The 127,596-nt window shown below is 46.7% G+C and overlaps 2 protein-coding genes and 1 long non-coding RNA gene across 9 annotated transcripts; 2 read left to right on the top strand and 1 right to left on the bottom strand.

Moving 5' to 3' along the window:
* Nucleotides 1–7,149: 7,149 nt before the first annotated feature.
* Pkig (cAMP-dependent protein kinase inhibitor gamma) lies at nucleotides 7,150–76,459 on the top strand. Of its 4 annotated transcripts, XM_021636314.2 has the most exons (5): nucleotides 7,188–7,399; nucleotides 43,261–43,374; nucleotides 52,600–52,669; nucleotides 71,176–71,349; nucleotides 75,753–76,459. In XM_021636314.2, exons 4-5 carry the CDS (start codon nucleotides 71,199–71,201, stop codon nucleotides 75,830–75,832), a joined length of 231 nt encoding a protein of 76 aa, XP_021491989.1. In that variant the 5' UTR covers nucleotides 7,188–7,399; nucleotides 43,261–43,374; nucleotides 52,600–52,669; nucleotides 71,176–71,198; the 3' UTR covers nucleotides 75,833–76,459. The 4 variants fall into 4 exon arrangements, with proteins under 4 accessions (XP_021491988.1, XP_021491990.1, XP_060238852.1 ...); XM_021636313.2 differs by lacking the exon at nucleotides 43,261–43,374 and having other exon boundaries at nucleotides 7,150–7,399; XM_021636315.2 differs by lacking the exon at nucleotides 43,261–43,374 and having other exon boundaries at nucleotides 7,155–7,228.
* A 652-nt stretch (nucleotides 76,460–77,111) lies between these two features.
* On the bottom strand, nucleotides 77,112–99,802 carry Ada (adenosine deaminase). 3 transcript variants are annotated; one of them, XM_021636312.2, is made up of 12 exons: nucleotides 99,651–99,802; nucleotides 89,156–89,217; nucleotides 86,236–86,358; nucleotides 83,222–83,365; nucleotides 82,521–82,636; nucleotides 81,398–81,525; nucleotides 80,778–80,849; nucleotides 80,595–80,696; nucleotides 80,310–80,374; nucleotides 78,234–78,363; nucleotides 77,768–77,867; nucleotides 77,112–77,350 (listed from the first exon to the last, which is right to left on the bottom strand). In XM_021636312.2, the coding sequence occupies exons 1-11, from the start codon at nucleotides 99,681–99,683 to the stop codon at nucleotides 77,784–77,786; spliced, it is 1,059 nt and encodes a 352-aa protein (XP_021491987.1). In that variant the 5' UTR covers nucleotides 99,684–99,802; the 3' UTR covers nucleotides 77,112–77,350; nucleotides 77,768–77,783. The 3 variants fall into 3 exon arrangements, with proteins under 3 accessions (XP_021491987.1, XP_021491986.1, XP_060238851.1); XM_021636311.2 differs by having other exon boundaries at nucleotides 77,112–77,347; XM_060382868.1 differs by lacking the exon at nucleotides 86,236–86,358 and having other exon boundaries at nucleotides 77,112–77,347.
* An 82-nt stretch (nucleotides 99,803–99,884) lies between these two features.
* Nucleotides 99,885–117,345, top strand: LOC132653534 (uncharacterized). 2 transcript variants are annotated; one of them, XR_009591264.1, is made up of 5 exons: nucleotides 99,885–100,220; nucleotides 101,911–102,152; nucleotides 102,982–103,137; nucleotides 104,031–104,152; nucleotides 116,989–117,345. It is a non-coding gene; the product is annotated as an uncharacterized LOC132653534 (long non-coding RNA). The 2 variants fall into 2 exon arrangements; XR_009591263.1 differs by having other exon boundaries at nucleotides 102,951–103,137.
* The last annotated feature ends 10,251 nt before the right edge of the window (nucleotides 117,346–127,596 follow it).

The following is a 127,596-nucleotide window of genomic DNA, read 5'->3' as shown; positions in this document are numbered from 1 at the left end:
TAATTTCAGGGCAGATTTTTTGGTGGTCAGTTTGGTTCCATATCTACATCCTCATGTGAAGTGCCTAGTTCTAACTATGGGAAAAATTGACCTTTGATAACGAGGTTATTAACAATGTAGAAGAAACTGTGAGAACTCATGCTGCAAACAGCATTTCAGGCCCAGGCTGTGGCTCAGGTAGCTGCCTTCCTTTCATGCACAAGGCCATGGATTCCAGCCGTTATTACTCATTTTAAAAATGCGATTGAGATTGGAAGCTGTAGCAGAAAGCCACCGGCAGTTCTTTTTAAAAACTCGACTTTATTTGGGGTGATTAGGCCTGTACCTCCCTTCCACCAACCCAACCTTAAGTAGGAGAGAGAAAAGGTTAATGAGGAGAGGGGGCCCAGACCCCTTTACTTTTTTTTTTTTTTTTTTTTTACGACCCTATACCAATCTCTGTCAACCACAGACACAGCTAGCAGTCTCCTCCATGCTGCTAGTGTTTCTCTCCATCTGTCTGCTCCAAACTGCCACACCATCTCTGGTCTCTGGTCTCTCCAAACTGCTCCACACCACACGCCAACACCAAACTCCACTGAACACCGCATACAGTCTCTTTCTCGGCCTCATATTTATACTCTCAGAGTCTGAGGCCACGCTCCTCTCTATGAAGCACATAGAAGGCTGTTACCAGCTGGCAAAGATCACACCCCGCATGTGAAAATTAACATGTGTGGACAAACTATAGCCCAACTAAAACCCCACACTTGTGATTAAAAGAAAAGCATTTTTGTATAACATACAAAGAAACCAAAACTTCCATTACAGGAAGCTCTGAGTGTGTACTAGGCTGCTGCCTGGGCAAGTGAACCCTTAACTACAGGGTGGGATGGGGCCATGTCACCCTTAGAAATGCTATAGTGTTTGAATCTACTGAGAAAGACCAAAGACTTAGACTCCATCTGAACTCAGATTAAATGAATTTATTCTTACTGCTAGCAGAAGGACAGCAGCCTTAGAGTCAAATCAGAAGCATGTCATGCCAAAGGAGGCTAAAGGGGGGGTTTATAAAGTGGACATTGCAGGTGGGCATCACAATTATCTCATGTTTTATGGTATCCACGGTTGGTCGAGAAAAATAGTTTACTCTCAATTGTTTTTCATCCCCAATATACAGAGATAAAGGGACCATCTCATAAGTGGGCTTATGAAAACTAGAAACTGGTTCTAGGGAACCAGAGCAACACTGTTAACACAGCAGTGACACCATGCTTGTCCTTATCTCACATAGGAATACCTGCAGCCCCTAGGATCTCACAGGCATTTCCAACAAGTCAGTGGCTATTAGCGGGTGCTTGGCACCAGGCTAGCTTCCTTAGCCAACACAGGAGAGTCATATATATAAATTGCCACACAAACTAGACTTCCTAGGAAAAGTGAAAGAAGTGTCATTAATAACTGGGATAGAATGGTTTCTTCCTGGGCAAACAATAGCACAGTGTCAGGTTACACTGTGCCTGTCACAGTCCCACAGGTGCTAACCTTTGAACCTGGTCAAGGACTATAAAACAGCACTATTGAGAGTCAGGGAATTATAGCTGAGCTGTTTTGTTTATTTTATTATGCATACAATGTCTGCCTGCATGTACACCTGCATGCCAGAAGAGGGCACTAGATCTCACTACAGATAGTTGTGAGCAGCCATGTGGTTGCTGGGAATTGAACTCAAGCCCTCTGGAAGAGCAGCCAGTGCTCTTAACCTCTGAGCCATCGCTTAACAGTTCTTACAAGTGACCTAAGAACTCTCTCATTTGGAGAAAGTCTTAGAACAACACGGATTTAGAGACTGTTAAAATCGCTAACTCCACTTGGTCTGAGGATATTCACGTAACATAACTGGGGTTCTCAAGAAACCAAAACTCTTACAGCACCATGAGTGAGTTCAGATTACCAGCAGCCATGTATAAAAAGGTGAGTGTGGTTTCATCTATTTATAATCCCAGTGCTGGAGAGGCAGAGAAAGGATGCTCTCTCAGGCCAGCCAGCCTAGCCTAAATGGTGAGCCCCAGGTTCCAGTAACAAGCCCTGTCCCAAAAACAAGATGGATGGTCCTCAGAATTCCAAATGCCATACATTTGCAGAAACTATCTGCAGCTGCATCCCCAGTGATACGCCTCCTCCAGCATGGCCACACCTCCTAATCTTTCCTGTTGATGAAGCATTCAAACACATGAGGCTATGAGGGGCTGTTCTCATTCAGCCCCCCCTCCCTTTCTCCTCAGAAAAGGGGAGACCCCTACAAACTCACCCCGGCACATCAAGTCGAATCAGGACTAAGAGCATCCTCTTCCACTGAGGCCAGGCAAGGTAGCTCAGTTAGGGGAAAGTGATCCAAAAGCAGGCAATAGAGTTCATGTCAGAGACCACCCCCATTCTGCTTGCTTGGGGACCCACATGAAGACCAAGCTGCTCATCAGTTACAAATGTGTTGGGGGCCTAGGTCCACACCATGCATGCTCTTTGGTTGGTGCTTCAGTCTCTGTCTGCCCCTATGAGCCTAGGTTAGTTGATTCTGTTGGTTTTCTTGAGTTCCTGTCCCCTCTGGATTTTTTTTAAAGACAAGGTCTCTCGCAGGGCCCTGTGATGCATGCCTGTAGTCCCAGCACTTGAGGAAGCAGAGGCAGGTGGATTTCTGTGAGTTCAAGGCCAGCCTGGTCTACCTAGAGAGTTCCAGGACAGCCAGGGCTACATAAAGAGAACCTGTCTTTTTGCTTGTTTTGTTTTCTGGTTTTTCAAGATAGGGTTTCTCTGTGTAGCCCAGGCTGTCCTAGAACTCTGTGTAGATAAGGCTGGCCTTATACTCACAAAGATACTCTGGCTTCTGCCCCCTAAGTGCTACGATTAAAGGTGTGGGACATTATGTCCAGCCTCTTTTGGATTTTCATAACACATACCCATCCAAGTCACTTTGCTCAGAATGCCTAAACCTTTCTGGATTCCCCTAGAATTCTTGAATTTAAGCTGAACTGGTGTCACAAACCTGTAATCCTTAGTATGGAATCCCACCCATCTCTTCTGGTTTCTGGCCCTAAATACGATGTCCTTCTAGTTGGTAAAGAGGCAAAGTATCTAATTTCCCACCTCATGTAGGACCAACCTCAATCTCTTCCAGAATGTGGAGGTCACTGCTACCCAAGGCATATTCTCCCATATGCACATATCCATCATCAAAAGGAGGCCATTTCCTTCCAGATGTTGTTTGAAAAGACAGAGTACACAGGTGGTAAAAAAAAAAAAAACTACGTAAAGGCAGACATAGTGTCTAACGCTTGCAATCATACCAAGTAGGGTGGGGAAGGGTTGTCATGAGTTCAAGGCTAACGTGAACTACATATTGAGTTCTATCTTAGGCTAAGCTGTATTATAGGACCTTGTCACAAAGGAACTCTTTGTGTGTGTGTGTGTGTGTGTGTGTGTGTGTGTGTGTTTCATCATCCCCATTTCCTAGATCTCCTCCTTGTGAGTGCTGTTATTAGTTTCATCTTTTCATATAACTAAAACCCTTCCGTTGAGTTTAGTTCTTAGCATAACTGTTAACTCCCGCTGTTGCTTTTGGCATATCAGAGGCCATTTTGCCTCCCTGTCTCCATGATGATCATAAGGTGAAAATAAGTTCAAGTTCTCAGGCTCTATGTGCCTGAGACCAGGATACAATTCAATGGTTCAGTGCTGGCTGCTTAGAACAAAACAATAGATGATAAATATATGTTCTGCTTGAGTTAAAGACAAATGTATGTTTTGTTAAGAGTTAAGACTGCAACATCCTGCTATGTTCCTCCCAGAAAGCTGGAAGCCACCCACCCAGGGCTCCCCTACACTATATCTCAGCCAATCAGTTTAAAGTACTTTGTTTAGTTACCTAGATACAATGACTATGAAGCAAAAAATTAATTCTTCTCAGTTGAATGAACACACTGCACCTGAAAAAGAAAAAAAAAAGATTGTTCCTTCTTGGTTGTGGCTTTTCCCTTTAACAAGTCACTTTGAAAATGGCTCAGTGTCACTGCCTGGCTCCCGAGACTAGAAGTGTCCTTGGCCAGTCAGCTTTTTGTTCAGCTTCAATAAACTTCTTTTGATCTGAGTCTGGTGTCCAAGTGGTCAGTATGCAGCTATTCCTGAACCCCTTAATAGTAAGATGGAGAGACAGGAATAATTAAAGGGACAGCCAGGGCTACACAGTGAGGTTCTGTCTCAAAACAAAATGAGAAAAATCCTCCAACACAATTACTATTTGTTGTGAAAGCTGCCTACATAGAGACACTAGTCCTTTTGTATAGAGATGTTTCAAATAAGAATTTCATTTTTCTATTACTTTTAAAAACTTTATTATTTATTACAATTTATTCACTTTGTATCCCAGCTGTAGCCTGCTTCCTCATCTCCTCTCAGTCCCACCCTCCCTCCCTCTTTCCCCCCCACCATGCCCCTCCCCTACTCCACTGATATAGAGGGCCTACTCCTCTACTATCTGACCCTAGCCTATCAGGTCTCATCAGGACAGGCTGCATCTACTTCCTCTGTGGCCTGAGAAGGCTGCACCCCCCAGGGGGAGGTGATCAAAGAGCCAGCCACAGAATCCATGTCAGAGACAGCCCCTACTCCCTGTACTAAGGAACCCACATGGAGACTGAACTGCTCATGTGCTACATCTGAGCAGGGGGTCTAGGTCCTCTCCTTGCATGGTCATTGGTTAGTGCATCAGTCTCTGCATAGCCCCCTGGGCCCAGATTTTTTGGCTCTGTTGGTCTCCTTGCAGAGCTCCTGTCCCCTCCAAGTCTTTCTATCTCTTCCTTCTTCCGTAAGATTCCCTGCACTCTGCCCAAAGTTTGGCATTTACAAAAGAGAGAGAGAGAGAAGAAAGAAAGGAAAAGAAATTCTTCAGCAGCCCTTGTTGGATATAACTTCAGAAGCTACTAAAATTATTTGTAGTTATAGTTGTCACTCAAATGTGATGACTCTTGCTTGGGGAGTCCACATCCACACCTGTTCTTTTCCTGGGTACCTCTCTGTCTATTAACCCCCATGCTTAAATTGATGTTAAAAAATCTCTTCTTAATAAATTACAAGTAAGTTTCATATTGGCCCCTGAAAAAATTTTTTTTCTGTGAAATCAATAATCCTGGCTTCACCTAAGTAGAGGTCTCTAAAAAGAAGTATTTGGGCTGCTGCCGCAGACAGCCTTCAACTGTCTCTAGCCTTTGCCTATGTTGGCAATATACATATTTATATATGTGCAGGTCTGTATACACACACGTATATAATCTATTGCTCCTCTTTACATGGGGTAGGGTTCCAAACACATGGTGTTGTATATTCAACTTATTCATATGATAAATATTTACTAGGCTTTTGCATGTGCCAGGCACTGTTCCCAGGGATGAGATAACAAACTCTGGGGAGCCAACCGCCTGTCCTTAAAAGAGTGTATGCTCTAGTGGAAAGAAACAAGCAACAAACCAATTCGTAACACACCTGTCAGACACTGGATGAGAGTGAAAAAGAAGAGAGAATTTGTGGGGAATCTACTAATTTAAAGGTAATCAGGTCAGGTCTTCTAGGTCATAGGACACAGGTGCAGAGGCACAGAGGCACAAAGCAATCAAGGAAACAAACTGTATTGATATCTGGAAGTGAGAATTGGATACAGACCTGTAAAAGTAAAGGGCTTGAGACAGAAGCCTGATTGGCTTAAAAGTCACAAAAGAACGTGTTGAGGAAAAGTCCGTGGCAGAGTGTTTGCCTAGCATGTGCAAAGTCTTTGGTTTGATCAACATTGCAAAAATAAAAGAAAGGCTGAAAATGAGGCTGGGTGTGTTGGCACAGGCCTTTAATCCCACAACTCTGGAGGCAGAGGTAAGCAGATCTGAGTTTCAGGACAGCCTAGTGTACTGACAGAGTTCCAGGACAGCTAGGGCTATATATAGGCCCTGTCCACACACCGCCCCCCCTCCAAAAAAAAAATTAGAAGCAAGAACAGGACTAGTTAGGAAACCAGGAGATTATTATTACACCCATAGCTTAAAGACAGGTAGAGCGACATGTAAGCTGTTGACAGCTGCAGTGACTTTGGATTTTATTTTAGTTGGGGTTTGGTCTAGGCCAGGCAGCTGCTGAACTCACTCTGTAGCCTGGGCTGGTCCTGTACTCTCAGTGACCCTCCTATTTCAGCCTCCCCAGTTGTTGGGGTTACAGTTGTGAGCCTCCATGCCTAGTTTGACTCTCTTAATTTTTTTCTATGGATGTACCTGTTTTATGGATGCACCACCATTGATTTGCTCAACATCCTAGCAATGTACACTGAGTCTCAACTCCTGCTTTTAAAAACAATGGAGTTTGTGATAGCCAGCCCTAACCTGATGGCACTGTGTCATTGGAAGAAAACTATCCCAGGTGTTAATGATGCTTGTTTGCTATTTTTATTTTCCAAAGTGGTCTGGTTTATGGACAGTTTATGCATGATTTCCCTGTGATGGCTAAAGAGCTTAACTCAGGCACTCCCTAATAGCTGTTGACCTTTGTCCTGAAATGAATGTGAGTGCCTAGGGCTCTGCAGGTGTTAAGTATGTGAGTTAAGAATTAGAAAGATGGTGTTGCTGCTGTGAGCTAATTAACTGAGATGGTCTCTATCTGTATAAGGAGGATGAGAAACAACTGAAGGGAGTAAAAGAATTCTATCACCCAGCTGGGAATTCCATAGAGCATGAGATAATTGTGATGCCCATCTTTGATAAACCCTCCCTTTAGTTCTAGTGCACGGAAAACCAAAGACAAATTAAAAACAAAACAAAACAAAAAACCCAAAACCCATATATTGCCAACCCAGTAAACTTGGAACAAAAGGCCCCTCTCCTCCACAAGACGAATTGAGGCACAAGCAGCATCCGAGGTCCCAAGCCCTCACCCAGAGCCTCGCTATTCCCCATGCCCAACTTCCGTCGGGCCACCTCTCTGGAGAGCTAAGGCCCCAGCCTCAGCACAGCTTTCCTTCCTCCGCCCATTGCTCGCTGCTGCAGAGCCCGCCTGCCTACACGGTCCCTTCCCGGCCGCCGTAGCGTGAAACGACGCGGGAGTTCGGCAGCCGCCGCGTCGCCTAGGCAACGGCTCGGCGGCGGGCTGAGGGCGCCAGTCGGCCCCGGGGAGGCGCTCGCGCCGGCGGCCGTGGCTCCGCGAGGCGAAGAGGCGACAGGTAAACGGCGGTAGAGCGGGCGGACGCGGCACGGAGAGGAGCGGTTCGCCAGGCGACCGGCGAGGGACGGGCCGCGGGGACGCCGGGCAAGGACAGAGGGCCGGACCTTCGTCCCCTGGGCCCACGAGCCGGCCGGCGCCCGCGACGTCCTCTGACCCTGGGCGCGTTCCGGTGGGTGCGCTTTCGGCTTTCATTCTGACGCATCTCTCGAGCCTCGTTCGAAAGTTTTTCTTTTAAACAGTGTTTTTTAAAGCTGCTTTTCTCTGAGGGTTGGTTGCGGGGTAACTAGGAACTGAAGAGAAGGAGTGCTTGTGTCGATCTCCGAGGGTGGGGGTCGGTGGGGCTGGACCTCTTTTTGCGTCAGTGTTCGCACCTGCACAATGGGGATAATGTTAACGCCTGTCTTGTAAGATGATCACAAAGTATATTTATATTTAAGATCCTCAGTACGTGGGAGCTTTTGTTGCTACTACTACGAGGAGCATCATTGAGTATTTATTGAGAACCAGGGCCCCCGGGCTGATCGCCAGCGGTTTAAAAAAAAAGTGAATGAGACGTCTTGTCCTTAGGGAACTCCACTCCTATCGGTAGGAAACAGACCTGTGGACAGGAATTTGGTGTAATTTGAAATACGGTTTTGCACATAGAGGAAACTACTGAATGTAGTAGACCTTCAGAGGTGAGTGTGGTGGTTAGAGAGAGATTACACAAGAAGGTTAATTCCAAAAAGATTTGAAGCATGCGGCTGTGTTGGCCAGAAGACGAGGTTGGTGATGTGTCCAGTGTTAGGAAGACAGCCTTGAGACAACCCAACTTCTAGAGACTCTCCCAAGAATTTCAGGCTGGAAGGGAATCTGAAAGGTAGAAATCATCTCATCTTGATGTTTGAGCTTTTGTTCTTCCTGACAGACTTTTTTTAGGGGCGGGGTAAAGTTTTGGGAAGTTTTTTTTTTGTTTGTTTTTATTTTTTTTATTTTTGTGGGCCTTCAAGGGAGAGGCTTGTCTTACACAGGATCTTATGGCCTCCAGGCCGGCCTTGATGCTTCCCGGTAGCTGAGCTAGCCTTGAACTCCTAACACTTGTGTCTCCACCTCCTGGGTTCTAGGATACAGGTGTGAGCTGGTAGAGTATTCTAGTCAGGTGTGTGTGTGTGTGTGTGTGTGTGTGTGTGTGTGTGTGCGTGTGTGCGCGCGCTTGATCAGAAATCGATCCTTCACTCTCTTTGGTTTTATCCCTCCTTTTCTTTTTTGTTTTTTTTCGAGGCAAGGTTTCGCTATGTAGCATTGGCTGTTCTGGACTTGCTTTGTAGACCAGGCTTGACCTCAAACTCACCGAGATCTGCCTACCTCTGCCTCCCTGAGTGCTGGGATTATAGGTGTGAGCTATCTGGCCTGGCTGGTCTTACCACTTTTATTTTGCACTTTGTAGCCAGTTATTTATTGTGATACAAACAAACTTAATATAGAATGTTGTCTTAGACCCTTTTTCAGTATTAAAACTAACTACCTGAGGTTGGATAGCTTCAGAAAGAAAACAGGTTTTGTTTAGCTTACACTTATGTAGATTCTTGGAGCCCACTTCTGACCATGGCCTTCTCATAGCAGAGTCCTGAGATGGCCCGGGGTTTTGCATGTTACGAGATGGGGAGTTTGAGGATTCCTCACTACGGTGCTGGGGGTTGAAGAGACCCGTACCCACATTAGGCAGGTGTTCTGCCTCTGAGCTATATATCCTTAGTCTTCCCTCACAGAGTCCCAGTATCCAGTCCCAAGAACTCCAACCTAATAACCTTATCTAATGCTGATTCCTTTCCAGTGGTCCCACCTTTAGATGCCGCTTTCAGAAAATTTCCAGATCATTTCTTCATGCCTCACAGTGGGAATGAAATTTCAGCACATGAACCCTTGGGAGATACATGCAAACCACATCTAACCCATAGCAAGTGTGAGGTGCCAGGCATTGTGAGGCACCGTAATGAAAAAGCTGGTCCTTACCATGGAGATAGAGCCCAGTCAGGAAATTATGCCTCTGTCGAATGCTGTGTAATAGGAGGTATTAATAGGGTACTTCTGTTCTGGTAAATACAGTCTAGTTTGGAGGTTTGAGGAGGGAGCAGTGTGAATTAGCTCCATCTGGAGAGATGGTGAGATTGGTAAAAGGGACAATGTTTCAAACACATTCAAAAGCAATGTCACAGAGCCCACCCGGCATGGCGGTATCTGCCTGTATTCCCAGCATTTGGAAGGTGGAGGCAGGAGGACAAGAGTTTTAGCATTGGCTACATAACCAGTTCAAGGCTAGTCTGGGCTGAGTGAGACCTTATCTCAACACTTACATGTATACACACAAGTTCATTAGTGAGTCTGTTTATTTTGAGACAAGGTCTCATTGTGTAGCCCTGTTTGGTGCAGAACTTGCTTTGTAGGCTGGGCTGGCCTAAAACCCACAGTGGTTCATCTGCCTCCGCCTCCAGAGTCCTAGGATTAAAATCTGTCACCACACTGGGCATTAGCAGTTTATTTATGGAGGTAAAAGTGGTTCACTTCAACTAGAAGTGGCAACTGTGGCGGTTCACACCCACAATCCCAGAACTCCAGGCTGAAGCAGGAGGATCAGGAGTTCGAAGCTAGCCTGGGTTACACACATAGCCAGGCCTTATCTCAACACCCCCCCCCCCCATCCCCAAATAATACTGAGAGATAATGAGAGATTTTTTTAAAGAACCCAGGGCTGCTGCTTTGCACACTTTTAGAAGAACCATTCCCTTACGTGACACCGAGAAGACATGGCTCTTGAAGTAAGAGGAAACCAAGAGAGTATAGTAGTGAAGACAAGGGCAGAGGTCAGCTTTGCTAGATGCCACAAAGGTGGCAAGTAGGAGGAGTTAAAGTTGGAATGTGCCATCTGAATAAATAAGTTCCAGGGGTCACTAGGGGCCTGACTGAGCAGATGTGGTGAAGTGCTGGGGGCGGAATCCATAATGTCCCGGCTTCCAAAGGTTTGGTGTATCAGTGGGATGAGGTAAGAGTGGGATGTGAGAAGACAAGAGTGTAGGCAGCTCCGAGAAGGGTGGCTGTGGAGGGAGGGAGAAGGCTGCAGCAAGACTGAGGAGTAAGGGAAGGTTGTTTTTTGTTTTTTTTTTTTAGCATGAGAGAGAGCTTAAATGCAGTTGGCACAGAGCTGGTGGGAGGGAAAGGCTGAGAAGACTTGGAGTGGAAGGGAAATCTCAATAGCACAACTTTCTCTGGAAGGTAGGATAGGCTTAGGCAGGGTTATTGCCAACAGAAGTGCACCAGTGGAAGGCAGCAACCTCAGACAGAAGGTGTTAGTGTGGAGAGCAGACCGTGCTCTCACTATTGGCAGAGAGCAGGCCTTTTGGATCTAGTATATTAAGCCCTGCTCTTGCACTAGTCTCAATATAACCTTTTGCTTTGGTGGGCGGGGTTGCTGGGGATTGAACTGAGGGCTTGAGTGTTCTGGGCAAGCTCTCTACTGTCTCTCAATAGTACAATCTTTGTAAAAACCTTGTGGGATAGGCCCTGTTAGGATCTCCAGTTTATGGATGAAAACTGCGCTAAAATACTTAGCCCAAATCCCATTATATTCGGGTCCTGTGCTTTGGTTTGCTGAGTGAGTCCAGAGCTTTTAATCTTTGTGTGTGTGGTGTATATACACTTGTGTGTGCAGGTGTGATGTTCTGCTCTATCACTCTTTTTCTTTCACTGAACCCAGAGGTAGGCTGGCAGCCAGTGAGCCCCAGGGATTCCTTTTTCTCCATCCACTACTGTGCTGGGGTTACAGGCATGCGCAGCCACGCCTCTGTCTTTAAAAAATTTATGTGTATGTGTGTGCACTACATGCAGTCAGGAGCCCTCAAAATTGGAGTTGTGGGTGCTGGAAATCCAATCTGGGTCCTCAGTAAGACTAGCAACTGCTCTTAACCTGGAGCCATCTCTTAGTCCCACATTCATCTTTTTCTGTGGGTACTGGGGATTCAAACTCAGGTCCTCATGCTTGTGCAGCAAGTGTTCCTACTCACTGAGCACCTCCCTATCCCAGAGTTTTTACCCTTAGTCAATACCTAGATGGTATAATTCTGTGCCTTCCATACTATGTGCTGACAAAATTCAGGAGATTAATTTAAAAATACTGGTAGCACACGCCTTTAATCCTAGCACTCCAGAGGTAGAGGCAGGTAAGATCTCTAAGTTCAAGGCCACCCAGTGAGTGAGTTCCAGGACAGCCAGGGATACACAGAGAAACCCTGTCTTAAATCCCTGCCTCCCCAAAAAGAAAGAAAAGTAATTGCTGCCCTACCAGAGGATCCAGATTCAATTCCCAGCACCTACGTTGTGGCTCACAAACATCTGTAGCTCCAGTCCCAGGGAATTTGACAATCTGTTCTGGCCTTTGCATACACAAGCACTCGTGCGCACGAACGAACACACACACACACACACACGTAGGCCAAACACATATATCTTTTTTGTTTGTCTTGGAACCTGCTCTGTAGACCAAGCTGGCCTTGAACTTGAGTTCCAACTTGGCCCTGCCTCCCAAGTACTAGGATTAAGGTTGCAGTAAGTACTTCTAACTGCTAAACCATCACTTCAGCCTTCTCCCACAATTCAAATTTATACTTATTACAATCTCCATTTTCCTCTCCCTCAGTTCTTACAGCCACCCACCTACCTACTATCCTTCCTTTCTTCCCCTCTCCATCCCTCCTTCTCACCTTCTTCCTTCCTTCTTTTCTTAAGGGTTTAACTTCCCAGATGTCTTCGTAAGTGAAGCCACTCATTCAGTTTGTTTTTAGTGATTCAGTTATTTCACTTAACATAGTGTCCTCATTGTTCAGCCTTGTTGTCATATGCCAGATTTTCCTCTAAGTAGCCACAGGTAGCCTCAAACTCAAGGCAGTCCCCCTGCTTCAGCCTCCTGTATTCTGAGCATACAGGTATGTGCCACCAGTTCTGGTTCCGTTCTAAGGTTGAATAATACTTCATTGTGTGCTTTTAGCTCTTGGCTTATCCATCTCTCTGTTGGAGTCTTGGGCTGCTTCCACGTTTTGGCTCTTAGGACTAATACTGCTGTGAGTGTATGAAGATGGTAAGGACATTGTCTTTCTGTTGTAGGTTCATGGGGAAACATTTCTTTACTCAGTGCCTCATTAATAATAATAATAATAATAATAATAATAATAATAATTAGTAGTAGTAGTAGTACAGAGCCTTAACTATGTAGCCTTGGCTTGCCTGAATTCACTATGTAACCCAGGCTGGTTTTGAATTAAGAGAACTAAGAGAGCCACCTGCCTCTGCTTCTGGGGTTAGAGGTTCACCACCACGCCATACCATATTATTTTTCCTGATTTTTTTGAAAGATTTATTTATTATTTATACAGCATTCTGCCTGCACATGTGCCTGCAAACCAGGATTGGGCACCAGATCTCATTATAGATGGTTATGAGCTGCTATGTGGTTGCTGGGAATTGAACTCAGGACATTTGGAAGAACAGCCAGTGTTCTTAACCTCTGAGCCACCTCTCCAGCCCATTTTCCCCAATTTTTAAAACAGAGTATTATGTTGCTCATGCTGGCCATATAAATCTTAGCTAGGTATAGTGGCATACGCCTTTAATCCCAGCACTTGGGAGGCAGAGGCAGATGGATCTCTGTGAATCCAACCTGATTTACAGAGTGAATTCCAGGACAGCCAGAGCTACATAGTGAGACCTTGTCCCCCCAAAATAAAACAAAACAATAAAAAATTCAAAAGATAACTACTTAATCTAGTCCCACATCCCTGAGATCTGCTTCAGAGCATACTAGAGGGAATGGCCTCTGTGCTGGCATTTGTAAATAGCTCAGCACTTATGAATTTCTGAAAGATGCAAGTCTGTACTCTCATCTCCCCACATAGCAGCTCTGTGAAGTGCGCAGGACCCTTCGTGTTTTCTATTTCTTCCTGTAATTTTGTTGTTGTTCTCTCCTTTTCACCTTTCCTTCTCAGTTGGAGATTGAACAAACCCAGGGCTAGACAAATGATATAATCCCGGGCAATAAATACCCTCAGCCCTGGCTGGTCCTATGCGTCTTTAGAGACAATCTGTAGCCCTGGTGGGTCTGAATTCCCACTAAATAGGAGAAGATGACCTTGAACTTCTAAACCTGCAAGTGTGCTCCACCACACACAGGTTTCCATGGTGTTGGGGATGAAACTTGAGGGCTTCTGCACTCTACCAACTGAGCCAGACCCTGAGCCCCTATTCTGTAAGTCCTTTTTGGAGAAGATACTTCAAATACCTTTTAGAAAAGGCACCCTGGAGTTACAGTGATCTTGTCTTGCTCCTTTTGATTTTGTACAGCCCCCACCAGGATTCCCAGCTTTTCTATTCACATTGATTCACTCTTGGAGAAACTATTCAAAGATGGCAGCATCTGTGGTTCTGTGTTCTACAGGCAGGGGTGAACTTAAAAAGAGTATTTTATTTATACTTGACTAATTTATCAGTGTATATCCTGTCTTCCTCAACTACCCCTTTCTCACTCCCCTCATATCCCCAATATGCCCTGTCCTACCTTCGTGTCCTTCTTTTGTGTGTGTGTGTGGTATGTGTCTGAGTGTGTGTCTATGTCTACGTGTCCGTCTGTCTGTCTGTCTGTCTTGTTGCCTTGATCTTGTGCAGGGTTTGTGTATGTATCCACAGCTGTGGTGAGTTCATGACTGTGAACACCATGTTATGTCCAGAGGAAGCACCTCACAACACTTACCTTTACAACTTCATAACTTCTTACCTTCTTTTTTCCTTTCTTCAGTGTTTCTCAAGCCTTGAGCATGAGGAGTGTGATAAAGGTGTCCCATTTAGTGCTGAATACTCGTGGTCACTTATTCTCAGCATTTTGACAGTTATGACTCTTCATTAACCACTGCTTAGAAGCTTCTGAGTAAGGCTAAGAGCAGCATGGATATATAGATAGAAATATTTAGAAGGCAGTTTGACAGCATGAAAAAATTAGCAAACACAACAAAAGTAGGTTTCTCTGTAGAGCCTATGATCTCTCCACTCATGGGCTCTCAACCAGGTTTTAGTGCCAGGCATCAGCTCCCTTAAACATACATACAAAATCTGTGGCTTCCAAATGTGTGAACACCTATGTGTGTACACACACACATTCACACATGCATGTATACACACATCTTCTCTAATCTCAGTTTTGATCCAGACTGCAGAAGAATTGCCACCAGTCCCTCTCTGTAAGCCACCATAATACTATAAAAGAGAGAATATGGCTTTCCAGACCTGATTTTGCTTTTGCATTTAGCACCCACTCTTCTGTGAGCTACTTACTGAATTTAAATAATGCTTAATATATCAAAAGTTTGGACTGTCCTGGAGAGTTCTGTATAATAGAATTTCCTTCTTTTTCTAACTCCTGTAGCACTTTGAACTTTTCTTTTTATAGCATTTCTCATGACTAGTTCTTCATAATTACTTTTGCAGTGTGTGTGTGTGTGTGTGTTTCAGTTCTTAGCTTGGTATAGGACAGGAGTTCCTCACTGGGCCTCTACCGAGCCTTACACATAACTGGGGATCAGTCTATGTTCTTGGAACTAGTGAATGAATAATGCCCCTTTCTTTTACTGCAGAGCCCTCTTCAGTAACACTGTCTTTGAATACACTGTTAGTGGAGGCTGGTCATCTGGCCTTCTGTGTTAGGGGAAAACCAAATGTTTATAAGGTAATTTCCAACCTAAACCAAAAGAAGAACAAATAGTATAAAATAGTCCCTACCACCCACCTTCCAGCATTAATAATTGCTAGTATTTTAGAATGAAGTATGACTTGAGATAAAGGTGGAGAGAACATTGGGGTTTCTGGGTGGAGATACAGGGCATGTAAGGTGAGCTAGAGTAGACAAAAAGGAGGCTGGTGGCCCAAAGAAAGGCTAGTGAAAGAGTATTGTGAGCATTACCTGAGTTGACATACAGATGTGCAAAGAGCAGTGCCCACTGCTCTTTGAGTGAGACTTAGGTGGTACTGCTGCTGTTGGCATCATGATCATTACTACACAGACGGAGAAGGTCAAGTGTGACAGCTGAGGCACTCAGCTAGTGACCCTTTCCATCTAAGCCATCTAACCGTCAGAACATCACAGTAATAGATGTAATGTATTTTGGATAGACACTGAGGACAATTTTACAGAGTATTCTGATTTTGAGGGAATCACTCCAGGAATGTTTTGGGGTGTTAGGTTAGTGCCTTGTATGGTTTTGCATTCTGAGACTTCCTGAGCTTCACCCCCTGATCTATTTGTCAGCCAAGCAAATACACCTTATATAACACAATAACTTTTTTTTTTTTTTTTTTTTTTTTTTTTGTGAGATAGAGTCACTCTGTGGATCCTTGGTTGGTAACGTTTGCTATGTAGACCAGCCTGGTTTCAGTGTGTCTTTCCTGCCTTAGCTTCCTGGGTGCTGGAATTATAGGCATGCACTACCAAGCCTGGTTAAATGTTTGTTTTCCTTTCTTTTCTTTTCTTCATATATATGGAGAGAGAGAGAGAGAGAGAGAGAGAGAGAGAGAGAGGGAGAGAGGGAGAGATAGGGAGAAAGAGAGATTCACTCTGTAGCCCTGATTGGCCTTCAATTCAGAGATCCACCTACCTGTCTTTGCTGCCAAGTGCTGAGATGAAAGGCATGTGTCACCAAGCTCTGTTAAAATGTTTATTTCTAAAGCATTAAAACACTTTCGCTCTATAGCTTGGCCATATATACACTGGAGTTGAAATTCTTATCAACCAAGTTGACAAAGGAATAAAAATAATTTTCCTAAGTAGTCCTTGGCTAAGGAACAGTGTTGGGAAATTTTTGTAGCAGAATCTGTTTTACCATCTTTGAAATATAAACAGTATCCTTGTTTGTCCAGATTTCTCACAGTCATTTGTCAACCCCTAATTAAAGATCTCTCCATAAGCCACAGATTACTGTGTTACTTTCCCCAAAAGCCAGGATTTCCATAGAAAAAGTAGTCTTTTATTTTTCTTTTAAATGAGAATTGAGTTTTAAACCAACTGCCTTCTTCTCAGTGCCGCAAAGAATTTTGATTATGCAGAATATTTTTCCAAGTACACACAGACTTATCTGTCCCAGATAAGAATTTGCTTCTGTGGGAAGAGAAATGGACTAATCCTGATGATTCTAATAAACGTCTGCACGCTTGTTTGGACAGAACAGTCAGCTTTCACATCCCCTGGGTCACAGAAACCCAGGCCAGAAAGCCAGTGCACTAGATCTGAATTCTCAGGAAGTTTTAAAACTTAAAAATTTATTAAAACAAACAAACAACTCCTTACCATTTAGGCTTGACTTCTTAAAAATTGGATTGAGGTTTTCGATAGTATAAGTTTGGCCTTCTTAGCATTTGTGATTCATACCATCTTGTAGTTTATAAACGTCAAGGAGATTAAACCTCAACTTTATACTCTCCAACCTCCAGCAAACAAGTGTAAGATACAGTTTTATCTCAAAAAGAGCAGTGTTCCAGGCCACCATTTAAATACACTGGCATGTAGAACTCTCCATTTCCCACTGTAGACTTCTTTTTCCTGTGTTTTCAGTGTATTTAGTTGATACTTCTTTTCAAGGGAGCTGGCACAAATCATCTCTGCTCATCATCTAGCAGTGTCCTACTAGTAGATGCATCACTTCTAGTTTATTCTTCCTTTCCAGGATATTAGTTGGTTTGCTTTTGACACAGGGTCTTTCTACATAGCCCACACTATCCTTGAACTCATTCTTCTTCTTGTCCTTCATTGTGTGCATGCATGTATATGTGCATATATGTGTTTGTGTAGTCTTATATAACCTAGGCTGGCCTTGGCTTTGAGCTTGCTTTGTATTCAAGCATGACCTTGAACTTTAGAACTTCTTGCCTATGTTTACAGACATATGGTACCATACCCAGTTTATGGGATGCTGGGAATTGAACCCAGGGGCCTCATGCAGGGTAGTGTTGAGCTACATCCTTAGACCTTTTTGTTTTGTTTTGTTTTGTTTTGTTTTTGAGACAGAGTCTCAGTCTGTAGACTGCTAGAACTGAGTTTGTAGTCCAGGTTGGCTTTGAACTAGAATCATTCTTACTGATTCAGTCTTTCAAAGGAGATTACAAGTGTGAGCTACCCTACCCAGCTTCTTGCCTTATAAGATTTACATGTGCTGGATGAGGTGGCATATGCCTGTGATCCCAGCACTCTAGGAGGCAGAGGCAGTTAGGTCTCTGAGTTCGAGCCCAGTGTTGTCTACAAAGCAAGTCCAGGAGAGCCAAGGCTTTACAGAGAAACCCTGCCTCAAAACAAACAAACAAACAAACATGTTTAATTGTATACTTACATGCAGTTGTTAAGAAGTGACAGAGCGATCCTACCCTGTTTCTCAGTCTCCTTTAATAAGAACATCTTGAGAATACATAATCCATCTTTATGATCAGGATGCAGCACAGCTGTATGTTTTACTTTTTTTCTGGCTGTGACAAAATACCTGACAGGAACAGGGGAGGAAAGTTTTATTTTGGATCACAGTTCCAGAGAGTTGCAGTCCGTCATAAGGGGAAGTCATGGCAGAGCTCGTGGTTATGGGACCGTATAGTGGGGCTCCTCACATGGAGAGGGGCCAGCCAACAACACTGGGTAGAACTAGGGTTGGCCAAAGGCCTGCCCCTAATCACCCACATCTGCCAGCTAGACCCCATCTCTTAGGAGTGCTCAAAACATGAGTGTGTGCCAGATTCAGACAGTGTCAGCGGCTACAGACTTAGATGTGTCCACATAGTGATCTTTGAAAAGCATGGATAATGATCATTTCACTCCCAACTCTAAGTGCTTTCTGTTAACTGTGCCTCATCCTCTGCTGTCTTGGGTCGAGATGCTGACTGAGGTTGGCTTGCTGCTGCTAAACTGTGCTTTATCGTATCAACACCATCACAGAGAAGTGAGATGGATACATTTGAGGGGGAAGTATAAAACAAGTGCCCTCTGTATCAGTTTAAATGACAGAAACATACCTGCTTCCTGGACAGCCAGCCTGGGATCCTCCATGGTGATTGATGACTTTGTTGGAGGCAGAGTTTGTCAGTCTTTGGCGGCCACATAGGGCAGCCATAAGTCTGACACACAGGACAGCATCAGCCTTCAGATGCCAGACCAGAACATCTGAGAGAGTTTCCTGAGGAGTAAAAATTTGGAAACTGGCTTACCCTTCGAAGGCAGAGTAGGAGTAGTCAATCCAATGGTGTTCAGTTTGGGCAGGATCCTGGCAATGGGTAGGATATGGAGTGGTTCTTTGCCCACTGGTCAGCATTACCACGCTTGAAGCAATGCTGCCCTTCTTCTTTGGAGATAGTCTCAGCTACTGCTCCCAGAAGATGGTATTTCTATCTGTCTGGGGAAGCCTTTCTCATTATACCTTAACTACCATATTTAGTAATTCTCTCTGAGGGCTTTGAGGGCCATCATCTAAATCAGTGGTTCTCAACCTTCCAAATCTTGCAACCCTTTAATACAGTTCCTCATGTTGTAGTGATCCCCCATCATAAAATTATTTTTGTTGCTACTTTATAACTATAATTTTTCTACTGTTAGGAATCATCATGTAAACATCTGATATATGGGATATCTTATATGCTACCTCTATAAAAAGGGTCCCGATTCCTGGAGGAGTCCCGACCCACTGGTTTAGAGCCACTGATCTAAACTATTACGGATACCTGATTTTAAACAAACTTTACTTGTTTTGTTTTGAGACAGGGTTTCTCTGTGTAGCTGTCCTGGACTCACTTTGTACACTAGGCGGGCCTCTAACTCACAAAGATCCGCCTGCTTCTGCCTCCCCAAGTCCTGTGATGAAAGGTGTGTGTCACTGCGCTCAGCAACTTGTTTTTATTTACTTGTTTTAGGCTCCTGACAACATTACAGCGGGCTAAAGCTTGTCCCTGTAAGTTAATTACATTTTTATAGTGTATCATGACTATAAGCGTAATACTGAGCACATTAAAGGATTTGATCATTTATAGGGTTTTTGACCATTAACTTGCATGTCTTAATTATCTTTAACAGTCTACAAGTTAGTAGCTTTTATATGATTAGGATTTTATATTTTTATTCCTGTTAAGTTTGAGCCTTAAAATTTTTAATAGAAGATTCTTTAGCATTAAAATAAAACTTTAAACCATAAATACAGCTCACAGAGAGACTGGGAACCTTATTTTTCTGATCTTTTTACAGTGCACTTTCACAGACTATCACAATTTTTTTATATGACTCAGTTTATACAGATAGCAAAAGCTTAACCAAATTAGCAAAGACAAAGAGGCTAGACATGCATCTTCAAGTCAGTTTTCATTAGCCTGATTGGACCTGAGGAATTTATAAACCTTAATCATAAAATATATATTGTTTGAGTGGTTAGACTATATTTCTAAGTCAGTTTTTGTTATCCTGAGTAGACCTTTACAACCTTTAAGCATTTATAAACCTTAATCATCAATCATTTGTTGTTTATAAGTTCTATTTTTCATAAACAAGAATTGAATCCCAGTTACATATATAGTAGTATGCTATAGCAGATCTGTTTTTCTTTCTTTTTCGAGATAGGGTTTCTCTGTGTAGCCTTGGCTGTCCTGGACTCACTTTGTAGACCAGGCTGGCCTTGAACTCACAGAGATCCACCTGCCTCTGCTTTTCCTGAGTCCTGGGGTTACAGGCTTGTGCCATCATGTCCCGCAGCAGATCTATTTTTTAAACAAGAGTTGAATCCAAGTTACACACAAGCATGCTGTAGCAAATTAAGATTACCTATGTATAGATTTTTTTAAGCTATCAACTTAAAAAAAAAACAAGTTTGAAAAAAATTAATGTGTATGTAAGTGTCTGCATGTGTACCACTCATGTACCTAGTGCCCTTGGAAGCTGAAAGAGAGGGTGTCAGATCACCTGAGCTGGAGTTAAAGATATTTGTGAATCACCATCAGGGTGTCAGGAACAGAACCCGGGTTCTGTGCAAGAGCAATTGCTCTTAACCACAGAGCCACCTCACCAGCCCCTCCCCCCTTTTTTAAACAAGCTTTTAAGATAACTTTTTGTTATAGATTTTACACACTTAATGGGCTTTCAAATCCTGAGATAAAACAAAGTTTATCCTTTAGCAAAAGTTTTAGAGATGGGAAAGAGGGGAGTGTTTAGAGCATTAAACAAAAGCAAAAAGAGGACTATGAGACAAACAGCAGTAATCCCTTTGGGGAATTGTTTAGTTGTTTTAAAGCACATAATGTCTTCTGTGGGGTGGAGGCTATCTGTCTTGGTTTCTTTGTCACAGAGTCATGTGGCCCACCTGATCCAGGACAGAGATTTTGGAGGAAACTTTTAAGCAAGCATGCTTGGGTCTGGAGAGGGAGGACCATATATGACCCAACTCCAGAGCCAGTTTTTTTTTTTCTTTTTTTAATGAAGTAGAACAGCTTGTGACAATTGTTAACATTGTCTGTCCCCAGGAGACATTTGAATCCTTGTAAAACTGAATTTAGGATCAGAGAAAGCAACTAGAGTGAGCAGAGCAAAGAAGGCTCAGATAAGATAAGAGCAGGGAGCAAAGAAGGCTTAGAGCTTTGGGATCATTTGCTTATGCAACAGCAATAATTGTTATAATCTTCTACAGTTTGGAAATCAAGGGTGCCATTTTCTGCTGTTGAGCTGTACTGGGGGCCAAGCCTTTTGCAGAAAGACAGTGAAGCTTTAATGAAATTCTGTGTCCAAAGAGGAAAGACCTTAGAGAAGGCAGGTAAGGAGCTGGTGCATCTAATTCTCAATTAGAAGGCTTATGGTTAGAGCAAGCAGGAAAGAAGACTTTAGAAGTAGAGCCAAGAGGAGGTGGGGGAGGCTTAGGGAAGGGTAACACATAAAAACCTCACCAGAGGGAGGATTCCAGTAGAGGGAGGGGGAAAATGCTTTAGCAGAGAGATGCTCTGAACCATAGTGGAGAATCATACATCAGACTCTAGTGAGCCAACAGAGACATGGCCTTTCTGTGTGATGGGTGCCCAGGAGTGCAGAGCAGGCTCAAGAGATGGAGAAATACTGAGTAGCCCAGGAGAACAAGTAGATAGAACAGGGAGGGGGAAGTGGCTGAAGAAGCAGACTTCAGAATTTGGAGTCAAATATTATCTGATGAGTGGCAGAAGCCAGCAGAAACAAATGATCCATACCTTAGGAGAATCAAATCCCAGGTTTCCACACCAGGTGTATGTGAGGGGGCACAATAAAGAAACTGTGACATGACTGGTCCATGCTGTAGTTTAGAGGAAGGTTTTTATTGTAGAGAGAGAGAATACCCAGAGGCATCTGGAAGAATCCAGAGCAGAGAGAAAAGGGACTGGATGTGGCCAGAGCTACCTATAAGAGAAGGGAGAATAGCAAGGGAGGGAGGGAGGGAGAGTGAGATAACAGAGGGCAGGGAGGAGGAACCTCATTGTGACAAGGAGAACATACAGATATCTGGGAGGAAGGAAGCCTGGGGAGGCAAATAGGGCCTTTAAAATATCCCCTGCTGATTTTATCGCACTGATCTTTCTAGTAAGGAATCAGGCTGAATGGTGGGTTTACTGGAAAGGGAAGGAAGACAGCAAGTATTGGGCTTCGGATATATCTAGGAGGCCCCTTGTGGTACCCTGATCTATCTGTCAGTATGCCCCAATGATCCTATAGCTTGTGTAGCTTGGAATTTACTGGGCCCACCCTCTCTTTTACCTTGGCACAGAAGTTACTATCAGACAAAGCATTCTGTTTGAAGTGAACCTTTTATATGCCTGTAATCCCAGCACTTGGGAGGTTGTGGTAGGAGAACCAGGGAAGTGGCTGAGCAGTTAAAGGTGCTTGTCACATAACTTTGGCAACCTGAGTTCAATCCTTGGAACCTACATTAAGATGGGAGTTGAGAACTGTCTGCACAAAATTGTCTACAAAATTGATATCCAAAATGCACACTATGACACATGCCTCCTCCCAGTAAGGATAAATTAAAACAAACAAACAGAGGAGGCTGTAGGATGGCCTGAGTCAGGAGTTCCAGGCTGTGTGGGCTCCATGTTGAGGCCCTGTCTCGTGGCTAAGGGGACAGCTCAGTTGTAGAGATGCTTGTGTAGCATCTGGGAGGACCTGGGCTCCATCCCCAGCAGGAGGAGGCAAGTTCTTCAGAGAGCAAGGGCAATACCCTGGCTCAGAGGACAGAGGCTGTGAAGAGTTAGACTGTGAGGGATTAGAGCAGTGGAGGCACTTAGGGTCTTCATAGCTTCAGTGGAAACATTTACTTGCTCTTGGGGCTTCTCCAAGAAGAATCAGGCTCAGAAGGCCTGGCTGACTCTGATTAACTGTTCCCTTTTTAGAGTCAGTGACCGAGTCTCTGTTTTGGAAGTACTTATATAATGTATACCACCTGTTATCTGTGTATTTTTAGCAGTGGGGTTTGGGTAATCCTAATCCTGTGTGGAAAAGAGCAACTGTTTACCAGAAGTGCTTTCTCTTCTCTTTGACTCACGCTGACTCACCGTCATTTTCCTTCCCACTGCCTCATAATGATCTTGCCTGGGAGGGAGTTTTAGGGAATTCAGTTAGCTTTTTTTTTTTTTTAACTTTACAAAGTTGAAATCCATCATTGATTTTGTCTCAGGAGAGGCTAAAGTTTATGCCACTGTGGTAGAGCCAGTGTGAGCATGTAGCCAAACATATTACATAGTTTTGCCTAGACAAGTTGGCTGAGTGATTGGACAAGTGGCAGAGTGTACAGGTGACACAGGAGGAACATCCTGCTCTCGGGAAATTGTTGTCACCTTAATTTCTGTTGTACTTGCGATTTTCCTCCTTTGAGAGAGGGATTGGAGCTAGGGCTTTGATGTCCTCACGATGGGCTCAAGACTGCAGAGGAGAATTCTGACAACGCATCAGAGGAACAAAATGGGGAAGGCTTACTGAGCAGAATGACTAATATCCTTATGTCTTCATTTATCATTCATTAAATGTGTTCTGCTGATCATCTGAGACACACTAAACACCAGGGCTGCAGCAGTGAGTAACAGAAGTGCTGCCTGCTGTCACTGCCTGACAATTGAGTATGCCTGTCTCTCTGCCACCTACCCCTTGAACATTACTGTTAACAGTGTTGTGGGGCTAGGACCTCTTGCATGCTGAGACTGAGCCTCAACCCTAATCCACATGCTTTATAAATGTAAAGGGGAGCATAGTGTCATTTTGGCCTGCACATGTGCTTTTGTATGTGGTTGAAGTAAAGGAAGAAGGCTTCCTGGAGGACAAGGCACAGAGGCTGAGACTGATGTGGGCCAGGAGGGGTTTAACTAGGAGAAAGGGGAAAAGTAGGGGTGACATGGCTAAAGGAAGTTGGGGACTAAAAAATCACGACTATGGCAGCCTTAAAGTAGTTGAGGAGAAGAGCTTGCTTTGGGAGGAACTGAAAGGAGTCAATGTGACAGAGGACAGTGAGTGTTATGCTGACATCTGCAGACATTAGCAAGGTCAGGTCACAAAGAGAATTGGAGGCCAGTCATTAGCTGGGAAATTTCATTCACCTGAATGAAGTTTGCTTATGATAGAAAACTCATGGCAAATGCACACACCCATAGAACCAGCAGCCCAGACTTAACTTGGTGGAAGGCCAGTGGGAAGGAGCTCGACCTTACTACCAACTGCTGGCTGAAAACTGGGACATGACCATGGGGAACAGGACAGCCCTGGGAGGAGGGGGCCATTGCTGCTGGGTAGGCAGGGGTCTAAGCTTGAGAACACACCAGCCTCTTGGCTGTTGGTCAGTGTTTTGAGGACAAACCACTCAGTACTTATAGGAGCCTAAGTGTTTGTACAGAGCACAGCAGACTAGTTCCTCAAGGTGTCCCTGGAAAGCCTCCAAGGAGCCTGCATTTTGAAGTCTTGTAAACGAGGAAGCTTTTGAGATGTTCAGTGGGTAAAAGCACTTGCTATACAAGCCTGAAGGCCTGAGTTTGATCCCCAGTGTCCACAGTAGAAGGCCAGTACCAACACCCTCAAGTTACCTCTGACATCCACAGGTGTGCCATGATTTGCATGTATACACACACACACACACACACACACAAAGGAAGAAAGTAAAAGGTCTTCTAAAAGAGTAGACAGGGAGAGACTCAGGACAGAGATAGGATTTCCTCTCTCCTCCATTGTTGAAGCAGAGAAGAATCACTGTGGGTTTGAATGTTTCTGTTGTCTATCACACATGAGACTTTCTTTCTTTTCCAAGTGTACAAACATATTGTTAGGTTTTGAGCTGAGGATTTACTGAAGCTTGGCATCATTTAAGTGTTCTGTTTTAAGAGGAGAGTTTTTGATGTGGAACCAGAATTATTAACATAGTACTCTGCTGTTTCTGTTAATTTTTTCCACTCTTTGACCCAACTCTCACTGGGGTTGAACCCAAGGCCTTATGTAGCCCAGACAAAAGCTCTGCACCACTGAGCTACACCCAGCTCTAGTCTGTCTGTCTCTGTCCTCTCGTCCTTCCTTCCTCCCTCCCTCCCCTCCTTCCTTTTCTTCCTCCCTTCCTTCTTTCCTCCCTCTCTCCTTCCTCCTCCTCTTCCTCCTTCTCTTCCTTTTTTAGTTTTCAAATTGTCAAAGAATGTTTTTAGGAAGGGGAAAGTTTAATTTGTCTTTTTTGTTGTTGTTTTACCTTTTTTTGTTTTTGTTTCATAGGATTTCTCTGTGTAGCCATGGCTGTCCTGGACTTGCTTTGTAGACCAGGCTGGCCTCTAAATCACAGAGATCCACCTGCCTCTGCCTCCCAGAGTGCTGGGATTAAAGGCCCTGATTTGTTAAAAGTTATATTTTTTTCAGTGTTATTCTTTTTTTTTTTTTTTTTCAAGACAGGGTTTCATTATTTTTTAAAATTTTTAAATTTTATTTTATGTGCATTGGCATGAGGCTGTCAGGTTCCTTGGAACTGGAGTTACAGACAGTTGTGTCCTTTGGAAGAGCAGACAGTGCACAGAGCCATGTCTCCAGCCCCTCATTGTTATTCTTAAACAAGGGCAGGATATAGATTTATCCTCAATGTTGCTATTAGCAATACAGGTTTTTGTTTTTCTTTTTTTTTGAGACAAAGTTGTCGAGGCTGATTGTGAGGCCAAGGCTAACGTTGAACTTCTGATCCTTCTCCAAGCTTCAGGATTATAAGTGTGCACCACCATGCCTGGTTTAGGAAGTGTTTCAGTTTCTATTAAAAGTAAATGAACAAACATTAAAATGCATTGAGAGACGCAGGACTGTTCAACTTTTTATTTTTTAAAAAAGGGAAAAACCAAAAATAACAACAACAAAAATTTACAGAACAGTATTTTAAAAAACACTACCAAGCTGGGTGTGGTGGTGCACGCCTGTAATCCCAGCACTCTTGGAGGCAGAAGCAGGCAGAACTTCTTGAGTTCAAGGTCAGGCTGGTCTAGGACAGCCAAGCCTACATAGAGAAACCAACCAACCAAAACCAAAACCAACCAAACAAACAAACAAAAAAACACTACGAAATAACTTAAGTCTAAGAAGTTCTTAGGTTTTTTTTTTTTAAACATTATTTATTTACTATGTGTACAGATCTCATTATAGATGGTTGTGAGCCACCATGTGGAGGCAGGGAATTGAACCCAGGACCTTTGGAAGATCAGCCAGTGCTCTTAACCTCTGAGCCATCTCTGCAGGCAATTCTTAGGTTTTTAAGTCAGTTTAGAACTAGTTGTGTATGCATTGGCCTTAAATATAAGTGTCTAAAGTGCCTCTTGGCTCAACACTCCTAAGGGTATTTCTCCTGGCCCAAGAGCCCATTGGTCTTTCCCATTTTACTCTCTGTTCTGTTTCCTCCTGGCTTTTCTAGAAATCCTGATTTCTTCTCTTCTTCCTCCAGGACTTTGCCTTTCCCCTCTGCTTTTCCCTTCTTTCTCCTCCTATGTGTCTGTCATTCCCACAGGAGTGCCTGAATTAGAACTGGAATCAAGGGCTCTCTACCATCCTCCTTCCTCTGTCTGGCATGTTTTCTCTTTTAGGTTTGTCTGTCTGTCTGTCTCTCTCTTTCTTTTTTTAATACAGGCTTGCATTGTGTAAAATCTGAGATCTTCCTGCCTCAGCTTCCCAGGAGCTAGGTTTATGCTGTGTGTCACCAGCTCAGCTTGTTTCTTGTTTATATTGCAGTGCTAGCTAGGCACAGACTGAGCAGCGCACTCTTGGATTGGGCCATAGGAGTGGAATGTAAAAGCACCTTTCAGAAATGGTTTAGAGGACACTGTTGCATGTGTCTTTCCATATTTTTAGTAGCCAGATGTGTTACCATTTTATTGCATTGTGAATAACTCTGATATAACAAATCTCTCATTTATGTCAGAATATGCACATGCTTGTAACACACAGGCATACATCGCCTAAAGGAACATAAAAATAGCTTTATATGTTTACACCTTTAATCCCAGTACATAGAGGAGGCAGAGGCAGGTGGATCCCTGTGAGTTTAAGGCCAGCCTGGTTTATACAGTGAGTTCCAGTTCAACCAGGGCATATATAGTAACTTTGTGTGTAGTGGTTTGGATAAGAATGGGCCCCATAGTCTCATGTATTTGAATGTTTAGTTACTAGGGAGTGATACTATTTGAAAGGATTAGAAGAATTAAGAGGTATGGCCTTACTGGAGGAAGTGTGCAACTAGGAGTGGGTTTGGAGGTTTTAAAAGCCCATGCCAGGTCTCTCTCTCTCTCTCTCTTTCTCTCTCTTTCTTCCTATGGATCAAGATGTAGAACTCTCAGCTACTTCTCCAGCACTGTGTCTGCCTATGTGCTGCCATGTTCTCCACGATAATGGACTAACCTCTGAAACTGTAAGCAAGCTCTCAATTAAATGCTTTCTTTTACAAGCGTTGTCTTGGCCATGGTGTGTCTCTTCACAGCAATAAAAAAGTGTCTAAGACACCATGTCTCAAAAAAATATATAAAAGAAAAATAACCCTATGTATATTTAAATTTTGTTTATTATTATTTGTGTGTTTGTTTGTATATGTGATGTGTATATGGGTATACATGTGCCACAGCGTAGAAATCAGAGGACGCCTTGTAAGAGTCACTTCTGTTCTTTGCCATATGAGTCCTAGAGATCAAACTCAAGGCCTTATCCTTATTTTTGGTGGTAAGGACTTTTACCTGTTGTGCCATTTCACCAACCAATTTGGTTTTGCTTTGCTATGACATCTGACTCTGTAGCCCTGGCTGTCCAGGAACTTCATATATAGTCCAAGCTGTCCTTGAAATCTGATCAACCTTCCTCCACATCCTAAATGCTAGGTTGTCCTAAGTGTTAGGCATGTGTTACTATACCCAGCTGGTACTACATGTATGTATTCATATGTGTGAGTACAGACACACATGCCACAGAGTGTATGTGAAGGTTGGAGGACAGCTTCAGTTAGGACAACAGTGTCAGTTCTCACCTTCCACCCTGTTTAAGGCAGGGTCTCATGGTCACTGCTGCATAAACAAGGCTAGCTGGCCCAAGGGTCCCCTGTTGTCACTGTAGACACACTGGGTTGTAGATATGCATGACCAGACCCAGCTTTACAACACTTAGGAGGTAGAGGCAGGAAGAGCATTACCTGAAGGCCAGTCTCAGCTACAAAGTGAGTTGGAAGCTACCTTGGGCTCTATAGTGAGTTACAGGCTAATTTAAGCTCTAGGACAAGACTCTGCCTCAACAGAACAAGGAAAAATTATATCTTTTGTTGTTGCCATTTGCTAGTTTTGAGACAAGGCCTCATTTTTTAGCCCAGGCTGGCCTCAGGTTCATGGTGATATACCTGCTTCAGCCTCTGCTTGTGCTGGAGTCATATGTCTGGCTTTTTTCCATTTGACTTATCTTTCCCCGTGTCTTCACAACACCAGGAATTATTAAAAGATGGCTTTGATAATGTACACTCAAAGCAGAACGTCCACTCTAGTCACCCTACGGCTGACTTTTCATCCTCTAGAAATTTACATTTATATTTCATCCATTCTAATTGTAATGATGGCACTTACCATCTTTCTTTTTGTCATCTCAACAAAACAATAAAAGTAATACAGGTACATAGAAATAAACATCAGATAGAATAAGAAGACTTGTGAGGCTTGGGGTTCAGCCCGGTAACCCTAACACTCAGAGCTCAAGGCAGAAGGTTTAAAGTTCAAAGCCTGTTGGGATATAGACTGAGTTCAAGGTCAGCCTCATTAACTTTATTTATTGAATATATATGTGTTACAGAGGTTGTGAGCTGTCTGATGTGGGTACTGGGAACTGAACTGGGAACTGGAAGAAGAACAAGTGCTCTTAACCACTGAGCCATTTTCCTAGCCCTAAAATAATATTTTAAAATATTTTAAAGGATTGGAGATATAACTCAGTGGTAGAGATCTTGTTTCACATGCACAAGGGCCAGAGCCATAATACCACAAAAACAAGTAAAAAAAATAAAAAACCTGAAACAGACATCAGGGGAGAAAGTTAAGAATCTCATTTCCCACTGACCCTCTAAAGACCCTTGCTTTTTACTTCAACCTTGTAACTTTTGTTTTGAGCCAGGGCAGTGGTGGTACACACCTTTAATTTCAGCACTTAGGAGGCAGAGGCTGTACAATCTCTATGAGTTTGAGGCCAGCCTGGTTTACAAAGACAATTCCAAGACAGCCAGCGCTGTTACAGAGAGAAACTCTGTCTACAAACAAACAAACACCCCAGAATTTCTAAAATATACACAAACATGTAATTTTTGGTTTTATTTAAAAAAAAAAATGACAGGATCTCACTGTGTAGAACAGGCTGGCATCGAATTCACAGAGTGGTTCTCTCCTTCCACCATGTACGTCTCTCTGCCAACTTCAACCAACCTAGAGTGTTAGGACTAAAGGCATGTGTCACCATTGACAGGACAGCTTGGTTTAAAAAAAAAATTATTTGTGTGTGTGTGTTTCTGCATGTGCTTATGTGTACATGTGGGTTGGTGCCCATGAATCCAGAAGAGAGCAACAGATTCCCTATACCTGTAGTTTGAGGTGGTTGTGAGCCGCCTGGTGTGGTTGCTGGGAATTGAACTCCTTCTACAAGAGCAGCAAGTACTTCTAGGCAATGAATCATCTCTTCAGCTCCATATGTTTTTTTTTGTTGTTGTTGTTTTTTGTTTTGTTTTGTTTTGAGACAGGCTCTCTTTATGTAGCTTTGGCTATCCTGGAACTAACTCTGTAGACCAAGCTGGCCTCAAACTTACAGAGATCCACTTGCCTCTGCCTCCCAAGTGCTGGGATTAAAGGCATGTGCCACCACTGCCCTGCTTCCATTTGTAATTTTTAAAGTGTTCCCTTGGGCAGGTGAGATGGCTCAGTGGGTAAAGGCGCTTGCTGCCAAAATTGAGTTCAGTTCCTGAGATTTACATGGTAGAAGAAGAGAACCAACCCTTGCTTTTGGCTTCCATACATATACATGTCTGCATACACATAAACACACAGCAGGTGTTATATTATTATAACATTAAAAGATAGGGGCTGGAGAGATGGCTTAATGGTTAAGAGTATTGACTAGTTTTCCAGGGAACAAAGGTTCGATTCCCAGCCCCCACATGGTGCCTAACAACCAGTGTAACTGCAGTTCCAGGGGATCAGACACCCACTTTTGGCTTCCCTCAGCATAAGTCACACAGACACACACACAAGCAAAACACCAATACATATAAAATTCAAATAAATCTCAAAAAGGCATTTTCTTTTAGACAGCTAACCAGCATTCTTTGGTTTAAAAGATGCACAGCTTTAGGCAAGTTAACATTTTGAGCTTTTACTTGACCACAGAAATGAGGATGGCAGTGTCGTGCTCAGAAAGCAGCTATGAGGATTAAAGGAAATAATTTTTTTTCTCTTTTAAAACGATTTAGATATTTTTATTTTTTATGTGTATAAGTAGTTTGCCAGTGTGTGTGTGTGTGTGTGTACCATGTGCATGCTTGGTACCTTTGTGAAAGCCAGAAAGTATCAGCTCCCACAGGAACTGGAGTTCTGGACACTTGTGAGCTACTGTGTGGGTGCTGAGAATCTGGGTCCTCTTCAAGAGCAGCAAGGCTTATTACTTGAGCCATCTTTCCAGCCCAAAATTCCTTTTTCTTGAAATACCATTTAAAGGAATATCTGGATCCAAGCATGTTAGCACATGCCTTTAATCGAAGCTCTGGGAGGCAGAATCAGAGGGATCTCTGAGTTCAAGGCCAGCCTGGACTAAGCTTGCAAGCATTTCTATCCCTGACTGCTTCTTTTAAGGCTGGTGCTGGGGACCTGAACTCAGGCTCTTTTGTTTATGGAGCGATTCAGCTTCTCAGCCCCAAGAAACCTATTCTGGCTCTTGTTTTGAGATATTTTTAAGTAAATACATAGTCCAACAGTCAACAGGCAGAGCAGGCTGCGTTTTTAATAATGGCACCATAGTGTCTGGACTGCTTACTGCGTTCTGTTCTATTCAGTAGTCCTGTCAATCATTTCCACCTGTTGTTTCATAGCTAGTAAGTCCTGGAGCCAAATAGGAAATTGAGGGGTGAGGTCAGTCTGATGAGTGTGCTGATATATCCTGCCGTATAGTGGGGGTCTGTTTGCTCTTCTGCCCCCCCCCCCCAGTCCTTTGTTAACCCTGTAAGAGGTCACATTGCATGCATCTTATGTCTTTGGGATCTGGTATACCTGGCCCTAGCACATATTTATAAATTAATAAATGGAGGTTGGTAGTATTGTGGTGCCTTTTCTATACACTGCAAGTGGCTTGGTATTCATTACCAGTGATAAGCAATGTCCATCAAAACTGTTGCAGTTTTCTTAAGAGTCTGAGAGATCCTGGATGTGATCTCTGATAAACCTGGAAATGATGGTCAGATTCTATTAATTCCTTGACAGAAAAATTGTTTGAAAAGACACATTTTCTGTAGCTTCATGAAGGGACACATACTCTACAATGAGTAGGACTCACTCTAAAGTAGGACAGCATTTCACTGATACAGAAGAGGCTAATCAGTGTATTTTTGCACATTTGTACATGTTAGTTGCTTCTGTGTCGTATATTAAATACCTGACATAATTAACCAGAAGGGAAGAAGGATTTTAGAGTTTTAAGAGCTCAGTCTATGGTCATTTGACCCTTTGCATTTGGATAGAGCATGGTAGGGGTGTGTGGCAGAGGTTAGCTGTTCTTAGCACACAGGAAACAGAGAAGGGAGTACAGGAAATGGCCAGGGCAAGATACAGCCTCAAGGTCATGCTCCCAGTGACCTACTTCCAACTAGCCCCACCCCCTACCAATAATGCTATCATATTAGAATCCATCAAGGGATTAAACCTTTCATGAGGCCAGAGCCTCAAGATCTAATTGTCTTTGAAAGTGCAAACACACACACACACACACAGCAGTGAGTGAGCTTCATTCATTACCCAGCTATGTCTTAATCCGACAAGTCAGAGATCAGAATTGACCATCATGTGTTTATCCCTTGAACCCAGTTATTAGATAAATGTCCAAGGGCTGGGGATTTAGCCAATTGGTAGAGTAGTTGCCTAACATGTAGGCAGAGCCCTGGATTTGATTCCCAGTACTGCATAAATGGGCTATGGCAGGCCACACCTGCAATTCTAGCACTTGGGAGGTGAAGGCAGGAAGATTAGAAGTAGAAGGCCATCCTTGGGTTCATAACAAGTGTAAGGCCAGCCTGGACTATATGAGACTCTGTCTTAAAACTGAACAAATAACTGAAAAAAAGTCTGTGATCTAGGTATCCCAGCTCTCTGAGATCTAGACCCCTGGTTTCATGCCTTGCAGAAGCTCAGAGCCTCCCCAGGGTTCTGTAGATTTCTTGAAGTGTGGCATGTGCTTCTTTAGGTCACCTTGGTCCCTTGTCTTCTGTTTCTTTTTTCCACCCATCCATCCTTCCTCCCTCTCTCCTCCCCCCTTTCCTGTCTTCTTTCTCTTCCTTTTTTGTAGCTTGGGGGTTGAAGCTGCAAGCTAAATAAGCATTCCAACTGAGCTATGCTCTCCAGCCACCTTTCTCTGTTTCTTAATTTGTCAGCTCTCAGTTGAAATGGATCTTCCTCCTCTAAAATTTTCTTCAAGAGCAGAGAACACAGTCATTAAAATGCATTGAAAGTATTGTTGGCTGGTGTTTTTAAGGTCCCAGGATGGAATCCCAAGTTTTTGCCATCCATATGTCTCCTAGTTCATCCTCTTGTTTCTATCCACAGATTGATCCTGAAACCTCAGCTCTTCCTTTCATGCCCTGCAGAACTACTTTGAAACCTGCAGCTTTTATTTCTATTACTTTTAGCAGAGCTGAACTCAAATGGTGCTTAACCATGAGATCCAGCCAGTTGACAGAAGCTTGTTTATTAGCAGGCAGATAAAATTATAAAGAGCTTCTTTCTTGTATATCTGTTGTAATATCTTCTTGAATTTTATGAGGTTGTCCTAATAAATCCCCTAGGTGGTTTTGATTGTTTTTTGAGTAATGCTCTTTGTTTCTGTGAGTGTCCCCCATTACAGTGAAAAGGACTTTGGAGATCTTGTTTTCACCTAGAACAAAATAACTTTTAAAACTGTGTGTGTGTGTATGTAGGTTGTCAGCTTGGTTGAGGTGCCTTTACCACTCACTGACTGTTTTGTTGTTTGATTTATTTTTTTATTTTATTTACTTATTTATTTATTTATTTATTTATTTATTTTGAGGCAGGGTTTTTCTATGTAGCCCTGGCTATTCTGGAACTCACTATATAGACCAAGCTAGCCTCAAACCCAGAGATCCACCTCCCTCTCCTTCCCAAGTGCTGAGATTAATGGTGTGCACCACCACTGCCCACTAAGAACTGTGGTTTTTTGTTTGTTTGTTTGTTTTGAGATCTACTAAGCCAGTTCCAATTCCTGTCCCCAAATTGTTTGTCCCCTGTTTCAGTTTTATTCTCTCCATCCTTTGTTTTTCTTTTTGTGATGCTAGGGATCAAACCCAGGGCCTTGTTGATGCTGGACAAGTGCTCTGCCCCTGAGTTCCACTTCTACCTACTACTCTTGTCCTAAGAGTAATGACTTCCCCCCCCCCACATGCACTTTATAAAAATTAAGGTCTTATGGAAATGCATAATTTAATGAATACCTTTTGCAGCCTACTGTCCAGAAGTGCCCTCATTTAGCAATTCTGCATATTGTGTATATATCCTTCTACAGATGTAAATGTTTCCTGGAATAGTAACAAAACATAAACTATGACCTGGGGGCTTGGAGTTGCCTCAGTTAATTCTGAATCTCTGAGATGAGGCCCCTGCTTACCAGTCAGTAGACTTGAGGTTTGTGGATAGCTGATGGCTTGTGTAAACATGTCACCAAAATGTTTATAAAGTAGCACTTTATAAACATTGTGCTACTGATGGATGCATCTACGTAGGTGTCCTTGTCTGGTTATCTTTGTGTGTTAAATCTCCACATTGAGAATCACATTGAAAGCTGGGGCTGCAAATGTAGAGATTTACCTAGCGTCCTTGAGGACCTGGGCTTCATCCTCAAGCAATCCAGTAAGTATAAGCTGGGCATGGGGCACACACTGTAATCTCAGTACTTTGGAGGAGGCTGAGGCAGGAGGATTGCCCCAGATTTGAGGCCTTGCTATTCTGCACAGTAAGCTTCAGGTTGTAAGATTCTGTTTCAAAACAAAAATTCAGGATTTGTTGGAAACACTCATTTGTTTTCTAGTGAGTGTCATTAGCAAGAAGAAATGATTAGAAAACAGGTCAGTCCTTTTAATGACAGCTGTGTTCCCCACTTGATGTCTTTTTTCATGGATCAGCTTTTTCTTTTTGTTGGATGTATTGTGTGATGGCTCTGCAAGCCTCCATCACAAATAGCCACCCCGCAGATAGATCTAACAACTGTTTTTCTTGCTTCAGAGTTAGACAATGCCTAGCTCTAAAAACAAAGCTTTTGCAGATAGCTAACTTTTCTAAACAGACTCCTTGGCCATACTGTTTGTGAGTTAAAGCTGCAGAAGGTTCTGCATGCTTTTTGTTGTAGTCCCTCCATTCTCCTATGTGGCATACAGTGGGCTCTGGGGGCATCGGTAGTCCCACACTGCCTGCTTCTGCTCTGCGCTCGGTGGGTAATGCTTCTGCTGTTTGCTTGGCACGCATATGTGATTACAGATTTGTGGATCACTTCTGAAAACCTTTATCTTCCTACACAAACTGTGTCATAAGAAATGTTCTCTGTGTAGGTCTTAAGCTGAGCATGATAGCATTATAGCAACACAAAGCATGCTGATTATAGTCATTCAGATACTGTTTGTCAGTTTATGGGATCTCTGAATACTGTTAAAAATGTGCATGGATTGGAATTTATGATTTAAGCCTTAAAGGAAATATTATATATTTCAAACCCATAGATAGATGAATTAAAAGTCACATGGTCTTGAAATGTGATTTCTTTTTATAATCTTTAGAAGCTCAGCAGCTCAAGTTAGACATCCTGAGGGCAACACGTGTTGGGGGCCTTGGGGGTGGTGTGGGGAGGGAATGTGTTTGTTGAAACTGTCCAGGAGCAAAGCTCAGCTCACTTGAAGCCCAGAGATTTGTCATCCAAATATGTGCAGATTGCTGATGCTATAAATAGTTTGAACTCAAGTAAACAGCCTCTTCCCCTAGCTGCTGTCTGGCCATTATTCACATGCCAGAACAGGCTGGGAATAGCACCAGTATGGCTCAGTGCATTGCACCCAAATCCTGGCCTTCTTGAGCCTCCAGCTTCTTCATGCTTTAAGTGACTGGAGTCAGGTGCTTGCCCACCTTATCTCCACATAGTGGGCTTCTTCTCTGACTCAGCCTGTTGTGGGGCTTTCTTAACTTGCCGAACTGCTCTAGACCAGCCCTTAGCCAAGATTATTGGCAAGAATGAAAAGCCCTGGGCCACATGGCTGGACTGAAGGAGATTTCGGAGGCACGGGCAGTGTCTTTCAGAGGAGAGGCAGGCATGGCTGTTTCTTTTGAAATCCAAAAGAGTGACATCAGTCATCAGAAGTGTTCTGTTCTGTCTGTACCAACAGCTGGTGTGTGTACCAGGATCTGGCTGCTGGCATTTCCAGAGCCCCTTCAAGACTCACGCAGAATGCTGACAGAGCAACTGAAGACATCCCGTGGTTGACTAGTCTGTTTCCTTTGCACTGAAATCTTCCCCTGTTATCTTCTGCCTGCTCTCAATCTCCCTTCAGCTGTATTCATTTACGGAGGCTGCAGAGGAGTTGGGGGACAGATGATAAGGTCTGGTGGAAAGAACACTAATAAGGATCAGGGAATCTGAATTCTTGGGCAAATTACTCCCTTTTCTAGTCTTCATTTTAAAATGAGGATAGTCCTTACCCCTGTTTTTATGGGTTGATGGGAAAATTTACAGGAAATTAAGCAGCAGAATGTGAAGACTGGGGCCTAGGATTGTTATGAGGAGTAGAACAGAGTGAGGGGGTACCAACAGCAGTAGTTGCAGTAATGTCCTTTAGGTGACTGAGGTTCTAACCTTGAAGTTATATTGGGTTTATAAACGTTGATATTAACAAAAGGGCCTACTAGAAGTTGATTGTAATAACTGGTAATAAAAGATAAAAATTTAAAATACAAGCCAGGTGCTGTGGTGCACACTTGTAATCCCAGCACTTAGGGAGGCAGACGAAGGCAGATTTCTGTGAGTTCAAGACCAGCCTAGTCTACAAAGTGACTCCAGGACAGCCAGAGGTACACAGGGAAACCCTGTCTTGAAAAACCCAAACAAACAAACAAATAAATAAAATACAGATAAGACATAACTGTAAATGAATGAAGGGAATTTTGTTACTGTTTTTGAGACTGGGTCTCATTATGTATGTAGCCTTGGCTAGCCTAGAACTTGTTGTGTAGACCAAGCTGGCCTTGAGCTCACAAAAGATTCTCCTTCCTAAGAGCACTGATTGCTCTTCCCAAAGGTCCTGAGTTCAATTCCCAGCAACCACATGGTGGCTTACAACCATCTAAACATGAAATCTGGTTCCCTCTTCTGGTGTGCAGGTGTACATGCTAACACACATTGCATAAGTAATAAATAAATAAATCTTTAAAAAAAAAAGATTCTCCTTCCTGTCTCCAAATTGCTGGGGTTAAAGATGTGTGCCACCATACCTGGCTATGACCAACTTAAAAAACAAAACAAACTTTGAGTTCAAAAAGGCATCGTTCTCCTATGTCCTCACTCTAAGGCAACTGTTTATTTTAGTATAACTTGCCTTTTATTTTATTTATGTAGTCTTGTATATCATAGGCTGGACCAAACTCAGGTAAAGATGACCTTAGACTACTGATCCTCCTGCCTCTGCCTCTGTAGTGCTTGGAATGCAAGTGTGTTCCACCGTGTTCCACTTTATTTTGTGATATTTGATTTAAAGCAAGGGCCTCACAGCAAGCCCTCTACCACTAGCTACCTCACATCAACATTGCCGCCCCACAAACAACAACAAAACCCTGCTTTTATACAGTTATTATCATTTATCATACCTGCAATAATTTAACACCGCTTGTTATTGACAAAGATCTCCAGTTAGCTTAGGTACTCATTTTTCTAGTCAGAACCAAATAAGACCATATATTTCTATATTAGTCTTCCTCCCCAACCCCCCCCCCCCACGCTTTTTAAAGTTTCACTAGATAACCCAGGTTGTCCTTGAATTCAACATCCTCCTGCCTCAGCCTCCTAAGTGTTGGGATTTCAGACTTGGGCATATTATTTATTTTTGACAGTGCCCTTCCTCTGCAAAGCCCCCTGCCTTTTCTTTTGAAGTGGGCAAGATTAAGTGGCTGTTAGCCATACTCTCTACTCAAACAGCTTTGACTTTGAGCTTGAAGACTCTCTTCCTTCAGCTCTAGAAACTTCTCAGAATTTCTTAAGATACTTTCCTATCTTCTCTCTGCCCCATATCTTTCCTGGAATTCCTAATTTGTGACACATTGAACTACTGGGATTGTTCTAAAATCAAGATTGCTTTGCTTTGTGTCTCCTTCTGTACTGTGAACTGTCCTTTCCTCACTCCTTAGCCCCCTGGTGAAGTGTTAGCTTCCATATTGATAGTGTTCATTCTCAAGAGCTCATGTTTATCAGTTTTCTTTATGCTTTATGGAAACAGTGTCTTCAGAATTCCTCAAGACCAGAGTTTATAAAACCCTTCTCACTTGTCTGATTTTCTTGTATTTATTGGGTCTATTTCTCTTTAGTCTTTGCTGTGCTGATGGGTTTCTTGTGATAATGTTCTTGATCAATAATGAAAGACTCCTTTTAGGCATAGGTTGTTGGCTTCCTTTAGAATTGGCTATCTACTTCAGAGGCCTCTTCTTCTTAGAAAATTGTTGGACACCTCTGGGTAGGAAGAGTGGTTTGCTTCAGGGCACACAAATAGGCCCAGCAGGTAGACCAGATACCTCAGATGTCATAGTGAAGAGGCCAGGCTTCTGGAGGAAGCCTTAGGCCATCCCTGCTTACATAAGGAACCCTCCTGTCTGCCTGTGGGTGTAGAGCTTCCAACGCTGTGTGCTACAGGGTCTCCCAAGTCCCCCATTACTGTCACTTCTGGGCTGAGGTGCTCTTTGGGGTTCCACATACCAGTTTGCTTCTCATGTCCCACCAGGTGTATGTCACCATGCCTGACTCTGGCATTGCTTTCTTAGAAGCTATTTGAAGAAAGATCACTTGTTCTCTAATGACCTTCCCAGAGGGAGGGCCTTGCTTATAATGTACAAGGTTTGTGTGTGTTTTACTCAGCACTGTTTGAGGCACTTGGAATGGCTTTATGGGGTACACTTTTTTTTTTTTTTTAATAAGCATGCACACCTGGGTGTAGTCAAACATGTCTTTAATCCCAGCACAGAGTCAGGGCGATCTCTGTGTATTTAAGGCCAGCCTGGTCTATACAGTGAATTCCAGGACAGCCAGAGATAGTAAGACTCTGTCTCAAAAAACCAACCAAACAAAACATCGTATAGTTTATACCAGCCCAGTGCATCAAGAAAGTGATAGTGATAGCCAGAATCTATTCATGTACACCTTCCTGTCAAGAGATAACCATTGCCAGCTGTGGTGGCTCATGCCTATAATCACAATGTTTGGGACCCTGAGGCAGGAGGATTGCCATGAGTTTTTGCCCAGCCCAGGCTACAGATTGAGAGCCAGTCTAAAAACTGGAGATCACTAGAAAAACAACAGCATCCCTTTACACACACACATGCACACGCACACACACACACACACACACACACACACACACACACACACACACTCACTCACCAGAACAAGCAGACAGACAGACAGGAAATCTTCAAATACCAACCAAACAAAAAAGAAATACCAGTGAATTGCTAACTGAACAGATGGCCCAATTGGTCTGTGTGAGTGGAAGGAACAGTCCTGCCTCCCTCATAGGAGCTCTGTGGGGATTGATGAGGTGATGTATACAGGCACATAGACAATTTCATCTGCATAGGATAAATATCCGACAGACACTTTTGATGGATATACTTTTGAGCTAACATGTGGTTGTTGGAAATTGAACTCAGGACCTTTGGAAGAAAAGCCAGTACTCTTAACCTCTGAGCCATCTTGCCAGCCTCCCGACAAATACTTTGGTTTATGGGTTTTCTCATGCTACTAATGTCTCATAATCTATATAGAATGTTACTCAGAAACAGATATTTTTCTTAAGATTCTAGCAAAGGAGTGAAAACTTACCTGGAAATAAAGGTGGCTCAGAGGAGAAAAGGCTAAGGTAAAAGCCTGGCAGTGGTAGCTCACGCCTTTAATCCCAGCAGAGGCAGAGGCAGAGGCAGAGGCAGAGGCAGAGGCAGAGGCAGAGGCAGAGGCAGAGGCAGAGGCAGAGGCAGAGGCAGAGGCAGAGGCAGAGGCAGAGGCAGAGGCAGAGAGGCACAGAGAGGCAGAGAGGCAGAGAGGCAGAGAGGCAGAGAGGCAGAGAGGCAGAGAGGCAGAGAGGCAGAGAGGCAGAGAGGCAGAGAGGCAGAGAGGCAGAGAGGCAGAGAGGCAGAGAGGCAGAGAGGCAGAGAGGCAGAGGCAGAGAGGCAGAGGCAGAGAGGCAGAGGCAGAGAGGCAGAGGCAGAGAGGCAGAGGCAGGTGGATTTTTGTGAGTTCAAGGCCAGCAGAGAGGCAGAGAGGCAGAGAGGCAGAGAGGCAGAGAGGCAGAGAGGCAGAGAGGCAGAGAGGCAGAGAGGCAGAGAGGCAGAGAGGCAGAGAGGCAGAGAGGCAGAGGCAGAGAGGCAGAGGCAGAGAGGCAGAGGCAGAGAGGCAGAGGCAGGTGGATTTTTGTGAGTTCAAGGCCAGCCTGGTCTACCGAGTGAGTTCCAGGACAGCCAAGGCTACACAGAAAAACTGTCTCAAAAACAAAAACAAGCAAATAAAAGAAAAGGCTATGGTAGCACTGAGGTTGTTCAGAGGGCAGGCCAAGCTCTTGCAGCCTAGGGAGGGCAGGGTGAAGGGCAGCTTCATGGTGAAGGGCTGTGTAAACCCCTCAGACAGTTCTGTGCCCACTTTCCTCCCTTCCTTCTGTCTCACATGGGGTCCATACTGCTGTCTGTGGAGTGTAAAGGCCCTTTCAGAAGCAATGCCATGAGGTGAGAGCATCAGGGTTGTCCATGCCTGCTCCTGGAGATCTCTGAGATAGAGCACCATGCTGCTTTATTTTTTTCCCCTGGGCTTATGAGAAGCTCTCTCAGCCCATCCCTCCCCAATTCTATGCCTGTCCTATGTGAGTACTCATCAGAGGCCCTGAGGATCACGTGGAGTGACATGTGTATGGGGCTTGGCTGTGTGTGGTCCTAGTTTACATGTGTTTCTACTGTCATCAGCTGTGACACAGCATGGGTGTGTCATTACTGTAGCTTGGTGGTATTAGAATTCTCTCTTTATGCATTCTGCCACAGATGTATAGTTACTAGATCTACAAGGCAAGTGTTAGGAGCTACGTGCTGGAGAAACTGATGCTTTGTGAATGAGCTCCTATTATTTTTGTTCCAAGCCAGAGGTGATGTCAGGAAAGTGACCTTTCCCACGAATGCAACCTTATTTCCTGATGCCCCTTGCACTTGTGGGATGAAGGCACAGCTAAAGAATGAACCAGCCCATTGTTGCCCCACCAGGCTGGGGAACATTCAGGGCAACTCTCAGAGGGCCTTTGTGCAGGACTCAGCCTGACATTCTGGAGAAATACAGTCTCTTTCTTCTGCTCTCTCTTATTCAACTTTGCTTCTTTTTCATATCAATGACTTTATTGCATCATCACCAGGGCAGAGAACCATGAAACTGAATCAAAATTAGAAAATCATTAAAACGTTGTGATTTTGAAATATTTTTGTATTTATAGTATGTGTCAGTCACTTGATCCTCACAAGATCCTGGAAGGGTGTGGGGAGAGGCCTCAGTCAATACAGTACCTGCCTTGTAGGCATGAGGACCTGAGTTTGGATCCCCAGCACCCACATGCATGTGAGATGTGGCTGCACACATCTGTAACCCCAGTGCTGGGGTGGAGACAGGAGGATCCCTAGAGCACCCTGGCCGGCCTGTCTAGCTGAATCAGTGAAATGCCCTGCCTCAAAAATAATGTGGAGGGGCTGAAGAGATTGCTCAATAGTTAAGCACTTGCTGCTCTTACAGAGAGCCTGCATTAGGTTCTCAGCACCTTCACTGTGGCTTGCAACCAACCATAACTACAGTTCCAGGGATTCCAGTGTCCCCATCTGACCAACCTACATAGGCACCAGGCATACATGGTACACATACATGTATGTAGACAAAACACTTATACACTAAAATAAAATAATACATCTAAAAAGAGATAAGTTGGGAAATGATTGAGGAAGACACCCAGCATATAATTCTGGCCTCCACATACATGTGTACACATGTACACACACCTAACAAACATGTATTCGCATACAGCACAGAACATACAAAGAACTTATTAGGGGAAGTTATGATGTTATGTTCTGATCCCATCCTCCATTCCACATCCAAGGCACAAATGGATTGCCCTAGGTCATCCACAGTGGGAGGAAGGTCCTGCCAGCCCCCACATCTCTCCCAGTTGTTTATGTTGCTCCCACAGGGTTCTCAGGCTGGTGGTTTTTATTCCACCACAGTTCACCAACTTGTTCTAAAGCCTTGTGGTTGGCACACACTCTCCCAAGAAGAGTCCGTTTGCTTGAGTCCTGATAAGCATCAAAGTTCTATGAGAACTAATTAAAATTCCTATTAAGTTACAAAGGGCCACAGCCTCCCCATCTACCATAAAGAGCTGTGACCTCTTCCCATCCCCATGGAAGTGCGCACGCGCGCGCACACACACACACACACACACACACACACACACACACACGTTGACTCCGCCCCTTTGGGGAGAGACAGTTAGAACCACCTGGTGTTTTGACCACAAAGCCAGTAAGCCCCCTGTCTGACTTGATGGCCTGAAGTGCTTTTGTCAGGCTGGGTGAGATGTCTGTTTTAAGAACAGCATTTGGCATGTGTGTGACAGTCATACTGACTTAGTAGTTAAGAGCCTGAGTTGCTAATTCTGGCCCTTTTGTGTGACTTTAAGCGAATCACATAACTTCTTTGCTTTCTTTTCTTGTTGAGGAAAGAGGATAATAATAATTCTTCTAGGGATGTGGTGAGACTCAGAACAGGTGGCATACAACAGTGAGGACTAAACATCTGTCCAGTACTTCATCTGTGCTGACCACTGGCTCAGTCCTCTTGTGTCACTTCTTGGAATCCTAAAACGAAGCCACTGGCATCCCATTTTACAGTTAGAAAATTGAGAGAGGGAGAGAGGCTGAGGTCTGGGGAGCCTTTCCTAGGCCTCCTTGCTTCTCACAGGCAAGAGGGAGAGGTTTGCTGCATCTTCCTGGTAGAGCGCACTGCAGATGCAACATTCTTGTTATCTAGCCTAACTATTGCTGGCTTTGTCCCTAAGGACAGTTCAGTTCTCATACTTGTTTATCTTATCTAGTAGTTTTTGTTTTCTTGTTTCATGTCCTCTGGGACGCCTTCAATGAATTCTTTTAGGTTTTCTCCCAGAGAACTGTTTTAGCTCTACTATAAAGGGGTTCCCAGAAGCCCACAAGACCAGGCATCTTGGGCCAGGGTTTCCGCCTGCTCAGGCATGTGGCTATATGTCTGGAGTAAAATGCTCCAAGATGCATTTAATATCATGTTATCATTTTACTGGTGAAACTGAGGTCCAGTGACTTGCTTGAGGCGGGGCCAAGACATGAAGCCAATTCTCCAGGCAACAAACCAGTGTTGTGTCCAAGTCTTTCCTGCATAAGGACATAAGGACACACACACACACACACACACACACACACACACACACACCACTGTGCCCAGCACACTCCTAGGAAGCTGGAGAAATGAAAACATCTTGGAGGAATGGGCAGAGGGGCAGAAATGGAGGAGACATGGAGAAATTTCTTGCCTAATTAGCACATTACACACCAAAGAAATGAATGGAAGCCCAGCAGAGTGCAGGCAGCCACAGTCTTCCCAGTGACTGAGAAGCAGAGGGATTTACGCTGGGAGTCCTGGCAACTGACTGACCACATAGGAAGCCTTTTGTCACTGAGGCTGCAGCGCTGAAAATTGAAGGAAGGATGTTTGACAAATGTGACGGGCCTGGGATGCAGTTACAGCCCCTGGCTCATTGTCCGAAGGAAATAGATCTCTCCCATGGACAGAGAGGTGGAAACTGAGCAAGTGGGTTGAGTGGTTGACATCATCAGGCCAAGAGTTGGATTACAACAAATGGGGACTTACTTGGCCAGAGACGTGGGAAACACCCACTAAAACCTCGAAGTGCTTTCATTTAGGAGACACAGGGAGTGAGAAAAGGCTGCCTGCTCCTGTCTGCACTGCCCTTCTTGAACTCTGGCTTCTTCCCTTCCCTTCTGACCCAGGACCTCTGCGGAAGAGACTTGGCTCCTGTGAGTATAGCTGCACTGCCTTGCCTGCCCCCACCCCAGCCTGCTGCCTACAGAGGGTCTGTTTCTATATTATGATGCATGGGTGATTGCTTCCAACACCACAGGTTTCTCTGCAGCTGACCAGGGCTGCTGAGTGTGAGCCTCATTCTCGCAGGCAGGCCCCATCCCCACCGAAGACTTCCTCTCCAGAGAGCTTCAGCAGTCTCCACAGCCTTCAGGGAACCCCCTTGTCCCCCACCCCCATGCCACAGGCTAAAAAGCCAAGTCTAACCTTAGAAATTGCTGTCAGTAAAATTTTAATAGTTTTTTTTTATTATAAAGGTTTTTTAAAAATTCTGATTGTGAATTCTATAAAGAATTGTCTCACACACATAAAATTGGTATATTAAAACTCCTAATCCTCTTGCCTCCATGGAAAAGTGCTGGCAGTATGTTAAATGTTGACTACCACCTTGCTTGGATTCATGGAGTAATCTCTCACATATTGTAGCAATTGTGTGGAGAACTCTAGGCTCCGAAGGAGTGAACTTTAGCCTTGGCTTTGTGATCCTTTTCTTGCCTTTTAAAACTTTGTTGTTTGTGTCTAGGAAATAAACAGACCATATAAGCCCTTAGGCTTTCCTTTTCTTGGAGTCTCTTTAAACAAGGCAAGCCACGGAGATGGGGGGAGGGCTCCTTAACCCTTGTAGGTCCCTTGTTGGGTCTCAGCTGATGTCTTTAGGTGGCTAGAGTTGGCTTATGGCATGCTTACCCATCTCCCCAGCAACAGGTTACATATATTTGATATATTCTTAAGTTATTTATTTTTTTTTTATGTGTATGAATGTTTTGCCTAAATGTATACTTGGGAGGTCTGCCTGTACCACTTTCATGCCTGGTGCTTACAGAGGCCAGAAGTGGGTACAGGGTTCTCTGAAAGTACAGTTACATAGGTTGAGCTAAGTAGGTTAAATACATTTCAGAAGTTGCAGCTAAGAGGGAAATATTCTAGCCTGAAGCAAAAAGCAGGGATTGACTAGTTCAGGGTGGAGCACTTGTCACCATATACAGGGCCTCCCTGGTTTCCATCCCAGACCACAAAAAATAAAGCCACCATAAAGAGCCACCCAAGGAAAGTATGTAGCCTCGGGCAGGCCTTTCGTACACTTGGACCTTAGTTTTCTTAGGGTACAAAACCAGATGAGCTTTTGTATTCTTTTCTTTTGAGGTTTACCATTATAGCTTTTGGGCCAAAGTGCCCTTGGTTTCCAGTATTCCAGATTGGCTAAAAACCAGCCAGGTGGGAAAATCAAGTTCCACTGGGCAAGAAACGTGCTCAGTGAGTAAAGTGCTTGCTTGTATAAGCACAAGGACCTGAGTTCAGATCCCTAGCTTACATGAAAAAGTCAGTGTAATGGCAAGTGCATTTTAATGTCAGAGCTGGGGGCGTGGAGATAGGTGTTTCCATAGAGCTCGCCAGCCAGCCCACGGAGCTCCAGGTTCAGTGAGAGACCCTGCCTTAAACAGTACACACACACACACACACACACACACACACACACACACGCACATGCGAATGTCCCTCCTGCACATGCATGTGCATACGCCACACACACAGACACAGAAAGCAGGCACTGTTAAGTAGCTTGTGAATTTTTGTGCTTTTCTACACATTTGGTGTGCCTGAAAGAAGGTAAAAGTCAGTGTCCCCTGGAACGTAAGTTAAGGTGTTTGTGTGAGCTACCTGACCTGGGCACTGGGAACCAAATCTGAGTCCTCTGGAAGAGGAGTAAGTGCTTCTAACTGCTGAGCCATCTTCCCAGCCTCAACATCCCATTTCAATTTAAAAATCTACCACTCTAGTTTGGCAAGAAAAATAAGAGGTGGAAGGGGAAAAAAAAAATCCCAGTGCTCGCCTCTGTGCCCTTTCTTTTAACCTAGTGTCCTGGCCACCACTGCTGTAGGGAAAGGATATCCAGGCTGGGATGCAAACAAAAGCAAAAGCCAGCTGTTGTTCCAGGGCTTGTTAATTCTTTATCTTTAAGGCCAGCAGAGACCCTAATCCTCAGGAGGATGTATTGTTTGGAAACTGTTTGAAGTAAGGTCAGGGTTAGAGGGAGAGTTCTCACAGCCCCTTGGCATATCTTAAAGCTGCAGACCTCCCCAGTGGCTGTACCTCTAAGGTGGACTTGTAGCTACCCTGTAGCAAGGGCAGGGACAGGCTTGGACTTGCTCTGTGCCTCACCCCCAGCCTGGCCCCAAAAGCTAGGAACTCTGGATAGAGACCATCCCTCTTTCTAAGGTGGTAGTGAGGCCATGATGCTCTGAAAGGGTGGGGCTTGGGCTATCGGCTCCCCGCCAGGAAGCTGGAGTGGAAAGTTGTGGCATGCCTTCTTCATATGCAAGGAACAGTGGCTTTAGTTTCTTGTTCGTGATATCATAGTGCCATTGCAGGGCTTTTCCTAACATGCACCATCCTGGCAGTGAGTTTAGGGTATCTTGAATAGAGGTAGGCTGTGGAAGGGACTTCTGTGTTGAGCTTTTGTGTGGGTTTCCTGTCTTCCTCAAATGTGTGTTACACACAAGGTTAGGCATCTCAGCTCAGCTGATCCCTTTTAATCTTCACAGCAGTGATGTGAGAGGTTTTCTCCATCTTACACAGAAAGAGGTACCTAGATGGGGACTGCCTTGCCCAAGCTCTCACATCTAACAGGTGATAGAGGTAGAGTACTGAGTGAAAATAGTCTGTCCCTGCCACCCTTGAACTTGCCCCATGCTGCTGTCTTGTCTACAGTACCTCCCTGGGGCTCAGTTTCTCTCTCTGCTTGAAGAGGGGTATTGTACAGAGTGGTGTTTTGGCCTAAAGCTATGACTTGGGCCAAGTGCTTCATTACCACCCCCAACCTAGTTTACTATGCATTCTAGTCTGCAGCCTGGCTCCTAGCCCTTGGCCACAGTGGGCCTCTGTGATCCCTGGACTAGTTGGTGTCTGTAGTCTACCAGTGCTTTTGGTTTAGAGTTTGGTTGGAAGACAGGAGGAAAAGCACAGCTTCACTCTGTCTTAGCTCAGAGGCCCCGGACAGAGCTTCACTCCTCTTTCAGAGCCTGTCTGCCTTTGGAATCACATTCAGATCTATCCCATCGGATGTCATGGGAGTGGATGAAATACAGTAAATTAGCACCTATAGATTGGTGCCAAACTCTGAGCTGAGCATGGTAATTCACATCTGTAGTTCCAGCACTTAAGAAGCTAAGGCAGGAAAATGGTCATGAGTTTTAGGCTATCCTCAGCCTCAGACCTATGTAGAAAGAGTTCCAGGCCAACCTAGACTGTGAGACCCTATCCCCAAACAAACAAACAACAAAATAAAAACAAAAACACAAGGACAGCCAGGTGGGTTTGTGGGTAAAAGAGCTTGCTGCACAAGCCTGACCATTTGAGTTCCATCCTCAGAACTCATGTTGGAAGCAGAGAACTGACTTTTGAAAGTTGCCCTGTGACCTCCAGATACATGCCATGGCAGGGGTGTACTGTCATGCACGTATACACACCAATACCACCACCACAACAAAATGACAAAACAGTAAAATAAAACCGAACTGTGTACTCTAGACTGCTGTTTTACAACATGAGCGAGAATGTTAGTGGTGTACTCAGGCATCCATGCCTGCACTCAGAGGTGGGTGTTTACGTGCAGACCCCAAGAATGCCCCTTGCCTCTACAAATCAGGCTTCAGGGCTGCTTTCTGTGTCCCAGACATCTAATGCTGAACTTCAAGTTAGCCGGCAGCATGGAGGCAGAAAGAAGTGGGTGCTGCTCTTATGGGAGCAGAGGGCCTGGGCCTGGCAAGAAAAGCCTACTAGCTGCCGAAGCTTTGAGATGCTGAGCACACCGCATCTACCCAGATGAGTGATAGGCGCCACAAGTGACTCCTAAGCAAAGACAGAAGTAGGAACTCTTGGAAACAGTCATTACTCATGGCTCACGGCCGTGCTCACCATCTCCCAGAAACCCTTTATGATGCCTGAGAACACTGGCGTGGCTTCCTCTAAAAGGCACTGGGTCCCTGGGAGCACACTCAGCTGTGAAGTACAGAGTAGAACTTACCACTCTACGAAGCCAGCATTTCCCAGCATAAGAGAAGCTTTGTTGATGTTTGAAGAAATTACTGCTTCCATTTGGCTCTTTAGACAGGATAATGGACTTTCAGGGCCCCAAAGAGAGGAAGTAGGTGCTGGCTAGTGCACGCTTAAGTCCCAGGGCTCTAGGTCAGCTCTATGTAGTACTTTATAGGTGTGGTCCTACTATTCTGTAAATGTGTGTTGAGGGGTCTCACACTGATAGGGAGTTTGAATCCACTGGCAAAGACCAAGGAATTAGACTCAATTCATATTTAGATTAAATGAATTTATTATTAAGATAAATTCATTTAAGATAAATTAAGAAGAACTGCAGCATTAGAGCCAAAACAGGAGTTTGCCATGCCAAAAGGGGCTAAAGGAAGTCTTTATAAAGGTGGACATTGCAATCATCTCATGCTCTGTGGTATCCAGAGCTGGGTGAGAAAATTGCTTTATGCCTCTCGGTTGCTTCTTGTCTCCATTATGCAGCAATAAAGATACCATTCCATCCTGTCCCACAGCAATAAATGGGTTTATGAAAGCCAGAGGAAGCAGTTAATTAGTTAAGCAGTTAATGGTGTCACAGCAGTAACACCATTTTCAGGCCCCTAGGATCTCACAGGCATTTAAGGACAAAGATCAATGCTATTTAAGGGGTGCCTGGTACCTGCTTAAGTTTTTTAGCCATCACAGGGAAGTCATATATAAATTGTCACACAAACTAGACCACCCAGGGAAAACAGAAAGAAGTGTCATTAATGACTGGGATAGAGTGGTTTCTTCCAGGGCAAGCAATGGCAATGTCAAGTTAGGGCTGGCTGTCACAGTCCCATGGTACTAAGCATTGTCTAAAAGAATCATAGACACAGCTACAGTTGTGTGATCTCCCTCCATGTTTTTGAGACAGGATCTTGTGTAGGCTGGCTCAAACTCACTAGATAGCTGAGGCTGGCCTTTACTAATCTTCTTGCCTCTTCTTCCCTTGTGTTATAAATTATAGGTATGTGCTACCAAACCCTGCACAGAATTCCACATGGTTCCTGGGATGTTGCTGTTGGTTGGTTGGTTTTTGTTTGTTTGTATTGTTTAAATGAAGCATTGATGGTTAAACTAAGTTCATGTCAGGCAAGCACTCCACCATGAGGCTACCTCCCAAGCCCTGTGATTCAGGGAAGACAGCAGAGTGAACAGTTACCGTAGCGTGTGCCAAGTGGTACCAAAAAAAAAAAAAAATCTGTGGAGGGCTAGGCAGTGGGTCCCACAGAGACTCTGAGCTGAATCTCTTTTCCACACTCTCCCTCCAGTTCCTGTCCTTGCAGCTTTGCAGCTCTGGTTGCTGGGAGCAACTGGAAGCTGCACGCTGCAGCCAAGGCCCTTGCTCCTTCACCTTGTCTGCTGTGCTTCAGAGGAGTGGAAGGAATGCTTCCTCACAAAGTGCAGGGGCCCCTCCTGGGATGTCCTCAGATTGAGAACTCCAACTGTAGGGATGGATGACTTGGAGTCTGAAGTCACCAGTGATGCTGTGTTGCTTTATTTTTATAGTGTTTACTGTGATGCCCCCATTACAAACTTAGACACATTTAAGGAAGGAAAGCTAGATAGTGCAGACAAATACAAAAATCACTGCTCAGTGCTTTTGCTTCTGGCATCTCTGAGTACCCGTTTCCCCATCCTCTCCTCACACTGTCATGTTTCTCCCTGGGCCTAGTGCGTTTGTGTATCTTGGAGGCATGCAGGCATGCATGTTCTGGGCTGCAGTCCACTATACAGGCAGAACTACTGTCTGAGTGGGTGGGACCGCCACCTCCATTCATGTTGCCCTGCTAGTCAAAACATGGGTGTTAGGCCTCTTGCATGGTGCTGTGGTAGGAATATGAAGGGGACTTGACTTTTTGCATTTTTATTTGTTTTAATTTGTTTGATTTGAGACAGGGTCTCGCTGTGTAGCTAGCCCCAGCTGGCCCAGAACTTGATGTGTAAATTCTGCTGTCCTCAAACTCAGAGATATTTGCCTGCCTCTGCTTGCCTAGTGCTGTGATTAAAGGTTTGCACCACCATGTCTGGCTCTGGCCAAGATCTTTCTTTTAAAAGCTTTTTAAAAACTAAGCAGATGTGGTAGCACATGCCTGTAATTCCAGTACACTGAGGCAAGAGGATCACAGGTTTGAGGCCTTTTCTGGACTAAAGAGCAAGACAGTCTCAGATACATAGATAGACATGGGGCAGTAAGGCAAATGAGGAGGAGTGAATCTTTAATATGAACTTAAAAGTATCAGAGCAAGGCACAGAATTCTCAAACAGACTTGGAATGAATGGTTTTATGGGCAGAGGCAGGATCATCAGGACAGTTTCCTTTGGTGATTGAAGAGTCATTTGCTAGCTTCTCAGGCTTATTCAAAGGAACAATAAACTTCTTCCATCTCCTAACCACAGACAGTTCTGCACTTCTGAGGGAGAAAGATGTTTGTGGTTCTTAGTTGTGCTGTATCTCGAGGACACTTGGGAACATGTTTTAAAAGAGCAAAACCTGCCAGACATGGCGATTCACATCCCTAATCTTGTCTTTCAGGAGGCTGAGACAGGAGAAGTGCAGAGTTGCAGGATAGCCTAGGCTACAGGTGTAAGACCTTGTCTCTAAAGCAAAAAAAAAAAAAAAAAAAAAAAAGCTTTTTAAAGATACATAGTTACCATCCAAGATGGTGGCCAACCATTCAGTTCCTGAAAATTCTTGAGTTGTGAAGTATGGATCATAGCTTCCTAACCCCTGCCCTATCTGTCTGTCTTTGTTCTCTCTCTCTCTCTCTCTCTCTCTCTCTCTCTCTCTCTCTCTCTCTTTCTCTCTCACACACACAGGTACACACAAGAGGCATGTACACAGAGACAGAGACACAAAAAAATGAAACTAAACTAAATGTATAATAAAGTAACAGAGATTAAAAAAAAACAAAAATAACCTTCCTGGGGTTAAAGAAATAAAAGGAAACCAGCTGTGATACATGCCTTTAATCCCATCATTCCTAAGGCAGAGGAAGGTGGAACTCTGTATGTTAGAGGCAGGCCCCGTGTAGATGGTGATTTCCAGGACTATGTATAGAGACCCCATTTCAACTAAAAAAAATAATAGAAAAAAAATAAATGTAAACACAAATATAATTAACTTGGAGTAAAACAAACATATACACACACACACACACACACACATACACATATATTTGTGTGTATATTTGTATGTATATATTTGCTCACAGGGGTCAGAAGAGGCATCAGATTCCTTGCAGCTAGAGTTATAGGTATATAGGCTTTTGTGAGTGATCTGTATGCCAGGACCTGAACATAATTACCGAGCCAGCCTCCTGGGAATAATATTCTTTTTTTCACTTGCTCACAGTCTGAAAGAGGAGTAAATGCTGTTACAAAAGGCTCTATCTCAATAAAACAAACTTGTTGTCATGTATCCTGGGAGGGACCCAGAGAGTGGTGGCAAGTCTGAAAGGCAGAGGATCTGTGGCACAGAAGCTGTACCTTCGGTTCATGTTGATGCATTTTCCTGTGGTCAGTCAGTATTCATTCATCACCTGTGCTGGGTGAGGTGATAGATGGAGAGTATAAAAGGAAACAGGAGTAGTCCTTCCCCAAGCCAAGTTCACCCAGACCAAGAACAGGTGTTAGTACTACAGAAACAGGTTAAGTGAGATAGAGGAGAGTGTGGGCCAGGGCTTCCTTGAAGAGGTGGTGTTTAAATGGGTTTAGGAGGCATTGATGCCATGAGCCAAGAGCCAAGAATTAAGGTTAAGGGTGTCATGGAGCCAGAAAACTAACCCAGTAGGGAGAGGAGCACATGAGAAAGATGGTGGAGGCAGAAAAACTTGTAGAATGTTAGAGAAGCTGAAAGGAGGCCAAGGTAGGCAAAGCAACGGGACAGGGAGGAATGCGATGACTGAAAGTTAACAGTGCAGCAGGGCCTGAAGATGTGGGCCTACGTGGTGGTTGCTGTTGTGAAGTGTAGAGGCCAAAGCAAAATATGCTTCATAGGATATGTAGAGATGGAGGTGTCACTGCTGTTTTACTGAAATCTTTATTATCAATTAAGCAGCAGTTAGAAGCAGAGCATTGCAGCAAAGGAGAAGAGAGTCTCTGCAGGGAACTGAGTGGCTCATTCAGTTAGACACTCCTCTCTCAGGCAACTGTTGTGAGGGCTTAGCTTTTTTCACTTTTTATTTTTATCCTCTCCCCTTTTTTTCTCCTCCTGTCTAAATGATTCAAACAATATTCACATTTCTCTTCCTTGGGCTCCTGAGCTCACAGATATGGAAGCCAGAGCATGTGCTGGGAGCAGCCAGCCAGCGAGCAGAGATGAGGTGGTCTAAAACACCCTCTTCCCAGCAGCCAGCCACAACCAGGGCTGGATGGAATTGGCTTGTGTGGGGGGAGGGCGAAGGGCGAAGGATTTATCTTTTAGGTTTTATTTATCTGTTTATTAGGCAGGGTCTCACTTTGTAGCCTTGGCTGATCTGAAGTTCACAGTAATCTGTATGCCAGCACAGAATTCCAGCTAGCCAGGAACATGTCTCAAAAAAACAGGACAGAACAGTGGATCAGAAAACCTATTCTGTTTTGATCCTCACCACCACCTCTCAACGTGAAAACAAACACAACTTACTGCCCCACATGCAGGTAAGTAGGTAGCTGTGTACGGTGTCACACACCTGTCACCTCAGCACTGAGGAGGAAATTGTGAGGCTCGTTGGTACTACATAGGAAGACTGTCCCCCATAACAAAAAAACAGCAGTAATATATGCAATTTCGTAATAGTCTTTGAAGCAACCCAGCATAAACATCCTTCCATGTGAATTCTTTGTACTTTGAAATGGCTGTGTAGTGTTTTGGCATACTGAGACCCAAGAATTTATCTCCATTCCCCATATAGACAGTTAATTCCACACAGTATGTTTTCCTCATTTGATATCTATGGCATCAGTTCCTGAGCATTGGGTCCACTCAAAGGATGCACTCATTTCATGTTAACAGACTCTGTAAAACTTGTTTCCCCAAAGGTTGTTCCAGTTTATAGCCCAGAGTGTGTCTGGCTCTAATCTTGTTTTCTTTTCTTCTGGTTTCTTAGACTTTCTACACTGATTAATCAAGAGTGAAAAATCGGAAGAAATGCAAGCAGGAAAAAGAAATTAAACTAGGTGGGTAACTATGGAGTTCATACCTCTGTACCATCCCATCACAAGTTTGCCTACACCTCCTTTCTCTCTCTCTCTTTCTCTCTTTCTCTGGCTCACTCTTTCTTTCATTTGTCCCTCCCTCCCTTTCTTCCTTTTATTTGAAGAAAGCCAATAGGTTCTAAATGAAGTTCGAGGGGAATTTTAGTCACCCGAAGAAAAGGCAGGGTGGCTCTTAGCAGTAGTTACATAGCATCATGCTGCAGTGCCACAGGCCTGATTTTCATCCAGGCAATTTCTTCATAGTGTTGGAAAGACAGCTTCCTTCCGGTGTCTTAGCAGGTTTTTTCAGCCATGTACGCAAACAGATGGAGTCATACATAGCTGATTAGCAACTTTGGGTGTGACTCCAACTTTTTCTGCACGTTTCTGTTATGAAGGAATGTTTACAACAACCAGGGCATGTTATAGGAATTGTCGTTTTAAGGCTTTGTTAGAGTTACCAACAGAAGCAAAGCCCAGTTTAAAGAAATGGGCACAGCCCAGCAGTCCTGTGAGGAGGGAGGGGGCAGGCACCTTCCATTTGGAGACAAACTGGTTACACAGTGCAGAGGCTGCCTAGAAGTGCACTACCTAGGGTCAGTGTTCATGGTTTTTGTGACAGCCAGGGGTTCTGGCATGGAGGTGTAGCAGTGCATGGTCTACACTAGGCAGCATGGTTGTTCCGCTCTCTTACCATGTTACTCTGGCTGTCCTAGAACTCACAGAGATCCACCTGCCTCTGCTTCTCAAGTGTGGGATGAAAGGTGTGTATCAGTATATCACACCTGGCTTTTCACCTAAGACATCTAAAAATCCCATGACACACTGTGCATTGTCAGGTTGGGAGTATGTGGTCCACAGACATCCGCCCAGCCATGAACTGCCCATGGCTGTAACTGTGAAGGGAGTGAGAAAGGCCACCTGTGTCCAGCTGACCCAGGTCTACCCGGGTCTTTTCCACAACTACAACTATCAGCAAGATTCTGAGAGCCTGGCGCTGAGCTCATTTCTTTCTGAAGAGCTCATTGGATCTGTTGTGTTTTTGTTCCTCAGCTAGGGATGTGTGAGAAGGATGGTCTTGTAGGAACAGCACAGCTGTAATGAAGTTCTTTAGACTCGATCAGGAAATGGTCTTTTATCTCACTTCATCAGCAAGTGTGAAGTGGATGCTGGGTACCACCGCAGAAGTGTCAGACAAAGTGCTTCTCGTCAGGAAGCTTTAGGGGTCTGGCTGCTAGATGAGTGACTGTTGTCTGGCCTAGGTATAGAAGCCAGTGAGAAATGGTCTACAGAGGGTGTGCCCAACGGGCTACAGGCCTCATGGCTTCTGGAGCAGCACAGGGAAGCCCAGAGGCTGGAGGGGCCTGTGTGTCCATGTTCATGGGCTTGTGTAATGCAGAGGAGGAGTCAGGGCTGAAGCTGAGTCTGCAGATGGCTACAAATAAGTCCAGGCTTTACTGTGATGGTTGAAGCAGAAAGTCACTGAATAGTATTCTAGGAGCTATTTGAGTTAGGCTTAGAAAGGTGACCCTTTAGGAAACTGGGTCAGGTTAATTTTCTTACCCTCCTCACCTGCTCTCATTACCTCTCCTCAGGGCCTGTGCTCCTGCTGCCTGTGGACCCTGATGTGGAAAAATGACAGAGTCTGGGACAAATGATCCCCGTAGAGGGACTGAGGAGGTGGGGGTGGGGTGGAGAGAGTCGTTGAGTGTAAAGCAGATACAGGTAGCCCTGTACAAGTCCCTTCATACCTGTGAGCACCACTGCCTCTTCTAGTAAAGGATGATAGGCATTACCTTTCTTCTGTTTCCTTCCACTGTGGGTAGTTTACATGCCCAGTTAGGGCTTCTACAGAAATCTCTCTTCCTTGTTTGTCACGTATGTATTGTTGAAATCCTCACCAGGATACTGGGGTTTCACTAGCTGTTGTTTGTCCTATGTTAAGGACCTCTCTCTCCCATGATGTCACTTTTAAGGAGTAAGCAAATGCTGACTGAAGACTAGGTGTGTGCTTGGCCATGAATATAAGAGAAGGTTTTTAGAACTAGTAAGCATCATGCTTTGCTGTATAGCCATGGCTGTCCTGGAATTTGTAAACTAGGCTGGCCTGAAATTCAGAGATCCGCCTGCCACTGCCTCTTGAGTGCTGGGATTAAAGGCGTGCTACCACCACATCTGAGTTACTTTAAAGCTTCTTAACATCATTTAGTTTAGTCTTGTGAAGTACCCAAGTATTACAGATAAGGAAAACAAAGTGCCTAGAGGTTACAGTATTTATCTCTGGTGGCACAAGTTGAGGTAGAAGAGCCCGTCTCTGCCCACTGTAGCACTTGCCGTTTCTGTATATTACTGCAGACACTCAGACATGGCAGAGGCCATGGAGAAACAGAGACACAGCTCCTGCTCTCTCCCGAGCCATAAGTCTTAGCAAGGCCATTGGTGACTAACACATGATATAGATTTGAGCCCTGGGGCCACTTGTCTGTTCAGTGTTTTTTCTAAGACTTTTTCTCCAAGTGCATCGAGGCCATCTCTCTGCCTTGTGGGCAAGTTCCCTGGCAGCTGGGAGTGTGTCTGATTAGTTTTCTGAGCATTTTCTTTTGGTCTGTAGCTCAGGTTCTGTTTAATTCCTGATCTTCCTGCCTCCTGCTTCCAAGTGCTGGCACTGGTCATATGCCACACACCTGACCTTTTATTTTTTCTTTAAGACAGGGTTTTTTGTTGTCCAGGCTAGCCTTATGATCACAGTCCTCTTGTCTCTACCTCCCAAGGGCTAGAACTACAAGTTTGTGCTACTCCACCCCCCAAATTAGTTTTTCTAGGGTAACATACAAATGGCTGACAGATGTATGGGAAGATCTTTGTATCTATAATCATTAGGGAAACACAACTTAAACTGAGTTAGTTAGCCACCTCACATGTGTTAGAAGCACTGTGATAAAAGGTTCTGGGAGATCAAAGAGGCCCTTGTTTGATGTTGGAATGTAAATTAGTGTAGCTGTTATGGAGAACTGGCAAGAGTTTCAAAAAATTAAACATAGCCAGGTCTGGTGGTTCACACCTATAATCTTAACATTCAGGAGACTGAGGTAGGAGAATTGCTGTTTGAAGCCTGCCTGAGCACACAGTGAGACCCTGTCTTAAAAGTAAACTAACACCCCAACTTAATAATAGAACTGTCGGGGCTGGAGAGATGGCTCAGTGATTAAGAGCACTGTTTGCTCTTCCAAAGGACCTAGGTTCAATTCCCAGAACCCACATGGCAGCTCACAACTGTCTGTAACTCCAATTCGAGGGATCTGACACCTTCACACTAATGCACATAAAATAAAATTAAATAAATTATTAAAAAAAAATAATAGAACTGTCTTTGGAGATAAAATTAGTCTCCTAAGTAGATATTTGCAGTCCTGTGTTTACTGTAGCATTATGTATGGTTCACAGTAGCCAGGATATGGAAGCAACCAGTGTTCAGTGACAGATGAATGGATAAGGAAAATATGATATATATGTATGTATATATCATATATATATGTATGTATGTATCATATGTATGTGAATATTGCTTAAAGTGGAAGGATAGACTGTCATTTATAAACAAGGATGGACATGGAAAGTATAATTATCCTGAGTAAAACAAGGCAAGTAGAGGAAAAGAAGTAATACATGATTTCATTTTTATATGGAGTCTAAAGAACTCAGAGAAACAGTAGAAGGTGGTTCTCAGGGCTTGAGGGCTAAAGAATGAGATGGTGTTGGCCAAAGGCTGCAAACTTTCAGTTATAAGATGAATGATAAGTCTAATGTACGGCACGACATCTAGAGCTAATAATAAAGTGTTACATGCTTGACAGTTGCTCAGAGCATAGATCTTAGGTCTTCTCACCACAAAAAACGTGAGGTGACAGATACATAATTAGATAAATGTGGTAACCATTTAGGCGATTTAGTATATACATGCAAATATATATGCTCAGAAATACATAAACATCACACTGTATATCATGAATATACATACAGATATACACATACGAAAGTTTTACTTTTGAATTTTACCATTATAATGCTAAAAAAGTTTAAACATCTATCCATTTCATTGGAAGCCATCATTTAACCCTGTTGAGCTGCTGCATCATCTAAAGTATGGTTTATACTTTAGCGCAGAAATAAGAATGTAGCTTGGGCCACATTCTTCCTGGTATCTTACTCGGCAATTCATGTTATTATTTTGTGTTTTACTGAGCGGAACTCTAGGCTTCTAGAAATCGCATCATTTAGCCAACAATCAAGAGCCACAAAGTGGCAAAACCAAACCTTTTTTCTTTTTTTAAGATCTATGCCTTTTATTTTTCAACTACATAAAGGCTACATCATAGATTTTACCTCACTTTTAAATTTTTAATCACTTTATAGCCTATTGTTTGGCTGTAGGTCTCCTCCTCTGTCTCCATCAGCTGCTGGGTGAAGCTTCTCAGAAGACAGTTATGCTAGGCTCCTGTCTGCAAGCATAGCAGAGAATCATTAATAGTTATAGGGGTTGGCTCTCTCCCATGGGGTGGGTCTCAAGTTGGGCCAGTCATTGACTTGCCATTCCCTCCATCTCTACTCCATCTTAATCCCTATACTTCTTGTAGGTAGGACAGATTTTGGGTCAAAGGTTTTATGGGTGGGTTGTTGTCCCCCTCCCCCCAATTGGAAGTCCCATCTAGTTATAGGAAGTGACCACTTAAGGCTCCTTAACTCCTGGTGAAAGGTGTCTCAGCTAGGGTCATCCCCCATAGATTTCTGGGAGCCTCCCCTATCTAGAGATGCCCCCTCTCCCAGCCCCCCCCACTGATCCCCTCGTTCCCCTCCCCCCCTTTTCACCCAGTTCCCTTCCTTCATTTATTTTAGATGTCTCTTTCCACTTTTGAGTGAAATTCAAGCATCCTCCCATGGGCCCTCTTGTTACTTAGATTCTTTGGGACTGTGGATTATAGCACGGTTAACCTGTACTTTATGGCGAATATCCACTTATAAGTGTAATATAAGTGATAATAGTAGCTTTTGCCTTGAACCTCTTATCTAGGCCAAGTGCTATACACTTAATATTTCTAGTTTTTATTTTAGTCATGTAGGGAAGTTGTTATCCCTGTTTCACAGGTGAAGAACTAGTGGTTTAAAGAGGTAAGGAGTCTCTTTAACTAAGCAGTTGGACCAGTAGGCAGAGACAGCTTCTAATTCTCACCCTCTACCTCCTGGTCCCTGCTTCTCCAGGGGTATAGAAGGAAAGGACTTAGAGAAAGCAGCCCCCATTTATTTATTTATTTATTTATTTATTTATTTATTTATTTATTTATTTTTAATTACTTTCCCAGCAGTCTCCAGAAATGGTCTGTTTTGCTCCCTTGGCACACGTGGTAATTCATGGAACTTGTGACTCAGTTTCCCACCCACAGTTCACCCCTCCCACTTCCTTTCAGCACCATCTCTGTGTAACCAGGGCAGAATCTACCGCCTTTTTTCTCTTTCACTTTCTAGTAGTCCCAGGATATGGGGGCTTTTGGCCCTTTCCTGCCTCCAGCCCATCTGCTGAGATTCTTCCCTGCTTGCAGAGCCGGTGGGAAGCTGCCGTGAGAGTAGGTCTCTCCAGCTGCCTATCAGAGGAGCCTGTAACCCGCCTGCCAGCTGCTTCCCAGGACCCCAGGCTTGTGTCCTCTCTGACTTAGGGCCTCTGGGAATCCCCTAGATGCTTGTATGCAGTGACTTGGTTGAAAATGTCAGTTCCCAGATGTTTTTTCTACTCAGATGGAGTGTAGGAGGGTTAGCCTCTTCTCCAGCTGCTTTTAGAACATTCAGGGCCAGAGCCCTGAGCACTTTGACACTACTGGGCTTTGTGGAGATACCTCAAGGACCCCAGGGCTCCTGTCGTCATGGGCACAGCTTGATACTTAACATGCATATGCACATTTTCTTGGTAATTGTCTATAGTTTTCTTTAGATTGTCAGATATGAACTTTTGATCTAGAGAGAATTCCTAGTGCTGTGGACCATCTGAACATCCAGTGCAGGATAGTGGTATTTCTGCCAAGGGTGAGCAGAGATAGATGGCCAAATAGTGCCAAAGCTCATAGCTGCCCTGTGGGATGTTCTAGACTCCCACCATGACGTGCACAACCTGGCTCTTACTTCATTGCACGCAGCCCCCTAGTGCTCTCAGCATGTCTCGAGTTTCCTGGTTTGAGTCCACAGAAGGACTGTCGTGAGCATCGGTGTTGTGAGCATTGAGAGCATTGACAATGGCAAGAAATGTGTTGGGGCTGAGCATAGTGGCAGACACCTTTAATCCCAAACTCAGGGGCAGGTGAGCTCTCTGGGAGTTTGAGGCCAGACTGGCTTACAAAGAGAGTTCTAGGACAGCCAGGGCTACACAGAGAAACCCTGTCTCAAAAAGTAAAACAAAGCAAACCAACCAACTAACCACCAACAACAAATAAACAAAAACAGAAAGAAAACCCTGTCTTAAAAATCGAAAACAAAACAAACTAAAATCATGCTGTGAGCTTCAGTTTGGTCTGGCGTCCACTGCCAAGGGTACCACTAAATACATCTTGCATGCTGTTGTACTTAACTCCCATAATGCCCCAAGAAAGTTGGGACTGTTGTTTTACATGTGGAGAAACTGACTATAGTATGAGTCTGAGTGGCTTGCCATAGATCACATCACAAGTGAGCCAGTTAGAAATGTGTAACTAACGCACGCCAGCTCACCTGCCTTATTTTTAGGGAAAAAGCAGAAAAAGAAACTGTTTTACATAGGACATACAGCCACAGAGCTTGTGATACTGAGAACATCGCTGTGTGTTAGCCTGTATGAGAAACCACAGTCACAGGGAAATCCTGAGAGAAAGCTTCGGGCATAATGCAGTAAAGCACTGGTGTCTGTGGGAGAAGGGTATCTCTTCGTCAGATTAGATAGGGAGATTTCTTTCTACAGCTTTATGAACTCGCACACCACAGCGTTCACCCAGTAAAGAGTACAAGTCAGTGCCCTTCCTAGTTGTACATCTGTTGCCATCCCCATCACCCACAAAGAAACCCTGCTTGTTTTGCCGCCACCCTCTTGTTCCCTCCCTGCCCAGGCAGCTGCTGACCTACTTAGTGTCTCCAGATGAGGACTTCGTCATTTAGAGAGTCACAGTGTGAGAATCATGGTATTGGGGACGCATCCTTCCTCAGAGAATAGTTAAGAGTCAAACATTAGTTTGACTCTAATGTATGTTATAGATGGCTTTATTAGCTAAGAAGCTCTGAGCATGTCTCTGACCTCACTTTGGGATTGATGTAGGCAAGGGGCAGGAGGTTTTGTAAGATTTATGTATGTGTGTGTATATGCAGAAGTGTGCTCATGTGCAGAGACCGAAAGAAGGTGCCAGATGTCTTCGTCATTCTATCTATTCCTTTTTGCTATAGCTCTTAGCTACCAATGTTTGTGACATTTTAAAGGTTTAAATAATATACTCTGAAGTATTACTAAACTCTGCCCACTTAACAGGTATGCGGGCCGTCATGCTTTTCATCAGTAGAACGTCATACGGGCTGTTGTACTAGCACCCCACCCCTCCTGTCGTCTACAGAGCCATAGGCAGGGAGTTTGAGAGCAGTGCAGTGCTTCTCGTTCTCGCGTGTGCCTCACACACTGTGGCCTGTGAAAAGTTAATGTTCAGAGTCTCCCTCCCTAGGCCAGGAGCTTCCTCAGGCCACACTGTGTCAAGCTGTTTTTCTGTCCATAACATGCAGTCACAAATCTGGCACACAGTGAGTGATCAGTAAATTTTTGGATGATTGGATGAATATCGCAGAGAAGTATTGTAATAGTTTCTTGCTTCTTTTCATCCTACTCAGTGTATTTTAGGGGGTGACTTTGGCAGGACTCTTAGAGGAGCTGAAGAGGAAACCTGAGCTGGAAGTGATTCCAGTTTGCTCTAGTTCTCTACTGTTGCATCACACATCACCTGGATACTCAGTAGTGGAAACAGCAGTAGTAACTTTTTTCTCTTGATTTCTGTAGGTTAGAACTTTGAACAGCTTGCCTGAGTAATTCTGGCATTTATCTCTCATGCATAGATAGTGACTGGAGTTGGATTAACAGGGTTGTGCAATAGCCAGTGACTGACCATGCATGCAGCTCAGGCGTCCTTGGGTGGTCACTTCCTGGAACTAGTTTGGGTTCCTCATCGTATGTCAGCCTCTGATTTTCTGTTATTGCTCAAGTGCTGGAGACAGGCATCCCAGAAGAGCCAGATGGACTCTGTATGAGACCCACTAATTTCATCCTAGAGTCAGACAGACACCATTGCTCCTTTTATGTTAGAAATTAGAGACTCAGTGGTATGTGGAAGACCCTGGATGGGTTCCCCCCTCCCCGCCTCCTGAAAATGAAAGAGGAAGAAATGGAAGAGAAGGAAGAAGAGCAGTTAGTCCGAAAGCCAGCTCATAACTCATTCAAAAGGATTTAAATTAGGAACTTAACTTAAATCCCCGCCCCCCATTGCCTTTTTAATTTTCTTGATGGTGCTAAAGCTTCAATGTATGTATGCTAGGCTAGTGCTCTGTCACCTTTTAGGTGTCAGTCATGTTAGGCAGCGTCAAACAACTTGTAGACAGGTTGCAGAACTACTACAAACATAGATGGCTGTCTTCCCTTCATTTGCACTTGAGACCCCTAAGGTTGGGGAGCCATGCCCAGAGGCACCCACCTGGCACCAGCAGAGCTGGAGCTCAGCCCAGCCCGGGACCTCGGGGAGCCTGCCTGGAAGTGATTTCACTTTCCTTTCCTGCCCCTCCCTTTGTTGTAGAGGGGGCTGCCCCTTTCTGGAAGTTTTGTTTTGCAGCTGAGCCCCAACCAACTTAGATCAGGCACGAATGGCAAGAGAGCTAGGGCAGCATGCGTGGCCACCAAGAGATCCAGTGAGACTGTTTACTACTTCATCCCAGTGGCCTGCTTAGAGTCACAGACAGATTGTAGGCCCCCTACCCTACATAAATCACAACATGGCCCTGCTGGCTAGGGCACAGCTGCTGAGAAGGTGAGATTTAAAATTGATATCCCACAGTATTTTTTTTCTATTGCTGTGTATTAAAAATTTCAAGGCAAATTCATAGACTCAACCAAACATCAGTGAAAAGACTGAAGAATTTGATCTCCAGCACAAACTCCAATGCAGAGGTGAGTTGTGGTAGTACTGCCCTGTACTCTTAGCACTAAGGAGGCTGAGGCAGGAGAATCAGAAGTTTGAGGCCAGCCTGGGATACATCATGAAACTGACTTAAAATCAGAAACCACAAGTGAGAAAATTCAGCACAGAACTTGGCTTAAGCATGGTTACTGCATCTGGTGTTTGTTTTGGCAGGCACAGAAGAACGCTTTCTTGAGCCTCCCCATTTCCTGCTCCATTTTTTGAAATTCTTTCTTTGAGTCTAGAGACTGGGGTAGCTGGGTGGGCAGGGGACAAAAAAGTGACAGAAAGGAAATAAACACTTAAGAAAAAAAAATCTTACTAGATGCTAGACCCCATTGCAGGTCACTGCCATGCTTAAGCCTGCTTTCAGGCTCCATCCTGCTCCACATCTGCCATGTGACCTTGGGCAAACTACTGACCTCTCTATGCCTCCTCTGTCTTTAGTAAAGCCGTCTCTATAATGCTTTCTTTGTCTTAGACATGTATACAATCAGGGAGACCACCTAGACTTCTGTTAATAGTGAGCTTTGAGAGTCCTCAGTTTAACACCCATGTTTCACAGTTGTCCCTTGGTCAAGGAAGTTGGCCAGCATCATAAGAGGCTACTCTGAGGGGACAGACATTAGCCTCCAAATCCCTGGTTGTGTCCACTGCAGTACCCTCCAACCACGAGGCTTTCTTGACTCACACAATGAGGCAGGAACCTTTAAAACCTCCAGGCAGGGGTGCCACCTGCCCACAGTGCACAGTTGCTGAGAGTGGCTGAGAATGCTTCAGACGGAGGGAAGAGGCCTGGAAAGGTCAGGAATTACATTGAGCTTGAGAATTTAGAGGGTCCAGTGTGGCAGAGCAAGAAAGTAGAAATGGTGAAAGGCTGCAGAGGAAGGCAGGGTGGGGTCAGTGTGGCACTTGAGGGGTTGATAGGAAAGGTTAGGGTTCTGCTGATGTTGAATGAAGCAGAGGAATCCACGGCCCAGTTTTTGTTTCGATAACAACCCTGGGGCTGCATGGGAAATTGCCTTTGGGGTAAGAGGGATGCAGGACCGTGTTGAGGGCCTCTGCATGGCACTTAGTGGGTATACAGTGGGCACACCGAAACTGTTTTACAAGCAGAAATGATGGAATCCATTGACAAACTGTAGATGGGTGGCAGAGGAGGAGAATCAAGAATGGCTCTAAGCTCTCAGCTCCAGCAACCTTGACAGGGGCAGGCTGGGAAGGGACAGTCAACACAGGCTGTGTTGACTAGGAAACCCACTAACACACAAAGGGGGCAGCATCACACATTCTTAGATAGTTTGAGGCTCTTTGGGGGCCATGAACATATAGTAGTTAAAGGAAGGGATTGTTCCCCCCCCCTCCAGATTGTCACACAGATGGTAGGACTGAGGTTTTGGGGGAGAAGCTCTAACATATAGGTCCCAGTGGAGGCAGGAGACCCAGAGGGAACTGGTGTCAGGGTACCCCTTGGGAAATGTGACCAGAGAAATAAGAAACAAATAGGTCTTCTTGTCCCCTAGCAGTGTGGAAGTCACTGATGCCCTTGTATGCCCCATCATCCTACCCTTTCGTTCTGTCACACCACCTCCCACAGTAGGTCTCGCAGCTCCACTCAGACCACGGGAGTCTGGGCTTTCCATGTGCGGAGGCTGGGAGCCTGCTGGGGCCTCTGATCAAAGCCATACTCAGCACTGCTCCCTGCATGGGTACTGAATGCTGGGTCCTGCACTGCACGTACCCTAGGGCACTAGGGAGCACTCTGATGCCAGATTTGTCTGCCTGTCTGCTACCAGCTTCCTTCACGGGGAGGATTTGGGGACTACTGAATTAGTAGATCCTGGCCTTTCCATCAGGTATCTACAGCTCATATTGCCTATAGAGATGCCAGGCAGTTTTGTCCCCCTGAGAAACCTTTTGTAAGACCACTTCACACTCCTGTACCCTATGTCCTCTATTAAAACAAAACAAAACAAAACAAAACAAACTGCTTGCTTTTTTTGTAACTTCTGCAAAATATTTCAAAGAGGAAAAAAAAAAGGCAGGAAATGACCTTTCAAGTGTATTTGGAAAGCAGTTTAGGGTTGTAATGGAATCTGCCCTAGCAATGAGGACTAAGAGCAACCTTGAACAGACTGTAGCTCTTGGCACAGCCCAGGGCCTCTTTAGTTTCCAGGGAGAGCAGCAGAGAGCCCCGAGGGAGATGCCATCCTGTGGGGACGAGAGCAAGCATCTATGGGGGCTTTGTCCTCTTACATCAAGGCCTCTGAAAATAAGGGCTTTTCCTTTCAAGCCTGGGTGTTCAAGGTCAGGTAGAGCCCACAGAGGTGCCCAAGCCTCTAGAGACTGAGGCAGAGCTTTGGTCTTTTGCACCCCACAGAGCACAGGCTGAGATCGGAGCTATTAGACACATTGGCTGTTGACTCTGTCTGGATTATTCCCTAGCCATCTTCAGTTTGTGTGAGATAGGATTTTTGTTGTTAGTTTGGTTGTCTGGTTTCTGAGGAGTCTCCCTTTGCAGTTCTGTGTGTAGACCAGGCTGGCCTTGACTGTCTGGGAGGCATCCTCTCCTTCCGGGTGCTAGGATTATAGTCAGATGGCGTATACCACCTTTTTTTTTTTTAAATTTACTTAAAGGTGACCTTAAGCACCTTTAAGTGAACCATGTGTACATCTGGAGAGCCCTTTCCTTTCATCACCAGTATTATAATCTGCCACGGTAGATTAGCCCATTCAGTGCCTTCTCTTGGGTTAGATTGTCTCGTCTCCAGTGTGTACCTCACACCCACCAAGGTGCCTAGCATATCCGTGGGTCGAAGTGGACAATGAAATGTCCAGGCTGGACGAGACTTCAAGATCACACTCTATTATCATTCAGATGGAGGAAAGGAAGCTAGGAGAGGGTGGTCTGCGAGTCTGCCTCCTGTGTGAGGGCTGTGAAGGCAGGGCAGACCTTCAAGGCTGTTGTGATGCAGGGCCCATTCTTTGCTCTTTCCCCCTAGAGTCTAGAACACAGGTCATCACGTACTGAACTCTGTCCATGAGCTAGGTCTCTCGGGTAGAATAGAGCACATGCCAGCCAGGATTGTGGACAGGTAGAATTTCTGTTCCACCCAGCAGCAAAAGCACAGGAGAAGGTATAGGTTTTTAGCTCTCTGCGACACCTTTAAACAGAGAGTAAACAAAGGAGCCGAGTGAAATGTCAGAAGGGAAGGTTTACTGACAGCTCAGCTACAGTGGGACACAGCAATGTTTTATTCATTGGCACCTCTCATGTCTCAGGGAACTTTTCAGACCCTGTAAGCTTGTATCCTCACCGCATCTTCACTTCAGCCCATGAACTTCAAGAGAGTTTTGGTTGCTCCCATGGCGCAGGGGCAAAGGGCAGCATCCATCCAATGTGTCCCACGTGGTAAGTAGGGAGGCTGGCTGGACAGCTGCCCTAGATGAGTTCCACTGCAGCACACTGGCAGCCTTTGACCTCAGCGATGTCGGCAGGAATGATGACAGCAGTGAGCTGTGCACTAGGCATTAGGACCTGTAGATTCCAGAACCTTGGGTAAAACACTCTCCTATTGTTCTTATTATTACTACTTATGATCAGGCTTTACTATGTCACCCTGTCTTCTAGAACTCCCTGTGTAAACCAGGTGGCCTCAGACTCACAGAAATCCACCTGCCTCTGCCTCCTGGGATTAAAGGTGTGTGCCACTATGACCCTCTAGCAGTCTCATTTGATTTGAGCTTCAGTTTTTTCTGAGGCTTGAAAAAAACAGCCTTTTCTAGGTGGGGTTTGGAGTGTCTATCAGCTAATTCTGCCATAAGCTTTCTGATAACTGACCAAATATTTGTTGAGCACCTGCTATAGGCCAGGCACTGTCCTGATCCTGAATGCATCAAAGATGTTGCTCCAATGGGCCAAGGCTAAGGGGAGAAAGCAGCACAGGTGCCCCATGTTGGTGACCATTTATTGAGAACATTCTTATGTCAGTGTATGTGAATGGATCAGGTGTGTGCCTTATTTTATTTTTTTTTTTAAGATTGGGTCTCTTGTGGCCCAGGCTGGCTTTGAATATACTGTACCATCAAAAATGACCTTAAACTTCTGACTCTCCTGCCTCTGCCTCTTGAGTGCTAGGATTGCAGGCATACACAGTCACACTCAGCATTGTTTTACTCTTTTTAATCATTGAATGTTTCTGAGCCAGGTGTGATCATGAGCCTGACTCCTTTTCTGAGTTCCCCTCATGCCAGCAGAGGATGAAAGACTTAAGGGTGAGCCAGAGGTAGAGATAGGGAGCAGGTGAAAATGCCAGAAGGAAAGGCCAGCTTGTGTGGTGCTCTGGCTTATGTGTAGGTGCTATGCAGGTGACTCCTGAGAGAGGAAACTGAGGGAGGCCCGAGCTGAGGGCCATAGAGTTTTGTTTTGGGCAACAGATTATAGAGGTAACACGTTGCCAAGGAGAAAGAAAAAGCAAGAGAGGCCTAAGAAGGAAGAGGATGTTGTTCTTCATAATGATGTTATCCAGGTGTCTTCATCTCAGCATGAGCGAGTTGATACTGAGCAAGTGAATGGCCATGCCACAGGATTCAGAGATGTACAGAGCAACAAGAGGAAACACAGAGGAGCGAGGAAGACAGCATGGGGGCACCATTGTTAGGTGCTGGCCTTGAAGAACGTCAGTGATCTGAGAAGTTGAAGTCACTCTACTTCCCAGCTTCAGTTTCCTCATTTCTCAAGTAGGGGCTAGAAGAGTCCTGTGCACAAGCTGCTGACAGTGACCCAGCCTGGCCACTCTGAAGTAGGATTCCGGCTATTAATAGTTTATTATTTATTCAGTTAAGTAGGAAAGATGGTGTTTGCCCTTGTGACAGGGAGATTATAAAAGAGTGACTAGTGGTCGTTCAAATCTTGATTCTGTATACATTCTGTACTCATATGAAACATGGGGCTAAGGGTGGTCCAGGCTCAGGTATTTTGTTTTAGCAGCACAAGGTGGGTTGAATTGGAAATGAAAATAAAACAGCATCTGGAGAAGAATTGGGCAGGACTTCCGACAGTGAAAAAGCACGGAGCCCTTGATGTGTCAGTTCTGCTTTTAAGGAAACAAACCCCAGGTCTTGGGGGAGGGGGGTGTAATTGAATCAGTCTGGGCAGTGACCACAGAGGCTCACTCAGCGGCTAGCAGCTGAGGACTGGGAGGACTGTGGATGTAGTTTCAGTGTTTTGATGTAATCATTGTACATGGTTCTCTGGGTAATTTGGACTTATTTATAAGACATAAGCTTAAATGGAGAAAACAAGATGAAAAGTAAAGTTTTGGCCAGTCACAGTAGCTCATGCCTGTAATCCTAGCATCTGGGAAGCTAAGGCAGGAGGATTGCTGTGAGTTGGAGGCCCACCTTGGGTACATAGTGAGATCCAGCCCAGCCTGGTCCATTGTGTGAGACCTTTCCCCCAAGAAGAAGAAAAAGGAAAATGGTTTTAGTGGGTAAGGGCTCTTGCCTTTACTTGGCCTAACTGCCAGAGTTCAGACCCCAGAACGACATGGAGAGAGCTCCCAAAGATGTCCTCTGATTTCCATGTGAGCAGGTGGCTCCCACACACCTACACCCACTTCATGCACACGCACAATAATAATAAAGATATAAAAGAATAACTGAAAATTTTGTTTACAAAAATCTTAAGGGAAAAGGAAGGGAAGGAAGAAGGGAGGGATTTTGTGTGTCACAGACTTTTCTGGAAGACTGGGGAGACTGGAATGGAGTAGAGACACCCAATTCTTGCATCTTCCCATTTGTACTTTGTTTTATTCCTCATGCACACAAAATCTTAAAGCTCAATAATTTATGGGCTAGGGTTGTAGTTGAATGGTAGGACATTGCCTAGCATGCAGAAGGCCTTGCGGCATATCTCCAGCACTAATAATAATTAATAATAAAAGCAAATCATTTCCCTAAGGAACATTTAGAAAGTAGGCCAGCTGTGCTGCATACCTGGAATCCCAGCAGTTGGGAAGTAGAGGCAGGCTGATCAGGAGTATAAGGCCAGCCTTGGTTACATGGTGAATTCGGGGTCAGCCTGTGCTACATGAGACCATCTCAGAAAAGTAGAGAAGAAAAAAAAATATTCAAAAATCAGTTTTTGCCAGTTGTGGCACACACTTGTAGGATTTGCTGAAGGAGGTGGAGGCAGGAGGATCTGACTTTGAGACTAGCCTGTGCTACACATTAAAGCCAGATGGTGGTAGTGCACACCTTTAGTCCCAGCACTTGAGAGGCAGAGGCAGGCAGATCTCAATGAGTTCAAGGCCAGCCTGGTCTACAAAGAGAGTCCAGAACAGCCAGGACTATATAGAGAAACAGTCTCAGAAACAAATAAACATAATCACAATTTAAATACTCATGTGATTATATGATTTTATTTTACTTAACGGTATATATGAACATTTCCTCATGTTTGTCTGTCTGTTGAGACAGGATCTTGCTATGTAGCTCAGGCCAGCTGGACCCGAGATCATCCTTCCCTGGCACCCTAAATGGCTGTGATTCCAGGCCTATGCCACCACAGGATGAAGAATACAGACATGGGAGAAAAGTGAACTTGGATGTTTGTGTGTTGAGTTAGAAAATTCCTGAGAGCTGTGTTTGGAATCACTGTTCCTGGGGGAATGCGGATAGGTGCTTTCCAGGACTGGGTTTGGAGCTTGGCAGTGATCTTTCTCTGTGGCAACAGCATCAGCTTTCTGCCCGTGCAGCCCAGAGGTCAGATGGAGCCAGAGCAAGGTCAGAGCCCCAGGGAGTCTGTCCCAGTGAGAGGCTAGCACCTCAGATTCACAGGCAACTCTTGCTGGTGTCAAATCCTGGAAAGATGAGTGCAGCCTCCCTGCAGCCCCTGGGGTCATTCTGTTATCCCACAGATAGGGAGCAGGCGGGGTAGGGGTTGGGAGTGGGTGGGTGAAAAGCAATGTGATCCAGGTGTATTTTTAGAGCCCTCCTTTGTAGCAGGTGCCGAGTGGAGCATCTTGGAAGGAAGCAGCAGAGCAGATTGGCTCAGCTGCCAAGATCAGGCCTTTCAGTCTGGTGCATTGAAAATCCAGACTCAAATCCCTCTTTTCATGGAACTGACGTTCTAACTGGAAAAGAGCTGAGGAAAGAGGCTGCAACAGATGGTGTGGGGCGCCCAGGATCTGACCCATCCTGTGGGCAGCTGGTGTCACGTGGGGAAACATCTGAGCCTGAGCCCTGCTAGGTCAGGGTGTAAAGCTACACACAGTACATATATTTACTGGGTGGGGCCATCGAGAGGGATGGAAGTAACACAGCACTCCTCGACTGTCTTCATCACTCTTTCTACTGGCAGCATTGTCATTTGTACTTGTTGCTACAATGTAATCACCATTTTAACAGGCTGTTTTAGTTGTGCTAAGGTTTCAGTTTTCCCAAAGGAAGGGGAAGCAGAGTGACCAGTAGAAGGAGGCACCTCCAGGAATTTCTTCAGCTGAGACCCTTGCCACAGCTAAGACAGATAGGCAGGGTGCGCCATCTTCTGGGTGCAGGGGGTACTGCCTCGCACAAAATTTTGCCGTGCCTTCATTTTACAGATGGGGAAACTGGCCAGAGAGGCAGGGTGTTTGCTCCTAAGAATAGGCTATGAAGTATAATGTGTAATGTATGGTATGTTCCTTCCTTACGTCCATGGCTCTCTTCTCTCTGGACCATTGTCCACCACATGGCAGCGAGTGTTCCTGGTTTCACGCCTTTCTTCCACTCCAACTTCCTCCATGTGCTCTCCCCACTGTCTCCATTGGAAGACTCATGGGAACCTTGAAGCCAGTCAGGGAATTAACTAGTGAACAGTTGGTTGCTTTCCACTCTCCTGGCATCCCAAGTGCTCCTCCGTGAGTCCCCTCTCAGAAGCCACGCCTCTGTCCAACTCCTGACATATGTCAGAAACCAAAATTCCCTGTCTGCCAGGCACTGCCCACATGTTCTCCAGGCTGTGACGAGAATCCATCTCAGTGCCTGCGTGGTCCCTGCAGCCTTCTCACATCTGACCTGCCCAGAAGCCTCCTAATGTACTCCACAAACCACGGCTGTCTTCGTGACCTTCCTTACCTAAAACTCCTCCAGGATGATGTCTGCCTCTGCTCACCCTTAGTGTCCCCCTATGTCACTGTCCCCTCCTGCAAGACTTCTCTGCTCTTCTACCATACCCTTTCTTCCTCAGAGCCTTAGTACTTGCTGTTCTCTTCCTTGGGACATTCTCTGCCTTTCTCTTTATGTTTTAAATTTTTATTGGAGACAGGGTCTCATTCTATTAGCCCAGAGCTCCCTGTGCAACTGTGTAGCTCAGGCTGGCCTCAAACTCGCAGAAATCCTCCTGCCTCAGTCTCTTCAGTGCTGGGGTTACAGGTGTAAACCACCGTGCCCAGAGTCTTCCCATGCCACTCTTGGATCTCAGCTGACACGTCTCAGTCTTGTTCAGGTCCCTGAAGCCCTGAACACATGGTCTCGACCTAAGCAATGGTGAACTCTAAGCTCTGTGAGGTGGAGAATGGTGTTGACTTGCTCTTTGCTCCCGCTTTAGTCTCTTATCAGCACTGGGCACAGGGATGGTAAGTGTGGAATGCTGGTCACCACCTTTACTTTGAATGAAGATGGACTACATGTTCTTTGTAAAGATACTGTCTACATTTATTTCATCGCATGTGCGTGCATGCATATGTGTATCCAGGAGGCGCACAGTACAGGTGTGACTGTCCAAGGATAATGTGCAGGGGTTAGTTCTCTCTTTCTACCACATGGTTTTTGGGGACTGAACTCAGATCTTCGGGCTTGGTGACAAGCACTTTTACCCAGTGGGCCATCTCCCTGGTCCTCATGCATAATCATTCTTTCTTTCTTTCCTTCCTTCCTTTTCTTTTCTCTTCTTCTCTTCTTCTTTTCTTTTCCTTTATTTTTTCTTTTCTTTTTCTCTTCTCTTTTTCTTTCTTTGTCTCTACATAGCCCTCAGTGTCCTGGAACTCATTAGATCTGTCTGGCCTGGAGCTTGCAGAGATCCCTCCTGCTTCTGCCTCCTGAGTGCTGAGATTAAAGTTATGTGCTTGCTCTTTAAGATGAGGATAGCAGTTTAACTGGAATTACATTCTGATGTTTGGTTTTGGTTTCCTGTGCCTTCTGTGCTCAGTCTTCAGGGAAAGGCAATAGTGTTATTTTATCAGAGAATATTAGTGTCTCACTACTACTCTCCTGCTCCTATCCCCACAGGCCTGAGGAGCGATGCAACAGGCATGATGGAGGTCGAGTCCTCCTACTCAGACTTCATCTCCTGTGACCGGACAGGCCGTCGGAATGCAGTCCCTGACATCCAGGGTGACTCGGAGGCTGTGAGCGTGCGGAAGCTAGCTGGAGACATGGGCGAGCTAGCACTTGAGGGGGCAGGTCAGAGCCAATGCCCCAACGTCCCCATGGGCAGGTGGGGAGGTACTGTGCAAGTGCTTGGTAGCCTCTGGGTCCTGTACTTCCTCAGAGAAGCAGCTACATTTAAATTGGGGCTGTCCGTGATTGTTGGCAGAGCCCAGCCAATGTCTAGGGTGGAGCTTGCCAGCATCCTGGTTCTGAGGGCTCCGGTGGGCATCTAGGGCACTTCCCTTCCTTTTTGCCCCCACTCCACCAATAAGCCCTGTCAGATCTCTGTGATAGATCCCAACCCCCTCTGCCTGTTCCATTGCCTTTCCCCATCCACACAACATCACATGACTTGTTCATTAGGAGTCCCTTCCCTTGCACAGCAGACAGCAGGATTAGCCAGCCATACCCGTCCTTTCAGACTTCTGCCCCAGACTCCCTGGGAACACTCAGAGCCAAGCTGCTCTTTAGTGCTCTGCAGAAGTCATGCACTACTGGCCAGCCTGCTTGCTCTTGGCTTCTACTTATGCCTTGTTACCCATGCCTTCCCCCCCGCCCCCATCTCTGTCTGTTTCTCTGTAATGGGGAAGGGCTTCCTTGTCAGGGCCTTGACCTCACTGTTGCCCCTGAATAGATCAGCCCCGAGTGGAGCTGGGGCCACTTGCTGCCCGTTTACTCTCTGGTCAAGTTTAGCAGATGCTCCAAGAGGCCTCCTCTGAGAGCTAATATTCTGCCCCTGTCACATTATTCTCAGAGGTCTCTTTTCTTTGACATTGAGCTCCAGGAGAGAGGGGCTCTGTCATTCCTCTACATGGCAGGTAGTTTGTAACCAGAGGCTGAATAACCTAAAAAAGAAACCAAGAGGACCCAGTATTGTCTGGGAGACCCTGCTCTCCACTTCTCCCTCCATTCCCCCAGAGTACTCTGCTCAGGTCAGGCCCACAGTTTGCCATAGACCCTTCCTTGGGAAGCCTACCCTACCAGTTCGTCTCTGCTGCAGGCATGGAGACCACGCTTGCCATATCACTTCCCAGAGTGCACTGCAGCTTCCTACTGTGTTACTCCAGTAGCAGCTGGTCCTTGCAGATCCATAACATTGTCTTTGCCACATTGTGTGGTCCTAGTCTAGAGTTCTTGGTCCTCATTGCCCAGAAGTGACTGAGGAAGAAAGAGCAGATTCAACCTTTCATGTGATAGATCAACTAAGGCCAAGAGAATTTGCGAGTTTTCCTAGGCTCATTCAGCAAGTGGTCATAGTATGACAGTCTCTATGCCTTGAGAGAGTGCCTGACCTCTTTCCCCTGAAGACTCACCCAATTTTTCTGATGGAGGCCTTGTCCTCCCTTGGCGGGTCCCTACTTTTTGCTCAGGGTTGGACATCTCCACAGTACTCATGCCACACTCCTCTACATCCTCAACTCTTATTCCTCACGTTTTACCTTATCTCCCGGTCAGAGTAAAGGCCTGCAGGCTCTCCAAAGCCATAGTGGGCTTCTTCACCGACTCCCTGGTTCTCATGTGGCAGTTGCTTCTCATTGTGGTGCCTTTTGTGCTAAGGTCTTCCCTGACCACAGCTTGTCTCAAGCAGAGGCGCCCCCTTTCTCCCTTTGTCTCCATGGCCCTGTAAGCACAGCACCTCCTCTGAACTGAGATGCTCTAGCATAGGCTGTCTCATCCCCTCTGTGACTAGCAGTGTTTGGCATGTGATTCAGTGGCTGCTTACTGTCCAGCGGAATGAGCAGTGTTCCCAGCTGGCACACCAGGCACAGTGCCAAGGGTTTCTTCAAGGCTGTGCCCTAATCAGCTTTGTCTCCTGCCTTCCTTCCTCCCTCCCTCAGCCATCACAGCTGCTGGTCCCTCATACAGGCCCTTTCAATATTGTTAGCCTTGCCTGAGAGTCTCGGGTTTTTCTCCTCCCAGTATATGATGCTTGCTAGCCACTGTGACTGATGTCTGAAGAGGAGACATGAGGACAGAACAGTGCTCGCTGCCACAGATCAGAGCACCTCTGATAGAGTAGAGGCAGCGTGACCAGCTTTGAGAAGCCTTGCATGAAGGCCTCACAGTAAACTGTGTTCAGGCATTTCTGAGTCCAGCAGACTCATAGGCCGAGGACACAGCCTTAAATGCTTCTCCTGAGATTCTGACCTGGCAGGCCAAGGGCCCCAGAGTTTTCTTTGCCCCAACTTCCAAGGGCCAATCATAACCTAGTTCTCCTAGTAGAAGTCATCCTGGCTCTCTGGTCTCCCTGAGCCTGTGGCCTGCCTAATGTGTGAGTATTCTCCAGCATGCTGTACACAGATTTGTCTGTCCCTGGTGTCTTCTCAGACATGGAGCACAGATGTTGCTTTAGTTTGCCTAATAGGAAGAAAAACCACAGGTCAGTTAGGGGTGGGAGGTTTTACTGATCCTGGGCAGCACAAGTTTCTTTCCTCCTTGGGACTGATAGGAGAGGACCTTCTCCCCAACTAAGGGAGAGCTGGCTCATAGGAAATATGATTGTTTGAGAGGACTTAGGTTCACAGCTTATGCTCCAACAAACCAGATTTAGACACCAGTCCTCAATAAGCCAATTGCAAGAGCAGAATTAGGAGCTGGAGCGGTGGCTCCATAGTTAAGACTACTTTATAGCAGCTCCAGTTCCAGGATATCCAATACCAGCTTTTGTCCTCCAAAGGTACCATGAATACATGGAAGCAAAACACACATCAGGCAAAACTCATACATGAAAAATAAAAATAAATTTAAAAGGGCCAAGTTAATATGAAGAGCAAGAAAAGGAAATTTATTCAGTGTGGCCACATTGGGAAGAGGGACAAAGAGGTCAAGTGACCACTCCAAGCTCATCTTTGGGACCCTGCCATGAGGGTAGATTGAAGAGAGGCCAGAGTTGTGCATACCTAAGCTGTCCAGTACAGGCACCCTTCCTATATAACTGATCCTTCATTGCTTACAGCCCACAGTCCCCAAGCTCTGAGAAGCTGCAGATCTCTTTGCAGGAGAAAAATCACTCTGGTTGGCTTGGACTTTAGGCTTTTCACTGGCAGGAGATCCTGGGGTCCATTGTTTCAGTAGTCTAACAGCCAACGTGAGGGATACAGAGTCTCTGTAGCATGTCTTGTCTTTCAGGCTGCTTACTGCAAAGTGATGTGCAGAGTCTCCAGCAATAGGAGCAAGCAACAGAGCAGAGAAAATGGAGTTTAAAGGGTCCCAGCTCATGGGGGCCTCACAAAATGCAAATGTTACTTCTGGAGCAGTCACTGGGTGTTAGGCCTCTAGAGGCCAGAAGAACCTTGTGGGAAAGAGCTTTGGTTCAGCCACCATCCTCAGAGGAGGTAGCTTCAGGCCAGGCAGGCTCAGATTGGCACACTTGAGCCACAGTGCCAAGTTCTGTCCACACTATTTACTTCCACGAACACCCAGGGCCAACGACTACTCTGTGGGGCCCTGGGAGGCCTTCCTGCCAACAAGCCTGTATGGATGCCAGAGAATTCTGCTTAGTGGAAGGAGTAGGGCTCACCAGTAAGCAGGCTCTCCACCCTTTGACTGCAGGTACTTGCAGTCAAAAAACTTGCCCGGGCCTGTTTTTTTTTCATGGGTGTCATGACCCTAACCACACCTTCAGGTTGCTGTGTGGATTGACTGACAGAGTGCCTGCAGTGGCCAGACCCAGAGCTTCGCATAGGCATAGACCTAGGTCTAATGGCAGAATGAGATGGACCTTCAGTGGCATCACAGTGTCATGGGGTTTGAAAGTTCACTATTGAGCTTTGCCCATAGCCAGGCTGTGAGGTGGAGGATGCAGACCCTGGGAGGATGAGGACAGAGTATAAGCCAGGTGCTCTGCTATCAAGTGGGTGAGGCAGAAGCTGCTGGTTCTACCTTCCAGTGGAGCTTGAGAGAAGCTGGGGGTGAGGAGACCTGGCTTACTCAGGGACTTGTGGGCCAGGTGCTCCTCTCACCCTCCCGCTGTCTGTGCCTTACTCTAGCCAAGGTTTCTGGCTGGCTGGAGTAGATCAGGGAGGGATGGATGCTGCCAGTGGTGTGCTGAGTCAGGCACCTTCTACTTTGGGATGTGCAGGCCACAGTGGGCACTCCTGAGCTGGCCTGGTTGAGTCTCCTATATGGTGCTCATGGAAACTCCCATTTGCTAAGTAAGCACATCCTTCTTGCTGGGAACTTGCTTAGCACCTGCCCATAATCCTGGCCTCTACTGACTTATTGTGCTAGCAGCCCTGGCAGCCTTTCCATGGTAAAAAGTGAGACATGAGAGAGCAGGCTAATGTCTCTCTGGCCTTGTCACCCTCTCCCCAGTGCACCTTTTAGCTTGCTCCAAAGGCTGGCCACAATGATCAGTTTGGCAGGCTCTTCCAGATCCCTTGTGCTTCATAGTGTATAAATGTTCAAGAAAACGTATTCCTTCTTCTCCCCTACAGGAGGACAGGCAGAGGGAAGTGCCCCCAGCAAGGAGGCCGTCAGCCAGCCTGAGAGCAGTGCCACTAGCGCCTCATCTTGATTCCGCAAGAGAGACCTGCTGTACCCTCCTGGAACTGGAGCCCTGGCCCAGCCCTGCAGCCTCTTCTCTGAGCCCATAGCCCAGGCTCGCCAGGCTGACTGAGAGCCTCATGGGGGCTCTGTGGCCTCTACTCCAGCAAAGTCCTCTGCCCACACCACAGGCTCCACTGTCCTTCACCTCCCCACGGTGCCCAGGTACACTTTGAAGACACCTTCACCATGACATGTTATTTATTCAGCGAAGTGGGGCTTGAGCCAAGCGCTGGCCCCAGGTCAGCAGCCCTGACCTGGACAGGGACTGTCCGGGCACCACTCATCCCTTCCAGCCAGCCATGTTGGAGAGATCTTCCTAGCCCTTTTTTAAAACCTCTTTTACATTTTTTAAAAACATAACCTTTTTCAGCAGAGAAGGGGAACTGACAATCAATTTTTCAGTTTTGGTTTTGGTTTTTGGTTTGTCTTGAAAGCCTTTTAAAGCATAGTTGTAATAATCTATGCAGCTCTAAGTTCCCTGTGGAGCCTCACAGATCCAGTTTGGGGAAAGGATTTGGACTCAAAACTAGCTGACCAATTCTTTGTACCAAGAGACTGATACATAGGCCCAGGAAATAAATGCTGGTGGTTTGTGTGACTGGCTTAAGATTCTTTCTTTTAACCACCAAGTGCACAGCTGGGCTTTGCATCCCTACATCCTCAGCCAGCAGGGTTCCACCGCTGCCCTCTGTCCGGTGGGGACCAGTACAACTCCTCATGTGGCATCTGATGAACCCTGCCTCACCCCACCCTCACACAGCCCGCAGCTGCAGCAACTTGAAAGGGGCCTGTGAGATGGCTCAGTGGGGAAAGAAGGCACTTGCTGCCAAGCCTGACAGCCTGAGTTCAATCCCCGAGACTGACATGGTGGGAAGAGAAAACCAGCCCTCACATGCTGTCCTCACATATGTGCACATGTGTGGATGGTAGTTTATAACTAAATCTAGTCCCGTAGGGATCTGGTGACCTCTTCTGACCCCTTTGGCACCAGGCACACCTGATGCATGTGGACAAAATACTTATACATAAAATAAGCAAATCTTTAAAATAATAAAAACAACCCCAAGGGACTGATTAAAGGGTTCAGGAGCATCTGCTCAAACAGCCCCTCAGGGAAAGTGTCACTTCTGGAGGAAAGAGGTCCTGACTCCTCCCAGCCTGATACCCAGTGTGGGGCCTCAAGGTCCTTTCATTTTTACGCACTGCAGCCAGCAGCCCCAAGACCACACTTGCCATGTGCTGCAAGATACCAGTCACCGGCTGCTTTATTGAACACCAGACTTTTAGCCTTAGAAGGAAGGTTTCCTTTTCATACCCACAATTGGCAGGGCCCCTGGGCCCTAGCCAGACACCTAATCAGAAGACAGACCTGGCCACTCCAAGGTCTGGAAGGAATGAAGGTCAGCATGTCACAGCTTTGTGAAGACTACATCCAGAGGATAAGGCTCAAAGAAGTGGCCTTGCCATCTTCAGGGGACCTGCCCTGCTGGGCAAATGAGAGAAGCAGAAAGTTCAGACCACTCATAACACATAAGGCACAGAATTCCAGGCCCAGAGAATAGCTTCCTCCCATAGACAGCAAGGCAGGGGCTTCAAGAAAAGGAATGTGTGGCTTGCCAAGGCCATAGAGAAAATGAAGACACTTGGAACTAGGACTAGGGCAACTCCTGATCAGGTCACACCCCAGGCTGCCCTTATAGTTTGGTGTTGTCTTCAGAAAGCCTGTCCTAACAGTAGCTGCTCAGGAAGTAGCCACCCTGACAGGAGGCTGACCACTGTGCCCAGAAGCCAGGCAGTTCTCACTTATTCTCAGGGATGTCCCCACTCCCCAAGGACTTCTGCCACAAGCCACACAGGAGGAGGGACAAGGTGGGGCAGTTGCCATGCTCCTGCAGAAGCATACCATCGGCCTGTGGCGACTACTGGTACGCCCTGTGGAGCCATTCCAGAATCTCCTCCTTCTCGTCCTCGGGGAGGAAGCTGGACTTTGCCGCGTTGATGTTCTAGAAGGAAACCATGGCGTCAAAGAGCAAGGAAGGGAGCAGCCTCAGGAGCCAGGACAACACAGGCCCCCACAGTGTGGAGTGTGGGTCAGAAGCCCTTGCAGGGATTCACTCAGGACTTCAGAACCCAAGACCAAGGGCTCAGCCTAGGAACAGCCTAAATAGTGCAAAAATTCCCACAGCCAGACACTTTTCCAAGGGGCTCAGCCCAAGCTGGGGGTATCAGGGCCAAGGCAGCTTTGTAGGTGGCTTTGGGTGCTGGGCTCCATTTGGCATGTCAGGCAAACCCACTGTAGGTCTCCAGGAGTTCCAGGCAGCTCTTAGACATGTACCTGGGTGTCAGGGTAACAGCTCACACCTACTCACCAGTCGCTTGAACTCCTCCTCAGTAAAGCCCATATCCCGTTTGGTCATCTGGTAGTCTGTCTCCAGGGTGGACTTGAAGATGAGGGGGTCATCTGAGTTCAGTGAGTAGTTGGCCTGATCATCCTTGAAACTGGGGGAGGGGTTGGGTAAGAAGAAAAGAGCCTCTTTACTGCTCCCAAGAACTGTCACTATCCACCCTCCGCCCTCCTCAGTCTTCACACAGCATTACAACATGAAAGACTGTGTTCTTGCACTAAGAGTGAAATATCTAGAAAACCTTATCTCACCACTCCCTCACCCCCACCCCCAGGAGGCAGGGTTTCTCTGTCTTGGTTGTCTTGGACTCGCTTTGTAGACCAGGCTGGCCTCGAACTTGGAGCAATCCACCTGCCTCCGCCTCCCTGAGTTTTGGGATAAAAGGCATGTGCCACCACACCTAGCTTTGGGAACTTATTTAAAGCCACCCTGCCAGCCCAGAGGCAAAGGTAGAAGAATGGCCTGAGGTGACAGCAGGGAGAAGGTCGATGGGGAAGCAACAGCTCCTGAAGCTCCCATGCTCTTCAGCCTTCCCCTTCTGGAGCATGGCTAACACCCGACCTTCCTCTTCAGTCAGTCCTCAGTCCTTGCTGTATGTAACAACATACCACAGAAACCTCTTGGCACAGCCCTGAACCATTGTGTCGAAATTGGTTGGTTTTTGCTAGCACTAACCTTAAATGCTTGGGTAGCAGTATTCAACACTTATTTTAGTTTATTTATGGCTCTGGATGTGCATGCTATAGAGCATGTTTGGAGGTCAAAGGACAATTGTGACAGTCAGTGTTCTGCTTCTACCATATAGGTTCCTGGGATCAAACTCAGGTCATCTTGCTTTGTGAAAAACACCTGTACGCACGGAGCCATCTTACCAGTCCCAGAATTTGACACTTGACTCTTCTCAAAGCACCATTCCTGGATTTCTCTTGATACCATACTTTTAAGAAAATTATTTTAAGCTTTTGTTTTCTGTTTGTGTATATGCCGTGTCCGGGGTGCCCAGAGCTAGAGAATAATGTTGGGTGTCTTTATGATTCTTCACCTTACCTTTTGAGACGGAGTCTCCCACTGAATCAGAAGCTCACTATATTGAGCCAGAAATCCTCCTGTCTCCTGTCTCCCTAGTGCTAAGGTCACAGGTGCACATGTGGCCTGGCTGCTAGAAACGTGAGCTCTTGTCTCACGCTTGCACAGCAAGCGCTCAGCACTGTGTTGTCTGCCAGCCCATGACACCTTGACATGCTTTTGGCTTTCTTTCCACCTGTCTAACTGTCCCTCAATGCCACTGTTGTAGGCTCTGACCTTAGTCCTCTTGATCAGCCATCTCCCAGAGAGTCTGCTCTTCAACCTTTGTATCTGCATAGAGGTTTTTAACCTTCCTCCCACCAGTGTGCTGTAGACCCATGTGCCTCCGAGGGCTGCCATTTGGCTGTCCCACAGGCATCATGCACCCATGTGCTAAGGAAACCCAGGAGACAGTTGTCATCAGAGTACATTCCTTCCACCTGTGTAAGCTTGGCTGCGACCAGTGCTGGCCTGTCCATTGTCAGCCCAAGTTCTTGCCATCTGTACCCGGCCTCAGGAGAAGACAGCTTTGTTCTCATGAGGCCTGATAAGGACCTGGTCACAGGGCAGGAAGGCTTTGTTTTTAGTTGCTGGTGGGAACCAGGGAGTATGGGAGAGACCTCTAGGAAAAGGCTTCAAGCCAGCCTTCAGGGGAGCGCCCAGTAACATCAAAAGCATGGAACACGCAGACAGATGGGACTCCTCTTCCCACAGCCCAACAGACAGTTGGTTAACAAGAATGCAGAAGCTTATGGCTGATGAACTGCAGGCCCCAGCTCTACTAGTTAGCAGGTAGGGAGTCAGGTTGGTTCATCTGAGTGTCACAATCCTCATGTTAGACAGGGCAGCAATTCCTACTTCCCAACCAAAGTTGACATCATTCCTAAGAACCAGGATGGCCACATACCCATTCCTACATTCCCTCTCTCTCCTTTCCAGAACAGAACCAAATGGGTCCCAGGAACCATATCTCACCGAACAACTGCGTGCGTCGTTTTGGGATCCCAGGCGCCTGTGAGGTAGCTGGACCAGGGGCACACCTGCAAGGGGCAGTGTGTGGCTGGCATAGTGGGCCCCAGGCAGGGGCTGAGCCACCTGCTTGTGGCACCATTCTTGCCAGACTTGAGAGTACCTCCTTGCCTCAAAAGCCCCATGAAACATCCACCATGCAGCTGCCCCCACTCAGCTTGCCTGTCCCGCCTCTGTCCAAACGGCATAGGGTAGCCAGCCAGAGTCGGCACTCAAGCCTTGGCACCTCACCTCAAAGTGCATGTTTTCTTTCAGTAGCCTCTTGTAGAGGGCCTCGTCCTCCAGTGTGTGGTAGCCATGGCCCACCCTCTCGGTCTTGAGTATGTCCACAGCCTGTGGAGAAGCAGAGGGGAGCTGAGTCCACGAGCAGGAACAGAATCAGGAAGAAGAGGCTGAGGGTCACTAGCTCCTTACCTCTCGCACAACCTCAGCAGAGCCCACCTCCCCAGCGTGGACCGTTCGGTGAATGCCACTCTTCACTGCCCCCTGGAAAGGAAAGAGATAGGTTGGGGGTAGCTCTGAGAGGGTCCTCGCAAGCCCAGTCTTTGCCACACTTGGAGTCTGAGTTTTGGCAGGTGTGACTGTCCCCAGAACCAGACTAGGCTACTTCAATAAGTACATAGGAGGGCGTGGCCTGGCTTCCCAAGTTATGAATAAAGTGGTAAGCACCCTTCTTGCCACAGCTCCTGGGCACTGATACTGTTTGAAGGGTTTAAACATACTGTCCAGTATTCTATAGCAACTATTACACTATTTTAGGGTGGAGGTCAAGAAAGTCAAGTTAACATGACCAAGGTCTAACAAGTTTAGAATCAAGGAAATGAGACCCAGAAGAAGCAATCCTGCCCAAGCTCACACAGCCAAACACAGGCAGATGCAGACTGCAATGTGGCTCTTCCCACACCTTGGAGGGGCTTTTATTTACACTCTGTTCTGAGTCCCTAGCCCTTATAGAGCCACCGTTGGGGACTCAGGAGACCCCAAGCTCACCAGCCAAGCTCCCCCAGGGCCATCTCTCCCTTTCTCAGGCCCACCTCATAGGCTTCCACGTGGCCTGGGAAGAGGCTGCTTCCTCCGATGGTCTCATCGCCAGCCAGGTCTATACCCACCACGGTCTTCTGATGGTACTTCTTGCACAGCTCCAACACCTCAAGGGACCAGCCTGGGAGCAAGGTCCAATGTGCTTTATCAAACAGTAATGGAGTAGGGCCTGCCAGCTGCCCACTGCCTCGCCTCGTCCTACTTCCTACTCTGAGGCCAGAGAAGACATAAGATCCAGTATCTTGTCTTTAGGTCCTCCCAGAGGGTCAGAGTCCCCTTTCTCAGAGGGTCACCACCGCCACACCGCACAGGTCATCCCAAGGGTGTGCTGACACAGGCTAGGCTCAGTAAGTAGTGAGCAGGCTTGGTGCTTACCAACACCCATGACAGGCTTAACTCACTGAGAAGTTGGGAAAATAGAGCCTGACATTCAGCCCAGAATATAACTGACATGAATATTAAAGTTTATTGCTAATATTAGTTTATTGCTATAATTAGGTACATTAGTTTGATGCACTTTTATATTAAGAGCCCCATAAAGTTATGATAAGGGCCAACGAGATGGCTCAGTGGATAAAGTCCTAAGCCCAGTGGCTGAGTTCAGTCCCCAGACTGCATCGAGGGTTAGAGAGGAGACGTGCAGGCCATGACCCATTGTAGAAGGCCCTGTAAGTAACCTAACATCAGCCCTTGGCTTTGGTTCCCTCTGATCCTTAGGGTAGGGGCATGAAGTAACTGTAACCATCCCCAGACAAGGTATGTAAGACCTCAAGAGGGTGACGGGACTTGCCCAAGGTTACAGGTTGAAGCTTGATCCTTTGAGCTTTGACCAGTTTGGTAACACAGAGGACCCCAGATACTTCAGAAATCAGTCTGAAGCAAGAGTCTGTGGTCCAGATAAGATGGGGCCAGACCACAGAGTTCTGTGGTCTTAGATGTTTCCCTACTGTTTAGGTCTGTGAACTTCCTGTTGGTCATGTGGCCGTCAAGACCCAGATTTCCTGTTAAGGAGACTCACTGGCGTTTTTAGAAAGCTCTAGAATATGAGTGGGGGGGATGCTGGAACAGTAGGCACAGCCCTGTGCCAGGTAGCTGGCAGGATGCAGTGGTACTCACTGGGTTGGTGGCGCATACAGCACAATATGGACCGGACCTTGGTGCCGAACATTTGCTCTCCCTCCTGCAGGCCCTGGTTCACAAGATCCACAACCTCATCAGGGGTGAGGTCCCCTCTGTGTGGGGAGAGGAGAGGGGAGGACTTCAGGCTAAGGGAAGTCCACGGGCAGCCATGGAATTGGAGCAGGGAGGAACAGCCTTGCCCCTGAATTGTGTCTTTCAAGGACATGAACATAATTTCAAGCCCTTATATAGTGGCTCAGTTCCTGTCTGGGTATTGCCAAAGCCAAGTGTGGGGATGTCAGACATCCTTCCCTATTTCTAGATCGAGAGGGGGTTAAATTTGGAGCCTGTTGAATTCCTGTGTTCCACATGTATCAGAATCATGGTTCAGAGGGAAGGAATAAGGGGCTCAAGATTCTTCAAGATGCAAGAGGTCTAGACCAGAAGAAAGGAACGGGCCAGACTCACTGAAGGAGCAAAGCCTCTAGAAGTCACTGGATAAGCCAGACAGAGTCATGGGCAGCTAGCCAGGAGCTTCATTAAGGGACAGACATAGCCACAAGCAAAGGGTAGGAATCATGCCTCTTATGGCCAAGTTGAGTCCCTCTGAGTCCATGGACCTATCCTCAGCACTCTTGTCTCAGGGCTTGGAATACAGCCTCTCTCTCAGGACAGCCCTGTCCAGTGTGGTCACTCACTCAGTCTGGTTCCAGGGGATTGGGTCCACTTTGGAGTTGGCTAGCAGGTGTGGGCTGTAGCGCACTTCTGCATACATCACGCCCTCTTTTATCTTCATCTCCACAAACTCATAGGCAATCCTTTTGATGGCCTCCCTGCAGCCTCTGGGAAGAGAAACACACAGATTGGCAACAACCTTCTTCAGCTCCTTGGAAGCTCCAGTAGCAAACGAGGTACCCGCAACACTGCTCAGATCCAACCAATCTAGTCCCAGCTCACGAGCTCTTACTGCACTGCCTGGACACCTGCAGATAGGAGCCAAGCCACCTGGCAGATCCTAACATCTGTACTTCCCAGCTGCAGACTCATTCTGCCCCCCTGCCCCGTGTGACCACACTGCCCCTAAGTGGCATTGTCTTCCTGTTTGCACTGAACTCCACTCTCCACAAAGCAGTGAGAGGGGTTTAAAAAAAAATGAAAACCAGGAGGACCAGTGGGATAGCTCAGCAGGAAAAGGTGCCTGCCACCAAGCCTGAAGACCTGGGCTTGATAACCAAAATCCACAGGATGGAAGGAGAGAACAGACCTCTACAAGTTGCCCTCCCCCCCCAAACTAAAAAGAAAAGTAAATGAGGATGTGGAGGCATGGCGCTGTGGCAGGGCATGCATCTAGCATCCCTCCCTCCAACCCTTACTGCTACTTTTTTTTTAAACAGGAAACCAAGGCCCAACTGTTCCTCTCCTCTGAGTTCCTGTTGCTTCCGGTTGTGTAGAAAGACCCGACTCTATGCCAGCCCAAAAACACACAGTCACCAGCTTCCCTGGCATCTTGTGCTTCACATTCTTCCTCTGACCAAGGACCATCAAGCTTGTCCTCCCACCTCAGGACCTTGGGTTATGGACTCCTCGATTGTCCCAACATCCTACACTCTGCCTGCCTCCACCTAATGCCAGCTTAACGTCCTCTACCCAGGTCTCCTCAGACCATCTTCTCTTGGTATCCTTCCTCCTTGCCCTGATCACCTCTTGATATCAGACATGCTTTTTGAGGGGCTATATCCTATCTCCCTCTGATTCCATCTCCCCTTGACAAGATAGACCTATCTTGTCATTGCTGGGATACTTCAGCCAAGGAAGTACCTAGGACATAGTAGCCAAATATTTGTTGAATAATGGATATAAGGCTGGCAGGGAAGATAAAAGGACACAGATGGGTGAATCCAGAGGGACTCTGGAGTGGGCAAACTTGATCTTCTGTCATGGACTTACAGTCTGTGTGATTCCGGGCTAGTCAGCCTTTCTGTTACTTAGAACCCTATGTTCAGGGTTATTGTGAGAACGTCAGAGTAGGGAGAATGAACAAGGGAAGCCAAGCAAGTATCCCAACGGCCCTTGGGTAAGAAGACAGGGCCCACCTCTGGGGAAATGGAGTCACTCCTAGGAGGAGGATCAGTGAGTAAGGGAGGATCCCATTTCAGCTCTGCCATAGTGAGGAGCATGCTCACTGCCTTTCTCAGCCCCAGCCCCCCACAGCTCTCAAATGGCTATAGTCTCATTCATTCTCTAAGTGGGTACTGAGCCCTCATATGGGACCCAGTCCCTTAGTACACAGTGAAGAGGAGCTAGGATCCCCACCTTCCTATCACCTTGTGTTAGGGGATCCAGCTGTAAGTACGGGGAAAACACACAGGAAAACAATGTTCCTATCAGACAAAAACATTGTCAACACAGATAAAGCCAGGAGGCCATGTGGTATGTCACAACACAACACGGTCAGCAAGACCTCGCTGAGGTATGTGCAGAAGGCAAACCATGGACTTTTAGGGAACAGCATTCCAGGTTGAGAGAACAAGGGGAGAGGACCTAAGGTGTGGGGAGTGGAGTGCTAGTACTCAAGGGCAGGGGAGGAGCCAGCATCCATGAAAGCAAGAGCTCACATTTGTAGGACCCATGCACCTGTCATGTGATTTTGGGTGTTTGCTCTATGGGACACAGAGAGAGGCTGGTAAATTTGGGTCAAGAGGCTGGCTTAGGTTTTCAAAGTCATGAGTCCTTTCTCTGATACTCTGACTATTCCTAGGCCTTCTCAGAGACTAGTAATTGTAGTGATATTTTTAAGAATTCTGGGATTTTGGTTTCATTTAAAAAAACATAGAAACATTACAAGAATGTGCTTTCATTTTAATCCCAGGTGTAGGGATTTAGGGCTGCTTTGGACTGTCTACAGCAGCTGACTATGATTTGCCTCGTGCTCTAGCAAAAAGTGGTTTTGCCAGCTGCAGACAATTTCTGTGATTGTGTGATATTTGGAATTCTGGGAACTTTTCAGAGGGCACATAAATTCAAGGCTCCAACAGGCAGGGTTGGTGCTTGTTGGTCATTTAGGGAGATTGGTTGCAGTTTGCTAGGTCAAAGGAGAAACAAAAGTAAAGAAATTAAGATTCAGGGATTTTCCTAATTCCTCTCTCCCCTCTATCCTTATTTCTCTCCCATATAGTGATAGGGGGTAAAACAGGGGGGTGGGATGGATAAAGGGTGGGAGAAATAACCCACAAAGTAGCAAAACCTGGTTACAAATAATGGCCTTCCTTCATCCAGTAACTCAGGACACATCAAAGAAAGACCCAGATCTGTCTCCATTTCCCACTCCAGTATCTGGACTGGCTTCCCACCAAAGCTCTAGACTGGGGGACCTGGTTCACGCCCTACCCTGCTCTGCACCCATGCTTTTCCTTAGCCTCGGTTTACCTAGGACTAGGGCTCTTTCTCTGAGATCTACGATGGTGGCACGGGTCTGGGGGATCAGGTCTAAAGGTCAGTGAGTTCTGAACAAGACATCCTACAGCCTGACTGGCACAGGGCTTCAGCCCTGAGATGGGAGCCACCTCTGGGTGGGGTGAGCCCAGGAGCCCAAAGGCACAGGAGAGGCCGATTCACTTGCACACTGTGGGAAGGAGGCTGGCTGCAGCTGCATGGTGCCTTCTGCAGCAGCCCAGGCCTGGTCCTGGTTACCCAGGGGTTAGGAGCAACTCACGCGATAACAGGCATGTAGTAATCAAACTTGGCCAGGAAGCCTGGGAGCGAGGTGGGCTTGTCCAGGCCGATGAGGCTGCGCAGCCCCTCCACTGTGTCTGCCGGGAGGGGGATGCCTCTCTTCCTAAAAATAGAACTGAGGGTGAGGGGCTGCAGCCAGGGCTCGGTGGGTGAGAGCGCTGGCTGCTCTTGCAGAGGACCTCAGTTTTGCTTCCCAACACCTGCACAGAGGCTCATGACCATCGGTAACCCCAGTTCCAGGAGACCCCATGCCTTCAGGCCTACTTTGCAGGCATCAGGCGTGCCTGTGTTACACATACTTACTTGTAGACAAAACACCCAGACACATAAAAGGATTTTTTTAAATACATACATATGAAAACAAAACATATAAGCAAATGAAAACAAATTGTGAAATGACCAGGGTAGGACCCAGCCAGGCCTCCCAGGGCAGCATGGAACAGACAGGTCGCCCCAGTAAGAAACCAGAGGATCCTTCCATCTAGCTCCTTCCTTGGCACAGATGAGGAAACTGAGCTCCAAAGCCTAGAGAGCTGAGTAGAGGCCTCCCAAGACTTCTAGCCAGAAGCCATGACAAATCACACCTCTCCCATCCAAGGATGTCAGCCTCGCTTGACTTCCAAGATGAAATACATTCAGAGTGGAATGGTCAGAGGCAAGGCAACACATCTCAAGCAGGTAGGCTGATGCCAGGGTGAATACCATGGCAAGGCCATGATGTCATCAGGCCCAGGGGCAGGCAGAGATGGCTGAACATATGGCCATAGAGAAGCTATCAGACACAGCAGCTACCGTGCAGTATCCTAATTCCCAGGACAGGAGCTGGTAGCAGGACCTTTCTCTTTGCCCTCCTGGCTGGCATGTCACAGCCCCACCCAGCATAGGCCCGTTGTGCTAGCCCCTGAGTTCAGAACCCTGTCTCATCCCTGCACCAACACCTTTGCCTTGGAGCCTTCTTCCTGCACCAGGAGCTCTGCCTCCCTATGCACTGCAAGAAGCTGGTGCGAACTTGGGGGAGTTTCCACTTTCTGCACATGCACTGTTGTCTCCACCCACTGTGACTCAGATCCAGTCCACAGGGTCCCTCTAGGCCTTGGTTTTTCCTATTTTGTCATCACTATTATTAGTAGTATTGGTGTGTGTGTGTGTGTGTGTGTGTGTGTGTGTGTGTGTGTGTGTGTGTTTAAAGAAATGAAATACCGAGGGGCTCAGACTGCAGCTTCGCAGCATGCAGAAGACACTGGGTTCCATTCCCAGTACTGCAATAAAATAAAATAAAATCGTCCCTGTGGTTTCCCAGTAGGTAGCACCAGTGTCACCCTGCTCCAGCCTGTGGGTCATGAGTCCTCACCAGTCCCACGTCCCCACAATGCACAGTGGGGATATAGTGTCTGCCCCTGCTGTGGTCCTGGCACAAAGAGGGAGGTTCTCAGTACCCCCTGGTCCTTCCAGGCTAAACTTTTTGCTGCTGGCCAGACTGCCTCCAAGACACCCTCCTAAAGCCACATACAGCCATGGTGATCCTGGAGAGCCTTCAGAGGGACATACTGCTATGTTCGGAGACAACATCAGACTGTAGCCTGAAAGCCCAGAGGAAGGCGAGCCTGTGGTTTGCATCTAGAGACAGTCTGCGGGTAGAGAAGGGAAGGGACAATGGTGGCTCAGAATAGTACAATGACAGCAAATAGATCCTCAGTATGCTCTGTAGAGAGGCTGCAGAGTGACGAAGGGGCCCGGGAAGGAAGCACTACAGAGGGCAGGAACTCAGAGGCTGGAGGAAGAAGCGATGGTTGCCAACAGTCACCAAGACACAGAAGGGGTCATTGCCTTGTACGCCGTAAGCCAGAGCCTCTTCTCTGCTGCTACAATAACCTGGGGCAACCCCTTGGGGGCGGGCACTGAGGCTGGAAAAATCACACCAGCCTCCCACTCTTCACTTCTTGCTCTTTCACTCCACCCCACCCTGAATAACTCATGCCTTCTTGACCTGGATAATGAGCCTTCTTTGACCCTTTAATAATGCCTGATTAGAACCAAACTCAGCGGCCCCACCCAAATGTCCTCAGCAAGGCCCTGTGGCAATAGCTACCAGCTCCAAAAGACCAAAGGCCACACAGAGATAAGACCAGAGGCATCCATTCCCCCTGACACTAAAGCCATAGGTACTGATAACAACATCTGGGGTGATCCAATATGCCTTGAGCTACTTATTTTTCATGGCTTACTTCACAGAAATCTCTGCTTGCATTGGTGACAGTAGCACAGACTCTGTTGGACCCCTGAACTAAAACCCTGCCCTGTGCTCACAAGGACGCCTCTGGCTGCCATGGCTCCCATCTTCCCACCTGTAAAGGGGAGTGGCCCCCCAAGCCATGGAGACATTCCACAGTTAGCTTGTGTCACTAAGCTAACTCGGTGTAGCACAGCCAAGGTGGTGTGCTTATGTCACATAGCTGAAGAACAACCATGTCCCAGGGCAGGAAAAGGCTGCTGGAAGTACAACATGGAGGAAAGAATGCCAAACAGAACCCTCCCAAGGAATTGGGAATATACCTGGACTTTCACATGGGACAGAGGTAGAGCTGAGGCTAAACACTGGGCACAGTGAGAGAAAGCTCCGTCCTTCCAGCATACGTTGAATGCTTAACAACAAAGGAGTGAAGGATGCTGGGGGAGGGGCTCACTTTTTCCTGACAGCTCAGGAGGAAGGATGCTTGTCTTCCACCTCAACCTATGGGAGTGTGGGGAGTGGAAAGATGGCAGAACCCCGTCATCTTCCATCAAGGGCTGGCTTGACTCCCACAACGAATGAGCTGAGCCCTGGGAATCTCCAGGGCCCCTGATAAGAGTTGAATACTTTATTGGATCTTGGAAAGGAGTGTGGTTGTCCTCGGACTTACTTGCTAAAGTATAAGATGGTTTCCGGCCTGATGGCTCCATCGAGGTGGACATGCAGCTCTACCTGCAAGGGGTAGAGAAACAGCATGAGGCACCACAGAGCCTGAGGACCCTTCCAAAGCCACCTTTTCCTGGATACTTAATCAATAGACTTCAACTTTACAGGGATGCTGCCGCCTAAGCTCACCTGTTTGTGTATGGGGGATGGTCAAGTGTTTGTGTTATGTAGTTACCAGCATTCAGAGTCACACAGCAAGCAAGTAATGGAAGCAGGGACCCAACCTTTGCCTTAGCCACAGCCAGGGAGCAGCCGAGTCAACATTCTAACCCCAACCCAACCCCAAAGCTTGTGATCGGAACCATGAGGCTAGCCACAGTCCCCGTGGGAGCCAGCCGCTACTGCGTCAGGGCTGCCGCTCTCTGCCACCTCACTCAGACGACACTTGGGTGTCACAGAAAGAGCTGACTGCAGCCTCAAAATCAGGCTCTGGGGCCTGAGGACACAAGCTTGGTTGGTTGGTTGAAGCATTTGCCGCACAAATGCGAGGGCCTGAGTTCAGTCCTAAAGTGTGGTGGTGAATGTCTGTGGCTCCAGAGCAGGCACATGGAGAGGGGAAGGTCCCTGGGGTTCACTAGCCAGATGGTTTAGCCTAATTGGCAAGCACCCTGGCCCCCACGTAAGAACCTGTCTCAAAATATAAGGTGGATGGCTCTTGAGGCATGACACCTGATGCTGACCTCTGGCCTCCACATGCAAGCACATAGGCATACCCTCACTCACATACACACTGAAATAGAAGACCCTCTGGGGGGGGCGCGCATGTTATAGCTCTGTGGTAGAGTCCACACTTGGCGTGTGGAAGGCCCTGTGCTTTAACCCTAGCACTGCAAAGTAAGTGCAAATGTATAAATGCCAGGCTCTGTTTCCCAAACAGATGCCAGTCAGGCGTACCTTCCCAGGCAACACATTTGACAGCTAAGTCTTTCTGGTCCTCTAGAAAGGTCTTGGTGATCATTTCTTATTTGTCCAGCCCCATGTATGACACCTTGCACACAAAGCCAAGGATACAAGCAGAGACTCTGGACAGAGTCCATCTGTCTAAACTCCCAGCTCTACCTTTGTATGCCTGAGCTCAGATGGTTAGCCTAAGCGTCAACTGAACAGTGTGGGAGAGTACACTCTTGTACAATCACTATGACAAAGATTCTAGGCAGAGGATGTGGAGAGGTGTGGCCCAGTGGAAGCTGTCAGCGTCTCTGGGAAGCGGTCTTTCCCCCAAGCTGTTAAGTAGTATAACAGGTGCCAGGAGCCAGTGACCCAAGGGACTTTGTCATCTGCCAGATTCAGGAAACTTCCTGGACCAAGGCAGAGCCAGAAGTAGCAGTTGCAAGGATAGGGCCATTTCTGGAAATTGGTGACTGAGTTTAAGTTGGCAGGCCTGGTTGACAGGAAGAACATTTGGGCGTTGCTGGCCCAAGGGACAGCTCTCAGGAACTCTCACAGAACCTGCTTCTCTAGCAGAAGAAACCAGGCCCAGCGGTGCCAGGTCCTCTAGCTGGCAAGACCTTAGAGCAATCAGATCACTCGTAAGGCCATCCAGTTGGGAAGAGACAGAGTGGTTCTCACCCCCCCTTCCCCCCAGCTAGGATCACACTAGCTGTTGGCTTCCCCACTTGGCTAACAGTTTCTTTGAGACCTGAACCCTAGCTCACAGGCCCGTGGAGCTGAGTTACTTAAAAAGCAAGTGAGCTCACCTCTCTCCTCTCTCTGAGCCTCTGCTTTCTAACCTAGGCAGGAGGGGGCAGTATCCACCCAGAAGCCAGGGCCAAGTGCTTGAGGAGGGCATGACACACAGTGGCCTCTGCTTGTTCCTTTGCAACCCGAGAAAGATACTTCACTCCATGCTTCTGGCTTCTCATGTCACCTGAGGAGAACAGTACACCTTTCTTCTAGGTCTTCATGAACAGGGCCAGGTGGACAGTCAGTCACGAAGCTCCAGACATATAGCAATTGCCTAATTCATGCCATTTATTACTTTTTATGTACACGTAGGCTCATGAAGTCCAAAATAGCCTTAAATTCACTATTTAACAAAGGATTACCTGGAACTCTTAGTCTTCTTGATTCTCTCTCGCTCTCAAAAAACAAACAAACAAACAAAAAAAAAAACAAAAAATTGTTATCTGAGACAGGATCTCACTATGTAGCCCAAGCTAGCCTGAGATTCATTATTAGCTCAGGCTGGCCTCAAACTTGCAATTTCCCTGCATTAGCCTGCCAAGTGTTAGGACTCTGGGCATGAGCGACCTTACCCAGCAGTCAGGAGTTTTTGATTTGAGTAAATAAAAATAGTGAAGCCCCTACATGTTGCTGGGAGCAAACAAGAGGGACAAAGTCTTGCTCCTTCAGCATGCACAGTCCAGCAAGGGACAAACCAGACACATCAATCAATGTATAGTAACAAACCAAGATGCTCCCACAGGACACACGGTGCTGTGAAAGACAGCAACAAACTCAGGCCAGCTAGGCAGTAAGCAGCCTCCCAGAAAGCCTGAGCCAAGCACGAGGGACGAAAAGGAACTGACTGGGCAAGTGAAGGTGAGGAGGAGGGCAGAACATTCCAGGTGGAGAGAAGAGTATGTGCAAAGGCCCTGTGACAGGGGAAAGTGGGGTATATGGGAGGAAGGAAAATGTGAAGATTAGGAACAGTAGGGCAGTGACCACAAAAAAGATGGCTGAGAGCAGAGAGACGCCAGTATAATGTGTAAAGATGGAGAGAGGCTGCCAAAGACAAGAGTTTGAGGCTGGAGTCTAAGACCAGGCCCTGGTTTAAGCTAGCATTTAGTAGGACAAGGCAGAAACCGGAGAATAGAGGCCAGAGATAGTAGGAGACTGGAGGAGATGGCATATAGTCCACCAGGCTTCTCAAGGAGGAACAGCGACCTCCCTGGGTCAGAACACTTGGCCAGGCATGGGCCCCAGGAGTTGCAGCTCAAGCCCTCAAACCAGTAACAAGGACCTTAGACAGTAACACATGGAATCAGCCACAATCCTATATGTTAGCACGTGAAATCACCCACGATCTTAGATGGTAGCACCTAGAACAGTCCAGTCTTAGGTGGTAGAATCACCCACAATCTTAGATGGTATCCTGACTCTCTGGGCAGGCCCTGGATAGACTCTCCTGTCTTCATAGCAGAAGTTGGGGATTTTGATGCTCAGGACGAGAAGCAGCAGTGTGACCACAGTGGCAGGGATTGGAACCATGAAGGCACAAGCTTGGTATGCCTGACACTACGAGAGGCTAGAGAAGCAAAGGGCTGATTCAATGAGCTTGTAGGTTGAGCGAGGCCATGGTGGCACTTTGATTTTAGACACCTGGCCTCCAGAACTGCAGAGTGTGGGGGTGGGGACAAGGGGTGTAACTGACTTTATTTTGTCCTGTCAGTGCTGGGGATGGAGCCTGGGGTGTTTTGTGGCTTTAAAGCCACTTAGCATGTGGTCACCTGTTACAGGTACCACAGAAATCTCATACAGACAGGCACTGCTAGAGACCAAGGCTAGGAGGACAAATGGATGCCCTTTAGTCTCAGAACTCAGGCTGTAGAACCCTTCAGGACACCACATAGCACTGGAAAGTCATTGATGTCTGGATCAGTTCTGCCTCAGTCCTCTGGGTATGTTCAGGCACAATTGTGTGATTCTGTGTGCTTCTGTATTTTGGAGCCGCTGAGGATGGAAGCCAGGGCCTCCAGCAGGCCTGGTACACTACTGCTAAGTCACACCCTCAGCCCTGTTTTGTTCTTAAGATCTTTTTTGTTTGCTTTTCCTCCCAAGGTTGCAAAGAGTGGCCTGGAGCCCTGTGCCAGAGTCCCAAGCAAGGGCAGAATCCAGATTAGGGAAAGGCATGGGCGTGTGGCTAGAAGGAAGTGGAGAAGGTCTAGATGGCTCTCCTATGACCCTTACTTCTGCTGCATGTAGCTCAGAAGGGGCCAGGGGAGAGTGAGTCACAGCAGCTCATTTCTTTTAAAGTGAAAGTGAGTTGGCCACAAATAGACACTGATGGATGATGGGGGTAAAGGAGGTCACTAGAAAACGGGAGGAGAGTTAGGAGGCAAAATGAGGCCTCGCCTATGAGCAGGGGGCTCAGACAGTGGGTCAGGGCAGGATCTCTCTTTGTGACTTTGTGACTCCATCAGTGGGTGCCAGGAATCTGCAAGGCCACTCTGGGGAAAGCACTTACGTGTCAAGACAAGATGCCTCCACAGTGCTCTCTACTGTAATAGCAACAACGATCAGGATGTGACCGCCACACCTGCCAGGCCCCAGGAGACCATTGTGAGCAGAAAGGCTCCGAGAAGCTCCAGGCAGATATCCAATGAGCCAGGTCTAGAAACATCCACGCTGTCTTGGACTGCTCTGTCCTGTCCCACTTACCAGAACAGGAGCCCATACAGGCTAGAGTCTCCCAAGCTACAATGATACCCACAACCCAGAGCCATGAGGTAAAGAACACCAGACGTCAAGGGGCACAACACAGAGAGCATGTCCAGGAGGCCCGTGTGAAGGAGACCCAGAGCGCAGAGCAGGCCAGAGAGAAGCGAGCACCGAGGAGTTACGGGGTGTTGGAATGGGGAAGCCTGCTGGGAATTGCTCACAGACATGGTTTTCAACAGGAAGAGTTCCAACAGGAGAGTCATCCTTTAAAAGCTTCCTCTGGCTTCCAGGGTGGAGAGCAGGCTGGGAGCACATCTCAACAGAGGACGCTAATGCTTAGATGGGGGCCAGCTACCACACAGGGTGTGCCACACGCTACACATAGTAGGTGCTCAGTGGGCTGGAGCCTAACGCGCAGCAGCTCCCAGAGGAGGGTCTCAGAGAACCAGCCTCGGGTAATGCTACCTCCGGGGCCAGCTGCCCACCATGCTCCATGGAAGCTGCCGTCTGGAGCAGGTTAGAGGCAGGGGGAGCAGAAGCATGGAACCTCTCCACGGACAGACTGAAATCTGTCTGCTCTTGCTGTCATCAGACCCTTCACCCGCATTCTCTCTTGAGCACTAGGCAAGGTTCCCATTAGACCTGGTTGCTGTTGTAACTAGATTTGGGAAGGAAAGCTTGCAGAGGTTTTAGGACCTTCCCAGGGCTGCACAGACTCAGTAGAGCAGTGGTTCTCAGCTGGGTGGGTCCTGACCCCCACAGGCGTGGCATATGGCATAACAGATATCCTGCATATCAGATATCTACATTCGTTAACAGTAGCAAAATGTCAGCTATGAAGTAACAGTGAAATAACGTTATGCCTGGGGGTTGCTGCAACAAGAGGAGCTGTATTAAAGGGGCTCAGAAAAGCCTCCCACGTACTCTGCCTCTAAGTCCAGGTCTTGCTCACCACCACAGTACCACCCTGATCCTGGCGCCGAGCCTCTGTCCAACCTTCCGGCCTCTCTGGAGAGGAGTTCCATGCATCTCTGGGTAGTCACTCTGCAAGACTGGCTCATAGTTGGCCATTATCTGTCAGGACGGCAGGAAGCCCTTGCTTCTGGGGACAGGAAGCAGCTCAGCAACTAACAGATAATTACTGTGTCCAGGAACTCAGGAAGCACTAAGCGATGTCAGCCACACAGGTGATGTCCAGAGAGGCTCATTCACAACCCCTGCCCCCAGCATTCCAGGTCACAAGGCATGTTAGGACAGAGGACAGAACCAAGACAAGGATCTAAATTTTGGACTCCTTGGCTGCATGTTTCCATTCCTGGGTCTGTTGAGTGTCCCCTTTCCCCTGAAGCTTAATGTCAGCCATAGCAGATCTGGTAGGGAATCCAGGTGGCCAGAACAGCCAGACCCTGAGTACCATGGCCAGAACCCAGAGGAGGCACAGGTGCCCACTACCAGCCCCAGTCTCTCCTTCCTGGCAATGGCCTGAATGGAGCAGGGGTCAGCGCCTCATGCCCCATGGCCTCTTGGCTGACTTTTAGGATGAAACCAACAAACAAGGCAGCATTGGGCAAATGAACTGTCTCGGCCCCACCTCCTTCAGGAAGCCCTCCAAGCTCTGCCCTTTCTGGGCTCCTATAGCTCCAAGGTACAGACAGGAAGGAGCTAAGCAGCCCCTCAGTGTTCCCTGCAGCCTTAGAGCCTGGTAGAGCTCTCCACTGCTATTCATGAGCCATCCTAGAAGTTCTCAGCCAGCAAGAAGTATCTCTGCCTGAGGGAAATCTTATGACTCAACAGTCTAGGAATGCAGTTTGATTACCCCCACTTTATAGGTGGTAAGGCTAAGGCTCAAAGATGAACATGACAGAGTATTACAAACTAATGAATAACCCTAAAGCTGGGAGGGTTTTTTTTGGGGGGGGTTGTTTGTTTGGCAATATGTCCCCTGCATCCTGCAAAGCAAGGTGCTAGGCAGACGATGGGAAAGTGGGGCTGGTCCTTATAGACAGCAGCCACCAGTGGCATGTCTGTTCTAAGCAGGCCCACGTGTGGTGTCTGTGACATGGGTATACTCCCCATTTAATGAGACAACTAAAGCCCGGTGAGGTTACTTAACTCCGGTAATTACGTGGGAGAGCAGAAAGCAGACAGCTCAGGCCTAGCCCTGGCCACCAGAACATAGATGCTACCCAGCTCTAAGGTATGGCTCACTGGTACCCTAGTCCCATGGTAAATACAGCATTCAACCTCATGTTGAGGACCCCTTGTCCAAGGATATCCCACAGTGCTGCCTTCCCCAACCCTGGATCGGGGGAGATCACCACAGGAAACTCAGGACACCTGGGCAGGTGAACAATCCTCTCCCGGTTTGCAGGGCCGCCTCCCGGGATTGGAATCAGGAGTGTGGCTGGCCTCCCTGTGTGACCACAGACCCCCTCCCCATTCTGGCCCTTCGTCATGCTTCTGTCAAACAAAGCCTTCCATGAAACCAAATCTCCTTTTGTCCCCTCCCCAGCAACTGCCACTATGCATCAAACCGGATGAGACACTCTCCTCCCCGGCAGATGGGAGGTAGGACGCAGGTGGCTCTGGCAACTGAAAGACACCAGGAACCCAAAGAAGTGCACCTGGGACTTCGTTTCTGCAAGACAAGAAGCGAGGCTGACCCAGAGTCCAGGAAGCACCCGCTGCAGCCTCCGGAAGGAAGCGCATACATGGGGACCTGTGCCACCCACCAGGCAGTGTAGCAGAAGCCATGGGGGTGTAGGTTTTCCCCAAGGCCCCGAACATCAGTTTCTCTGTCCCAGCTTATCAAAGGAAGCTGAAGTTCGGGGCGTGATGCCGCTAAGCTGAGAGGCAGGGGCTCTGCCCTGGTCCTCCTGAAGGCCAAGGCGCTGGATTCTGAGGCAAGGATTTTGACTCCTTGCTCTGTAACATCCCTCACTCCGCCCCGCCCCCCTTTTTTCCACAAAAGGAAAATGACAAATGGATTGGCAAAGCAGTTAATTAGCACTCGATTCAGTTGCAGGCCAACTCGGCTGCTTTCTGGCTGTGCTGCTTTGGCAAGTTCCTTTGCCTCTCTGAATCAGTCTCCTCCTATGTAAATGAAGATAGCATGACCTATCCTGGAGGGCTGTTGTGAAGGAAATGTGACTTCCATCATACAAAGCAGCTAGAACCACTCTTGGTCCAGAACCAACAATCCAAGTGTGGGAGAGCAGAGGCACACTGAGCTCAAGCTATATATGAACCTGTGCAGGAGGAAAGACCCACTAGAAACAGCCTTCCCAACCTGGGCCAGTTCCCTCAAGTCTCAGATGTGAGGTGTACAGACAGCTTGGAGCAAGCCCTTCTCCTCGCCAGGCCTTGGAAAACTCTACTTGCAAATAGGGGGCAGACAGCTGCCTGGTTAGCCAGGATTCTGTAAATGAGGCTGCTGGTACCCACAACCACTCGGAAGAGCCTCAGCTCATCACGGCCAGAGGTATGAAGTCGGAATGTGCACATGCATGACTCCCCCCCCATCTTCTTTAGTGCCCAGCAAGTACTCAGGAAGCAAGCACTTTAGCAGGCACTCAATCAGAGCAGGCAGCAGGTGCCTTGGGTCTTGCTTAGCTGATGGACCAGCTGTTTTACATTGCTTGGGGCCTGACAAAAGAATCTCAACCCCACCCAAACCTCCTCCATGACAGCCTGCACAGTTAAAGCCAGGTGCCGTGAATCACTGCGCGTCTAAACCTGAAAGGCAGGGCTGGGGAGATGGCTCAGTGAGTAAAGAGCTTGCAACGCAAGCGTGTGGATCTGAGTTCAAATCCACAAAGCCCACACAAAAGCCAGGCTGAGGCAACTCACACTGGCACAACCCAGCACTCCTGCCTTGAGATGTGAGAGATACACCGGAGAATCCCTGGGCAGCTAGTTTGGTGTTCCGGTGTTGAGCAGCAGAGAACTCTATCTCAAACATTCTGGGAGGTGAAAACGGACACCCCAGTCTGTCCTCTGACCTCCACACGCATCCTGCACACACATACACATATAAAAAACAAAGCAAACTTGGAACGTATCATTTGCTCATCTTGAAGTTGTCTAAGCCCCAAGTTCTAACCAGTGGTAGGCATGAGAAACCAAAGAACCCAGCAAAGGCCCCTGGCTCAGGTGCAGTGTTATCTCATCCCTAACACTTTTGCAGAGACCACCCCACAAAGGACAGAGATGTAGGATTTCTGGCTTTTATGTGTTTCCCCCCCGCCATCCAAAAACAAGATCTTGCAATATAGTTCAGGCCTAGAACTCAAAAATCCTCCTGTCTCAGCCTTCCAACTGACCGGAGGTACAGGTGTGCACCATGGCGCCTGGCTTAGGGAATGGGATTCCGAAGGCAGCCCTCAGTGCGGGCTCATCTCCCAGCTTGGCTAGATCCTCGCTAGGCTCTCTGCACCTGTTTCCTCACCTATACGTGGGGATGGATGGAAAGTCATTGTCGGGACGGACTGGCTGTGGGCAGTTACGGGGTATAGGCCGGGCCTTTGGTAAGCTTCGGCTGGTGAAACACAGCCACACAGGCGGGCCAGACTCTGATCAGCCCTGGCTCCGTCCCACTTCTGTCAGGTCCAGCAGCACTCCTTCCTCACCACGACAGGAGACCTGTCTGTCACACCGCAGACAGAGCAGCCAGCACGCTACCTTTTCTGCTCACGCGGTCACCTTCTAACACCCAGGCAGCAGTCAGTGCCAGCAGACCCAGCAATGAAGTTCTCTTTCCCAGGTGTGGAGTCTAAGACCCCGCCCGAGGGAGGAAATGACATTGCCACCACGGACCAAGTGACAGTACCAGGGATCACAATACAGTGGCTCTCCTCAAAGAGCCGTTACGAAACCGTAGGTGCTACAGAAGTGTGGCCTCATCTCTAGTCACACCCCATCAAGAGGTTGCATCTACCGCCTCGGGCTCCCATCAGGAGAAGTGGTTCCCCACCAAGGGTGGAGAGAATTCAGATCATCAAAAGAAGAAAAGGCGGGGTGGGAGAGCCTTCAATGGCAAGGAACACTAACTGACTAACAGTGGTCGGGAGCCTCAGACAAGATGCGCAGGAGGAATGGGCTGGGCCGGAAGCTAGAAGGGCAGAATGAGTTCTCCATGTTAAGAGCACGGGTGGCAGGATACAGGCACACCTGCCCTCCCTCCAGGCCCCTCCACCTATAAATACATTGTACAAGTTATGCACTGGATTCTTAACCCAACGCCTTTGCCATGTCTGGCACCCCCACTCTTGGAGGGGTAAATCTGAGGCAGACTGTCTCTGATTCCTCCTCCTGAGTCCTCAGTCCCACACTCTGTTGACTAATTCAATTTGCCTGACCGACTTCTGGGTCTAGTCCCTTGCTGGACAGAATCTGTAAGGGCTGCAATTCTGGCCTTGGGAACCTGGACCCTCCCTGACTCTCTCTGACTCTCCCAAGAAGCCACAGTTTATGGGCAGACAGACAAGGGGTTCTCCATTGGGGCCATGGCTTGACCTCAAATGAACTCGTTGTGGCCAAAGGAACCCAGGATGCACTGGGTTCCTCCCAGGTGAGCCTTCCTGGCTTGGATCGCAGATTTCCCCACGGAAGCAACCACAAACCCACGTTACCTGGTGCCCACAAAGCAATCATAACAATGAAGGATAAAGCCACTCACAGAACACTTAACAGCTAGAGACCCTGGGCCCCATTCTACTGAGGTTCAAACATCAGGTCCCCACCCACTCTCACACAGCAGCGGAACCCCACCTCACTGGATGCCCATTTGACAGACCAGGCTGAGTCCCAGAGGGGAGAGGGCACAGGCAGCAGCAGTCAAACCCCAAGGCCGGCCAGAAGCACCTCCAGGTTCTGACTCTCCCAGCCACATTGTCTGTCGCTCGACATCCCGGAAGCGAGCCAAGGCGTGGACCCAGGGGGAGACGCCTGCAGGAGTCCCCCCCAATCCTTCTAGGGTGAAGACGCCCAGGGCTGGGCCTCGCTAAGCCCCGGGGCAGTCTGGGGCTAGAAGCCGGGCGACCGAGCCCCTCAGTGCTCACTTTGGGCAGGTTGAAAAGAGGCGTCTGGGCCATGGTGCCGAGAGTGCGCCCCGGGCTGGGCTCCCTCCGCCGAAACTCTCCGGGTCCGCGCTGGCTCAGCGTCGGGGTCGCTTCCCGAGGGCTCTCAGAGACAGCGGCCCGCCACGCTCTTTTTCACCGGGCCGCCCCGGCCCAGCCCCGCCCATGTACCGCCCACACCGGAGACCCCGCCTTCCGGGTCCTGGGCCCCGCCTGCAGCCTCGCCTGAAGCCCTGGAGCGCATTTTCCGGAATTCCGGACCCCAGAACTTCCAGGCGGTTACACCCTGGGAACCTCCTAGGTGAACCCCCCCCAGTAGGCGCGACCCCAGTGTCCTCACCAAGTTCCGGCCCCTTCGCGGCCCCTTCTGTACCGAGGCTTCCACGGTTGCCTAGGCGCCTACTGTGTACCGTCAGGAGCTGGAGGCACAGAGCCCCAAGGCCTCGTGGGGCTGGATTCTGCAGGGGGTAGTCTCACTTGTTGCTGAATCACGAGACGGAAGTTTGTAACTAGGGAGATTTAGCGGAGTCTTCGACGGCTGGAGTTGACCAGGTGAGGGCGAGTGGGATGCAGATGACATTGTTTCTCCGTGTGAGCTAAGTGATGGCTGGCTGGAGACAACAGGGCTGGGCAGGAACGCACAGTTCATCTCTCCTGAGGCAGTTATGTCGGAGAAATGTGCCCAGGTATCCAGACCTGTTCAGAATGCTCACATCGGCGCCGTGAGCAAATACTCTGGACTGTGTCCTCGAGAGTATTATTGTTCGGCGGTAAAGTGAGCGTCAGCTACAAAACACAGCAGGTGTACTCGGACACAGTCCTGAACGGGGACAGAAAGAATACGTCGCAGAAAACTTCATATACTTCATATACTATGGTCAACTTCTAGAATATAAAAACAACCCCCTCCCTCCCCCCCCCAAAAAAAAATACATGTCTAGCTCTGTGCTTCCATGAGGTGCAGGGTAACGCTAGGGAAGCACACCCTTACATCTCAGCACTGTCATCCCTGGGGTGGGACACTGATGAGTCTGTGGGAAGAAAGGGACGCGTGGAAACGCCAGTTTAATGGCAGTGTCCCCGTTCATCTGTAAATAGACAAACCTATAAATAAGGGGAGGGGGAGGTTGGAGAGTGGAAGGCTGAGGCCAGCAGGCGAGGTGGAAACTCCTAATATGTTACCACACTGAGGTTTGGCCCTTCCCGTGAGCGTGCTGGGAAACGAGTGAAACGTTTGTCAGTGGTTTCCGGTCAGCGTCAAACCTTTCTTTGGAAAAACTCCTCCAACTGTTTAAAGTCTAGAAATTTAGCCAGGTTGACATCCTAGGTGAGTTGCTTAGAAATATACTCTTGGGTGTTTTTTTTTTTGGGGGGGGGGGGCAGGGAGTGCTGTATTCTAGCAAGATCCTTAAACAACTTGTGGGCACCTTGAGGCGGAGCTGCCTGGGTGCCCTGACATGAAGGGACAGCAAGAGAGGTGCCCTGAAGAGCGTGGTACATCCGGAAGGATTCGGGTGAGAGACAGTGGGCAGTGGGAGGATGGTAGATTCAGTTCCATGGCACATGCGGGCAGCAGAATCCGGATTTGGGATTCAGGTGGGAGTGAGGCAGAGGGTGGATCAAAATGGCTCTTCTAAGACAGGGACTGTAATACATACTTGTAATCTTAGTATTCAGGAAGCTGAGGCAGGAGGATGTTGGGCTATTATTGAGATTTTTTTTTGAGATTTTTTTTTTTCTCAAAAAAGAAAAATGCTTAAAGCACTGTAGCTTAGTGGGAGATTTCTTTGTTACTTCAGATACAAGACCACACCACCACATGTGGGCAGTCGCTCCATGGCTCGTGTCCTGGAAGCACTATAAAACCATCATCCCATTCAATCTGTCCCACACCTTGTGAAACAGGGACTATTACAGTCTATAGATGAAGTCATTGAGGTCCCAGAGGGCATAGCCCACTGGGCTCCTGGAAAATTAGTGCATTGTAGAGAGAGCTGGACCTGGGCTTTGACAGCCGAGTTATTCTCCAAAGGGGATCTAGCGTGTGAAAGCTCAGACCTTGTGATGACTTGCTGGTCCACCTGTAAAGAGGTGACAACTCTTTACTGATCCTGTTTTTGCCTTCTTGCCCTGGGATGGCCTGAAGGGCTTGCTGGTAGAATGTGGCAGAAGAGGCTACTGAATTTCCTTATCTGGAGGGGTTTGGGGCTTTTTAACTTCCACTCTTGGTCTTTCTCCCTAGGAACGTGATCCACCAAAAGACACTGCCACTGGTGGGAAGTCCGTGCTCAGCTACTCCAATTGGTTGCAGTTGGCTATTTGGCCAAGCTCCAGCTGTCAGCCACCCCTGGAGCCCCACCATTGTAAAGCCACCCCTTCAGCAGACCACCTGACTTCAGTCAGTGTCCAGCCGGGCCCAGCCCACACTCCTTACTTACAGAGCAGTGGCAGGTGTTTCTCATCAGCCACTGAGTCTAGTAGCAGGTACTTGTACCCGCCACAGCCCTCCAGATCCTGCACTTTAGTGTGTCTCCATCCTGACCAGACCTGGGAAAGTTTCTAGATTCTGGCCTGTTGAAATTCTGCTCTCTAGGCAGGACCAAACTTCCAGAAAAGAGCTGAGTGGTGGGTTGTCAGCCTTTGATAGGCCTCACCACTGGGTACTCAAAGCAACCTCACAGTGTCCACAACACCACGGACTCATTTGCCTGTGGCACAGGCAGAGGGGCGGAAGGTGACAGGAGGGAGAAGTCAGGATGCTTATTCCCTCCACTCCCTGAGTCATCGAAGAGAACTGTCTTTCTGGCAAGGCCGTAACTTCTGGCAGGCTTCCCCCACCCCACTCTTACCCCCACCGCTCCCCTCTTGGCCCTGTCTCCAAGGCAATGGCCCCAAGAACTGCACCATGTATGGCTACCTTCCCTGGGCTCGGCTCTCTGTGCTAAGGTTTTCCTAAAAGCAGATCCCGAGACAAAGTTTGGGGTTAATTTAAAGAGATCTAAGGAAACACCACAAGAAGAATGCAGAAAAAGACAGAGCAGTGAGAGAACCCAGTAGCAGGCACGTGACCAGCCTGGGCTCTGGAATCAGCCTCTGGGAGATTATGGGTTATGCAGTTAACCCAGCTGAGTACCCAGGGAGTGAGGGGCTTAACCACAGACTCTCCTCCATTATCAGGTGTGTTTGTGGGTAGATTTTGCAAAGATCAAACCCTAGACTTCTCGAGTGGCAGGCAAACACTGTATCTCTCCCCGCCTCTCAGTGTCCTGGTCTTGTTTTAAGGCTACTTCCATTATCTTCTTGGTACGCTTAGTTCAACATGGCTAAGCTTGCTCCAGTGGCTGCCTGCAGCAGAGAGACACACCCAGGGACATCCAGGTGTTAGTGGAAAGTCGTCTTCACCATGTACACTGACGTCCAGATTACTTGGGCAGCTCATGGCACAGTTCACACCTTTGCAGACAGTCTGGTAAGCTTTCCTCCATTACTCTGTTTGAGTGTGTCATTTGGTCCCTGCCAGTTGATACAGACTGGCTGTGAGCTTCTCCACATAACACACATCAGGCTGAGAGCTGGAAGAGGGATGGAGAGAAACACCTTCCCCCAAATGCATTCTGCACCCAACAGAGTTTGTTACTGAGGTAGGTTTCCAAGCACACAGGAACTTCTGCTCTCGTAGCCTCCCTGCAAAACTAAGCTCAAGGTCTAACCTAAGCCAGAGCGGAGTGGCTCAGGTCTAATCCTAACCAGGGTGGAGTGGTTCATGCCTGTATTCCTAGTGCTTGGAAGGTAGAGATTGCCACAAAATTAAGAGCTACGTAGAGCGTGAGACACTACTTCAAATATATGTAAATCCAATTCCTGCAAGTAAATTGCATTATGGAAACTGCTTAGGGGTGAGCTCCAGCTAAGACTAGAGTCAGGGTAATAATGCAGTAACTCAATAGCCAAACAGTCAATATTACAAAGTTTCACATTTCACTAAAAAACAAACAAACAAAAACAAAACTACAATCTGCCAGGCCAGGCCTTTAATCCAAACACTCCTGAGGCAGAGGCAGGTGGATTTCTGAATTCAAGGCTGGTGTAGTCTGGGTGAGTGGATGAGTGGTCCCCTCCAGTCCTGCTGAATCTACAGCACTGGGGACTCAAGGTCACCCTGGGTGTCAGGCTTATTCCAGTCAGAAGAGGAAGTTTGAGGAAGCCACGTTCAGAAGGAGCACATTTAAGTCGTTGTAGTAGGGTTTAGCACAGTTGTGCAAGGAGATGGGGTGGGCTGGGAAATGTAGTTCAACATCCAAAGTCGGCCAGAGTAGGAAAGCATCTTCCTTGAGGAAGTCCTTTTGCTGTTCCCCTCTCCAGAAGACTTGCTACCATTCTCACGAGGTCGGAAAGTCCTGTGAGGGGCTGGAGAGAAGGCTTGGCAGTCCAGAGCACTCCCTGGTCTTGCAGAGGTTCTGAGTCTGGTTTTCAGCAAGCACTATGTGAGTTGACCCGTAATTGCCTATAACCTCACTTCTACTCATGTATGCCGACTGTGTATGTATGTATGTTGTGTGAACATATATATAATCTCAATCTAAAAAAAGGTCCTATGAAGAATGAATGTGTTGGTGCATGATGCCTGTAATTCCAGCACTTGGGAAGTGGAGGTAGAAGAATTGGGTCATCCTGAGCTACATAGTGAGTTCAAGGCCAGCCTGATCTACAGGATGAGTCCAGAACAGCCAGGGACCCACAGAGAAACCCTGTCTCAAAAAACCAAAAACAAAGAAACAAACAAAAAACAAAAACAGAAAACAAAGTTCCATGTCATACTGTTAGAAGGAAAATGGATAGAACCAAAGATCACCCTGTCAAATTAAATAAATAAAGTGAAAAGTAGATTACAAGTGCAGAATAATTATCATAGGGGGCTGTTGGTTAGACAAGGGTCAGGAGGAGAAATGGAGAAGGTAACTGGCGCATTACCTCAAATGTGCTCAAAGCACATTGTATGTCTCTTCTCATTATCTTGTACAATTGATGTCCACTAATCAAAGAAGACAGTCTTCTGACTTTGGTAGCCAGTGGGTAGGTTAATCTTCTCTCTAGCAATCCAAGCTGAGGCCCTGGTCTGAGAATGTAAGCTTGTGTGTTGTGGAGTGTGTATGATGGAGTGTCAGGGGAGACCCTGGACATTGTGACACCCCTGAGATAGAGGGGACCTTCATCTGAGCAGGGCCTTGGTGCATCCCTGTGCAGAGCCAGGTAGGTGGCTGCCGGTGAGGCTGTCCAGGTAGCAGTGTTAGTCCCCTGCACCTCCTCATTCATACAGAATGTGTCTCAGTGAGGCCTGCTGTTTACTGTTTCATATCATAGGTGATGTCATCTAGCCCTCCCAGTGGCCCTGCAGTCCTGAAGGGCAAGGACCACAATCTGCCCCTCACTTCCAGAGGAGCCAGAGCTCAAAGTTGGCTGCTGGTGGGAGATGCACTAGGGTTGAGCTTGGGGGAAAGCAGGAGAGGTGGGGCAGCAGCGAGGTCTGGGGGGAGAGGCAGGAACCCCAGGGTCTGCCTCTGCTCTGACGCCGGGTGGCTGAGGAGTGTAGTGTGGCTTCCTCATTTGCTCCACATAGCTCTCTGGGCTGACTCTGAGCCAGGCTCTGAGAACATTCACAGTTCTTCAGGTGAGCTGTCCCCTCCTAATGTGACCCACGATGATGATGATCATGAAGTTTATCTTCTTCCCCCGTGAGGCTGCGCACACATCTAGGAACCTCAGGGTTGCAAGATCCACGCTGGAGCAGTTACAGAGTACAGATGATCAAAACTCATGATGTCCTGCGGCCTGCAGCCTCAGGCAAGCCCGGAGCCCCTGTGTCCTCTTCAGTGTAATGGAGATGACAGAGTCACTAACCCACTGGATACACCAGAGCCATGCCTAGTTCAGGGCTGACGTGTAAACCTATCTGCTCATAGTCTGAGCCATAGGCAAATCCCATTCTTGGGCAAAGGAGAGTGTCCTTATTTGATAAGGAGGCATCGCAAGGAGGCAGCAGATGCCTCATCTAAATGCTCGTGGTGGTGCGTGCTTGTAATCCCAGCATTCCAGAGGTTGAGGCAGGGGACCAGAAGTTCAGGGTGGTTTTCAGCTCAATAGTGAGTTTGAGGCCAGCCTGAGCTACCCTGTCGTGAATAAACAAAAACAAGCAAAATAATGCTGTGCTGAAATATTAGCCCAGTAGCCTCCAGCCATTAGAGGGTCCAGAATTCTGGACTTCAAAGTTTCAGCCAGGGCTGGGGATGTAGCTCGATTGGTATAATGCTCATGTGGCATGCACAAGGCCCTGGGTTCGGTCTCCAGTTCTGGATCAGCCAGGTGTGGTGATGCATGTTGTAACACCAGCACTCAGACAATGGAGGCAGGAAAATCAGGAATTGAGGGTCAGCACTAGTTACATAGTAAGCCTGAAGCCAGCCTGGGTACTTGAGACCTTGCTTCAAACTAGCAAACCAACAACAACAAAGTAACAGCAGCAAACAGCTCACTAAGAATTAGAACCTTTGAGTGTTTTCTAATTAGTTAAACTTTGCAGAAGCTAAAGAAAGCATCTATGCTCCAGATTGGCGCCTGTGAACTCCATACTGCCACGGTCTCTGTTGGCTGACCTCCCTGGATCTCTGAGTAGGAAAAGAGCCAGAGAGAGGTTGGACCTCACCTCAGGTTATAAAATAGGATTAGCATCTTTTCACAGCAGGAAATCCTCAAATGATGGCGGTTACTAAGAGACACTTTTCTCTTTCTCTGCTGTATGAAATCCAGAGGCAGGCTATAAGGCCATGACTATGAAGACAGCTCAGCCCTGAAGACCAAGCGAGAGGATGTTACCCAGTAGGGGGCGGGGAGAGCCCTTTCTGTCTCATCAAATGGTCTGGTGCATTGAGGAGGGTAAGGATAGGAAGAAAGTATGGCAGCAGGAAGCCAGATACTGGTGTTCATGTGCCTTCTCTGGGTATATGTCCTTGAGTCTAAGAAGAAAAAAATAAGAGATCAAGCCAGGAAGAGGGCATTGATGTGAACAACATGAGGGAGTCTCCTGTCCTGGTAGGAAAGGTTCCCATCCTGTCTGTGTCCATTATGAAAAGAGCCCTGGTTGACTAGTTGTTCCTCAGAGCAATAGCCAGCCAGCCCTTCCCCTGGCTGCCTTTCATCTATGGGTCTTCAGAAGAGCCTGGTTCCTTTAACCCCTCAGCCTTTGGGGAGCTCAGGAAGTCTCAGGAGTCTCAGTGGCTCCCCTAAATATCCAGGTCTCTGGCCCTGGGTTCTTTGTCCATTTCTATTCATTATTGGCCCTATAGTATACAAAGTATAGTTGATTCCTCTTGTCCGCTGTTATCACCTCACAGGGTATCATTGTCCTAGTCAGTGGATGTGTATATGTGTGCATGTGTGTGTACATGTATGTGTGTATGTGTATGTATGTGCGTGCTTGTGCACTCAAGTTCCTTGTTATTCACTCAGAATCCCAGAGAATGGCGACAACATTAGATGAGCAATTGCAATCAGCTACAGTTAGCTAGTAACCTCTGGCTTATGCTCTTGTCTGGGGAAGCCTCAGGGCTCAAGAGCATTCTGTAGTGTTCCTAGCCTGGCTGCATCTTCCTTATTCAGCTCTGGAAGCCCTTTGCACTCTCACACACAGGATTTTTTTTCTCTCTGTTCCAAGGCAGAGCTGCATCCCAGCTCTGGCCTGTATCCCTGCTAAGGGGCAGGATCTAACTATTCTTCCTTGAACCTGGACAGGATTGGGCAGGCCCCCAAGCCACTGGATATGAGTCTCTGGCCTAGCTCACTCCTTAGATAATCAGATTGGTCTCTGGTGAATTACAATTCAAAGATGGGGTTGAGAATGTTATTTCTAAATCGGAATGCTACAGTTGATTTCTTTTTAGAGGTATGTTCCCACTGGAGTAAGGATCCAGTGCCCATGCCCCCAGGGGGACCTCAAGGGCTTCACCTATCTGAGAGAAGCTGTGAACAGCCAGGGGTTATGCACAGACTTGTGGTCACAGCACATGGGAGCCTGAGGCAGGGCGATCATGAGTCTGAGACAAACCTGAGCTACATAGTGAGATTCTGTCTCAAAACACTAAAACTTGCAGACTTTGGTGTGGATAGCATATGTCTTTAGATGTCAGAAACTCTTAGTGGCCTTCTGTGATTCTTACAGGGAAGAGGCCAATAACTAAGCAGACAGCCTTCCCAGACGGAGGAGTTTCCCCGAGGTGCGGGGTTTTCAGTTCTAAAACCAAAACGGCTTGGAAAACCAGAAATGCTGACGCCCACCAAAATGCTCCGTAGGCGCCATCTTGGAGGTGCCCACATAGCTTAAACTTACTCTCTGGAGGTCGAGGAGATGATTTAGTTGATAAATCATGAAGATCTGAGTTCAGTTCCCAGAATTCACCTGAAATTGTGCCTGCAATTCTAGCCCTGGGGAGGCAGAGCAGGAGGGTTCTTGGAACTTGTTTGCCAACTAGTCTAGCCAAATTGATGAGCATCAGGTTCAGTGAGAGACTCTACCTCAAAAACTAAGGTGGAGAGTGATTGAAGAAGACATCCAACAGCCACCTCTGTCTCCAACATGCACATACATACTTACACACACACACACACACACACACACACACAGTGCTTACCGTCTGCTGTCACATACATCTCCCAACTCCATAGTTTTGTGACAGATGCTGGAGAGATCCACAAGTGGACTCTGGACCCAGCATGCCCAGTCCAGTGCTCAGCTCCAGCCATTTCCAGCTGTGTCTCTTCAGGCACATCATTTCAATTCACTTCTGTCCTACTTTCCCCATCTATAAAATAAGAATATAATCCAGGTTTTACCTCAGCTGGTGATTGTAAGGATTAAGTGACTCAGTAGATGAAAGTCCGTTGGAATGCTGCCTGTCCTTCAGGTAGGGAGGCCACACCCTTCACCTTTGGAGACGAGAAGAAAAAGTGCATTTCCCAGCAGGCCTGGTAGATAGAAGTCCTGAGATAGTACCACAGTCTCCTGGATTCCAAAGTCTGATTCTATAATTAATTGGGACCTTGAGCCATTTCAACCTAGTTCCTTGTAGGAGTACAGATGACATTAGACTATAAATGATTAGAAAAATGTCTTGTTATCACTACTTGGAATTTGTAAGTGAGCATTGACTAATCTGTTCTCTATGATCCAAGCAATCAACAGAGGACCAGGGTCAGCCTTCCCTGCGCTCTTTCTTTTTCTTCGGTAAGAATAGAGCTCTTGGTGCCTCTTGGAGCATGTCGTGTGAGAAACAAGCAAGTGTGTTTTCTCAAGTGGCCACCCCATTGTTGGTACAAAGACCTCTGCCGACCCCCTCTCGCTCTTCTCTCTGATAGAGGTTAGCTATGTACAGTAGCATGGCTTGAAACCGAAGCTCCTTCTGCCTCAGTTTTCCAAGTCTAGGGACATCCCAGAAGGTAGCCCCATCTTTTGCACGATCCTGTGGGAGTCTGTGCTTTAGAGTGAGATTCCTGATGACCATAGAGAGACTGTGGAATAAACTTTTCCCTTGACTCTGGTGGCCTGTTCTAAACCTGGTACTTGGTACTAGCCTTGAACTCTGAATTTCCCAAGATCAAGGCAAGCAGCTATATTATTTTTCTGTCATATGACAAACATTCACACTGCAAGGACCCAGCTCCAGTAACCCACCTGAAGACCTCTCCGGAAACCCACCACCTAAATCAGTGGTTCTCAACCTGTGGGTCATGACCCTTTTGGGGTCATATATCAGATACCCTGCATATTACATACATATTTATATTACAATTCATAACAAAATACAGCAGCAAAATGCAGTTACGATGTAACAATGAAATAATTTTATGGTTAGGGATCCCCACAACATGAGGAACTATAGTAAAGGGTTGTAGCATTAGGAAGGATGGGACCCTCTGTAAAGCCTCTGTTATCTCCCAATAGTACCACCCTGGGGAACAAGCCTTCATATAGACCTTTGGGGGCTGCAAGACCAAAACACGGATGTGACTGGAGCTGGAGTGAGTTTTTTCCCGAGAGGCAAAGCTTCCAGATATTTTGGAGGAAGTCAGAATATTTGTGCTGTCCTTGGACTTTCTCTAGAGGAAGCAGGAGGAACTGAATTCTCTTCTGTCTCGGTAGGGGGTTGGGCATTGCTCTCTTTCCCCACAATCAGGAAGATTTGAAAACAAGGCTGCTCTTTAAAGCAAGCAAGCAAGCAAAACAGCTGAGGACCTTTTAGTCTAACTTTTATTTATGTGTATGCGCATGTGTGTGTGTGTGTGTGTGTGTGTGTGTGTGTGTGAGAGAGAGAGAGAGAGAGACAGACAGACAGACAGACAGACAGAGATAGAGACGGGGGGACTACAAATCAGAACACAACTTTGTGGAGTTGGTTCTCTCCTTTCTCCTTTGTTACCAAAGAAACTGAGGCTCCCTGTGGAAGTTCTTAGTCGCATTAATATAAGAATTCAGAATAGATTCAAAAGAAGGCTCAAGAACAATTTTATTAGAGCCTAGAAGAAATACAGTACAGGTTAGGTGAAAATCCAAGCAGCCATCAAGGAGACAAAGGAAAGCTTGTATCTTTTAAGCTAGATATGGAGTAGAACTAGACAAATTATTTTAAAAAGGAAGAGGCATATCAGATGGTTCAGCAGTTAAAAACACTTACTGCTCTTGCAAAGGACCCAGGTTTGAGTCCCACCACGTACATCAAGAGGCCCACAGTCACCTGCAATTCCAGCTCCAGGGGATCCAACATTCTCTTCTGGCCTCCAAGAGCAACAACAACAACAACAACAACACACACACACACAAAAAAAATTAAAAACAATAGTATAGGGGCTTGGAGAGAGCTCAGTGGTTCAGAGCACTGGCTGTTCTCTTCAGAGGGCTCTGGGTTCAATTTCCAGCTTACAACGGCAGCTTGCAACTGTAACTCCTGTTCCTGAGGATCTGACACCCTCACACAGACATGCATGCATACAGGCAAAACAGCAAAGCACAATATACTAAACATATACTAAAAACATTAAAAAACAAACAAACAAACAGTAGATAGAATAGCCCCTCTCAAGGATGGAAGTGAGCTAATGAGGTAAGGAAAGAGCCCACAACAGCATATGGCCACAAGGTGTATGGTCTTTTGTAGCCTCCACCTCCTTCTTGTATTTTTTTTGGGGGGGGGATTCCATTTAGTTGATGCTAGGATAAGGGAGAGCTTCCAGTCTTCCTTAGAAAAGTCTTTTTTTTTTTTTACATGTTAATATTTATTTATTTATTTATTTTGAGATTGGGTCTGTATTGCCTGGCTGGCATAGAGCTCACTGTTTAGACCAGGCTAGCCTTGGATTTGTGAAGATGTGCCTGCTTCTGCTTCCTGAATGCTGGTGTTAAAGACATTTACCACATACCTGGTCACCTGTTAAACATGATGTCGCCTTTTAGTTCCTGTTCTCCCAGCACACCTTTATGGGTCCGGGGGCAGAACCCAGGTCACCATGCTTGCACAGAAAAGTGTCATCCCCGATGGTCATCTTGCCATCCCCAGTTGAGGTTGTCCATGGAAACATCAGTCCCCGGCCAGGGACCTGCTGTTTTGTTTTGTTCTTGGTTCTGTGACTACAGGAGAGCTCTGCTCCAAAAGGAAGAGAAGCTGCTCCTTGCAGCCTCTTAGAAGGGCGCAGTGTTGGGATGTTGCTCTGTGACCTGCAGTAGTCTCTTACAGACGGACACCAGGAGGACAGGTGAGGGCACTTCCAGCATATGAAGGCTGGCTGTGTGTCTCTTCAAGCACCTCAGTCGGTCTAAGGTTTCTTAGATGCCTAGAAAGCCCCGTTGACCGGGAGGTGACTCTGTGAGAAACTTCCCTCATAAACCATGCACCTGACTCAGTGCTTTCCAGACCCATTCACTCTTCAGGGAACCCAAAATAAGGAGCCAGTTTTCCAAAGCTGAGACCGTCTCCACAGGAGAACTTCCATCCTGTGCCCCTGCTGGTTCCACATGTGACACAGCGGAAGCTTCATCTTGCTAGCATCCAGGATGGTTGCAGGGAGCGAGGCCGGGAAGGGTCTAAGAGGCTCCGGCCACCATTGGGTCCCGGTAACTCAAGAGCCCAGCACTTGGCTGACTTATCCCTGAAGCCCACGGAGAAAGGAGCAGTCAAGACAGAAGCCAGGCAGCACGGGCTCCATCCTCGCTGAGTCAGTACCACTGAGCAGCTCTTGGCCAGATCCCAGAAGGACACTTTGAGAACAAGGAATGTGACAATCCTTCCCAAGCTGGAGCCACCGACCCTCCCAGGTGAGGGCAGCCTCTAGTCTTAGGTGGGTCTTCAGTCGCCCAGAAAGCAGGGAGGGACTATATAAGCTCCGGCTTTTCTTTCCCTTTGGTCTCTCTGCCCACACCCGCCCTGTACTGTACCCTTGATCATGGGATCAACTCCACCCCATCTCTTGTTTTCTTCTGGCATCTTCTCAGTCATTTGATTCACGGTTCAGAAAAACCCTTCTGGGAGTTTCTGTATTCCGACCTCTTTGGACATTCAGTCTCTGATGAAGCAGCCCTTAGACTGATTTTCCCTTAACCTCTGCATTCCCCTTTCTTCACAGTTCACTCTGGTTTCAACTATAAAGCATTTAATAAGTTGGTTATCAGATGACCTGCCCGGTTTACTCCTCATCCATTTCTAGCTCAAAAGGGACATTCCTCCCAGTCTGAAGACCTCACCCATGCCAGTGGAAGGAGGATTAGATGTTCAAGATCATACATGGCTACATAGCAAGTGTGAGGGCCAGCCTGGGCTATAAGAGACCTTGGTTTTTTGTTTGTTTGTTTGTTTGTTTTTGATTGAGCAAGAGGGGTCCTCACTGACTGAGAGCACCACCAGCATGCTGGAGTCCTGGCTAGGCCCAAAGCTCTCCTCTGCTACAAACACAGCCACTGCCCCTGTCACTGAGGACACTCAGGCTCCAAATGGAATGCAGAAGCCACATCCCAGGGTAAGGTTAAAAGGTCATATGACTTCCAAATTTGGGAGTGACTGTGTGCTTTGGTCTCCCCTTCCTCTTCTTTTGAGTGACACAAAATGAGCTGACTCAGCAGGATGGGCAGCCCCGCTCCCTACTGTGGACTCCTCCTTGGGCTGTCTAGTCCCACACTGGAAAGGAAGCATTACTCTATTTTTTTTCCTTTTGTTCTCAAGTGCTAATGTCCAGTCCATGTACTCTTGGATCTGTTAATAGTTTGGTTTCTGGAACTGGGCAGTGCCTCTTGTCGGGCTGGTATAAATGCTCTTCCCATGTGGTTAAGGTCTGTGTTTTTTCTGTTTTATATTTGTGTATGTGTGTGTATATATGTGTGTGCGTGCCGGTGTGTGTGCAGGTGTGTGTACTTATGTGTGGAGGCCAGAGCACAATTATTCAGGTGTCATCCGACTTACTTTGGGGCAGGGTCTCTCATGGAGCTCGTGGGTTAGGCTGGGCTGGCTGGTCAGAAAGCCCCACGGAGCTGTCTGTCTGCCTTCCCAGTGCTGGGAGTGTAAGTACACACTGCCAAGCCAGACTTTGTTTTCCATGGGTTCTGGAGGTCAACCCGTGGGATGGTGGTTTGCTAAGACAGCTAAAGGAGAATGTCTGACCCTTCAGGACTCTCAGAAGCACGGTTTACAGAGCCCAAACACTTGCCTAACACACCCTCTGCTTCAGCCATCAAAATGAGCCTCTGCTGATGTGGCCTACGACAGGACTGGGCAGCCTGCAGTTGCTTCAGTTTTACATTCTGAGCTCATGTTACATATCTAGGTTGATACTGTTGTGAGTGTGTGAGTGAATGTGTGTGTGTGTGTGTATGTGTTTGTATGTTTCCAGGGCTACAATTGAGAAGCATCTGATTTTTTTGAGCTTATTCTCTTCTGCTGCCTCTTTTGAAAATTCAGCTTTGGCAAGGTTATCAGAAATCAGTCCTACGCAGAACACAGATGTGCAAGAGGGAGTGCCCAAAACCAGAGAAGGGTTCAAAAGTGACTGTTTAAAATCCAAGCAGCCATGAAGCTTGCTTAAGACTGGCCTTTAGCCAGGTATGGTGATCCAGACCTGTAATCCCAGCCCTGGAGATGTTGAAGCTGGGAGATTATGGGTTGAGGAAACCTAGGCTGAGTCTTCCCCCACCCCCCCCAAAAAAAGAACCACTTACAACACCCAAAAATTATTAGAGGTTGATTGTATATACAAGTGACCTTATTTGTTCTATCATAAATATAGCTTGTCAAAAATATTATTTATTTATTTATGTGTTTATATTGTTCTGAGATTTGTTTATTACTAGTTTGTTTTTGAGACAGGCTCTCTCTATGTAGCCCTGGCTGTCCTGGAACTTGCTATATGGACCAGGCTGGCCTCGAACTCACAGAGACACACCTTCTGTAACCCAGAACTCTCAGATTCACACTGGGACTGTTAGGACTACAGCACCTGGCCCAGCCTTCAGCACGCCTTTCATTTTTTCCCTAAGTTTTGCTTGCTTATTTGTTTCGTTTGGTTTGGGTTTTTGAGATAGGGTTTCTCTGTGTATCTCTGGCTGTCTTAGAACTTATTCTGTGGACTAGGCTGGCCTTAAACTCAGAGATCCATCTACCTCTGTCCCCAAATGCTGAGATTAAAGGTGTGCACCCCCACCAGCCATCTCCAATGCTCCTTCTCAGATGAGCAGATTAGTCTCATCACATTCGTTTGACTCAAATTTGAGTTTAAAGTCTATATAATCTCAGTTTGTGTGTATATATGTGTATATACATGCATACTTTCATATGCTTCTTTTTGTATATGGTATATACAAAATACATATAGTATATGTATTTGCTAGTATTTAGACAGGAAACCTTATCTTAAAAAACTAAAAGGAAAAAAAAAAGAGAGAAAGAAAACAAGGCAGAAAAAAGGAACCAGCTGGGGTCGTGAGATTGTTCAGGAGTAGAGACATTTGAACACATACGACCTGAGTTCAATTCCTGGATCTCACAAAGTGGCAGGAAAGAACCAACTCCCCAGAGTTGTCCTCTGATCTCCATCTATGCACCATGGCACACGCACACCTGCCAACACACACACATACAGGAAGTAAAAGGAAAGAGAAATTATATTTAAAAAATTAGGTATGGAAAAAAAATATATATATTAAAAGAGAAAAAAATGCTTTTGGATTAAAAGAAGATTGCTTCCAGCTAAAACCAAAAACTGATAAGAACTAATCCTGATCTGCTCTTAGTAACATTCATAAAAACAGCTTGAAGAACTACGATGGCTGATCTTGGTTATCAACTTGACACACTCTGGAAAAGGGAATCTTCAGCTGAAGAACTGTATCCGTCAGATGGGCCTGTGGACGTGTTGTGGGGCATTTTCGTGGTGGATGATTGATGTGGGAGGGCCCAGCCCACTGTGGATGGTCCCGTCCCTTGGCAGGTGGCTGTGTGAGAAAGGTAGCTGAAGAAACCAGCAAGCAGTCAGCAGCTCTCCTCTGGGATTCCTGCCTCTACTTCTGCTTGAGTTTCTGCCCTGACTTCCCTCGGTGATGGACTGTGACAGGGATGTGTAACCCAAACAAACCCATTCTTCTCCAAGTTTTGGTCAGTGTTTGATCACAGCAATCAAGAAGCAGGTAGGGGGAAAAACTGATTTTTTTTTTAAGTTGGGCATAGTGGTACATGCTTGTAATCCTAGCATGATGGAGGGAGAGGCAGGAGGATTATTATGAGTTTGAAGCTAGCTGGGGCTACATACCTGGTTCAAGAAGACTGTCTACACAGGGAAACCCTGTCTGAAACACAACATACACATGCACACATACACAGATCCAAACAACAACAGTTTTTAAAAAGATGTATTTATTTTATATGTGCTGATGTTTTGCCTGCATGGCTGTGCCAGGGTGCCAGATTCTCTAGAGCTCTTGTTACAGACAATTGTGAACTGCCATGTGGGTGCCAGGAATTGAACCTAGGTTCTCTGGAAGAACAGCCAGTGCTCTTAACTGCTGAGCCAGCTCTCCATCCCCCAATTTTTTTTTAAAACAAAATAATTACTTGTGCTTTCTGCTAAGTTTTCATCTTTTACTACTTCATCTTTAAAGAATATTTATTTCTTTAAAGAATAATATATATTTTATTTGTGTGTGTGTGTGTGTGTGTGTGTGTGTGTTGCCTGCATGTATGTCTGTACACCACAAGAGGGCCTCTGGCAGTAGAGGGCACTGGATTCCCCTGGGACTGGAGTTAAGGATACTTGCAAATCACCCTGTGGGTGCTGAGAATTGAACCTGGGTCTCTGGAGAGCATCAGTGTTCTTCAGTGATGAGCTGTCCATCTCCCCAGAACCCCTAGTCTGTCCATTTTGTCACTTAAGGCCTTAACTAATCTATAGTCCCAGCTAAGTAAATACTTGTTTAGGTTATTAAGGTGTATGTGCAAACATGTAACTATAAATACACATTCTGAGAGCTAAATGTGTTATGTGTCTAAGCTTTATCTATTACAGTTGTACAAAAGTTAAAATTATAAAGGTTTAAACTCCAACACACACACACACACATATATATATATATAGAGAGAGAGAAGACAGACAGACCATACTGAGTGTCCAGAAACCATGTTTTGAGAGCAAAGATGAGAAACTTTTTGAGGTTAAAAAGATGTCAGATAAGGTAAGGCCCTTACCTTCCAAGCCAGCCAGCCCAGAGGACGACACTCCTGCTAAGTCACCTGCCTCTTGATGAGAGGGGTTGTGGAAACCACAGAAGTTGGGCCCTACTACCCAGGACACAGTTTTCAGAGGACAGTCATTGGACAAGTGGATCCCAGGGGCTGGCTGAGCACTAGCTGAAACAGTAGGCTCCACGCTCCTTGAGAGGCTCTGTCTCAAAAATAAATGTGTGAGATGGAGGAAGACGCCTGACGTCAGTTTCTGGCACAGGCGAACGCACCCACACACGTGCACATATACACATGGGGGGGCGGGGATTGATTGATTGATTTTTGGCCCCTTACATGGTCTTAAACATGAAACAAGAAAGTCTAACCAAAGAACGAAGCACTGGTATTGATCCAAATCAGAGAGCAGGGGAATGGGTTCTCAGCGCTGTGCCAGCTATTGTAGGATTTAGTCAAGAAAAAACTATGGACCATTGCATGCAGGGAGAAAAGCAAAAACACTCCACTCCCCAGACTCAGCAGTAGCATGTTGTGGATCTAACATGGTTTTGTTTTGGCCCCAGGTGTGAGATGTGGGACTGATTCAGATCATCCACAACGGCAGACTCTTTGCCTTATTCAGGCTCTGAGAGGAGCTCTCTGCCAGCTGCAAATAGTTTGAATCTGAGGACTCTGGAGAGAGAATAAATGCCAGAGCCCAGAGAGTGGAGTAGAGAGAAAGAACAAGGCTGCTCCTGGTTGCTGTTGTGAGACAAGAAGTTGGAGATCTACTGAAACGAGGACTGGACTGCCTTCAAGGCACCTGACAACCCTAACCAGCAGGAAGCAGCTAAAGAGAACTGCGCCCCCTCTCCCACTCTTCCCTTTCTCTCTTTTACCTGGTGTTGGAAGGGATTGGGGTGAAGGGAGAAAAAGATATAAGAAACGTAAATAAAAGAGTTTTATATATTAAAAAAAAGTATGCAACAGTAGCATCTTAACCGGTAGCTATGGAATGTCTGGGTGCTGTGGGCTCCTGCAGAAACACATCCTTCAGCCCTTCCTAGCACATTACCATTCAAGGATGCTTTGCATTCAAATATATTTTCAGCTTTATAAACTACCTCAGGCTTGTTGCGTCTGGGTGATCTGCAGCAGTAAATACAAAGGCCTTCATTCAGGTCTGCACGTTGGAGACTAGATTTCCGCCTCACCTAATTTACTGTTGTTCCTAACATTCTCAGGGATTCTGGTCGTCACTACTCTACTGTTTGTATCTGGTCCTACATATTTTATGTGTATGAGACTGTGTGTGAGTATGTACACATGTTTGTGGGTGTGCTCTGGAGGCTTGAAGAGGTGCTGGATCCCCTGTAGCTGGGATTACAGGCAGCTGTGAGCCACCTGATGCTGGAAAACAAAGGCAGGTCTCTGGAAGAGCAAGCGCTTCCAGCCACTGAGCCATTTTCCCAGCCTCTGATTGCTATATTTTAAACATACTTGTTTCTTTTTCTTTTTCTTCCCCCTTCCCCATCGTTTTCTATGTTCCCTCCTTTTTTTTTTTTCTCAGACAAACTTCATGGTCAAGGCCGGCTTTGAACCTGCAATAATCTTCCTGCCTCTCTCTTCCAAGTGCTGGCATTACAAACCACATTGCTCAGTAAATTCTTGTATGTTTTGAACCTGCTATGATTGAGGCCCTATATGTCAATATGAGAGTCTGCCCCTCCCCCCCAAAAAAACCCCATCATATCCTCTTAAAAAAGTACCCCTGGATTCCTGAGAGCAGGCTTCTGGATATTTCCATTACGAAACCAGCCAGAAGTAGTTACAGAAAATGAACCCTCGCTCCTCTGCAACCCTTTAAATTAAAGGGTGGGGACCTGTGAGGGAGGGTGAGATAGTGACCAGGGAGTAGGAGGTGGTCAGAGGGAAGACCTGTAAGAAAAACAAGGCAAGCAAAAGCAAGAATTTGTAATCCACAAAGCATATGCACAGATGCCCCCAACCTTTTGACATTACAGAACAGTCCACAGAGTTCACAGTCAAGATGCAGAGATATTACAAAAAAAGTTGCCCCCCCCCCACAATCTTATAATGTTTTAGGTATGTTTTTGACTGAGTTGGGACACACTGGTAGCTTGGTTTCATCCAGCTAGATGTGACCTGCAGGCCAAGGTTGGACATGCTTCATCACATTCGGCCAGATACAGGCCACGGGTTGGACATACTTGTCAGTGTCTAGACATGAAGTAAAAAAACCAGCAAATTGGGTGGGGGGGGGGGGTGAAAATCAACTTAAACTGCAGACATCATGTTTAACCTAATCCTCCTCTGGACAGAGCAAACGGACTAAAAGACAAAAATAACTTGTACAACCTCACGCTGTATTCCCTAGCTTGAAGAGAAGGCAGACCAGGAAAAGCCTGCAGGGCAAGACTCCTGGGAAGCCCACTCTGGCCTCTAGAATGTAGGCTCGCTCTCTGCAGTAAAACTTTCTCTCATGGGCTGGCAAAATGGCTTAGTGGGTAAAGGAGCTTGCCACAGAGGCTGATGACCCGAGTTTGATTACTCGGACCCTCAGGGGAGAGAGAACTGACTCGAAAGTTGTCTTCTGACCTCCACAGCTACATGGGTCTACACACACACAAAAATGAATGTAATGAAAGTTTTAAAAAGTATTCCTCCCAGTTTCTCATTTCTCACATCTCTGAGTTCTTCCTGACGTGCCAAGAATCTGGAAACATCTCTGCACTCTGAGGCAAGGTTGTTGTGGAGATCTCTCTGGCCTTCGCCACCAGCACCTGAAACTCCAAAAGACACACGAGGCCTCTATTTCCATCAATCCAAATGTGAGATTCCTGCAAATCTAACATTCCTATGTTTGATTGTTAAGAGTCCTAATTGTAATGCTGATGTGCTGGACATCACAAAAAGCCACATTTCTTTGTCTGTAATGAGCTGTTCTCAGGAGGCAGAGGCAGGTGGATCTCTGTGAGTTTGAGGCCAGCCTGGTCTACAAAGTGAATCCAGGATAGCCTAGGCTACACAGAAAGCCTGCCTCAAATAAATAAATAAATAAATAAATAAATAAATAAGCAAGCTGTTCAGTCAGTCCTTTATCATGACCATTTAAAATCTTGCCCGTAGTTAAATTACTTTATTCTGACACCCACATAGGTGATTTTTGGGAATAACTGCAATCCTCAAATTTTCAAGAGGTTCACAAAAAGGATGGAGGAAGTACTGTGGAGACCATGGGTTTCTGATAGCGCTGGGCCCATCCCATAGGACAGTGAAGGTTTCCAGACCTCTCAGAGTATTGACGATGGGCTTGTGAAAGAGCCAGGCAGAAACTGGCAGAACAGGAAACACCGAAGGCAAGACTGGAACAGCTTGATTTCAAATAACGGGTTATGCATTTCTGCAACCTTTTGCTTTGACCTTTGGCCCATTGGTTCTAGTTACCAAAGACCAACTGGGCAGGACTTTCAGGTTATAAGAAAACCAATAGGCTCCGCTTCATCTCATCCCCTCAGCTCCTTGGGAGGGACATTTATTCACCCTGGACCTGACGGTTTCAGGGTCCCAGGTGAGAGCCCCCTCCACCTCAGGTCTTTCACTGGACACCCTCAAATGCAATATTGACTTGGCTGTCTCTGGCAGCTCTGGACCTCTGAGAGGACTTCAGGTTGTTCCTTTGCTGAGCCTCACTGCTGTTTTGTTTAAACCTCTCGTCATTTGTCTACCCTGACATTACAACAGGAATACTAGAACCAAATTCATGGTGGCACAAGGACTGGATATGATTCTGGAATTCACTGCCCTTGGGACATGACTGCCTAGGAATGAACCTTCCTTGTGGCAAGGGATTTCCCCCTCACAATTTTGTTATTGATATTATAAATGCCTTCCATAGGAAGATCATCACCAGAAGAGGGAAACGGTGCCGGGGATGTGACTCAGTGTGTAGGTGCTCATCCAGCACATAGGAAGTCCAGCTTCCATCGATAATTCAAAGTCATCCTCGGCTTTCTAGTGAATTTGAGACTAATGTGGGGTACAGAAGAGCACATGTCAAAAAACAGGGATGAGCAGAAGAGGTGGTGAAGTCATAAATGAGGAAGGGAGACCACAGGCTCCTGCTAGGCAGGGCACTGCGGAGTCTCTGAGCTGGGTCTTAGACCTTTTCACCTCCATTCATCATGGACATGCTGACATTCTGTGAGTGAAAACTTCCCTAGGAATGCTGTGTTCCAGCTTCTCTCTGAGCCCAAGGGACTAACCAACGCCCAACATTCTCATCACCATCAGCCAACCTAGCCATAACTGCCCATCTAGTTCTTGTCAAATCTGTAATACCAGCATCTTGGGATCCATTCCAAAGTGCTGATTCTGGGCAGTTAGCGTGTGTGTTTTCCCGTGTGAGTCTGGCTCAGACAAGCTCCTCTGTCATGCTTGTGTGAGAGTCAATGTCTAGGTGGTGAGGGAGCGGTCAGGATTATGGCTATAGACAGGTTCTGTGTTTTAGGTTTGTAACAGAAACCCTGTTCTCTCAGGGTACCAGTACACTCTGGGATGTGGAATATTCTGGAATTTGGGTAAGCCCGTGATATATTTTATCACACCAATGGGATATGGGTTAGTGTTCCATAATTTAATACACTGATATTCCTGCAAAAGATAAGGTTTTAATTGTCATACATGTTTTCTTCTTTTTTTTTTTTTGTCATACATGTTTTTAAGTTAGGATTTCACTTTGGTTTGTTGAGCTGAGGATGGCTTTGAACTTCTGACCCTCCCACCTCTACCTCCTAAGTGCTGGGATTACAGGAGTGCACCCTCATGCCCTGGTTCATGCAATGCTTGAGGTCGAACCTGGGGCCTCATGCGTGCCAGGTAAGTACTCTACCAACCTCTCCAGTTTTGCTGCCAAGTGAGTCTGATTGGTAAACCTCCTGGGTTTAAACATGTTTGTACCTCAGAGTTGTGTAGGCGGTTGCAGGGCTGTGCGAGCATTTGTAATTACTCTAGTTTAATGGACATGGTGGGCTTGTCATGTGGGTAGTCAGCCCTTGAGGACAGCTCAGAAGCTTTTGTATCCATACTCCCCTTGGGCTCTTAAAATTTTCTGGTATGGCATGGCCTTTTAAACTTAAGTGTGAGCATTAAGGGACTCTGTCTTTTGTCTCTACCAGACCCTAAATGTAGTGGTGTCTTCCTGCTCTTTTATATACATTTATATACTATACATTTAACCATAAAATGAAAAAAATGTTTCAGAACGTTCTGAAAGTTTCACCTTCTTTATTACATGAGATGTATTCTAAGATCCTGTCAGCACTTTGAGAAGAGCTGATAATCTTAGAGGTTTAACCGACATAATCAATATATTTTGTCCACTGAGGCCAACTTGCCCGGAGATCAGGCTCGCTCAAACTCCAATCCACCTGTATATGAAAATGTCATAGCAAAACACCTTACTTTGTATGCTAACTAAAAAAAAAAAAAAAAAAAAAAAAATTAAGCTTTAAAAATATAGACTAAGTGTGTGTCTCAGTGGTAGAGCCCTGGCTTAGTATGCCAGAAGTCTGGATTTGATCCCCAATACTGTGAAAAGGAAGACAAGATTCTCACATGGGTCCACACACCCTTCCATGCCTCTTGCTGCAGAGAACAGGAAAAAGACTTATGCTAGGCCCAGAAGACCTTCTCCTAGGGTCCCTGACCCAGATGGGTCACAGTGGGACACAGTCAGGCAGAGACCAAGGGTTCTGCTAAGAAATTACATTTCCCAGCCTGAGTCTGGAAAACTTAAGTTCATCTGGTGGCTTGTCCATTTCATCCATTCATTTATTCATTCATTCATTCATTCTGGGTCAGTTGTTAGCTCCGGTAATATAATCTGGGAGATCTGAGCGGGCTACTTCAGCGTTTCCAACTTGATTCTGTTATAGATATTTCACACAGATACACACACACACACACACACACACACACACACGCACACGCACACGACACCTGACATTACGTGGGTTCTGGGGAGTCAGGTCTTCATGCTTGGGCAGCAGGTGTTTGACCAGCTGAGCCACTCATCAGCTTTTGTCTCTCAGGTGCAGAACAGCTAGACACAGGGGCTACCGGGGCGGTGGGCCAGGTGACAGGCTAGGACAGGAGCTGACCTACGCGAGGGGCCTCGTGGAAGAAGTCACACAGGAGCATGGAGTGGTTCAAGGGACAACCGTTGATGGTGTTCAAAGTGTGGGAGGGCAGGGCTTTTGTTCTGAGGAGAGGCGGAGGTGGCCTGACTGTGAAGTCAGAGGCTTAAGCCCAAGAACGGCTCTACGTGCCTCCCAACAACCTGCGGATCAGGCCCACTCACATGCTTTTGTAGAATTGCCGAAATCAGGTATTTTAACTATAATGAGTGAGAACACCACCTCTGACCACTCCAGCTTCCCCTGCCATTTCCTCTCCCACTGGACACCATGATGTATGTGTGACATTCTCAGAGAGATGGCTAAGAAGAAGTTGGCATGGAATAGTACTGACTATGACAATAAGTAAAGTCAAACTATGTCATCCCAGAGCGGTCACTGACACTGGTTAATAGGCGGTGTCAGCTCAAAGACTCCTCAAGATTAAAGATCAAGGAAGCACAGCTTGAAAGCCCACAGCATTTGTTTTTGTTTCTGCAGGGATGTGAAATCTAATCTGACAACCTTTAGCTTGAGGTTGTTTTCATTGTGAAATAGAGACCTGCTATGTTGGCTGACCTTGATCTTCAGGGCTCAAACGATGATCCTCCTGCTTCAGCTCCCTGAGTCCCTGGGATTAATGGGTTCACAACCATGCCCAGCTGGCCTTAAAGCTTTGATATGAAAAAAAAAAAAATTTAGTTTTCCAATAATGAGTGGAGACACTGAAGCTTTTCCAAATGGCAACAATAAAAAAAAAAAGTTTTGCTCAACTGCTAGAGAAAAGATGAAATTATCTCACTTTTTAGTAGAAAAATGACATCACAAAATTGATATACAACAGGAGCTTATTCCAAAGGTTTAGGACAAAAATGCAGTTGATAAAATTATTATAGAGACATGTTACATTAATGTAAACATTGATGCACACTTAATTTACATAAATGTCTACTTCAATGCAAAGCTAATCTCATATAAACTTAATGTTTACAGTTACCATGCAACTTTAGCATGCTTAATATATTTTATTTTTAGAATGGTGTAAACTCTTGCTGGCTATGTTACCAAACATGGAAAGGATTTTGGGGTGTATCTAGTGATCAAGGCCAAAAAAGGAGGTGAATGTTGTGTCCTTCAATCTCCCAGCAGATTAGGAATCCTTTCCCTAATCTCCGCATCACAGACTTGGCAGGATGGGGCGCTCCTCCAGTCCTGTGCTATGGCTGTCTTGGGTGAAAGCCCTGACCGTGGGAAGTTCTGTCCAGCTGATTGCCCTCTACAGTTCCCCTTAGCCCCTCCCCCAGCATCCACAGGGCTGCGGACTTGGTTTAACTCTCCTTTCCATCTCATGATGGCTCTGCAGACACCTGAGGTGCAGGGCCGACAGCAGCATCCTTCAAAGACTTCTCCGATGCCTTGGCTTCCAAAGTCTAGAATCTTCCTCATCCCTGTTTCAGAGGTGTATCCACCATTGAGGGAAGAGTTAATGACAATGGTGAGACTAATGATGGCGCACATGTGTGGGCTTCAGCTTAATGGCAATCCTAGAAGTGGGCAAAGCCATGAGGCCCAGCTTGCAGATGAGGAGACAAAGGTGAGAGGGGTGAAGTAACCTGCCTAGCTTACGGAGTACACGGCGGGTGTCACTGGACTCTTTGATTTCAGGGTCTGTGTCCTTAGTCACCATATCCCATGGCTGAGCTGCAGGCTGTGGGGTGAGACTGACATCACTAAAGAGGTCCATTGGAAGGATGTCTTAACAGTTACATGTGTGTCTGACAAGGGAACTTTAAAACACACGAAGCAAGACCTGGTGGCATTAGAGAAATGGAATTCACAGTGATAGGTCTAGAACTGCACATATTTAAATGTTTAGATATGGTAAATCTCGTATAACCAAAACTGCCATCCTAATGGTTGGAAGATGTCTCAGCCTTGCTGAGTCAATGCATTGTGGTGGAACCAATCTCTAAAGCTTTATCCAGGCCTGCTGAGCAGCAGCTCCCACTGCCCTTCCCCACGTCCCTCGCAAACAGCATTCAGCCTTCTCTATGAACTTGATAGCCGCAGACACCTTGCATAAGTAATCTGTACTTGGTGATACGTTTTGATTGGCATCATGTCTTCAAGATTCCTCCATGCTCTGACACATGCCAGAATCCCCTTCCTCTTTGGGACTGGATAATGATTACTTGACTGGCTAGACATCATGGACATACTTTCTGAAGCCCCAGAGGGGCTATGAGGATGCCAGAAGAGCCGGGGGTGGGGGTGGGGGGAGAGAAGAACCTGACTGTTCCTAAGTATTTGGAGCCTCAAGCATCTGGTTTCCCTCAGAGAGGAGGAGCAGGTCAAATCTTTGGCAGGCTGCTTGCGAAGTGAGAGGGCTCATTGGACAGTTCCCTGTTGCCTGGGCTAGGCACCCCAAGCTTGGCCTGGGAAGGCGAGATAAGCAACCACCAGGCTCTAACTCCACAGAGGTCTCCCCCCACCCCACCCCCGCGCTTCTCAGCCTCAGCAGGTCTCTGTGAAAGGGCCAGACCTTGCCCCTGACAGGGATCTCAGAGCAGGATTTGCCAGATCTAGGTGGAGCCCAGCCTGGGGCCCAAGGGGAATAGTTAGGCTTTGTCTTCGCTCCCACCCAGTTCCTATCTTCCCAGTCCACCAGGAAGCTGGGTCCCCGCTGTCAGTGCCTTTATAATAACAGCCATTCATAGCTACTGTACCCTGTATGGTTCACCAAGCAGGCTCCACCCAGACATCACAGAACCCTTACAATGGACCACGAGGGAGGAAGGGAGGGAAAGAGACGGGGGTTGGGGTGGGGAGTGGGAATGGCCAACCTGAAGGTGAGGAGAACAGAACCTGAGGAGGACCAGTGGATGCACCTGCTTGTTTTTTCCTTCTTGGAGAACCATCTAAAAGGCCCATGCGAATGGGGCAGAGGAGTGAGAAGAAACAGGTGAGTGAGAGATACAGGCACCAGCAAAGTCCTACAAGGCCTGTAGACCGTGAAAAGGAGTCTGGCTTTTAAGCTGGGCATGGTGGTGCACACCTGCAAACCCAGCACTTGGGAGGTTGAAGCAGGAGGATCAGGAGTTCAAGGTCATCCTAGCTCCACGATGAGGCCAGCCTGGGATACATGGGACTGTGTCTCAACACCCTGGGTAGAATTCTCACTGACCCAAGAGAGAGTTCACAGTACATGAGGTAACTGCTATTAGTTGCTGCCCGAGCCAAGCCCTGTGTGCAGTCCTGGTGAAACTCCCCTCCCCCCCTTATTTGGTCACCAGAAGTCCCTGGTGGCTGAACAGACACAAACACAGAGAAGACGAGAGCCATCAGAACAGCATCCTCACTTCCTTCTTGTTCAGTGGAGGTTGATGGTGCAGTATGGAGTGTGACAGGGGACAGAGGAGGGTGACCCCAGCAGGCCTGAGGATGGAGCAGGGTTAACCAAGCTGAGGGAAGACCTAGATGGGGCAGGGATGGATTCCAGGACGGGGAACAGTAGGTAAAACAGCGAGAACAGACAAAGCCTGAGGAGGCTCTTGTCCACAAGTAGAGTTGTCATCATCAGGAGGATTTAGCCTGGGTGCAGGGCAGAGGTGGACAGGGGTCTATCTGCCCTGCCTCCTTCATGCGTTGTGAATACTTTCTGATGGCAGTAAGCCTTTTCTTGCAGCCTCTCTCTTGTTCACTCTGGCTCTCTCCTTTCTGTCCATCTGTTTCTTTGTTTCCTTCTTTCCTTCTCTTTCTTCTCTCTCTCTCTCTCTCTCTCTCTCTCTCTCTCTCATGTTTAGCTTACATATATGCATGTGGAGGTCACATGACAACTTTGGGGAATTGCTTATGGCTTTCCACTGTGACCTCTTAAGACTGAACTCAGGTCATCAGCCTTGTGTGGCTTGCAGTTTTACTTGCTGAACTGTCTGGTCAGATTTCTGTTTGTTGTCTTTGTATTTGGAACATGGTCTTTCTCTGTAGTCCAGCTTGGCTTTAAACCTACAGCCATCCCCTTGCCCTAGTCCCCCAAGTTCAGATAATGGACATGGGAGAAAAACCAAGAGAATCCATGCTCCTTTCTTGCCGGGTGCCCAACGGGCAGCTGACTCATTTACCAGCTGCCAGTGCCTACCCAGGAGATGACGATAGGGCTTCAAACTGGGCGTGGACATGGGTTTAAATCACAGCTCCACCACTGAAGTGGGCCAGTTCCTCAGTGGCTCTTGGATTTCAGTGTTCTCATTTGAAAAATAAGGGGAAATAACCTACTAGAAATGCCGTGAAAGGCAAATGAGGATGAGCAAGATCCTGACTGACTAATAGTCCATTTTCCCAGAAGTCTATATTTTCATTGCCACATGGAGTCTATTTTTTGAAATATCATTGGGGCTGAGGCATGGCTCAGTGGATAAAACACTCTTTGTTAAGGGTGAGAACTGGAGGTGAGGTCTCCAGCAACCACATGGAACAGTCAGGAGGGTGTGGTGGCCTACTGTAACCATAGCACTGGGAGACAGGGATTCCCCAGGGCTATCTGGGTAACTACACTAGCTGGAATCAGTGAGCTGCTCATTCAGCAAGAGACCCTGCCTCAGTAAACAAAGAGGAGACAGCTGAGGAAGAAAGCTGATGCCAACCTCTATCTTCCAAGACTGCACACATACACACACACACACACGCAAATAAATATAATCACAATACACCATTTACACACTTGAAATGTTCAATTCAATGAGCATTGAATTTTGTCATCCTCCAGAGAAATCCTGTACCCAACAATAGGCATCCCTGGCCCCCAGCAGAGCCCTTAAGATCCCCAGTCACTGCTAACTTGCTTTCTATGTCTATGGACTGCCTGTGCTGGGCGTTTCATATCAGCACTGCTAAGCAAAGCATGGTCTTTTGTGACAGCTTCTTTCCCTCAGCGCGCTTTTTCCAAGGTTCATCTACACTCCACCCCTTCCATTGACGAGTAATGTTCCATTGTGT

Source organism: Meriones unguiculatus, chromosome 4 (assembly GCF_030254825.1).
Source record: "Meriones unguiculatus strain TT.TT164.6M chromosome 4, Bangor_MerUng_6.1, whole genome shotgun sequence".
NCBI classification, from domain to species: domain Eukaryota; kingdom Metazoa; phylum Chordata; class Mammalia; order Rodentia; family Muridae; genus Meriones; species Meriones unguiculatus.
The sequence above is the reverse complement of the archived record's forward strand: the minus strand, read 5'-3'. Positions and strand labels throughout refer to the sequence as shown.

Excerpts from the sequence above, each read along its gene's own strand:
- Pkig (XM_021636313.2), top strand. The coding sequence starts at position 71,199 with ATGATGGAGGTCGAGTCCTCCTACTCAGACTTCATCTCCTGTGACCGG. Across the intron at positions 71,350-75,752 it reads GCTAGCACTTGAGGGGGCAG|GAGGACAGGCAGAGGGAAGT; the intron begins GTCAGAGCCAAT and ends TCTCCCCTACAG.
- Ada (XM_021636312.2), bottom strand. The coding sequence starts at position 99,683 with ATGGCCCAGACGCCTCTTTTCAACCTGCCCAAA. Across the intron at positions 89,218-99,650 it reads CTCTTTTCAACCTGCCCAAA|GTAGAGCTGCATGTCCACCT; the intron begins GTGAGCACTGAG and ends TACCCCTTGCAG. Across the intron at positions 80,375-80,594 it reads AAGAAAACATGCACTTTGAG|GTGTGCCCCTGGTCCAGCTA; the intron begins GTGAGGTGCCAA and ends TGCCCCTTGCAG.